A 112,179-nucleotide genomic window follows, 5' to 3' on the forward strand; every position below is an offset into this window, starting at 1 on the left:
AATTCCCAATTTCTGTATTTTTTATAAATTTAATTTTGGCTAAAAGAAAGCGGAGTAAAAACACGATGTGAATACTTCGAAGAGCTTTTAGAAAGTGAAGAATGTGTTCGAGCTCTCGTATGTGAGAATTTTAATGACAGCTAAGTCATAGATTTCTACGTTTTACAAATGACTAATTGCCAAGTCATCTCCTTTGACACACACTCGCACACACTCACACCAGAGACACACTCGATACTCGATACAGTGTTGATACTGCCACTTACCAACACTGGTAAGATTCACAATACTAGTTATCAGTAGACCGCGCAATCTGAATTATCCCATCTCCGACACACATATAAATTTAATACTCAGTTGGGATAATGGCAAAAAATATATATTTCTCCTTAATTAGACATTAGAAAAAATGGACTTAAGTTAAATACATAAGAATAAATAAAAAAAAAACAATGTATTTTTGTACAAAAAAACAGTAATTTGATGTCGAATTCTTAAATTTGTTAATTAGCTGTCCTTAAAATATATATTTAAATTTAATATTTAAATGTTATAATGTCAAACAAACATTTTTAAGCTTTTAAATATTCATTAATTCATTTTCTAATTCTTTGTTATTTTAAGCAAAGAAGCAAATCATAAAACTCAAATATTTTCAAATAAGTATGTGCTGCTAAAAATTGTTGTGCATGCAATTTGAATTCTCCACTACTTTATATACATATATTCAAATGTTAGCTCGACAAATGACTAAATCAAGCATGCACAATATTTCAACTCGTATAACTTGAACGCGAATAAACCTTCGAGTTTTTCCCCCATTTCATTTGCGCTTAGAAGAAGCAGAGAAAGAAGTAGGAGAAGCAGAAGGAGAAGGAGAAGTTTTCCCAAGTGGCACAAAATAAACAGCCACAACACGCATTCACTTATATTGCCATCAAAATGCGAGTACTTCAAATCAAATTTAAACATCTATTCTACGCATAGACGAGAGTGATTGTGAGTGTGAGTGTGAATACACTCATCCTGCTATCTGAGTACATTTTCTACTGTCTGTCTACCTTTCTCTCTCTCTCCCTCTCTGTCTCTATAGTTAGACACGTACTTGCGCTCATAAGCCAAAGGCAAGTTCGCAAAAAATATATATTTTTAACATTGTAACAAGATAATATTTTTGCAACATACTCACACGATACTCGCTGCGTTTTTTATTTTTCTTCATTTTTTTTGTATATTTTTTTCGCTGCCTGCTAAATGATATTACGTGTAGCAACATCAACCTGACAGGCAGCAGGAGTTCTAACTACACATGGAACACATATAGAACATATAATAGAACGACGTGCACAACTAACGGAAACAGGATGTGCTGGCTTGGCAGTTGTGAAGTGATGTTTTGGGCCAGGCCAAGCAGAATACAACAGCGCACAGTGGCTCATTTGGCTCAAAGCTGTGCCCAAAATTCGAGTGCTTGTGCGACTCGCGGGCGCCATTTACCAAAAAATAATGTGTAGTGCATTGAAAAATGCCAGTGATTAAAAGAGTTCAAATGCTGTTTATATTTTGTGGCATGTCTTTAAAAAATAGCTTATTAAAATACATATTTCAAAGAAAACTTTTATCTTTCGACTCAATGTTATATAATAATCAATATTTTTAAATTTTATTTCTTATTCTCTAATACTGAAATCTTGCTTTCCAATTTCTTAGTTATTTCAAATTTTATTTAGATATGATATGTATTTAAAATTTGGACGAAATTTGTTAAGTCCTGTTTTCAAATTTTTGTATTATATGATCAGAAATCGGTTTATAAATTGATAATAAAAATAATATTCCTTTTTAAATTAAAATTTGGACCTCATGTCTTAAATGTAAATTATTCTTTTCCTGTTCCTATTTAAATTCCGTTTTAAATCTTTGAAAGCATTAAGAACATTTTATTTTTTACTTATATATTTTTACTCCTACAACTAAATTACTATAATGGATGGTGAATCATGGAAAATGGAAGTTTTTTTTACTTTATTTATAATTTTTATAAAAACGGATAAGAAAATATTTTATAATAAATATTCCATTTTTCATTTCGTTTTTAATTTGGTTTTAAATACTTTAAAAGTCTCTTTTTATTTTTTTGTTGGGTGGGGAATTAAAGTCAAAATATATCCTTTTTTTTTACAACCATAGTTCTTAAAAAAAAAGATGCAACAAATTATATTGTTGTTGAACCCTATTAAGGTAATGTATATCTTCATTTTAAGCTGATATTAGATACTACAAAAATCTAAAAACAATTTTATTTGTTGGTATAAACAATTTTGTTAATTTTTTTCTAGCTTTTTTTGAAAAACGTTCCACTGTGCATTGAGTTCTGCTTGAAGTTGAATGTGCGAAACTTGCCCATAGGCATCATCGAGTGCCACGTTTTATGTTTTGCCAATGGCAGCCTGGTGCTGTCTCCTACAAGTCACTATCCTCACGAATATACCCGTAAGTATGTACATATATGTATGTGGTATGTGGTGTGTAGTATGTAGTTGTTATGAGCCCACGGGCGGCACTCACATGGAAGAGAAGACGTAACGTAACGTAACGTAACGAAACCACTCATTCTCAATCTACCCTCGGTTAGTGCACACTCGAGACCCTTGGGCAGCCACAAAAGCAACTCCTCCAACTTCTGACAGCATAAATCGTTGCGTTTTCTTCCTTATCTATACACCCAAAGAAAAACTGCATAGTAGTGAAAATAAATACACTCATAAAAGATACAAAATACACATTTTAGCACTTTAAATTTCTATAAAAATATAAATAATATTAAAATTAAATGTGAAACACATATATTAACTAAAAACATGTTAAAGTATTAAAATTAATTAGTAAACTCAAGATAAAAAAATAATTGAAATAAAACATTAAAATTAAATATATAACACTTTTATGTCACTTAAAACATATTGTATTATCAAAGATTAATTAAAAAGTGGTAAACATTATATTAATTATAAAATATGTTGACTTGAAAAAGTTCGTTATAAAATTTAAATTCCTTTTACAATTAATATAAAATCCATTTGAATTAATTATATTCAATATGCTTACATAATTAATAATCAAACAGTGTCATATTTTCCCTGATTTTTTTTTTCATATTTCACAATAAATCAAAGCGTTTTAAATAGTTTTTAAGTAATAATTTTTTCTCTGAGTGTATGTGCGTGTGTGTCTTTAGGTAGAACAATAAAGCCATATTGGCAGTTTAATGTGCAGCGAAAACAACAATTGAGCAGCATTTAAATGACAGCACGCATACGACACGTTGTCCAGTGCAGTGCATTCTAAGCAGCTTTACTCTTAAACATCTGCAGCTGAGCTATAATTTTCAAATCGATTGCCTGATAAGCACGTAAACAGCCTGAGCAGCAACAGCTTCTTCTCTCTCTCTCTCTCTCTCTCTCTTTCTCTCTCTTTGCTTACTCATCTTCTCATCTTCACACATTTACACTCACTCACATATAGACACACCCAGACACTCTATTTTACACCCACACATAAGCATATTGAGTCATAAGAACTTCATTTTTAGCAGCATTTTCAGCTTTCAAAAAATGAAAGTCACACTTGAACTACAAACAAGCCGAAATTTAAGCATTCCTTGCACATTCTTTTTATATCTAAAAATATTTTTAAATCTTCATCAATTCATTGATTAAATCAAAAGCAGATATACAATATTTGCACTACCAAGCTTAGATAGATTTTTCATTTATTAAACATAGACAAGTGTTGGTGATTCAGACAACTTTTAAAATTTGTTAAATATCTGAAACAAATTTTTATTATTTATAATAAAAATAAATAATAAAATATAAATTTAAATCATAAACGTATAGTTTTGATCAAATTTATTATTTTATTATATTTATAATTTTTGACAAATTTAGAATTCTTAGGAAAATACTTTAAAGTTTTCTTTAACTCCTAAAGAAGCGTAAAAATTTTGATTTTTTTTATTATTTATATCATAAAATTATAGTTTTAATCAAATTTATTATTTTATTATATTTATAATCTATTTAAAGTTAAGATTTCTTAGGAAAATTGTTTTTTATTTTAAATTCTAAAAGAATCGCAAAAATTTAAATCTATTTAATATCTTAAAAGAATGCGTAAAAACTTTCAACCAATTTTGATTAATTATAACATAAAATTAAAGTTTTGATCAAAATTTTTTTATTATAAATATAATTTATTTAAAATGTGGATTTTTTTAAGAAGTGAAAAAAAATATGTTGAAATTTTTTAAATTATTAATTTTCTTATAACTATTGTCATTTCTGAATAATAACAGAGCATTATAGTTTTATTATTTGATTTTTAATATCAATCAAGAACAACAATTAAAAAACAAAACTACATCATTTTCTGTAATAAAAAAAAAATTTTTAGTTTGCATTAATTTTATAATTTCAATAATACTATCATTTTTAAATGTGAACAGATGATAATAGTTTTAGTCAAGTTCATTATGCCATTATTACTATCAATTTTGAATGAGTCATTTTTCAAGTATTTTCAAGTCGCGTACTCCTTTTCGTTCTTCCCGTTTTCTCACTTTGTATAATATTTTTTTAGCCTTTTAAAAATTGTTTTTTCTTTTTTGTGCATTAAAGAGAAGGTCGCTTTCTGGTTTCACCTGCTGCTGCTGTTGTTGCAACTTGCAACCAATGGAATTGTTGGGGCAGCTGAGAATTGAGGCTGGGGCAACAGATTTGCATATTTGCGTTGCAATTTTCGTTTGAGCTTGTAAATTTGGCTTTATATGCAAGGTGCAAATCTGTTTAGCGTCCCCAGTGTAAAAATGCAGGCATTAAAATGCATTTATGCAGAGGCCAATGAAGAACTTGCACCGAATTAAGTCAACGGTCTGTGAAGTAGCTGCAAGTTGACATTGCAACAGATAAAAACTGGCTAAACAAAATGAACAAGACATTATTTAAAATATGACATTACAAATGCTATAATTTATATTTAAATATCACTAAACTGTATTAAAAATGAGGCAGTAAGATATAAAGTGAAACCGATGGTAAAAATATAAAATTGCTGAGATTTACATAAATCATTATCGTTAGTTTTTATTTGATGGATTATGAATGTGAGAAATATGCTCCTAAATGTCGAGCAGCTTTTTATGAAGACCCAATCACAGCCTGGCCAAATCAAAAAGTGTGTAAAAATGCAAATTGTCTTTTCGTTTTGAGCTACTTACAATTTTTATGGCCACATTACAAAATGAGAGACAAGACTCATCAAATAGACATCAACCAGTCTAAGTTTAAGACTGTAAAAACTTATCCAGAAAATGAGAAATTAAATGCAGAAATTTCAGATCATTATGCCAGTTTTATTTGTTATTATTTTGGCTTGCAAAATTGGCAAACAATAAACCATAAAGCTACTGCCGAAAAAGCAAATGAAATTTATTAATTTATGAGTGAAAACACGGCGTATACGCAATGATAATAAATAATGTAAGCAGTTGTGAAAGACGTGCTAATAACTGACTGAATGAGTGAGTGAGAGAGATAGAAATGCTGTTGGTAAAATGCCAATCGACTTTAAATGCGCTGGCTTCAAAAAGGAAAAAGAGAGAGAGAGAGAAGTTTCATTAGTTTTTGTTATGAAAGCCACTAAAAGTCTTTCACATTGCATTGAAATCTCTCAGCTTGTGAAATTTAATTTTCAGCATACTTGATTCCTAAATGACTTTTGAGAGCAGAGGGAAATGTGCTGTTAATTTGTACAAAACTGTCTCTATTAAATTGTAAAATACATTTCAGGGCATGACAACTCTTGAATGTTGCTATGAATGGCAACGAAATGTGTGTTAAATGCTTGTAACGGATGTTGTCCTTGCTGCAGTCAAAATACAGGATAAGCCTGAATGGCCACTGTGCACAGTGTACACTGTACACATAACAGCAGGACAACTTGTAAATGCAACTTTCAACTGAAACTGCAACTGCAACACTAAAGGACGCTGAATGCGTGTGCAATCTGGCAATAAATATTTTATATTTTCAATACTCTTTCACTACAACACAACAAGGGTACATCGATTATGTCAGGAAAAACAGAGAGAGATCAGATTTACGTTCAGTTTGCGAAGTTATTTACATTAACTAACCACTAAAATATTTTGTACTACAAAATATACTAATTTTCTCAGTATTTATTAATTTTTATACCCTGAGCCCATTGAAAATGGTCAAAAAATGGTATAATGTGTTTGACAGATTGTATGTAAGAGGCAGAGGGGGGCGTGGCAGACCCCCAAAAGTATATATATTCTTGATCAGGATCAACAGCCCAGTCGATTGAGCCATGTTCGTCTGTCTGTCCGACTGTCTGTCTGTCTGTCCGTCTGTCTGTCCGTCTGTCTGTCTGTCTGTCTGTCCGTCTGTTTTAACGCTTCGATCTCAGAAACCATAAGAGCTAGTGACTTCAAACTTGGTATGTAGGCTCCTGGATACCATAGGCAGATCAAGTTTGTTTTTATTTTTAGATGGGACCACTATATCATATAGCTGCCATAGGAACAATACATCGAAAATGAAGTTTTAGTATGTAAAAGTTTTTTGTTTGTTAAGATATCATAAAAATGTTATTTTTGCAAAAATTTTATTTTTTTATGCTACACCGTACACTATTAAAATATTATAATTTTTTTAAATAAAATATTTACCTGCACTGATTTATTTTTGCCAAAGCTATTGCAAATTCTTTGGAGAATTCTTTTAAGAGCATTGTGCATTCGTTGTCTTTGTGTTTGCTGTAGTTATTTTCTTAAATGTTTACTTAAGACCCACAGATGTTTACATAAGTCGCCCAATACATGAGCTCTCCCTCTCTCTCTCTCCTGCTCTCCTGCTCTTCTGTCGTCCATCGAAGTTTGTGTCTTTTTGGCTTTGGCTTTTTATGGCCGCTGCATTTTGTAATTAATGGGCGTGGTCCGCCCAGTATTCCTGTAGCGGCAATTATGCAAACAACTCAGTTTGTTGATATTTGGGGGCTATTCGGGGACCGTGTTGCTTCTGGCAGCATCATAGCTATAAATGACTGTAGATGGCTTTTATAAGGCATCCGTTAATCTCTTTCCCTCCCTCTCCCTCTCTCCCTCTCTTTCTCTATCTCTTTGGCCCATTTAAGTACTTATTTCTGCGCAATAAACATGAAATGAATTTAACCTTTTATGTTCATTTTTTTTCTTCTGCCAATTACAAAATTTTTTTCTTGTTTTATTCCAAACAACTCCTGGAATATATATATCAAGTGCAATTACGAGTAGTTCTAACCCAATTTCATTTAGTTAATTTACTCTTTTGTATTTCATCTTAGGTGTTTATTTTGTAAAGAAGCTCTTTTGTATCATATTTTATTCCTGTTGTGTTATTTTTAATTCTTATAATGAAAAAAAGCGATTTTTCCCTTACTGTCGAAATTTTCTGTACTTACCCCTTGATACTTTTTACAAGATTAATGTTAATCATTTCTAAAGTTTTCATAAATCATGAATTTAATATAAGATATGAATATAAAGTAATAATTAATTGAATAAAAAGAGTTTTAACAATGAGATTAATAATTTTCACAGAAAGAACAAAGAAGCTTCATTAGGCGCATTCAACATATTTTTTCAGGCCCAAAAAAATCTAAATTAGTTGAAAACGTCCATTATGTCTTCAGCTACGTTGTGTGAAAATTTCAGCCTCCTAGCTCTCACGGTTGGTGCTGTACAATGATCAGTCAGTCAGTGAGTGAACGAGTCAGGACAAAGAGTTGCATATATAAAAGCGTTTGTGCTGCCATCACAAATTTATTTAAATATCAAAATTTTCTTAATGCTTACTCCAAGATTGGACTGTTTTTGGGCTTACTTACAAGTTGATAATTCAATTTGTACATCAGACAAATTAGTGAGAGGACAACACGTATTTTGTTGTTTTTCCTTCCTATTTTCGTTTATTATTTTGGCAACTAATTAAGCAAACTTTTTGCATTTGGTATCTTTTGTTTGGTTTTGGTTTTGGTTTCTCATGTTCGTTTTTGTCTTGGCTTTGGCTTTGGTTTTGGCCAAGTTATCACGTTTGACGAGCCGTGTCAGTAAAAGTGGAGGCAAAAAAAGGAAAAGGAAATGCTGCCTCAATTTTCTACGTGCACACCATAAAAGTTTATATGTAATTTTGTGTGTGTTTTGCTCAGAACTTGGCCGAATGTCATTACAAGTTTACAATTGTATTAGGCCGACTTTTCGACAGAGTTTTGAAACAATTTAATAAACCATAACTAATGGTAAGACCAACACATAAACATATAAAGAATACATGTGTAGAAAATCAGCTTTAAACTTAAATTTCCTTTGAAATTTATTATACTTTAAATGTGTCAAAGTCGAAGGCCACAACAGCTAAGCTGTCAACTTGAATTTCACACAATAAACTGAAAACAAAACAAGAAAACTCGAATGAAGCGCATAAAAAGCAAACAAGTAAATGAAATTTCCGCTCGTGTGCCAAGCTAGGCCAAAACACATCAGGCCAAGACCGACAAGGCCAAGACAGACCGGGCCAGCCATTGTCTGTGGAGCCTTCAAAATAAACGGTAGAACCTGGCTAAGAACAGCCCCCACCCCGTTTAATGCACTGCAAAAAAACTATAACTAACTTAATATTTAAAGATTTTTGTTTGACAATATTAAATTTAAATATATATTTCAAAGACTGCTAATAAACATATTTTCGCCTCGAAATATTTAAGAATTCTACAACAATTTTCAGTTTTTTTTTACAAAAATACTAAAATATAACCTTTTGACAATGTTTTTTTAATGTCTAATATAGGAGAAATATATATTTTTTGTCATTATCCCAACTGAGTATTAAATTTATATATATGTGTCGGAGATGGGATAATTCAGATCGCGCGGTCTACGGATAACTAGTATTGTGAATCTTACCAGTGTTGGTAAGTGGCAGTATCAACACTGTATCGAGTATCGAGTGTGTCTCTGGTGTGAGTGTGTGCGAGTGTGTGTCAAAGGAGATGACTTGGCAATTAGTCATTTGTCACTAAAATTCTCACATACGAGAGCTCGAACACATATTCTTTTCACTTTCTAAAAGCTCTTCGAAGTATTCACATCGTGTTTTTACTCCGCTTTCTTTTGACAAAAATTAAAATTATTAAAAAATACAGAAATTTGGAATTAAATAAACTAAATTTACCAACATATTCCACAATAAGTAATAACCAGATGGCAACAAAAGTCAACAGAATTAAACATAACCTCATTCTATCTCGTGCAAATCGAGAGAGAGGAAAAAGCTGAAAACTGAAAATGGAACAGATATGTATTTGTCGGGTGATTTTGATCAGAATCTTGCAGCGAGTCGGACCGTTGCCGTGGTTATAGTCCAAAATAAATCAGTCCCAACAGATCAATATCACGAGAACGAACTAATTTTCAGCAAATTTGACAGAAGTTGACCAGGAAGCTATCGAAAATGAAATTCATTGAAAACTGGATGAAAACAATTCAATCTGTGCGGATGGCTTTAGAATCTTTTGGTAATCTCTTTTACACGGTGTCCTTAAGAAAGCGCCCAAATCTGGAAGATCCAGAAAGCAGAGAGACTATTGTCGCTGTTGTATTCAATTTTTCATTCTGTCGACGGATTTTTTCAATCTTAATGCACTTTGTTCAGGACGGCCAGATTCCGATCTTTCAGGAAAGCGGTCTTCCTGGGAGCGCAGCGCACGTCTCTTTTCTTTTGCTAAGATCCAATTTTTTGGCCTTTAAAGCATTTATTTTTTTTTTCTTAATATGCGATAGCCCGAAAAACAAATCAATAATCAATATTGATCAATTCCACTTGCATTAATTCGTTCATTGTCAACGAAATCTACAAAAATGGTCGCGGGTTATGTTTGCTTTGTGGTTGCACTCAGCCCTCGGGTTTCTCATTCTGCCGGCTGATTTTTTCAATCTTAATGCAAGTCCATTTTGGATTTCAGTCGATACCATGTCGACATCGTACATCGTACATATTGTTAAATACGTGATTAGGGTGACCATGCCTGCTTTGATCTCCAATGGTTTTTCTGCCGTCTGATTTTTTCAATCTTAATGCCCCAAATTTTTGGCTCAGCTTGCTCCTGACTTCCTGCTTCTGATGGTGCCTCGATGAAAGATCCCGGCCCGACCAGATTCACCGCTCCATAGACAAGGAGCGCAACGTCCTTGACTCCGTGGACAAGGAGAATGCTGCCAGGCCCGACCTTGCGGCGCTTTCCTTCTGCCGAACCGCTTTCACCGCGTAGCGGTTATCCTAATACACCTTCTTTTTATGCTGAAATGTGCCATGAGTACTGCCATGGTCCACTTTGGAGCCCAATTTACTGACTGCCGTCTTGGAAAAGTCTCGCAACGAAATCAAAACTCTAAATTTGATAAATTAGATATTTTCACTTGTCCAAGTGGAAATTGAAGATGCAGCAAGTCAATGAAACTCACACGATGTCGTTGAGAAAGCGCCCAAGTCTGGAAGAGAGCATGACAGGAGAGACCGAAGAAAGCAGAGCGAAGAGTCTGTTGCTGCTAATGTCGAAGAAGATGGCTTAAAATTTAATTTTCTTGTACCATTTTCTTATAATTTCAACTAAATAATTAACTTACTGAGGAATAAAATAATATTTATTATACAATATTTTTTATAACAATTTTAACGTTTAAAATTTTTTTAAATTCATAACTATTATTTGCAGTCCCGGAATATTTTTCCTTTTTAAGATTTAATAAAATTTCAAAGCAACACAATGAAGATTTAAATAGTTGTAATGCTCGTATTACCAATTAAATCGATATTAAACGTATAAGTACCTGTAGTTTTTCTCAGTGTAAGTACCGGCAAATATGTTGGCTGTTTAACAGTATCAATAGCTGAATGTTGCCTTCCTTTTGTATTGTTTGTGTACAATTTAAAAGTGCCGGAAATATGTTTAGCTTTATGAGCTGCTTTTTCAAATTGTATTTTGCTGGTGGTAACGCCCCTTCGCCACCTCCACTCTTCCGGCGCCCAAAGTGGTCAGTGTAGGAGCTTAGTGTAAATTACAGTTTTGCTAAAAAGTTATTTGCCAGCCAAAGTAGCTACAGCATACTATATAACATTTGAGATAATATCTTTTGATTAGTGGCAACCGCAAAAACTTTAATTAAATTCGCACACAATTCTCTGTGGAAACTTTATGCAGCATTTGTCCTGTCACCAGATAAGTTCAACGACGCGTAACTGGAGTCCTTTCTGAAACCTCCCCCCTCCTGAAAATGCCCCTCTGGATGCTCCTGGACACGCATGTGTTGCCCAACACTGAAGAGCTAAAGCTGCCATTGTTTGGCTACCAACTTTCAGTTTTGTCGAATAGAAAAACTTAATAGAAAACTTTGCAACCTGCAAAGTTATGTTAACTTGCAACTCTGCCGAGTCCTGCGACTCCAATCTGGACTCCTCTGCTCTTCAGTGTTGTCGATTTTATAGCAAGAAGGTCAAAATAAAAGCTTAATTGTCCATATAATATTATCCAATAATTAAGCAAGTCTGAAATGTTTTCATGGAAAATAGTTACACTAATAAATACTTAAGAGAAACTAATTTTTGTTTTCTAAATAAAAAATAAAATTTTTTGATTAATTTTGAAATTAATTAATTTTTAATATTTTTGTGGCTCTGAAAATTTGTAATTATTTTTTATTTACTTATTTAACGTCAACTAAAAGCGGTTGACAAATCAAACTAATCAAATATTCAAAATAATGTTACAAATTAAATTTGTTTAATTAAAAATTAAAATAATAAATAAAAGGAAATAAACAAACTTCAAAAAGTTATTTAATCACGCATTTGTTGCATGTCTTGGGAAAAACTCTATTTGTTTTAAATATATACAAATTTTATTTTTTTTATATGCATAGCAACATCAAAAAAAAACTGGATAAAATATTTTGTTTTTATCTATAGATATTTGTGAAATACACCTAAATAAAGAATGTTTTTATAAGTATTTAAAATACTCCTGTTTTTTTAATAATATTTACTTCATCTAAAAAAAAAAGTCATATTTGACGGGAAAAAAGCTGTGCTGGGCAACACTAAAGCTCTCCAGTGCTGTAACTTGTGCAGACTTCTTCTAATGAATTAATTAGTTGATTTTGCGTGCTCAGTTGTGTAAAAGTTGCGTAGAAACCACTTTAATTTATTCGTTAAAAAATGCATTAATTTTTATTATTATTATAAAGTTTATTCTTTATTCAGTTTGGTTTAGTTTAAAGACGTGTGTGGGTGTTGCACAATATACATATATTATATAATATAGTTATGTAACCCTCTCTATATATTTGCCACAAATGCAGCTCACTGAGGAGCACACGGCAAAGGCAAAAGCATTCAGTGTGACAACAGCAACACACACTTACACACACACACAACCAATACACACACAGTATGCACAACATAATCGTAACTCATATCAAATTGCACCATTTGTTGTTTTGTCTCCCTAGAGAATATTGAGTCCGCTCTGTTGTGTTGCTGTGTTCAAGTTGTTGTTGTTGTTGTTGCAAATTGTTGTTGTTGTTGCTGCTGTTGTCCACTGAATACCGTTGCCCGTTGCACATTGAGTCCTCGCACTGAATTCATGGCATTTTTGATTCGTTTGACGCTTTCGAATTTGATAAATTTATCACAGCTTACAAAAATAAAGCGAATTAAATCATAAGAATTTATGCAAATCAAAATTACTTTCAATTAGATTATGTAATGGACGTTACAGTAGATCAACCACGTTTACCTTTCCCCTCCAAAAAATCATCAAGTTTGTCTTCGCTCGCACTCTTTGAATTTGGTAGGGGAATATCATAAACATCGTTAACTCTGTACGCATTTTCAAACATTACATCATCTGTACAATTGGGGTTTACAATATAAGTAGTACAAAAAAGCTACAAAATCAAGAATTCATTAAATACAATTGAAATATGCTTAAATTAAACCTAAGTTTCATTCGTTTTTGGCACTTGCTAAGTTTATGTTTTAGTTGTAGTTTTTTTTAGTTATATTTGTCTGTCTGTCTATTTGGAGCTCTTCTTCTTTTTGGGAATTTGTGCCCAGAGGCGGAAGAAGTACTCATCGCGTTGAAGCAGTCTGCCTCGAGCGTACGAGTGAATATCTGCATCCATGTTGTGATCCCGCAGCCAGGAGGATGTGTTGCATGTGCTCATCTCTGTACGCGGCTCATCCGGCAGACTGGCGTGACCTAAACAACACAATAAGAAAACGAAAAGATTTTAGAATTGTGTCAAGCATATCAGAAATGAAACATTGATTTGGAAACTTTGTAATATAATACTAAAATTAAAGTTATTCCAAAAAGGCTATTTAAATTAGGAAATAAAAAAGAATGACAAAAATCAGGAATATATATCGCAGGGAATCAAGTCCAAACAAATATAGGTTACGGTTTCGGTTCCGGTAAATCCCGAAATAACTATTTCGGTAAAAGGTTCTATTTCAGTTTTTTTCTCCCGGTCAAATCAATTTTGAAAAATTTTAAAATGCTAAGATGTCGTTTTATAATAAATATGACATCGAAATATATAGCTAGACCTAGAACAAAAAAAATGTTTTAAACGTATGGAATATTGGATGATAGATGGCTTAGTATCGAAAAATATCAAATATTCTAGAATCTAGATGATAAAAATTAAAATGCAGAATCAATTAAAAGGACAGATCATGATCAAAATGACATTCCGATTGAAAATCGATTGAATTTTGACAAAGTTATGGAAGTTTGAAGTTGGTGAAACCTTTGACTTAGCAACTTTACAAATTTTTTGACAGATTTTGCATGATTTTTTACCGAAAAATGGAACTTCTCAGAATCAAATTTAAAATGTCGTTTTATACTAATTTGGGCACCAGGAGTTGCTTAAAAGTGAAAAATCGAGATTTAAAATTTTGAAAAAAATATTTTTTCAAAAAAGTCAAAGGGGGGAGTACATGATTTTGGCAGAAAAAATTGAAAATATATTTTTATTTAAAGTTAATAAAATTTATATGCAGAATCAATTTAGAGGCCAAATAACGACCAAAATGACATTCCGCTTAAAGATCGATTGAATTTTGACAAAGTTATGGACTTTTGAAGTTGGTGAAACCTTTGACTTAGCAACTTTACAAGTCAAACAAAAATAGGCAGCTCTTTTTCATACTTTACTTAATTATTTATTTATTGTTAAGACTCTGTGTTGACTTACCCGCTGTCATGACTTTGTAGGGTTCCTCTGATTCCAGAGGTTCACTCAAACCAATTTCATTCTTGGCAAATATGCGTATCATATACTCGTGATTTTCTTGCAGATCTCGTATCTGGAATTTCTGCACACCAGCTGGCACACGTCCAACCTCAATCCACATGGACTTCTTCATGTCACGTATGGCAATGTGATAACCGAGCAATGGTGCACCTCCATCCGACTCGGGAATACCCCATTCAAATACATGAGCATTGGCCGCGATAACTCGCGCCTCCAGTGGAGCAGTTGGTGGCGAAGGTACAGCTTTGATATACAGAACATATACAAATATAAGTACAGATTGACAATTGAATCTAAGGATTATTCCAACTTACTTGCATGTGTCTTTAGCGAGATGCTTTCGGTGACGGCTGCTGCACCTAAACCAGCCTCATTCTCAGCCGAGACACGGAACCAATATTCACACTTCTCCTTCAGATTGTCTATAGTATAGTGCAGCTGATGGGCATCCAGTGTAATTACCTTTGTCCAGCTCGTTGATGTCGAAGATTTCTTCTCCACGCAATAGCCTACAGGTATGAAATAATTACAAATTATTTAGATTTATTATGATTTCTGAATAAAAAAAAAAGTTTAATTATTATTTTATTAATTTTTTCTTTATATCTCTATTACGGATTTTAATTAAAATATAACAATTTTATTACAAATTATTGAAAAAATATCAGTAAACTTGTCGTATTTTATAATAACAAAATTTATGATATTATAAGATTAAAAACACTTTTTGAATTCCATATTTTTACAATAACTCATAATATAATAAATATAATTTTAAATATTTATCTAAAAAATTCAAAAATATCTTCTTTTTTAATCATTTAAATCAAATTACTTCAAAACTTTAATTCATTGACCAAAATTTAACTTAATTATTTCTGTTCTCCAGTATACCCTTTTTTATTCAGATATTCTTTTCGGGTTTAATTTTTTTTAGCTCCTAAATCTTATGGAGGAACCGTTTAATAGTTTACCTGTAATTTCTGAACCGCCATTTCTGGCTGGTACCTCCCAATCCAGGGTAACACTGCGTCCAGTCACATCCGGCGCTCTCAGATTCTGAGGTGGCGATGGAGGAGCTACAAAAAGATTTCAATATAAGTCGAATTGTAGGAAAATACTTGAGATTTTCAAACATACCGTTGTTTTCTAATTCATTTGCTGGCGTTGGAAAAAAGCGTTAGTGGCGTTAAGTGAAAAGCAATTGGCAAAGCAATAAAGCACTAAACATTTTATAGTATGTCCAATAATTGTTTTGACAAGCACAAAAATTCACATATTTGTAATATTATTATCACAAGAAAAATTCACATATTTGCATAATATTATAATTATCATATGATTTCATTCTTAACCTGGTCTTTTTTTGATAATATTTGTCGTATTTTTAAAATTTGTGATAAATTTACAAACGTTTAACTATAGTAAAATATTTAAAATATTTGTGATATTATTTAAAATTTATTATAATTTGATATTTTTATTAATAAATAAAATAATGCGAGAATCAACTATAATAAAATTTAGTGAATTTAGTAAGCTGTCAAAATAATTACTTGACATACTGTTTGGAATATGGTCACTCACTTATCTTGCGTCCGACGACAATCTTCTCCGTAGATTCGAATGCCTCGCTTGTGCCAACCTCGTTGCGGGCGTATATCCTGAATAGATACCCCTTGTTTCGCACAACCCTCTCGACGTGTATGTTCGTCACAGTGCCCGTCGTCGTGCCCACCGAGCGATAAACGGTCTCACTCTCTTCCCGCATTTCCACAATGTACTCGATTATTTTGGAACCGCCGTCGCTCTCCGATGGCTCCCAGGAGAGTGTGAATGATGTGTCATTCATGCCCGACACGGCGGTGGGACCACGCGGTGGTGTTGGTTTCTCTGCAAGCCACAGCAGAATTTATTAATCTCCATTTCAACTATTTTTATTTCTTGTTGTTTACAAATCAAATTTGACAAATGGCAATGGCAAGCAATTGGCAACGCCATTAATGCTGCAGTTGGCAGCTCCAATTATGTTAAAGTTGGTAACGCCAAATATGTTGTAGTTGGCAATGCCAATTATGTTGTAGTTGGCAACAGTGCTGTCAACTTTTTAGAGGCAAAAATGGCTGTTTCTGGCTGGAAAGCATTAGATTACTCATAGCAAAACACAGCTGAATATATATTTAAAATAGTCCGAGTTCCGGGTAATAGCAATTTTCAGATTTTTCTAGCAATCGAACTTTTAATAAGGCCATATGGCCTGGCAATATTTTCGTATTGACTATCCTAAATACTTATCGAAAATACCAATTGTGCGGTATTTTTTGCAATCAGTTGGCAACGCCATTGTCCCTAAGTCGAGCTTATTGTGAATTAGTGAATGCAAAATTTACATTGTTAAGTGTTGCCGATTTACTTTTTAGACCCCGTACTTATTGTTAATGTAAATGATTTAATGCATATTTTTAGTTTATGTGCCACGTTTTTAAGCTGCTTTTAACCGCGAGCTTAAATACTTTAAGCTAGTTTAAGCATTCATTAAAATAAGGGCGTTTTAGTTTAATTTTTATCTTCCCATTGAACGATATATTTATTAAAATTTTTTAATATTTATAAGTTGTGAGTCATATAATAATATAGCAGTTATACGTACCAAACTTCTTGGTTATTGTGACTGGCTCACTCTCCGTCGGTTCGGATTCGCCAATTGGATTAATGGCCACAACTCGGAACATATATTGGGCATTCATGGAAAGCTTTTGAATGGCATACGAGTTGATTTCCTTATCGAAATCAGAGACCTTCATCCACACATTGTTCTGAATATCGCACTTTTCCAAGGTATATTTGCTAATGTCCATGCCACCATCGTCAATTGGTGGCGTCCATTCCAAGATAATTGAGTCCTTCTTAATGTCCTTAACCTCCAAGGATTGCGGTCTGCTCGGTTTGTCGATCACCTGAACCGTGCACTCTACGTGCGTCGAACCCGATATATTCGAAGCAGTTACCTTTTAAAAGATTTGTTCGATTAATAATCAATCAATCGATAAAAAAATCGAATATAAAATTTTTTATATGACCAAATTGTCATTCCACTTAAAAATCGGACGAGTTTTGACAGAGTTATGGAAGTTTGAAGTTGGTGAAACCTATGACTTAGCAACTTTACAAGTCAAATTTTTTGTCAGATTTCCCTTGATTTTTTACAGAAAAATGAAACCTCTCAAAATCAAATTTAAACTATCGTTTTATACTTATTTGGGTCTCAGGAGTTGTTTAAAAGTGAAAACTAAGAATTTAAAATTTTGAAAAAAATATTTTTGCAAAAAAGTCAAAGGGGGGAGTACATGATTTTGTCAAAAAAATATCGAAAATAAATTTTTTTTAAAAGATAAATATTTTTGAACACAGAATAAATAAAGAGACCAAAATATGAACAAAATGACATTCCACTTGAAAATCGGACGAGTTTTGACAAAGTTATGGCAGTTTGAAGTTAGTGAAACCTATGACTTAGCAACTTTACAAGTCAAATTTTTTGTCAGATTTCCCTTGATTTTTTACAGAAAAATAAAACCTCTCAAAATCAAATTTAAACTGTCGTTTTATACTTATTTGGGTCTCAGGAGTTGTTTAAAAGTGAAAACTCAGGATTTAAAATTTTGAAAAAAATATTTTTGCAAAAAAGTCAAAGGGGGGAGTACATGATTATGTCGAAAAAAATCGAAAATAAAATTTTTTGTTAAGTTAAATATTTTTGAACACAGAATAAATTTAGAGACTAAAATATGAACAAAATGGCATTCCGCTTGAAAATCGGTTGAGTTTTGACAAAGTTATGGCAGCTTGAAGTAAGGTAAAATCAGTGCCAAACCATATTGAAATTTTAAAAAATGTAAACCCCTTACCTTGTAGCGTCCAGAGTGTTCGCGTGTTATCTTCTTAACAGTATATGTGGAGCTAGTCTCGGTGGTTTCGATGGTAATTTCCTTAGTGGACTTTTGCTCGACGGTTTCCTTGTGCCAGGTGACAGTTGGCTGTGGATAACCACGAACTGTTGTTGGAATGGTGAGTGTGCTGCCAGTTCGAAGTTTCTGGGATAGATATTTGTCCTCGATCTCAATGTGGGGCTTCTGCTGCAGCATGAGTCTACACGATGTCTCAACGGAGCCCTTCTCATTTGTCGCCACACATGTGTAGGTGGCTTCAGTCTCAATGGTTGTCTTTTCAATTATGTATTTGGCAACACGATTCTCATAGCGTATGCTACTCGATTCGAAGATTTTGCCATTCTTTTTCCATGTAACACTTGGCTCTGGAATGCCGCCAAAGACACAGGACAAGGTGACTTCCTTATTCAGTTCACTGACAATATCCTGCAGAGGTTCTCTAACACTGGGAGCTTCAGTTTCCACCTTGGGCACGAGTCTTATGGGCGGTGAAATAGGCGAGGGCGGTGAGGGACCGACTTCATTAACCGCTATCGAACGGAACACATATTCCGTATCAATCTTCAGCTTGCTAATCGTATAAGTTGTATCCTTAATCTTGCGTATTTCAGTCCATCTATTAAAGGAAGAGCTTTTAATAATTTAAAAATATATACATGCTTAGAGTTTGTACTTTTCTTCCTTAACATCATGATACTCCAGAATGTATTCGATAATTTCCGACTTGCCATCATCTTCGGGCGCCTTCCAATATAAGGTTATCGAATCGTGCATCACCTCCAGAGGTTGTGGAGTTCCAGGTGCCGTGGGTTTGCCTACAATTTTGACATAGGTTATTTTCTTGCACAGGGTATTTTAATTTAGTCAATTTATATGTAAAGTAGTGAATGACTTCATAAAGTGCAAATATATATTCTGTATCAAAGCGACGAGTCGTTGATTAGATATCATAGGAGTTGTCGAGCAAAAGTATAATTTCTTTACAAAAAAGTCATTCCAAATTTTTTAGATTTCTTTATAGAGAGAAATATTAAGTTTTTAAATATTAAAAAAATTTGCATGTGATAGAAAATTGAATTTTTGTATGAAAATCATTTGCAGATATTTTTCTGCAACACTATAGTCATAGGGATTTATGGTGAACAATTAAAATTTTTCTGAACTTCTTCTAAATTTGTCTTTTAAGATTTTTTATCTAAATATTTTAATATGTTAACATACTTTTCTGCAAGGGTATGAAGGCATTTGGGTTGCCGAATATTACTTTTTTTCTGGTTGTTAATTGATTATAAGTACTTACGCATAATGAGCAAGTGTAAGCTGGCCTCGGCCTCGCCCACGGGATTGACAAGTTTGACGGTGTACTCGCCCTCGTCATCGTCGACAACCTTTTTAATGGTCAGAGTTGCGGACTGTTCATCGATGGTGGGGATTGTGCGCTTCGTCTTGGGAATGACAACGTTGCGCGTTGTCCATTCGGCATCGGGATTTGGGACACCGGTGTACTTGACAGTGAAGGTGACATCCTCGTTCTCCTTAACCTTGATGGTTTGATCCTTGTCAGAGGTAATTACGGGTGGCAATTTCAGCTCCTCAACGCACAGTTTTGTGCTGCTTGTGACATTTTCGGCAATGCAGCTGATCTCACCCGCATCCTCGTCACTGGCATCATGGATGACCAGACGTCTTACAGTTCCCTCAACAAAGACCTCATGCTTCGGATTTGGCTTAATGGGTTTGCCCTTTTTGCACCAGGTGACCTCAACATCCGGTTGCGAGAGCTCAACGGTGAATTCCGCATCTGTAGACTTGGTGGCCAATGTGACATCCGGTAGACGCAGTATAAAGTCCACCAAAGGCTCCTCAACCGTCAGTTTGGCCTTGGAGGTTTGTTCTCCCACCTGTATGGAAAATTCGCCCACATCTTCAGGTTTGGCTTTGTTAATACGCAGCGATTGCTTCTTGCCATCAATTGTGAGTTGAACACGTTCATTGAACTTGATTTCCTTGCCGTTCTTGAACCATTTAACCAAGGCATCTCCCTTGCTCAACTCAATCTCGAATGTAGCATTTTCTCCCTTGGTTACAGAAACGTCTTCCAAGGGTTTCACAATCTCTGGTGGCAATTCAATGACTGTCAACTCGGCACTGCACTCTTGTCCCTCTATTTTACAGGTGTATTCTCCCTCATCGTGTATCGTTGTATCCCTTATAACAAGACGCCGTGATTTGCCATCCTTGATAAACTCACAGTTCTTGTTTTCGGGTGTAATCTTCTCACCATCCTTGAACCAAGTGACTTCAGTTGCTTCCGTTGTCAGCTCGACATCCAGAATGGCCGTGTCCTTTTCAGTAACCTCATAGTCTTCCAGCACCTTGATGAAGTCAGGCTTACGCTGAAGAACCTCTACAGTTGATTGGGTCTCCTGTTTCTTCACCTTGCACACATAGGTGCCAGAATCACGTAGATTTGTATTTCTTATCACCAACTTGTGTGTCTTGCCATCCTCGACCACCACACGATGATCCATGCCACTTAATTCCTTGCCATTGAAGAACCATTTGGTTGTCACCACATGCGAAGTTTCACATTCCAGTGTCAAGGATTGCACCTCTTCAATTGTGATTGTCTTCTTCAGCTTCTTGGTGAAGGTCACCTCATCAACCTCAACAATGACACGAGCACCGTGAGATGTTTTACCAATAGGATTACTGGCAATACATTTGTAGTCTCCCGAATCTGTTTCGGGATTCGCATTCTGTATGATGAGCTCAATATTTTCACCATCATAGACTTGCTGCACTCGTTCGCTGGGGAACAAGGGACTGTTGTTGAAGAGCCACTGAACCTCGGGAACTGGATTGCCCGAAACCTTGGCTGGCAATCGAATCTCGCCCTTTTGTGGCACCGATTGCTCCTCGAACCGTTCCACAAATAGTGGAGGCTCCGCATTGCCGCTGGTCGGTTCTAAATACAAGAAAATATGTTATTCATGGCAGAATTGATTCCCTATGTAATACTAAGAATACCAAACTTTGGAATCCAATATGAGAAAGCAAGAAATTTACAATAAAAATGGAAATAATAAATTACAAAATCAAAAGTTTATACTTATACTTTATACTTACTCCTACAACTTTTCCTAACTTTTTCAAATTTTTCTAAATCGGATTTTCTAATTTATTCTTCCCTTCTTGGGTGCTATTTTAATTTCTTGAGTTTTGTTTTGTTTTGCTTACAAAAATATTCGTAACTTGTATGAAATACTTTATGTATTTCCTGAAAAGTACACAGAACATGTAACCTACCTTCAATTGTGAGATTAGCAGAGGTTTCTACACTGCCCAATGGATTGACCGCCTTGACGGTGTACTCTCCCTTCTCCGATTTCTTGGGGGTGATCAGGGTTAGAGTGTGAGTGTCCTTATCAGACTTGGCATTCTTAATGGGCTTGCCATCCTTGTACCACGTTACCTTTGGCGGTGGATTGCCCACAATTTGTGTGGATAGCATAACACTTTCACCCTCACGTATTACCATATTTCGCAGTGGTTCCAGAATTTGAGGAGCTTCCTTTTCGGAGGTGCGCACCTTCAAGGTGATGGGCAAACGAGATTCACCCTCACGATTTGTGGCAATGACTTCGTAGGTGCCCTGCTGGGATTTCTTAACCTTGGTAATATGGACAACACTGCAATACATGTGCATATCCGATTCGGTGACAATACGTATATTTTTACTCTCCTCCTCATCGATGTCTTCGCCATTGAAGGTCCAGACAATCTCTGGCTCCGGTACCGCAACAAGACGGCATTCCAAAATCACATTACTGCCTTCATCGACATATTGAGCTTTGGGTTTACGTGAGAACGTTGGCGGTATTCCCTCAAGGATATCGGCCAGGGAGGATTCCCTCGACATGCTTCTGCGTGACAAGGCCGTGGCATCTGAGCCATGATCGGACAATGGACTCTCCACAATCAACTCGGTTGTGGTTGACGTAAAGCCAGCGGCATTCTTTGCCACACAGGTGAATTTGCCAGCATCTTCAGGGAAAACTTCACGAATGATTAATGTGGCCACGTTGTCATCATCGTAGAACATTTGGAAGTCCTGTGAGGGTTTTATGATGGCCGTTTCACGGAACCAGGCAATTTGCGGTCTTGGATTTCCCTCGACCTTGCATTCAAACTGTACGGTATAACCGTCGGGTGTATGAATCGGTTGCAGTTTCTCAATGAAACGCGGCGCAATCGGTTTATCTTCAGGGCCGGGTCCTTAATTTGCACATAATCACAAAATGACATTAAATAATCAAGGTTAATAACATGACGGGACAATTCGAGAACTTTGTTAGACATTGACTTAAAATATGAAGTGCTTAGACTTACGTTCAAAGACTGGCAGTTTATCGATCTTCTCATGCAACTTATTCTGCACATATTGTGCATATTCCTCGGATTCCATTAGATATTGTGCCGGCACCCAGCCCTCCTCTTCTGTGATGCTCTTCTTGACGTACCACCATTCGGAACTGTGACGTCCAATGACCAGAACCTTCTCACCCTCAACTAAATTGATGGCCTCATCGTTGTCAGCAATGTAATTGCAGATCGAATACATAACGTTCTCGGTGTTGGATTCTAAAATGAAATAAGATATTAGTATATCTGAAACATTTTACTTATTTATCTAGAAAATTCTTTACTTTTCTTTGATTTTGTAAAAATTATTTTATTCATAACCTATCAAAGTAAACAATTTTTGGCATGTTTTTTTCTCACCTTCCACATCCATTTCTCTGGTAATGTTAAGAGAAGCGCCATCTGTTACAGGGTGAAAAAAAAATACGTCATTTATGCAATTTATAAATTGATAAAGGAGTTGGTATTATGATAACATAAGGTTGTGGAAAAACAATGGATCGTTATGCGTTAGCGACTAACATTTATGTTTATTTTGGGTTGTTTTACCTCATCTTTCTAAGCTATTGCCATATAAGCAGATGTACAAATTAAACCGATTGAGAATTTATTGCAATTTGATAATTATATTTGATTATTGAATTGACTGATTTAATAACTGAGGATAACGTACCTTCATTAAAGAGTTGTTGAATGACTTTACGCTTCTTTTTGAATGTCAGAGAATCTTCGTCGTACGTCACTGAATCACGCTTGGGATGACGAATGCCAATCAGGAACTGTTCTTCCTCTTCGTCCTGAACAGAGTAACTTGGCTTGGGTTGTTTTTTCGGCTTCAGCTTGAAGTCAACCTCATCTGGAGGCAATTCTTCCACCATGTATTCTTCTGGTTCCTCGACTTCGTCTATGGTATCCTCGTCATCGCGTATCTCTTCAATAATTGGACCCTCACCATCATCATAGTCTTGTATAATTTTAATCTTCGCCTCCTCAGCGGCCTCAGAGTATGTCTTCTTAATTGGTTTCTTCAACTTGACCTTGCCAGACATTGATACCTCCTCTTCGGCGTAGTCATCTAAAGCAATATTGAACTCTTGATCCACATCCTCTTTGGTCTTTGTGGACTTTGCGCGGAAAGTAACGTTCTCAACATCAGAGAATTCTGGAATATCAACCTTCTTGCGACGCTTCAGTTTCTTGATCGTGTATTCTTGATCATCTTCGTCGGTAACTTGCAACGGTTTCGGTTTTGGCCGCTGACTAACCACGAATTCTTCAACATCATCGCCTTCTTCGTATTCTTCTTCCAGGCGCTTAATTGACAATTCTGCGGCAGCTTCGTCATGCGTTGTAGGCTTAACGGGACGCTTCTTAAGAACTGTAGCTGCTTCTTCGACTCCTTCGGTAATTGTATGTGGTTTCTTGAATGAAAGACTGAATTCCGTTTCTTCCAGATCCTCAACGGTTGGCTCGAAAGGTTTCTTTGGCTTCTTGCGCATTACAACAGCCTCTTCAATAATCTCTTCCTCTTCGATCTCAACGGGTCTTTCTTCAATCACAGTTTGTTGAAGTTGTAGTTCATCGGCAGCTTCTTCCACAGGCTTCTGTGGCTTTTTCTTCTTCTTCAGCTGTACAGTTTCATTAGACGTTTCTTCGGAAACCTTCTTATCCTTCGGCAGTTTGACATCAACAGAGAATTCTTCATCCTGCACCTTCTTGGGCACCTTTGGCTTCAGAGTAACCTCAGCAGCCACTTCCTCTTCCTTAGGTTCTTCTGGCTTCTTCAGCTTAAATACAGCAGCATCTACTACTTCTTCTTCAGGTGTTGGTTTTTCGGGTTTCTTAATTTCAACCTCTTCAACAACTTCTTCCTCAACAATTATGGGCTCTGAAATAGTTTCTTCTTCAACCTTGACGGTCAATTCTTCAGCTGCGTCTTCCACCACTTGCTTTTTGGGTTTCTTTTTCACTATTTTCGCTTCTTCCTTGACTTCTTCAACCTTTGGCTTGGGTTTCAGAGTGACTTCAGCTTCAGGCTCCTCAGTCACTGGAACGGGCTGTGGTGTTTTCCTCGGCAGAGTTACTTCCTGCTCTTCCGGTGCTTCTGGAACTTCCGGTTGAGTTTCAGTGACCTTGAACTTGTATTCAGCTGGCTTCTCTTCGGGTTTCTCTGCTGGTTTTTCTTCTGGTATCTCTTCGACTTCTTCCACAATTTCTATTACATCTGGTACAGGTGCTGCTTCTTCGGTGATGGTTACTTTGAGCTCTGCAGCAGCTTCATCTTCCTTTACAGGTTTCTTTGGCTTCTTTTTGATTTTGGCTTCTTCAGAAACTTCCTGGACTGGTTGTTTGGGTTTTATTTCGAAAACTGCCTCTGGTTCTTCCACAGTCTGTTGCTCCGGAGTCTTCTTCTTCTTCTTGATGGTAACTTGTTCTTCGGGCAATTCTTCGATTGTTTCCTTTGGTGCCTCAGTCTCTTTAATTCTAAACTTAAAGTCAGCGGGCTTCTCTTCCTCCTCCACAAAATCGATTTCTTCTATTTCCTGAACAAGTTCTTGAGGTTGCGAGACTTCATCAATTACTGTTATCTTGAGCTCGGCAGCTTCCTCTTCTTCAGGAATCTCTGGGACGATAGTAATGCTTTCTTCCGTCTCAACCTCATCAACAGGCTTTGGAGCGGTAAAGCTTACTTGAGCCTCGGGTTCTTCTGAAACTACTGGCTTGGGTTTCTTCTTACGAATAACCTTAACGTCTTCCTCCACAACTTCTTCGACTATTTCACGAGGAGTTTCTTCAATCACTCTCACTTTAAGTTCTTCATAGGTTTCAGGCTGTGGCTCTTCAATAATTGGTTCCTCCACCGTTGTCTCTTCTACGGGTGCAACAGGCTTTTCAGGAACCGTTTCTTTCACGCCAATCTCATATGATTTGTATTCAACAGGAGCTTCTTCCTTTATTTCTGTTACAACTTCTTCAATTTCCTGGACTAGTGGAACCTCTTCAGGAGTTTCTTCTGAGATCTTAATCTTCAATTCTTCTGCGTCGACTTCCTTAACCTTCTTTTTGGGTTTCTTTGTCTTGATTTCTGCTACTTCGGTAACTTCTTCAACGGGCTTGCTTTCTTTCAAAACAAACTCAGCCTCTGGCTCTTCAGTGGAAATCGGAGTTGGCTTCTCTTTCTTGACAGTAAATTGTCCGACACTGGGTTCATCTGGCTGTGCGGCTTCCGTTTCCGATACCCGAATGGTATATTCATCCGGAGTTTCTTCAATGGGGGCAGTTTTCTTCTGAACAATATCAGCTTGTGGAGTTTTAGCAATCACTTCTTCAGGTACAGAAGACTCTTCAACAACCTTGATATCGTGACTAACGGCCTCTTCAGTCTTCTTTGGCTTCTTAGTCTTCTTGGGCTTGATTTCAGCTTCGACCTCAGTGACTTCTTGAGGTTTAGGTTCCGTCATAACAAACTCTGCTTCAAAGGTTTCAGGTTCTTTTGGTCTCGGGGTAAATACTACATCCTCGGGAATTTCTTCGGGCTGTTCTACTTCTTCAATAACCTTTTCTGCCTGAGATTCACTAACAGTAATTTCGTAAGAATCAGGCTTTTCAATTGGTTTCGGTGCCGGTTTCTTCACCTTTTCTACTGGCTTTTCTTCAATCACCTCCTCTGGTTTCTTTTCAGGTGCCTCAGTTTCTTTAATTTGGAATTCGAATGATTTCGGTTTTTCCTCTTCTTTAACTTCTTCTTCTTCTTGCTGAACAATAACTTCTTCTTCCTTCACATCAGGTTGAACTTCCACTTCTTTAACCATATGCTGTTCCACTTCTTTAACCTCTTCCACAGGCTTCTTCTTAGACTTCTTCTTCACAACGACTTCTTGCTCTTGCGGTTGAGGCTCAGTTAACTTCAATTCAACCTCAAATTCTTGTGGTTGTTGTTCAGGTTGTTGAACTGGAATCGTAACTTCAGCACTTATTTCTTCCACTTCTTGTTGTGTTTCCTTTGGCTCCTGTAGGGTGACTTCGAATTCTTCAGGTTGCTCAGGCTTTGGCTTCTTCTTTCGAGTCACAACCTTTTCTTCCACAACTTCCTCAGTAGTTACTTCTCTTTCGTCAAAGTCAACAACCCTGACCTGGTGTTCTTTCGGAGCTTCCTCGGGCTCCAACACAGTTGTTGTAATTTTGTATTCTACGGGAATATCTTCAGGTACTTCAACAGGCTGTGGAGCTTCCTCAACTACTTCAATTTGAGCTGTTGGTACCTCCTTCGGTTTCTTTTGCTTAACCTTAACTTCCTTGGGCTTTGCCTCGTCGACAGGTTTTGTAACAGCAACTTCTTCTTCCTTAACTGAAATCTCAAATTCTGTTGGTTTTTCTTCAGTAGTTTCTTCCTCCTTTTGCTGAGGGAGCTTAGATTTTGTTTTCTTGGATTTCTTCACTTCCTCCTCAGGCTGAACTATCTCTTCTTCAGGCTGAGATTCCTCAACTGTTGGCTTGACAACAACATCTTCATCTAATTTTTCCTTAGCAGGTTTCTTCACAGGCTTCAATTTAATTTGAGAGTCTGTTTCTTCCGGAGCTTCACTTTCAGGTTTGCGGAACTTAACCTCTTGTTCAGGGATCTCCTCCGTTTCTTTTGGCTTTCCAGGCACTATTTCGGATATAATTGTTTCCGGTTCTGGTTTCGTTTTTTCCTTGGGCTTGTACTTTGTTTTGTCTTTCTTCTTTGGCTTCTCAGGCTTCTCCGGATGCTCGACTTGTTCAAGTTCCTCAGGAATATATTCGGGATGCTCGTAATCAGTTGGTTCAAATGGTTCAACTTGAATATCCTGCTCCTTGGGCTGCTTTAACTGTTCTTCAATGACAACAACATCTTTTTCTTTTGGTTTCATTTCAACCACCTCTTCACTTTCCAAAGGTTTCTGTGGTATCTTCTTGAGTGTCACATTTTCTGGAGCCTCTTCCTCCTTGGGTTTCTTTTTACCCTTGCCAATTTTGAGTTTGACATCTTCAGGACTTTCCTCCATCTTTGGTGCCTTTTCAGGTTTCTGGTATGGTTTCTTTTCTTCTGCTTCCTCTTCGCTGCTAACGTATTTTTCATACTTCTCAAGCTCCACTTTCTCCAAGTCGTCCTTAATCTTCTTGATTTTCTTTGTCTTTCGGGGCTTGAACTTAAGGAGCTCTTCGGCTTCCTCAATATTGCGAGAGAGTTCACCATTTTCCTTAACTGCACCCATTTCAGTCAATTTTGGCATTAGAGGTACAGGCGGATATTCGACCATAGTCATGCGTGTCTTCAGCCTAAATTTAGGAAGCTGTACAGACTGTTCTTCAGTTGGCTTCTCCTTACGTTTGCCGGGCTTCAACTTGACAGTCTTGGGAACTTCTGCAGCATCAACAATTGTCACCTTTGTAGGTTTATGTTCTGTCCTCTCGATTTTCTGTGGTTCAAGGTTTGCAAACTCTGGTTTCAGTTTCTTCGGTAGATCGAACTCCATTTTCTCGTATTTCTCCAATTCAGTTTTCTCAATCTCTTGTTCAAGCAACTTTTGAATAATGTCATCATGCTCATTGGTCTTCTTCTTGACAATCTTCTTCTTCTTTGGCTTTGTGACGTCCCCAACGGTTTCTGCAGTCGGTTGTTCTTCCTCCTCTTCGACTTCTTCAACGATAGGCTGAGATTCTTCGACTTCCACAACTTCATCGATAACTCTCACTTCCAATATCTTGTCGGGCTGCTCTTCTTTTTCAATGGGCTCTTCATCGATTACGCTTATGTGATAATCCTTATGAGCCTCTGGTGCTTCACCTGTTGTAAAAATGCATAGGTAGTTAGTAATTTTCCACTCTTTTAGCTAGAAGGTGAATCCGTGCATTGCTTTCGCAGAAGAATGCAAGCAAATCGTTGAGCTTGATGAAAATAAGAAAATATTTACAGCAGTTTTTTTTTTTTTTTTGTTTTCGAAAATACTAGACCACTTGTCCAATATAAAGGAAATTTCCTAAATATTTATAAGTTTATACATATATAAGTACATAGAAACGGTTAGTCATTTTACAGAATTCATTTATTATTTTAAATGTGGAATACAAATTTTAGGTGTGCAAACAAAAAATGTAGTATAAATTGGATTACGAGTAAAGACCAGGAATCGTAACATTTCTAATTTTAAGAATAAACAAATTATGAAAAAATATTTTAGTTTCCGAATTCCGAATTTTCAATTTTGCATTTTATAAAAATTTGTAGTGCTCAAAATTCGTACTAAGATTTGAAAATTAGAACAGAATATACATACAAAAAATATTGAAATGTATGCAAGTATATTTGCAATATTTTGGCATTTCCATTTTAAATTCTTATTTTTAAATAGTATTTATTTCATAATTTTTTATTTTGATCAAAAATGAGAGTTAAAATTATTCTTTTTTTTTTTATTTGCGATCCCTGGTAAAAACATGCATTTAGATTAGGAAGTTTGGTTGGTTATTGTGTTTATAAAGGTATAAAATGTAATTGGCCAAATGTTTCAACGGACATTATGCTCGAATTAGTGAGCATAAAGACATTTTATAAAAGGAGAGAGAGAAAGTGTAATAGAGAGCGAGAGAGAGAAAGAGAGAGGGGAAGGTATAGGCGCAATAAATGGAACTCAACGTAGTTTTCAAAAGGACATTAACAAAGGCAAAAGACACAGACAAAAGGTGCAGGTGCTGCGGTGAGCGGTGGGAGAATTGTAAGGCTTCCATAAACTCTCATCTAATAACTTACTTGTTTCAACGCTTTTAACTGTGTCTGGCTTTGCTTTCTTATGCTTAACTGTTTTCTGAATTGTATCTTTAGTGTCATCTTGAGTAGATATCTCATCTTGTGCGCTTGGTGTAATTTGTGCTGTGGCTGTGTCCTCGGGGTGTGCAATTTGTTTTGGTGTAACGTCTTCAGTAAAGTCTTCAGTTTTTTCTACTATTGTCTCTGTTGGTTCGTCTGGTCGTTGTTCGATTTTGTCAACTGGTTTTGGCTTAACTGTTTTGGTCTTTTTCGGTTTGGTTGACTCAAGATCTTGAAGCTCTTCCTCTACCTCTTCTGGAGCAGTTTCTGTTGGCACTTCTTTCTGTTGCTTTGGTTTTTCCGGCATTTCTACCTTTTCATACTTTTCCATTTCAGTCTTTGGTATTTCTTCTTCTATTAATTTTTTAACGTAATCATCCAAATCATCCTTTTTTATTTTCTTCACAGTTTTCTTTGGTTTCTGTTTGGACGTTTTAACCTCTGTCTCTTCTGGTTGGCTTTCAGTTAATTCGACTGGGGCTTCTTCTGGTTCCTCGTCGACGATGACAGTAACAGAATCATTATCTTCACTTTCAATTGTTGTAATTTTGTAAGTGGTGTCTTCTTGGGGTCCCTTCTTTTTCAAGACTCTCTTAGTTGTTTTCTCCTGTACTGGAAGTCCTTCTTCGGTAAGTTTTTCCTTGATTTCGACTTCTTCGGGTTGTACTTCAACCACTTCCACAACCGCAATCTGCTCAGGTGCTTCTTCCTCAATGATCTTTACTTCAGCGAGTGGCTCCGACAATGATTCTTCATCTTTAGGCCATTCTTTAGGCTTTAATTTTTTGTCCTTCTTTGGTTTTTCAGTGGGACTGTCTTCGGCTATACTAATTTCCATAGTTTTAGTCGGTTTATCCTTAGGTAACGACTCAAACTCAATTTTCTCATATTTCTCTAGCTCAGTTTTAGGAGTTTCCATGTCTATGAGCTTTTGAATATAGTCGTGAATATCATCTTTTTTAATTTTCTTTGTTTTCTTCTTAGGCTCTTTAGGTTTTCCATCCTTTTGTTCGGGCTGTTCTGGCTCGTATTCTGCAATTGTAACCACCGCATCTGGTTGGTCATCGGTAACGACTTCAATAATTTCAATAGCTTCATCAGTTTCACCCTTTGGACGCTTTATCTTTCGTTTTGTTGTAACCACCTTGTGAATTTCACCGGCATCGTCTGTAATTTCTTCTGTTTTCGTTTCACTTTCGATAACTTCCACATTTAATGGAAGAGTGTCTTCGGGTTCCTTGATGCTTTCTGTTATTGAGATTTCGTACTTTGATTGTTCTTGTTGAGTTGGTGTTTCCTTCACCTTCTTTGACAACTTTTTCGGTTTTTCCTCAGGCTTGATTTCTTCTTCAGTGAAAGTAGCACTATATTCTGTAGTATCAGGCTTTTCAACATCACTCTCTTTTTCTACAACATTCAAAGGCTTGTCAAGAGTATCTTCGTCTGGTTGTTCTTCAACAACTTTAACTTTTTCCTTCAAAGGCTTCTTTTTCTTCTGGGGAGTTTTTACTTCTTCAGGCTCTTTAGTTCCCTCTTCAGGGCTTTCTTCACTGGGAACTATGTCCTCTATTTGAACGACATCTTCTGTGATTGCTGCTTCTGCCGGTTCACTTTCAACGATCTTTTTGGTATCATCTACTGGCAACTCCTCTTCTTTTTTCGGTTCTGTTTCTTTCTTTTTGATTTTCTTTGGCTTTGTTATGGGTTGCTTGGGAGTTGTGTCTTCAGTTATATCAACAACATCTTCTGTCTCTTTCGGCGCATCTTCCTCAATAACTGTTTGAATAAATTCGTCGACATCGTCCTTTTTAATCTTTTTAACTCGCTTTTCTTTCTTAACTGGTTTTTCCTGATCTTCGGCTTCGTTTGGACTGGAAGAAACTATTGTAATCTCAGATTCGCCCGTATCTATATCTGTGACCTCAGTTATTTCATGAATTACTTCTGCAGGTCCCTTCTTCTGTTTTATTTTCTTTGTTTTCACTTCCTTAATTTTAATTTCACCATTCTCATCTGGCATAGGTTTACTTTCGACAAACTCCTCAAGAACTGTAATTTCAAACGCAGTTTCTTTTGGTTTTTCAGGTGCGAATTCTTTGACTGTGATCTTTAATTGGGATTCCTCTACAGGACTTTCTGATGGTTTTGTTTTGTCCTTGCGCATTTCAACAATTGGTTTTTCAGAGGTTTTTTCTGGTTGTTCTTCTGTGATCTTTACTTTTTTCACTGGCTTCTTCTTCATTTTTACAGGCTCATCAAAATCTATCTTTTCGTATTTTTCCAGCTCAGATTTTGGAATATCCTGCTCTATAAGCTTTTGTATATAATCATGCAAATCGTCCTTGGGAACCTTCTTAGTCTTTTTCACCTTCTTTGGCTTTTCTTCTTGGACAATTTCATCGACTTCATTCTTGGGTTCCTCAGTAATAATTGTTACTTCGAATTCTGGCAAGCCATCCTTTACAGTCTCGACAATCTCTATTATTTCTTCCTTTGGACCAATTTGCTTTTTGATTTTTCTCTTAGTAACCACCTTTTGCGTAGTTTCGCCCTTGTCATCTTTTTCCTCAGTCAAATCAGTTTTAGATTCAATTTCTTCTACATGGAAAATTGGTTCCTCAGTGGGCTGTAACTCTTCCGGTTGTGATACAACGGATTCGCGCTCTGGTGACTCGATTCTTTCAACTTCCTCTGTAGATGATACCTTTATCAGATAGTCTTCATATTCGGGTTGCTCAGATTCCTTGACTGCCTTTGCTTTTGGTTGATTCTTCGATTTCTTTGGTTTCTTTTCTTCGGTTGTGATGTCTTCTTTAATATTAATCGTGAAATCAGGATATTCGTCCAAACTTTCGCCAATTGATTCTTCCAGCACATCAGGAGCAACTTCTTCCGTTTCGGGTCTAGCTTGCTCTAGCTCTTCATGTTCACTGATTTTATATTGCTTGGGAGATTTTCTTGGTTTCTTTGGAACATCTTCCCTAGTATCCTTTATTTCATCCTCGATAGTTTCGACTGGTGATTCTTGAACAAATTCATCGATAACATTGATGATATATTGCTCAATGTCATCTTTTTTAAGCTTCTTTGGTTTCTTGATTGTTTTTTGCTCAACAATGGGCTGTTCTTCAGATATGAAAGGTTTGTGCTCTGTTAATTCTACGACTGTAATTTCTGCCAACGGCTGATCCTCGCTAGTAGTTTCAGTTATCTCAAAGACAAATTGTTGGGAGCCCTGCCTATGCTTAACCTTACGTTTCTTTACAGTAACGCCCTTCACAGTACCATCTTCTGTCGGTTGTTGCACAATTTCAGTCGTTTCATCGACTTCATCAAAAACAATGGGAGTTTTCTCTACCTTTTTCTTTTTGGGCGTCTTTTCTTTCGTAGTTGGTTTTGTCGGTGTCTCATCAATTTCTTCTGTATATTGTGTAGGCTCTACAATTTCGTCAAAAACGTTTACTAAGTACTTGCTAGGCTCTTCGGGAAGTGATGGGAAAGATTCAGTTTTTTCTAATATAGGCAGCGGTTCTTCCTCTACAATCTCAGGCTCCACTTCCGAAACATCAAACTCATGTACAGTTACAGAGAGTCCATCAATGATTTCCACACTCTTTTTGTGATGATGTTTGACCTTTTTCTTAGGCTGTTTGGGTTTCGATTCCATTTCCGTTGGCTCATATTGCTCAAGATCTGTTTTTGTGATTTCCTGTTCAATAAGCTCTTGTATGTATTTATCTAAATCGTCTTTAACCGCCTTCTTCTTCTTCACCTTTTGTATTACCTTAACGGGTTGTTCACCTTCTTCCGTTGGAATATCTTCTGAAGTTAATTCAATGGTTGTAAATTCTATATCAGCCTCTGGTTTATTTTCTTGATAGGTTTCGGTTACCTCAATCAAATACTCCTTTGGACCTTCCTTCTTCTTAAGCTTTTTAATTGTTTTAACCTGTTTAACATCTTCTCCATCTTCATTTACAATATCTTCGATTATGGTTTCTGGAGCAAGTTCTTCAATACGAATCGTGTGATCCATTGGTACCTTGCCAGGTTTCTTATGCTTAACAGTTTTTGTTTTAAGAACTTTAGGAGCTTCTTCATCTTCGATCACCTCTGCCAGTTTCTCTTCTTCCAAAGGTGCAGAAAACTCTTCTACAATGCTGATAACGTAGCTCTCAACTTCTTCGCGCTTAAGCTTCTTTTGTTTTTTGATTGGTGCTTTCGGTTTTTGAGTTACGTCAACTGTCTCCTCCGGTTCTTCCCTTTCTGTAACCTCAACGATTGTTACTTCAGCCAAGGGCTCGTCATTGCTAATAGTCTCTGTTATTTCAAAAACTTGCTCCTTTGGACCCTGCTTTCGCACGATCTTACGCTTTTTCACTTGAACCTCTTTGGTTGTGCCATCCTCTGCAATTTCCTCTGTGACCTTTACAGTCTCCTCAATATCTTGAATACTGACTGGTTCCTGTTCGATCACCTTCACCTTAGATTTCTTTTCTTTCTTCGGTTTTGGCTTAGGCTTTTCTTTTTCTTCTTCCACCTTTATTTTGAAATCTTCTAACGGTTCTTTGGTGTCCTCTTCCTCGACTTTCGTAACGAATTCTGGAAGTTGTTCTGTTTCTTCTGGCTCGAACTCTTGTATGGTGAATTCATGCACAATTTGTGGCACACCATCGACTATTTCAGTGGTTTTCTTGTGATGCTTCCTTATCTTCTTAGGTTTCTTCGTATCAGGGGTTGATTCCATTACAGTTGTTTCGTAAGTCTCAAGTTCTGCTTTCGGAATTTCTTCTTCTATTAACTTTTGAATATAACTATCCAAACCCTCATTTTTGGGCTTCTTCTGTTTGACAATTTTTATTTTGTGATCTTTAGGAGACTCGAACTCCGGCTCTGGAGTGATTTCTGTAGTCTGAATAACTAATTCTGCGTCGGGCTGGTTTTCTTCGTAAGTCTCAATGACTTCAATTAGATATTCTTTTGGTCCAACCTTCTTTTTAAGCTTTCGCTTTGATGTTACTCTTTCCACTTCCTCTCCATCCTCATTAATAAGTTGTTCAGTAATTGTTTCTGGTGCCATTTCCTCAACACGAATCACTTGTTCAGAAATCGGAACAGATTGTGGTTTCTTGGGCTGTTTCTTTGCTGGCGTTTTCTTAGTTTTGGGTACACTTTCAGTAACTTCAAATGAATACTCATCATGTGATAGAACAGCGGGTATTTCAACGTCCTCGTCAGTATATTCTACTTGTTGAGCGTCTTGTTTGCTTTCCAACGGCTGATCTTCAATTACATTTACTTTTTTCGGCTTAGGTAACTTCTTCTTCTTGTCCTTTGGCAAGCTTATCGAGCTCTCAATCTCTTCTTCTTCTGGTTTCACGTCGAAATCCGTTATATCATCAACAACTGTAGTTCTGAAACTTGTAATATCATCAACAACCGCAGATTCTACTTCTGTCACTTCAGATACTTCTTCGGAAAGTTTTGCGAGAAGTTCTGTTGGTGCTTCTTCAATCACACTAACAATGTATTCTTTAAGCTTATCCTTCTTCACTTTCCTAACAGTTTTCTTGGGAGCTTGTGGTTCTTCCCGATCCAGTATATTGGGACTATCCTCCACTATTTCAGTTGTTATAACTATAACCTTTGCTTCATCGTCCTCATCTTCTGGTCTTTCAGTTTCCACAATTTGGATTTCATACTGCTTCGATCCCTTTCTAGTTTTCACCTTACGCTTTTTGGTAATTTTCTTTTCAGTTTGATCAACTTCTATAAATTCTTCAGGAATTTCTTCGGTATATTCCTCTAATATAACTATTGGCAGAGTTTCATTCAAATCCATCACTATGTCATCTACATTTAGCGGTATTTCCTCATCTGTTATTTTTACAACTTCCTTCGGCTGAGTCTGTGAGTCAATAGTGCTTATTGTGAATTCATCATATTCTGGAACACTTTCTGGTTCGACTTTGAGTTCCTCTTTTACTTGGGGTTCAGGTTTAAGTTTCTTAGCCTTTGGTTTCTTAGTCGGCTCTTGCTGACTGATACCAACTTCAAAAGCTTCACCTTCAACGAAAGTTGGTTCCACTGGCTTAATCTTTTTCTTCTTGGGTTTCTTTGGCTTGGCATCTATATCAGTTTTTTCATATTTCTCAAGCTCAGTAATTGGAATTTCTGCATTTATCAGCTGTTGTATATAAGCATCCAGGTCGTCTTTCTTCATTTTCCTTGTTTTCGCTTTAGGCTTCTCTGTTGGCTTTTCAGTATCTATGGTATCCTCTTGCTCTATCGATCTTATAGTTACTTCACAAAGTGCCTCCTCTCCAGGTGCAACAACAGTCTCGGCAATTTCCAAAATTTCCTCATCATCTCCTCTCTTATGAAGAAGTCTTCGCTTTTTAGTTTTTTCAGAAGGCTTATCAGTGGGTGTCACTTCAGGTTGCAGTTCAGTCAACTTAACCTCGTAGAAATCGCTCATCGTCGTTTCATAGACGTTTTGTTCAGGTTCTTCTTTAAGTTCAGCTACAAATTCATCCAATTCTTCTTTATTCATACGTTTCACTTTCTTTTTAAGTATTTTCTTTTCTTTTGGTTGATTGTCGTCAGTTTCTGAACAAGTTACGGTCACTTCGTAAATCTTATCGTCTGTATCAGTTGGAGAAATTTCGACAATTTCGACGAGATTCTCTTCACGTTCCGTTTTAACCTTTAGCTTACGCTTCTTTTTAGGTTCTTTTGCAGTTACCACACTCCCATCTTCTTGCTCCTCTGGCTTTTCCTCTGACTCCAATTCAATCACTTCATATTTTAAGAATGGTTTTTCATCATCCTGTTCCTTGTCATCTTCAATCACAAATGGTTCGAAGCCAAGTATGTCGTCTGAATCTTTAGGTTTCTTTGGCTTCTTTTTCCTTTCCTTTTCTTCAGTGGTCTTCTTGGGTTTCTCACTTATTTCTTCGCCTTCGTTATCGAATTTGACCGGCTTAAGCTCAACGGTTTCCATATCCTCAACATTTTGTGGAATTTTGCCCTTTCCGATTTTCAGTTTTCTATGCTCATCTTCAGTTAATTCTTTGTTTTTCTTTGAACGTTTGTACTTAGGTTTCACCTCTTCCTCATCCTTCGGTTGGGTTTCATCATCGATAGTTTCTAGATTTGGCTCTTCCAATTCAGCCTTTACGGGCTTAGTATGCTTGAATTTCTTTGGTTTGAATTTTAAGACTTCTTCAGCCTCATCTATATTGCGGGAAAGTTCACCGTTATCGCGATTATTTTCTAGTTCAATAACTGTGTAAGGGAAGCAGTATGGTGAGTAAGGTATAAATCTTATCAAACTCTTAAGTTTCTTATTTTTGAATGAAGCTTCGCTTAATCTTCGTTTCTTCTCCTCCTGAGGTCGTTGTTTTGGAGTCTTGAGTTTCAGCATTTGGGGAAACTCGGCCACAGAGCTTATTTCAATCAATTTAGGTTTCTTAACTTCGATTTTCTCAATTTTCATTGCAGTTAGCTTCATTGGCTTAATAGAAGAATCGCGTCGCGCCCTCTGAGGAAGTTCCATTTCCGTACGTACATATGGGCTCAAAACTGTTTTGGGAATCTCCTGTTGTATAAGGAATTGAATATATTCATCCATTTCATCCTTCTTAGATTTAACCACCTTCTTCTTTTTAGGTTTATCTTTCTTAGCAACAGTTACCAATTCTTTCTCGTCAGCAGTAGTCTTCTCAATCACATCATCAACTAATTTGTCTTGATCAACCTTAACCTTAAGTTTCTTTTTGATACTGTCTTTTGGCTCCCCTATATCCCCTTCTACTACTTCTACAGTCTCGTCGATCTGTTCGAATTGATTTGGTTGTGTCTTTTTCTGTTTGGGCTTTTTATCTTTGGCCGGTGTATGTATGATGTTGTCTGCACTTACATCTTCGGGTTCTGTGATAGTGTACTCTTTGTTGTATTGGTCTGTTTGAGAGAAAATTATGTGTTTGTGTGTTAGCACTAAACTAGTTTGTTAAAATTATATTTGCATTTTTTATAATGCGTTACAACACATAAACTTTTGACATTGTATAAAGTTTTGTGTTTAATATACTTGCATATTTTGTTAACTAAAATGTTGATCTGTATTTTTAATGTACTATTTACGCTTGGTTTTTTTTTTGTACAAATACAACCTAAGTACATATAACGTACTCGTACTTAGGTATGAGTATTCCAAAGAACATTGTTAGTAATTATTGTGCCAAAGTTTTCAAACAGAATGACTTGTATTTGAGTATTTTTGTATTGGTCTTGTTTGTGTTTTGTTTTCGTGTTAATAAATTTGAAGCTACAAGTATTTGTGTTTCACTTTTTTTTTATAACACTTAAATCGCAATCTCAAATCAAGTATGTATTTCAGTTAATTTTTATTACCTATCACGCACGTATTTGAGAAGATGTGCTTTACTCTAGTTATATGTTTCTCTGATACGTGTTCTTGTATTGTAAATGTTTTAAAAATATTTTATAAAAATCACCTGTAGGCTCGCTGACTTCAGTAATTTCAATATTTGATTGTGTAGTGTCTTCCAAAATGGGTTCAGTGTCACTGAGTACTTCCTCAACAACGATGCCTTCCTCCTGAGAAATTCTTTTATTTTCTGTTTGAATAGTTGTTTCTCCATCTTCGTTTTGTACAGATTTAAATGTTGTTATGTATACTGGGTGTTCCGTTTCAGTGTGTTCTGGTTTCTCCGCTGTGTTCATGTTTGATGTGTATTTTCATTAATGATTAGAATGGTTGAAAAAATTTGTTATTAGCAGTCGACAAGAATAATGTTTACTAAAATAAGTTAATCAAAATAAAATAAAATAAAAAAATTAATTATAAAACTTAATATATTTCGCAATATTAAATGAAAAAATTGAAGGTGCAGTTTACCCTATAAATAATATAAAACTATATAAAATGAAAATAGCGTATACTTCGTATTTAGTTTTCGTGTAAAATGTGGTGTATGCCTAGTGTAGTGATTTGTGTTCTTACCCTTCTGTTTGTGTGGCTTTTGTTTTTTGTGTTTGGGAAGTTGTTCATCATCAAGTTTACTGATGTCAATAATGTCAGCAATGTTCTCATCACTTACAACTCGTACAAGTGAGTACGGCTCTTTGCCTTCTTCTTCGATAGTCTGAATTTGATAGTATTCATCTTCCTCGGGACCTTGTTTTTTAAATGTTCGTGTTTTGGTTTTCTTCTTCCTAGGTTTCTTATCTTCCGAAACTTCTTCAATAACAGTTTCTTCTGGTAGCTCTTCAATTGGAATTGGCAAAGTCGAAGTTTGGTCGATTGGAACAATTTCAACGTGCACCGTAGTCATTGGTTCCATGTTTTCCTCTTCAATAGTATTAACTGTAGTGACTTCATCAAGATTATCATCAATATTCTTTTTAAACGCGCGTGTCTTAACAGTTTTCTTCTTTTTCGTCCCATCGGGGGAGGTAACCTCTATTTCAGCTACTTGTTCTGGTAACTCTACCGACGTATTATCGGTGTGAGTGGGCTCGGTTATTGGAAGTTCATTGATAGTTATGGTATAGATGGGTTCCCCTGATTCTTGTTCCCTAATATCAATTTCCGTCACTTCTTCCTTAAACTCATCCTTTGGCTTCTTTATGATACGCTTTTTAGATTTAGTAACTCTTTGTTGACCATCTTCATCAATAGTTTCTGATTCAATAATTTCATCCGGAAGAACAACAATTTCTGTTATCTTTTCTTCGGGAAGCTCTGGGAATGGTGCTTCAAAGTTCTCAACTGTTACAGTTGTCTGTGATGGCTTTTCATATTCTTCAACAGTTTGAACTTTGGTGACCTCCATATTAGACCCTTGCACTTTTTTGATAATTTTGGTTTTAATAACCGTTTTGGTAGGAGTGCCATCAGGTTTTTTAGAAATAATTACGGATTTTCTTTCAGGTAATTCGAACACGGATACATCGTCCTCAGGCTTATGCACAACGATCCTTTTTTTAAGATTAAGACTTTTACCGAAGGGACTCTTGATGTCAGACTCTTCAACAGTAATGGTAGTCTCGGGCTTCTTATCCTCCACTTCAACAGTTTCGATCTTGGTGACTTCTTGCTTGTCACCCTTAACCTTCTTGATAACACGAGTGCGGATCTTCTTCTTTTGAGGCGTACCATATTCATCAACGGATTCAACCACACGAACTTCTTCTGGCAACTCCTCAACTTCTTCAGGCTGTTCTTCCACTGGAATCTCTTCGACTGTGACAGTAGTTTCGGGTGCTTTGTCATCCTCTTCGACGGTTTCGATCTTGGTGACTTCTTGCTTGTCGCCCTTAACCTTCTTGATGACACGTGTGCGGATCTTCTTCTTCGTCGGCTTGCCGTCTTCAGTAATGGTTTCAACAACACGGACCTCCTCAGGAAGCTCCTTGATTTCTTCTGGAGTTTCGTCTTCCACGGGAATCTCTTCCACTGTGACAGTGGTTTCGGGTGCTTTGTCATCCGTTTCGACGGTTTCGATCTTGGTGACTTCTTGCTTGTCGCCCTTAACCTTCTTAATGACACGTGTGCGGATCTTCTTCTTCGTCGGCTTGCCGTCTTCAGTAATGGTTTCAACAACACGAACCTCCTCAGGAAGCTCCTTGATTTCTTCAGGAGATAGTTCTTCCACAGGAATCTCTTCCACTGTGACAGTGGTTTCGGGTGCTTTGTCATCCGTTTCGACGGTTTCGATCTTGGTGACTTCTTGCTTGTCGCCCTTAACCTTCTTAATGACACGTGTGCGGATCTTCTTCTTCGTCGGCTTGCCGTCTTCAGTAATCGTTTCAACAATCCGAACCTCCTCAGGAAGCTCCTTCACTTCTTCAGGCTGTTCTTCCACTGGAATCTCTTCGACTGTGACAGTAGTTTCGGGTGCTTTGTCATCCTCTTCGACGGTTTCGATCTTGGTGACTTCTTGCTTGTCGCCCTTAACCTTCTTAATGACACGTGTGCGGATCTTCTTCTTCGTCGGCTTGCCGTCTTCAGTAATCGTTTCAACAATACGAACCTCCTCAGGAAGCTCCTTCACTTCTTCAGGCTGTTCTTCCACAGGAATCTCTTCCACTGTGACAGTGGTTTCGGGTGCTTTGTCATCCTCTTCGACGGTTTCGATCTTGGTGACTTCTTGCTTGTCGCCCTTAACCTTCTTGATGACACGTGTGCGGATCTTCTTCTTTGTCGGCTTACCGTCTTCAGTAATCGATTCAACAACACGAACCTCCTCAGGAAGCTCCTTCACTTCTTCCGGAGTTTCTTCTTCCACAGGAATCTCTTCCACTGTGACAGTGGTTTCGGGTGCTTTGTCATCCTCTTCGACGGTTTCGATCTTGGTGACTTCTTGCTTGTCGCCCTTAACCTGATGACACGGTGACTTTCTTGCTTGTCGCCCTTAACCTTTTGATGACACGTGTGCGGATCTTCTTCTTCGTCGGCTTGCCGTCCTCAGTAATCGTTTCAACAATCCGAACCTCCTCAGGAATCTCCTTCACTTCTTCAGGCTGTTCTTCCACTGGAATCTCTTCGACTGTGACAGTAGTTTCGGGTGCTTTGTCATCCTCTTCGACGGTTTCGATCTTGGTGACTTCTTGCTTGTCGCCCTTAACCTTCTTAATGACACGTGTGCGGATCTTCTTCTTCGTCGGCTTACCGTCTTCAGTAATCGTTTCAACAATACGAATCTCCTCAGGAAGCTCCTTCACTTCTTCAGGCTGTTCTTCCACAGGAATCTCTTCCACTGTGACAGTGGTTTCGGGTGCTTTGTCATCCTCTTCGACGGTTTCGATCTTGGTGACTTCTTGCTTGTCGCCCTTAACCTTCTTGATGACACGTGTGCGGATCTTCTTCTTCGTCGGCTTGCCGTCCTCAGTAATCGTTTCAACAATCCGAACCTCCTCAGGAATCTCCTTCACTTCTTCAGGCTGTTCTTCCACAGGAATCTCTTCCACTGTGACAGTGGTTTCGGGTGCTTTGTCATCCTCTTCGACGGTTTCGATCTTGGTGACTTCTTGCTTGTCGCCCTTAACCTTCTTAATGACACGTGTGCGGATCTTCTTCTTCGTCGGCTTACCGTCTTCAGTAATCGTTTCAACAATACGAACCTCCTCAGGAAGCTCCTTCACTTCTTCAGGCTGTTCTTCCACAGGAATCTCTTCCACTGTGACAGTGGTTTCGGGTGCTTTGTCATCCTCTTCGACGGTTTCGATCTTGGTGACTTCTTGCTTGTCGCCCTTAACCTTCTTGATGACACGTGTGCGGATCTTCTTCTTTGTCGGCTTACCGTCTTCAGTAATCGTTTCAACAACACGAACCTCCTCAGGAAGCTCCTTGATTTCTTCCGGAGTTTCTTCTTCCACAGGAATCTCTTCCACTGTGACAGTGGTTTCGGGTGCTTTGTCATCCTCTTCGACGGTTTCGATCTTGGTGACTTCTTGCTTGTCGCCCTTAACCTTCTTGATGACACGTGTGCGGATCTTCTTCTTCGTCGGCTTGCCGTCTTCAGTAATCGTTTCAACAACACGAACCTCCTCAGGAAGCTCCTTGATTTCTTCTGAGTTTCTTCTTCCACAGGAATCTCTTCCACTGTGACAGTGGTTTCGGGTGCTTTGTCATCCTCTTCGACGGTTTCGATCTTGGTGACTTCTTGCTTGTCGCCCTTAACCTTCTTGATGACACGTGTGCGGATCTTCTTCTTCGTCGGCTTGCCGTCTTCAGTAATCGTTTCAACAACACGAACCTCCTCAGGAAGCTCCTTGATTTCTTCCGGAGTTTCTTCTTCCACAGGAATCTCTTCCACTGTGACAGTGGTTTCGGGTGCTTTGTCATCCTCTTCGACGGTTTCGATCTTGGTGACTTCTTGCTTGTCGCCCTTAACCTTTTGATGACACGTGTGCGGATCTTCTTCTTTGTCGGCTTACCGTCTTCAGTAATCGTTTCACAACACGAACCTCCTCAGGAAGCTCCTTGATTTCTTCCGGAGTTTCTTCTTCCACAGGAATCTCTTCCACTGTGACAGTGGTTTCGGGTGCTTTGTCATCCTCTTCGACGGTTTCGATCTTGGTGATTTCTTGCTTGTCGCCCTTAACCTTCTTGATAACACGTGTGCGGATCTTCTTCTTCGTCGGCTTACCGTCTTCAGTAATCGTTTCAACAACACGAACCTCCTCAGGAAGCTCCTTGATTTCTTCCGGAGTTTCTTCTTCCACAGGAATCTCTTCCACTGTGACAGTGGTTTCGGGTGCTTTGTCATCCTCTTCGACGGTTTCGATCTTGGTGACTTCTTGCTTGTCGCCCTTAACCTTTTTGATGACACGTGTGCGGATCTTCTTCTTTGTCGGCTTACCGTCTTCAGTAATCGTTTCCACAACACGAACCTCCTCAGGAAGCTCCTTGATTTCTTCCGGAGTTTCTTCTTCCACAGGAATCTCTTCCACTGTGACAGTGGTTTCGGGTGCTTTGTCATCCTCTTCGACGGTTTCGATCTTGGTGACTTCTTGCTTGTCGCCCTTAACCTTTTGATGACACGTGTGCGGATCTTCTTCTTTGTCGGCTTACCGTCTTCAGTAATCGTTTCCACAACACGAACCTCCTCAGGAAGCTCCTTGATTTCTTCCGGAGTTTCTTCTTCCACAGGAATCTCTTCCACTGTGACAGTGGTTTCGGGTGCTTTGTCATCCTCTTCGACGGTTTCGATCTTGGTGACTTCTTGCTTGTCGCCCTTAACCTTCTTGATGACACGTGTGCGGATCTTCTTCTTCGTCGGCTTGCCGTCTTCAGTAATCGTTTCAACAACACGAACCTCCTCAGGAAGCTCCTTGATTTCTTCCGGGTTTCTTCTTCCACAGGAATCTCTTCCACTGTGACAGTGGTTTCGGGTGCTTTGTCATCCTCTTCGACGGTTTCGATCTTGGTGACTTCTTGCTTGTCGCCCTTAACCTTCTTGATGACACGTGTGCGGATCTTCTTCTTTGTCGGCTTACCGTCTTCAGTAATCGTTTCCACAACACGAACCTCCTCAGGAAGCTCCTTGATTTCTTCCGGAGTTTCTTCTTCCACAGGAATCTCTTCCACTGTGACAGTGGTTTCGGGTGCTTTGTCATCCTCTTCGACGGTTTCGATCTTGGTGACTTCTTGCTTGTCGCCCTTAACCTTCTTGATGACACGTGTGCGGATCTTCTTCTTTGTCGGCTTACCGTCTTCAGTAATCGTTTCAACAACACGAACCTCCTCAGGAAGCTCCTTGATTTCTTCCGGAGTTTCTTCTTCCACAGGAATCTCTTCCACTGTGACAGTGGTTTCGGGTGCTTTGTCATCCTCTTCGACGGTTTCGATCTTGGTGACTTCTTGCTTGTCGCCCTTAACCTTCTTGATGACACGTGTGCGGATCTTCTTCTTTGTCGGCTTACCGTCTTCAGTAATCGTTTCAACAACACGAACCTCCTCAGGAAGCTCCTTGATTTCTTCCGGAGTTTCTTCTTCCACAGGAATCTCTTCCACTGTGACAGTGGTTTCGGGTGCTTTGTCATCCTCTTCGACGGTTTCGATCTTGGTGACTTCTTGCTTGTCGCCCTTAACCTTCTTGATGACACGTGTGCGGATCTTCTTCTTTGTCGGCTTACCGTCTTCAGTAATCGTTTCAACAACACGAACCTCCTCAGGAAGCTCCTTGATTTCTTCCGGAGTTTCTTCTTCCACAGGAATCTCTTCCACTGTGACAGTGGTTTCGGGTGCTTTGTCATCCTCTTCGACGGTTTCGATCTTGGTGACTTCTTGCTTGTCGCCCTTAACCTTCTTGATGACACGTGTGCGGATCTTCTTCTTTGTCGGCTTACCGTCTTCAGTAATCGTTTCCACAACACGAACCTCCTCAGGAAGCTCCTTGATTTCTTCCGGAGTTTCTTCTTCCACAGGAATCTCTTCCACTGTGACAGTGGTTTCGGGTGCTTTGTCATCCTCTTCGACGGTTTCGATCTTGGTGACTTCTTGCTTGTCGCCCTTAACCTTCTTGATGACACGTGTGCGGATCTTCTTCTTTGTCGGCTTACCGTCTTCAGTAATCGTTTCAACAACACGAACCTCCTCAGGAAGCTCCTTGATTTCTTCCGGAGTTTCTTCTTCCACAGGAATCTCTTCCACTGTGACAGTGGTTTCGGGTGCTTTGTCATCCTCTTCGACGGTTTCGATCTTGGTGACTTCTTGCTTGTCGCCCTTAACCTTCTTGATGACACGTGTGCGGATCTTCTTCTTTGTCGGCTTACCGTCTTCAGTAATCGTTTCAACAACACGAACCTCCTCAGGAAGCTCCTTGATTTCTTCCGGAGTTTCTTCTTCCACAGGAATCTCTTCCACTGTGACAGTGGTTTCGGGTGCTTTGTCATCCTCTTCGACGGTTTCGATCTTGGTGACTTCTTGCTTGTCGCCCTTAACCTTCTTGATGACACGTGTGCGGATCTTCTTCTTTGTCGGCTTACCGTCTTCAGTAATCGTTTCAACAACACGAACCTCCTCAGGAAGCTCCTTGATTTCTTCCGGAGTTTCTTCTTCCACAGGAATCTCTTCCACTGTGACAGTGGTTTCGGGTGCTTTGTCATCCTCTTCGACGGTTTCGATCTTGGTGACTTCTTGCTTGTCGCCCTTAACCTTCTTGATGACACGTGTGCGGATCTTCTTCTTTGTCGGCTTACCGTCTTCAGTAATCGTTTCCACAACACGAACCTCCTCAGGAAGCTCCTTGATTTCTTCTGGAGTTTCTTCTTCCACAGGAATCTCTTCCACTGTGACAGTGGTTTCGGGTGCTTTGTCATCCTCTTCGACGGTTTCGATCTTGGTGACTTCTTGCTTGTCGCCCTTAACCTTCTTGATGACACGTGTGCGGATCTTCTTCTTTGTCGGCTTACCGTCTTCAGTAATCGATTCAACAACACGAACCTCCTCAGGAAGCTCCTTGATTTCTTCAGGAGATTCATCTTCCACAGGAATCTCTTCCACTGTGACAGTGGTTTCGGGTGCTTTGTCATCCTCTTCGACGGTTTCGATCTTGGTGACTTCTTGCTTGTCGCCCTTAACCTTCTTGATGACACGTGTGCGGATCTTCTTCTTTGTCGGCTTGCCGTCTTCAGTAATTGTTTCCACAACACGAACCTCCTCAGGAAGCACCTTAATTTCTTCAGGAGATAGTTTTTCCACAGGAATCTCTTCAACTGTGACAGTGGTTTCGGGTGCTTTGTCATCCTCTTCGACGGTTTCGATCTTGGTGACTTCTTGCTTGTCGCCCTTAACCCTCTTGATGACACGTGTGCGGATCTTCTTCTTTGTCGGCTTGCCGTCTTCAGTAATGGTTTCAACAACACGAACCTCCTCAGGAAGCTCCTTGATTTCTTCGGAGTTTCTTCTTCCACAGGAATCTCTTCCACTGTGACAGTGGTTTCGGGTGCTTTGTCATCCTCTTCGACGGTTTCGATCTTGGTGACTTCTTGCTTGTCGCCCTTAACCTTCTTGATGACACGTGTGCGGATCTTCTTCTTTGTCGGCTTACCGTCTTCAGTAATCGTTTCCACAACACGAACCTCCTCAGGAAGCTCCTTGATTTCTTCCGGAGTTTCTTCTTCCACAGGAATCTCTTCCACTGTGACAGTGGTTTCGGGTGCTTTGTCATCCTCTTCGACGGTTTCGATCTTGGTGACTTCTTGCTTGTCGCCCTTAACCTTCTTGATGACACGTGTGCGGATCTTCTTCTTTGTCGGCTTACCGTCTTCAGTAATCGTTTCAACAACACGAACCTCCTCAGGAAGCTCCTTGATTTCTTCCGGAGTTTCTTCTTCCACAGGAATCTCTTCCACTGTGACAGTGGTTTCGGGTGCTTTGTCATCCTCTTCGACGGTTTCGATCTTGGTGACTTCTTGCTTGTCGCCCTTAACCTTCTTGATGACACGTGTGCGGATCTTCTTCTTTGTCGGCTTGCCGTCTTCAGTAATGGTTTCAACAACACGAACCTCCTCTGGAAGCTCCTTGATTTCTTCCGGAGTTTCTTCTTCCACAGGAATCTCTTCCACTGTGACAGTGGTTTCGGGTGCTTTGTCATCCTCTTCGACGGTTTCGATCTTGGTGACTTCTTGCTTGTCGCCCTTAACCTTTTTGATGACACGTGTGCGGATCTTCTTCTTTGTCGGCTTGCCGTCTTCAGTAATCGTTTCAACAACACGAACCTCCTCAGGAAGCTCCTTGATTTCTTCGGAGTTTCTTCTTCCACAGGAATCTCTTCCACTGTGACAGTGGTTTCGGGTGCTTTGTCATCCTCTTCGACGGTTTCGATCTTGGTGACTTCTTGCTTGTCGCCCTTAACCTTCTTGATGACACGTGTGCGGATCTTCTTCTTTGTCGGCTTACCGTCTTCAGTAATCGATTCAACAACACGAACCTCCTCAGGAAGCTCCTTGATTTCTTCAGGAGATTCTTCTTCCACAGGAATCTCTTCCACTGTGACAGTGGTTTCGGGTGCTTTGTCATCCTCTTCGACGGTTTCGATCTTGGTGACTTCTTGCTTGTCGCCCTTAACCTTCTTGATGACACGTGTGCGGATCTTCTTCTTCGTCGGCTTGCCGTCTTCAGTAATCGTTTCAACAACACGAACCTCCTCAGGAAGCTCCTTGATTTCTTCCGGAGTTTCTTCTTCCACAGGAATCTCTTCCACTGTGACAGTGGTTTCGGGTGATTTGTCATCCTCTTCGACGGTTTCGATCTTGGTGACTTCTTGCTTGTCGCCCTTAACCTTCTTGATGACACGTGTGCGGATCTTCTTCTTCGTCGGCTTACCGTCTTCAGTAATGGTTTCAACAACACGAACCTCCTCAGGAAGCTCCTTGATTTCTTCAGGAGATTCTTCTTCCACAGGAATCTCTTCCACTGTGACAGTGGTTTCGGGTGCTTTGTCATCCTCTTCGACGGTTTCGATCTTGGTGACCTCTTGCTTGTCGCCCTTAACCTTCTTGATGACACGTGTGCGGATCTTCTTCTTTGTCGGCTTACCGTCTTCAGTAATCGTTTTAACAACACGAACCTCCTCAGGAAGCTCCTTGATTTCTTTAGGAGATTCTTCTTCCACAGGTATCTCTTCCACTGTGACAGTGGTTTCGGGTGCTTTGTCATCCTCTTCGACGGTTTCGATCTTGGTGACTTCTTGCTTGTCGCCCTTAACCTTCTTGATGACACGTGTGCGGATCTTCTTCTTTGTCGGCTTGCCGTCTTCAGTAATTGTTTCCACAACACGAACCTCCTCAGGAAGCTCCTTGATTTCTTCAGGAGTTTCTTCTTCCACAGGAATCTCTTCCACTGTGACAGTGGTTTCGGGTGCTTTGTCATCCTCTTCGACGGTTTCGATCTTGGTGACCTCTTGCTTGTCGCCCTTAACCTTCTTGATGACACGTGTGCGGATCTTCTTCTTCTTAGGTTTGCCGTCTTCAGTAATCGATTCAACAACACGAACCTCCTCAGGAAGCTCCTTGATTTCTTCAGGAGTTTCTTTTTCCACAGGAATCTCTTCCACTGTGACAGTGGTTTCGGGTGATTTGTCATCCTCTTCGACGGTTTCGATCTTGGTGACTTCTTGCTTGTCGCCCTTAACCTTCTTGATGACACGTGTGCGGATCTTCTTCTTTTCGGCTTGCCGTCTTCAGTAATCGTTTCAACAACACGAACCTCCTCAGGAAGCTCCTTGATTTCTTCAGGAGTTTCTTCTTCCACAGGAATCTCTTCCACTGTGACAGTGGTTTCGGGTGCTTTGTCATCCTCTTCGACGGTTTCGATCTTGGTGACTTCTTGCTTGTCGCCCTTAACCTTCTTGATGACACGTGTGCGGATCTTCTTCTTCGTAGGCTTGCCGTCTTCAGTAATCGATTCAACAACACGAACCTCCTCAGGAAGCTCCTTGATTTCTTCAGGAGATTCTTCTTCCACAGGAATCTCTTCCACTGTGACAGTGGTTTCGGGTGCTTTGTCATCCTCTTCGACGGTTTCGATCTTGGTGACTTCTTGCTTGTCGCCCTTAACCTTCTTGATGACACGTGTGCGGATCTTCTTCTTCTTAGGTTTGCCGTCTTCAGTAATCATTTCAACAACACGAACCTCCTCAGGAAGCTCCTTGATTTCTTCTGGAGTTTCTTCTTCCACAGGAATCTCTTCCACTGTGACAGTGGTTTCGGGTGCTTTGTCATCCTCTTCGACGGTTTCGATCTTGGTGACTTCTTGCTTGTCGCCCTTAACCTTCTTGATGACACGTGTGCGGATCTTCTTCTTTGTCGGCTTGCCGTCTTCAGTAATCATTTCAACAACACGAACCTTCTCAGGAAGCTCCTTGATTTCTTCAGGAGATTCTTCTTCCACAGGAATCTCTTCCACTGTGACAGTGGTTTCGGGTGCTTTGTCATCCTCTTCGACGGTTTCGATCTTGGTGACTTCTTGCTTGTCGCCCTTAACCTTCTTGATGACACGTGTGCGGATCTTCTTCTTCTTAGGTTTGCCGTCTTCAGTAATCATTTCAACAACACGAACCTCCTCAGGAAGCTCCTTGATTTCTTCAGGAGATTCTTCTTCCACAGGAATCTCTTCCACTGTGACAGTGGTTTCGGGTGCTTTGTCATCCTCTTCGACGGTTTCGATCTTGGTGACTTCTTGCTTGTCGCCCTTAACCTTCTTGATGACACGTGTGCGGATCTTCTTCTTTGTCGGCTTGCCGTCTTCAGTAATCATTTCAACAACACGAACCTCCTCAGGAAGCTCCTTGATTTCTTCAGGAGATTCATCTTCCACAGGAATCTCTTCCACTGTGACAGTGGTTTCGGGTGCTTTGTCATCCTCTTCGACGGTTTCGATCTTGGTGACTTCTTGCTTGTCGCCCTTAACCTTCTTGATGACACGTGTGCGGATCTTCTTCTTCTTAGGTTTGCCGTCTTCAGTAATCATTTCAACAACACGAACCTCCTCAGGAAGCTCCTTGATTTCTTCAGGATTTTCTTCTTCCACAGGAATCTCTTCCACTGTGACAGTGGTTTCGGGTGCTTTGTCACCCTCTTCGACGGTTTCGATCTTGGTGACTTCTTGCTTGTCGCCCTTAACCTTCTTAATGACACGTGTGCGGATCTTCTTCTTTGTCGGCTTACCGTCTTCAGTAATGGTTTCAACAACACGAACCTCCTCAGGAAGCTCCTTGATTTCTTCTGGAGTTTCTTCTTCCACAGGAATCTCTTCCACTGTGACAGTGGTTTCGGGTGCTTTGTCATCCTCTTCGACGGTTTCGATCTTGGTGACTTCTTGCTTGTCGCCCTTAACCTTCTTGATGACACGTGTGCGAATCTTCTTCTTCCTAGGCTTGCCGTCTTCAGTAATAGTTTCAACAACACGAACCTCCTCAGGAAGCTCCTTGATTTCTTCAGGAGATTCTTCTTCCACAGGAATCTCTTCCACTGTGACAGTGGTTTCGGGTGCTTTGTCATCCTCTTCGACGGTTTCGATCTTGGTGACTTCTTGCTTGTCGCCCTTAACCTTCTTGATGACACGTGTGCGAATCTTCTTCTTCCTAGGCTTGCCATCTTCGGAAATAGTTTCAACAACATGGACCTCCTCAGGAAGCTCCTTGATTTCTTCAGGAGATTCTTCTTCCACAGGTATCTCTTCCACTGTGACAGTGGTTTCGGGTGCCTTGTCATCCTCTTCGACGGTTTCGATCTTCGTGACTTCTTGCTTGTCGCCCTTAACCTTTTTGATGACACGTGTGCGGATCTTCTTCTTCGTCGGCTTGCCGTCTTCGGAAATAGTTTCAACAACACGGACCTCCTCAGGAAGCTCCTTGATTTCTTCAGGCTGTTTTTCCACAGGAATTTCTTCGACAGTTACAGTGGTTTTGGGTGCTTTGTCATCCTCTTCGACGGTTTCGATCTTGGTGACTTCTTGCTTGTCGCCCTTAACCTTCTTGATGACACGTGTGCGAATCTTCTTCTTCCTAGGCTTGCCATCTTCGGAAATAGATTCAACCACACGGACCTCCTCAGGAAGCTCCTTGATTTCCTCAGGAGATTCTTCTTCCACAGGAATCTCTTCCACTGTGACAGTGGTTTCGGGTGCTTTGTCATCCTCTTCGACGGTTTCGATCTTGGTGACTTCTTGCTTGTCGCCCTTAACCTTCTTGATAACACGTGTGCGAATCTTCTTCTTCGTCGGCTTGCCGTCTTCAGTAATGGTTTCAACAACACGAACCTCCTCTGGAAGCTCCTTGATTTCATCAGGCTGTTTCCCCACAGGAATTTCTTCGACAGTTACAGTGGTTTCGGGTTTTTTGTCATCCTCTTCGACGGTTTCGATCTTGGTGACTTCTTGCTTGTCACCCTTAACCTTCTTGATGACACGTGTGCGAATCTTCTTCTTCCTAGGCTTGCCATCTTCGGAAATAGTTTCAACAACACGGACCTCCTCAGGAAGCTCCTTGATTTCTTCAGGAGTTTCTACTTCCATAGGAATTTCTTCGACAGTTACAGTGGATTCCGGTGCTTTGTCATCCTCTTCGATGGTTTCGATCTTGGTGACTTCTTGCTTGTCCCCCTTAACCTTCTTGATGACACGTGTGCGAATCTTCTTCTTCCTAGGCTTGCCATCTTCGGAAATAGTTTCAACAACATGGACCTCCTCAGGAAGCTCCTTGATTTCTTCAGGAGATTCTTCTTCCACAGGAATCTCTTCCACTGTGACAGTGGTTTCGGGTGCTTTGTCATCCTCTTCGACGGTTTCGATCTTGGTGACTTCTTGCTTGTCACCCTTAACCTTCTTGATGACACGTGTGCGAATCTTCTTCTTCCTAGGCTTGCCATCTTCGGAAATAGTTTCAACAACACGGACCTCCTCAGGAAGCTCCTTGATTTCTTCAGGAGTTTCTACTTCCATAGGAATTTCTTCGACAGTTACAGTGGATTCCGGTGCTTTGTCATCCTCTTCGACGGTTTCGATCTTGGTGACTTCTTGCTTGTCGCCCTTAACTTTCTTGATGACACGTGTGCGAATCTTCTTCTTCCTAGGCATGCCATCTTCGGAAATAGTTTCAACAACACGAACCTCCTCAGGAAGCTCCTTAATTTCTTCAGGAGATTCTTCTTCCACAGGAATCTCTTCCACTGTGACAGTGGTTTCGGGTGCTTTGTCATCCTCTTCGACGGTTTCGATCTTGGTGACTTCTTGCTTGTCGCCCTTAACCTTCTTGATGACACGTGTGCGGATCTTCTTCTTCGTCGGCTTGCCGCCTTCAGTAATCTTTTCAACAACACGAACCTCCTCTGGAAGCTCCTTGATTTCTTCAGGAGTTTCTTCTTCCACCGGAATCTCTTCCACTGTGACAGTGGTTTCGGGTGCTTTGTCATCCTCTTCCACAGTTTCGATCTTGGTGACTTCTTGCTTGTCGCCCTTAACCTTCTTGATGACACGTGTGCGAATCTTCTTCTTCCTAGGCTTGCCATCTTCGGAAATAGTTTCAACAACACGAACCTCCTCAGGAAGCTCCTGGACTTCTGCAGGCTGTTCTTCCACAGGAATCTCTTCCACTGTGACAGTAGTTTCAGGTGCCTTGTCATCCTCTTCGACGGTTTCGATCTTGGTGACTTCTTGCTTCTCCCCCTTAACCTTCTTAATGACACGTGTGCGGATCTTCTTCTTCTTGGGCTTGCCATCTTCGGAAATAGTTTCAACAACACGAACCTCCTCAGGAAGCTCCTGGACTTCTGCAGGCTGTTCTTCCACAGGAATCTCTTCCACTGTGACAGTAGTTTCGGGTGCCTTGTCATCCTCTTCGACGGTTTCGATCTTGGTGACTTCTTGCTTCTCCCCCTTAACCTTCTTAATGACACGTGTGCGTATCTTCTTCTTCTTAGGCTTGCCATCTTCGGAAATAGTTTCAACAACACGAACCTCCTCAGGAAGCTCCTGGACTTCTGCAGACTGTTCTTCCACAGGAATCTCTTCCACTGTAACAGTAGTTTCGGGTGCCTTGTCATCCTCTTCGACGGTTTCGATCTTGGTGACTTCTTGCTTGTCCCCCTTAACCTTCTTAATGACACGTGTGCGTATCTTCTTCTTCTTAGGCTTGCCATCTTCGGATATAGTTTCAACAACACGAACCTTCTCAGGAAGCTCCTTGATTTCTTCAGGCTGTTTTTCCACAAGAATTTCTTCGACAGTTACAGTGGTTTCGGGTGCTTTGTCATCCTCTTCGACGGTTTCGATCTTGGTGACTTCTTGTTTGTCACCTTTTACCTTTTTAATTACACGTGTCCGTATCTTCTTCTTCTTAGGCTTACCATCTTCGGAAATAGTTTCAACAACACGAACCTCCTCAGGAAGCTCCTGGACTTCTGCAGGCTGTTCTTCCACAGGAATCTCTTCCACTGTGACAGTAGTTTCGGGTGCCTTGTCATCCTCTTCGACGGTTTCGATCTTGGTGACTTCTTGCTTCTCCCCCTTAACCTTCTTAATGACACGAGTGCGTATCTTCTTCTTCTTAGGCTTGCCATCTTCGGAAATAGTTTCAACTACACGAACCTCCTCAGGAAGCTCCTGGACTTCTGCAGGCTGCTCTTCCACAGGAATCTCTTCCACTGTAACAGTAGTTTCGGGTGCCTTGTCATCCTCTTCGACGGTTTCGATCTTGGTGACTTCTTGCTTGTCCCCCTTCACCTTCTTAATGACACGTGTGCGTATCTTCTTCTTCTTAGGCTTGCCATCTTCGGAACTAGTTTCAACAACACGAACCTCCTCTGGAAGCTCCTGGACTTCTGCAGGCTGTTCTTCCACAGGAATCTCTTCCACTGTAACAGTAGTTTCGGGTGCCTTGTCATCCTCTTCGACGGTTTCGATCTTGGTGACTTCTTGCTTCTCCCCCTTAACCTTCTTAATGACACGTGTGCGTATCTTCTTCTTCTTAGGCTTGCCATCTTCGGAAATAGTTTCAACAACACGAACCTCCTCAGGAAGCTCCTGGACTTCTGCGGGCTGTTCTTCCACAGGAATATCTTCCACTGTGACAGTAGTTTCGGGTGCCTTGTCATCCTCTTCGACGGTTTCGATCTTGGTGACTTCTTGCTTGTCCCCCTTAACCTTCTTAATGACACGTGTGCGTATCTTCTTCTTCTTAGGCTTGCCATCTTCGGAAATAGTTTCAACAACACGAACCTCCTCAGGAAGCTCCTGGACTTCTGCAGGCTGTTCTTCCACAGGAATCTCTTCCACTGTAACAGTAGTTTCGGGTGCCTTATCATCCTCTTCGACGGTTTCGATCTTGGTGACTTCTTGCTTGTCCCCCTTAACCTTCTTAATGACACGTGTGCGTATCTTCTTCTTCTTAGGCTTGCCATCTTCGGAAATAGTTTCAACAACACGAACCTCCTCAGGAAGCTCCTTCACTTCTTCAGGCTGTTCTTCCACAGGAATCTCTTCTACTGTGACAGTGGTTTCGGGTGTTTTGTCATCCTCCTCGATGGTTTCAATCTTGGTGACTTCTTGCTTGTCACCCTTAACCTTCTTGATGACTCGTGTGCGGATCTTTTTCTTCTTAAGCTTGCCATCTTCGGAAATAGTTTCAACAACACGAACCTCCTCAGGAAGCTCCTGGACTTCTGCAGGCTGTTCTTCCACAGGAATCTCTTCCACTGTGACAGTAGTTTCGGGTGCCTTGTCATCCTCTTCGACGGTTTCGATCTTGGTGACTTCTTGCTTGTCCCCCTTAACCTTCTTAATGACACGTGTGCGTATCTTCTTCTTCTTAGGCTTGCCATCTTCGGAAATAGTTTCAACAACACGAACCTCCTCAGGAAGCTCCTGGACTTCTGCAGGCTGTTCTTCCACAGGAATCTCTTCCACTGTAACAGTAGTTTCGGGTGCCTTATCATCCTCTTCGACGGTTTCGATCTTGGTGACTTCTTGCTTGTCCCCCTTAACCTTCTTAATGACACGTGTGCGTATCTTCTTCTTCTTAGGCTTGCCATCTTCGGAAATAGTTTCAACAACACGAACCTCCTCAGGAAGCTCCTTCACTTCTTCAGGCTGTTCTTCCACAGGAATCTCTTCTACTGTGACAGTGGTTTCGGGTGTTTTGTCATCCTCCTCGATGGTTTCAATCTTGGTGACTTCTTGCTTGTCACCCTTAACCTTCTTGATGACTCGTGTGCGGATCTTTTTCTTCTTAAGCTTGCCATCTTTTGAGATTTCTTCGAAAACTTGAATGGTTTCAGGAATTTCCGATATTTCAACTTCGTGTGTTTCTTTTATTTGTGTTGGTGTTGTTTGTTGTGTGTGTTTTGTGTCTGTGGCTTGTTTTGTATCTGTGTAAAAAATATGATTTTAGTACTTAATTTTGTTTGTAACTTGGTTTTTGTTTTGTGTAATATGTGTTTTGTAGTTTGGGGGTCAAGTGATAATGGAAGTAATACGCCTTTTTTGTTGTACTGCTTAATGCTAATCTTAATAAATACTTACCCAGCGTTGATTTTACCGTATCAAATAAACTTAAACTTTCATACTCAGTTAATGGTGTAGATTGCAATGGTGACTCAGAATGTATATCCAAGTCAGTGGTACTGTCTTCTTTAGGATGTTTTGTTTTCTTTCGTGGCTTTTCATGTTTTTGTGTGTTGATATATTGTTCACTTTCTTCAAGATTAACCTCTAGAGGCTGTATATTATCCAGATCAGCATAAGACGCACTTTCTGTAGCTGTTATATCCGTTGGTAAATTTGTTACACTTTCACAAATTTGATGATCAGTTACAAGTATATTTTTGTGTGTAATGTTTTCTGCATTTGCTTTAGCTTCCTTAGGCTTTGTTTTTGAAATACTACCTAGAGATGGTACAACAGAAACCTCTTCCACAACCGAAACTTTTAAATTTGAGAGCACATCAGCTGTTGGCTTTGCAGTTTGAGGCTTAAAATCACCGTGTCCCTCAACATTTTCGTAGATGCTTACTGTTGTTGTTTGAACTGGTTTTGTAGAACTTTCTACGAAATTAACATTTGGCGTGGATAAATTTATCTCTGCGGGTTTCATAATTGGAGATTGTTCATAAGCTAGTTGATCAATAATGGTTACTGCCTCATTTGGAGACTCACTTATTATTTTTGCATTCACTTCCTTTGGTACTTGAAGGTCGTAGGACTCGTGTATGGAGCTCAAGCTAATAACTTGCTCTGTTACTAGCGATTCTTTCTCCGCTTTAGAAATTTCAGCGTTTTCTTCGATAAACGATAGCGGAGCGAACTCATCTTCCTTTATATAGAATGTTTGTGTAGTTGTTAGCTTAGCCTGTTTAGTTTCAGCATTACCTCTAATTTTAGCGAAATGTTCCTCACTTGGCAGTTCAGATTTAAAATCATCCGTTTTCTCAAAGGTTTCAACTTCTGATATCATTTTATGTATTTGAGATTGTGCAGTTGTCACTCGAGCCTCAATTGGTAATGCTTGATTCTCCTCTCCTAAATTGTCCACATTTTCGATTGGCAAGATTTCGGAAATTAATGTTTCACGTTGCGTTCCTTCAATAAAAGGTTTGCCGTATCCTATCGGATGTGTATCCTCAAATGGCTTTTCTTTTTGCAGAATGAGTTCATCCAGTTGAACAAGTAGCTTATTAGCCTCGGAAGCAGGGAATGAATGTACAAGAGCCTCCTGTGTAGTGCTTTTAATATGTTTTATTTGTTCTGATAATTCAAAAGGCATCACATCTGTTGTTGTTGTGTGTTGGAGGATATCACTTAATATCGGCTTAGCAACAACTTCCTGAGATGTTGTGGGTTGTATTTCAGATTCCTTTTGATAAGTGTCCTCTTGTAATAATTCAGGAGTACTTTGGAACATTATATTTAACGATTCGGTTGCTCGTGCAGAAAAATGTTCAAGCTTTGAAATAAGTTCTGTACTCTCGACACATTGACTATCGGTTACTGTTACTTCATAATTTCGTCCTTCCAAACTCTCCTGAGCAACTATTTCATTTGTTGTTGGAGCAATAATTTCCTTGACATCCTCCACAAGTTGAACTGCAGTATTCACTGGCAACTTTAAGGTTGATTCATTCTCTGTCGAGCTAGCAGCTGCCAGGCTTGGAACTTGAGAAATTAAATCATCTGCATCTTCTACGGTTTGTTGCAGATCTGTTGTCTGTGCATGAGTCATTGCATAAGAAAAACCAGCTTGCACAGTGCCAACATTCTCACTTGGTTGTGTTTCATGAACTGATTCGTAGACGTCAACCTTCTTGATATCCTTGCTGAATAAAGTTGGAATAACTTCGTTAATCTTTGCACTAAATTCTTGAGAACGTTCGGCATCAAAGATAAATTCGGCCTCTAGAATATTTTGATCCTCCGCAATAGCTAACTGGCTAAATGTATCCTGAGTGGGATGGGCAGTTCTTTGCTTCTCTAATGTCTCAGTAAATGGTTCTACCTTACTTATGGTTATACACTCGGTGACCATTGTATGCTCGTGTGGAATCATGGTTTGTGAGCCTAAACACTCCGGTTCCTCAATGACTTTAGCTGTTGTGATGTTATCATAAACTATGGCTTCTATTGTTCTTGTTTCATTAAGAACATCAATGCTTGAAGTTGCCTGTTTTGAGGATACATTGAACTCTGCAAGCTCTCCGGTAGACTGAGACTCTTGCACTCCTTCTGTTAATGGTATTCTTAAATGCTCCGATGTAATAGACTTTGCCTGCTCTAAGAGAACGTTTGGCATTTGAAGATCAAATTCCGATTCAAAAGTTGACTCCTTACGACTCGTTACAACACCAGTTGATGATTCTAAAGATACTTTAACCACTTGTGCTGTGGGTTGTATTAAATTTTCCATTGGTTCCTCCTTTTCGCAAATTCTTGTTTCCTGCACATTTATTTCCTCGAATTTACTAATTGAAGGTTGGCTAGTTTCTAGTGTGGGACTTATTGTTGTCAATTCTGCAGCATAATCCAGAACATATGGTTCTACTGACAGTGGAGATCTTTTAGTAGCATCGCTTAATTTTGGTGTAATCGCTGTTGATTGAAGCAAAGTTGACTCCTGAATCTCATCTGTTTTCTCACTAGTTATTGCTGTTGTGGTATCTAAAGCAGTTGTGTTTTCTACCAGTTCTATATTGGTTAGGGTAGATTTATTAACAGCTGGTGTTACATAATCAGTAAGGGTATCTAGAGATGTTACTTCTTCACTTTCAGGCAGAGAAATTCCACTTACATTGAACTGAGCTTGCTGTTGAGGTTGTGTTCTGTCTTCAAGCTCTTGTAATGATTCCATGTGCTGAGCATCTAATTTATTTGCCACTTGCAAAGCTCCCGATGTAGTTATGGCAGCATTTTGTATTGTTTTTGTTTCTTCCGGTTGCAATATCGTTTCCTGTTCCAAAGTTACCGAAGAACTTGTTTCCAATGATTGCAGAAGATTAAAAGTTGCTCCTGTTGTCTGTTCTTGGGGTTGTGCTTTCTCCTCATGAGGTTGTAGGGTGTCCAAAGTAGATTGCTCCATTATATCTGTACCATACTGAGCTGGCATTGAAATATCTGCTAAGGCAGCTGTTGGCTTACTTTCAGTAGCATGTTCCTTTGTGGATTCCATTAACACTACCTCCATTTGCTCGGAATGCGTAAGAGTATCTGAAGTTTCATGGGCTGACGTCAAAGATTGTTTTGGAGTTGTATCGATCAGTTCTGAACTTGTCTCAGTTATTTGCACACTGATTACTTCCAACGGCTGTTGATTCTCATAGATCACTAAATTTCCAGACTTTTGATCAGGTTGCTTTAGCTCATCCAGATATTCGGTACCCAGTAGAGAGTCCTGTTGACTTGTCACTCCGATTGGCTTGGTTTCAAATGCTTGGGCAGCTGCTGCTGACTTAATATCTTCACTTTCAATATTAACAGTGGATATTTGAGATTCCACTTCCCACACACTGCTGGCCTTAAGCTCTGCAGAAATGATTTCTTCCGAAGCAGCTTGCTCAGTTGCTTCTTTTTGTGTAGACAATTTAGTTTCTTTTTCAATTCCCGTATCTTCTTTAACATCCAAAGCCTTATGCTCAACGTAATCCAGCTTTGCCTTAAAAATTTCGGGTAACTTTGTAATGAGCTCCTGTTCCGAGTCGATTATAATATGTGTTTGTACTTCGGCAACTAGTTCACCCTCCGTTATATTTACTTTTCCTTCACTGAGATCAGTTTTTACATTATCCATTACATCAATAGTGTCGTATATTGCTTCCTGATTTCCTAGGGCAGTTCCAAAAGCCATACTCATCGTTTCCTTCGCAGGTTTGGCAGCCTCGACTGTTGGCTCAACAAGTTGTTCTGTCATTTCGACTAAATGTGTCTCAAGAGTTTCACCAACTGGCAGGGAACTTGTTTGACTCACTGTAGCATCTACATTTTTAGGTACTTCCGAGTCTAAGTCACGGGGATGCTCCTCTTCAAAAGCAGTCTCCTGAGTTATTATGTGCCTTTGTGTTTCTAAGCTAAATTGAACTTTCTGGGAATCAGTCTTGAATTTTGGCAGACTCTCTTCTGTTGGACTTCTCGTATCTGCAGTTGTGTTTATTAAACTTTCTGAGAAGACCAACTGCTTAACCGCCTGGAATTCAGCTACTTTTTGCGTTAAGGGCTTTTCAGCTACAAGAGACTCCATTTTCTCAGTTTTCTCTATTAGAATTGGCACTTCCTCTGGCTTAATGGAGATTTCAGCCAAAGTTTTTACAGGTTGATGGTCTGGAATCATTTCTTCAACGCTTTCTAATGCCTTAGATTCACTAGTGCTAAATACCTTAAATTCTTGCACTGTTGTAGACAAGTTCTCAGTGCGAACTTCTGCTTGGGGCCTAAGTTCCTTTACAGAATCTTCGGGTTGGCACTCGGAAATGTCCAGACTTACACTTGAAGTAAGTTGTGGTGAAATTTGTTCACTGCTGGGCTTTACTTGGGGAAACTCCTTGGATACAGTTTCTCCTCTGAAGGTTTCCGTGATTAAAAGTCCTTCATTCTCTAGAATTTGAGACTGTGCTTTTTCCGTGCTCATTGTGGGAGTCTTAAAGCTGTCAAGACCTTCCACAGTTGAGGGCTCCTCCGAGGTAAGTTCGTGAGATAAAAGAATCTCACCATGAGCCTGTTGAGTGGGAGCCTTGAGAGATTCCACTTCTCCAAGAGAATCTTCAACGCTTTGTGCCTCGATTAAGAGTGGACGTGATTCCTTTACTTTTCGTTCGGCTTTGACAAGTTTGGGAATTTTCGAAGATTTCAGCTCTTTGGGAGTTTCCTTTGTTTGCGTCTCAGTAACTGAAATCGCATGTCTTTCATGAACCTCAACCTGTTCGCTAAGTTTACTAACTTGTGGTTTGGATTGATCCAAACCAGAACTAACCTCATCAAATGCCAAATATTCCTCATTAACTGCTAAAGTCTTTTCTGGTAATATATCATTTTGTGTTTGGGCTTCAATCGGTTTCGGTGTGGAGAGTTCTGTTGTTTCAGCAACTGCAACAATTTCGTGTATGCTTTTGGACACATTTTGGGTGGAAAGTGTTGTGGCATGTGGCAAAAGGTCTTCAAGTTGCTCAAGTGTTTCTTGTTTCGGGGTTTCAGTGTTGTATTCTTTGGCAAATGTTTCTCTCTGCTCATAATCGACCAATTCCTCAATACTTTCTCTCTCATATTCTTGTTCTTGTTCTGGTTGTTGTTGTTGTTGTTGTTGTATTATTTCTGTATGTTTTTTATGCTTTTTAGTTTTCGTTTTCCTATGCACAGTTTGTTCAGCCTGTATTTGTACTTGTTGTTCTTGTTCTTGTTGTTCTTGTTGTTGTTGCTGTATGAATTGTTTTTCCACTTTAGTGGTTGTGGTTTCTGCGAATGTAATGTAATTAAACAATGACAATGTTGGCATTTCTTTCTTTCAGATGCTTTTAAAAACAATTGTTGAAATCGCGCTTGAAGCCAGGCAAATGCAATTATATTAAGTTAATTTCAAGTAGTTGAGCTCTTGAGCGTTAAAGCTTATGATATAATGTATTCTTTATTTTTATTTGTATATATTTACAGATTGTTCGTGTTGGTGACATAAAACAAAAGCCAAACAGACAAACAAAATATACATATTACGTATACGTAAGAATAACTTACCTCAAGTTGGTTCAACTTTCGAGATTGCGTGCAGAAATAATCAAGAATGCAAAGCATTTCTACTCTGGTCCTATACAGGTAAGTAGAAGCATTTGAATTTGCAACAAATTATAATATAAATAAGCTTATATGACAACAGGCTGAAAAATCGATAATAATCGAAATTCAAAGTAGTAGGCAGTTAAATAAAGGTTAATAGGATATCATTTTATGTACTCGGTAGGCGTCTTTTTAGAATATACACATGATTTGGTTGTTTTTTGGTTTAACATAATTTAATTGTTATATTTTTGAAAGTCAATATCGATTATTGTTTGTTATAACTAGTATATTATGCAATTGTTGTTGAGTAGTTCATTTTTGGGGTACAGTTTTACAGTTGATCAGTGTTTATGTTCAAACCTTCATCGACAACTATCGTGCGTTCCTCGACAAATGTTTCCTCTACGTTTGTGTTAGATTTAGATTTGTTTTTTTTATTGTTGTTGTTGGGATTGGCACGTAAAGCGCAGGTTTTTTTTACAAAGCAGTTTTTACATATTGAAAATAAAAAGAAATAAATATACATTTTCAGTATTCAAAATTAAAAATTTGTGTGCGCATAAAAAGCGTATTATTCTAAGACATTCATAGAAAACTGATGTCTGTCTACAATATACTCACCGATTTTCACATGCGTGATAGCCTCGTGACTTTCGATTATCTGGGATGTCTCTATTATTCTCTAGATTTCATCGAAAATTTATAAAAATAATACATCATTACGCTTATTGGCAACTCTGTGTCGAACTATATAATTGAATACAACTTCAGAACATTAGCTGAAATGCCAGTTATGTAATTATCTACCAATTAAAGTATAAATAAATTTTATTTGCTGGCAGTTCAACTGTCTACTCAACCGCAAGAACAAACAAGTCAGAACTCTACAGTCAAGCTGCTCGACTGTTTAAGGCCCAGTACCCGTATCCTCCCAAAAAAAAAAAAAAATAGTTCAATAGAAAAATAAACAACAAATGATGATTTAGCTTAAAAAAATTATGATATAATATAAAAAGTTAAAAATTTTATGTTCGACCTACATTTAAATTTTAATAGCTATATCTTAATTATTTTACTCTAACTCATCTAGACTCTGAGTTGCAGGTATTCACACGGACAGACACAAACCCAGAAGCCTGTATACCCTTTGGGTACTGGGCTAACAAAACACAAACACAAAGAAGAAAACAGAATTGCAAACCTCCTTTCCGCATATCTTCCAATCGTGCGAGATGAAGTCCTCCCTATGAAACTTTCGTATGACCGTCTCAATTGTTATCTCATAAGTCTGTATCATGCGAATGAAGGCCTTGAAACCGACAGTTGCGGCTAAGATGGTTTCATCCTCGTTGGAAGATTCACTCAGAATATGTGTAATCAGCTCCTCGTGTCCCTCACGTTCCACGAGCTGAACTAGAGCCGATTGCGACTCGGGTTTTTGCAGAGATATAAATATATTCTGTTCGTACATGTAGGTGATCTCATAATGAGTGCAGCCATAGCGCAGCAGTACTCCAATTGTGGCCAGATCTCTGAGAGCTGCTTCGCCGATTTTGCCAAAGGATTCGGCCTCAACAGACTCCAAAAGCCATTGAACTTCTTCATGTTGACTAATTTCATAGATATCTTCAATCTTAATGGTCTTCTGTGTGATTTTTGTGCGTATTAGTTGAACTGTTTCGGTTAGTTCAATTGATTTTTTGGATGTATATTCTTTCTTTTCTATATGCACTTCTTCTTCTTCTTGTATTTCTACTTCTTCTTCGTCAACCTCTTCGATTTCTTCGATAATTCTACTGCTGCGCTGTTCGGCATCGGCAATCCTGCGATCTTTTACTTGAATTACTTCGGAAACTCCACTGCGCTCCACTACAATGGGAACAGCCTGTTTCACTTTGATAATGTTTACTGTAGTTTCGATATTAGTTGCTGGCACTACTTTGATCTCTGTCTTATGTAACATCTGGGATTCAGATGCGCTAGATCTTTTGGCCATTGTGGTCGATGTCTTTTTACCCGCCTTCTTCTTCACAGTGGTCTTTGTCTTGACCTCCTCTATATTAGAAGTTGAGGATATATCGAATTTGGCGCGCGTCATGGTCATGCCAATTTCATTGATCAGCTTGCAAATGTAGACACCACAATCATTATTTGTTATCTTTAAAATCTCTAAAGTTGCTTCGGATTCCTCAACTACCATGAGATACTTTTCAGACGCCCTAAGTTGCACATTGTTGAAATACCACTGTATATCTACAAAAACAACCAGTAAAATCAATCTCCATCAATCAAACCCCTGATCATTCCTGTTGTTTCTCTACAGTTCATACAGTACCTGGTCTGGGGTTGCCTGCAAATTGTATTGAGAATTTCGCTGTTTCGCCTAAGGCAGCACGACAGTCACGCATTTCATTTAGTAGCGATGGCGAGCATTTAGCAGCTATAAGCATACAAAATTTCACAATAAATCTAGATGTTAGAAACTACTCTTAAATATATAAATACTACAAGCAGAGGTTGCAAATAGGCGTCAAAACATAGTTCATAAAACACATAACTGTCTGAGCAGAAACAACTTAGAAAACCACTTTTGATAAAGGGCTAGATAATAAAGTTTTTGTAAAGATTTTACTAAGAAAAGTATAATGCTTAAGCAATGACAGCAAAAGACAGAAATAATATTGAATGTGAAGAAAAAGTTATTAAAATCAAGGCTGCAAACCTTAAAATTGTTGTTAAAGGTTCGGTTCGGTGACTGAAAACGTAGACCACGACATCGGTTCGGTTCGCGAATTGATTTATATACCCCTTGAACCCAAGGTTTGGGTTCGAACCTTGGTTCAATTTCAAAAAAAAAAAAATGTATATATTGTTATCCATTTTTCTTTATATTTTAAAGGGGTTAAATTTTTTTTAAAAAGAAATCAATTTAAATCAAATAATTTAAATTTATTTGAAGATTGAAATATGACATATTTTAATTCGAAGTCTCAAAAATTTGCGTAATATTAGAAAACCATAAAATTTATGTAATTTTTTTTTTTTTTTGAGTTGAACCTTTTTTTTTAGAAAGCGGTTCGGTTAAGGTGCGGTTTCGCGAAGTAAATAATTTCAAAGGTTCGGTTCATGATCCGGATCAGACTGCTTAAAAACCCGAACCAAACCGGTTCGACGAGGCTCGGTTCTGAACCGGTTTGCAGTCTTGATTAAAATTATTCCATGTGTCGGAAATTAGTGTTGAGTAACATTTGCGACCTCTGACTACAAGCAACAGTTGTTAGTTAAAGTTTCTAGTGATCTCTGTGTTGTACTTACAATCAGTTTATCTTTGACATAGTTTGCTTGAGTAATTTGTAAATTGTAATTGTAAATTGTTTGTCTGTTTTTTGTAATGAAATAGTAAGGCGCAAAAATCAACAAGTAAAAAATTAGTTTACATAGAAATAGATAGATTTACAGATATAGATACTTATGTACAGCAGTGTTTTGGGCAAGCAGCATTTTGGGGAATGTCATACGATTTCTTTTGAATAATTTCAATTGAATTGAAATAAATGTTAGTGTAAATTTGGAAAACAAAAAAAAAATTAAATAAAGTTATTTAAGTTAAAAAAAAAAAACACAACCAATTACTTGCAGATGAGATATTGATACTGTAAGAAAATATAGATATATATACGATAACAAAATTTAATACTAATAGTTCTAATGGCGTATACTTTTAGAATAATATCAGGTATTATGTTTTGAGTTTGGATTGGGGGCGTTTAATGGGGGGTAGGGTAGGGTATAAGCCTTATTGCTGTGAGGGCTGAGACAATAACAAGATACACAATTGTTTGGACGACTTCGAGACATGTTCACATAGTAGTTTAATTGTTTTTATTGTTTGTTTTGTTGTACGAAACATTGTATAATACAAGGACAAATACAATAGAGACAGACAGTAGAAGTGACAGACGTTTTGTGAAATGTTGTTTGTGATTTAGGACAATAGTACGGAATACAGTTGTGTGTTGAAAACACGAAAATTAAAACACATATACACATAACAGTGGTAGAGTTCGGTTATTATTGTCAGATTTTGGATACATACCTTTGAGAGCGACTTGCATCTCTTCCATGTGAGTCACCCATTCTGGTTTGCGATAATCCTTGGATCCAACGATGCCTATTTATAGTAGAAATTGATAAAATTTGTATATTATTATATTATCTCTAATAACGATGAAGATCCTAAAAAATATGGTCATCTTTTAAATATATAACTCATATGTGCCCTTTAGTGTATCAAAATGTGTTGTATAATATATTTTTAATTTCTGTGTGCAGGGAATTCGAGTTGGAAATGTTTTCAAGGGAGTTATAAAGGGATAAGGATAAAAAGGGAGTTTTTTGGGTAATGCTGCTGCAGATCTGAAAAAGAATTTTACTGACAATTCCAAGACGTTTCCATGAGATTATAAAGCATATATTCCATATTAAAACAGATATATAAAACAGTACCTTCAACTGCAAATAGAGCTGTGGTTACTGCCACTCCCAATGGATTGTATGCCTCAAAACTAATTGTGCCCAAATCATCGGGATATACATGATTGATGACCAATACTGAGGTCCCATCGTCGAAATTTTCGATTTGATATTCCTCGGATGCGAATATCTGTTCGTCGTCACGTAGCCATTTGACTTTTGGTTTTGGCTTACCAATAACCTTAACTTCCAATTTGGCTTGCTCACCCTCTTTGGGTTCGATTTTTTCTGGTAGCTTTTTAATGATTTTCGGTGCTTGTTCGTCGATTGAGATGGTCTAAAACGGTTGCATTATATATAGGAATAGGGAATACGAAATGTTAGCTTCAAAACCTATGCAAAACTCGAATTGCTATAAACACGCTTACTCTATCAAGTAGATCCTCCTCAGAGCCTGTGAGTCCAGTGATTTCAGAATCGGGGATATATTCAAATGCTAAAAGAATATTTGAAAGTTGATCAATACAAGCAAAACCTCATAAAAACGATTGTATGTGAACGCAAAACGAAAGGAATTATTTACAAAAGGAATTTGGCAAACAGTTGCGGATTTTTGAACTCAATTGATGGATAGATAGGATCACATGCAAGTTGTCTAACACATCAGTTAATATCAGAGGTCGGAAATAACAATCAACACATATTTAAGAAAAAAGAAACCTTTTTTCGGCACGTTTGTTATTCATCTACTATTTTTTCTGTGCTGAGCAAAAAAAAGTAGCATAGGCATAAGTTAGAATATACTTTTAGAAAAGTAATCATTGAAAAACAAGAAAACATTTTTAAAAAAATGTCTTGCTTGAGCAATGACAGCTGAGAACAGAACACTAAATTTTTAGTGTGAAATTTTTCTTTAGTTTCTTTTAAGTAGGATTAATTTGATAAACAATCTTAGAGTGTTGAGCTATATTTGCGACCTCTGCTTAGTATAAAGTATTCACAGCAATTAAACAGGAGCATAGAGAGAGTAAAAGAGAGAGAGAGAGAGGACAGGAGAGTGTAGTTATTGGAAAACCTATTTTAAATTGTAAATTGTAATGCATATGGTACGACTATATGCTAAATTTCCTGGTTATCTATGTCTATTGTTAACAATCAACTGTGATATGGATGCCATGGATACCATCAAAGTACCTTGAATATTGACTGTTGTGGCGGTGACGCTCTTGCCAATTTTATTGGTGGCAACGCATTTATATTGACCCTGATTTTCAGGGAACACTTCCGTAATTTGCAGCTGACAAATTCCCTGCATATCCTGGGAAATTGTTGTCTCTTTTGTTTCGGCAATCTTCTCCTCATTGTGATACCATTCCACCTTGGGCGTGGGCTTGCCTGTCACTTGGCAAGTCAACAACAGAGCCTCACCATCCATAACCTCCACGGGCTGAATCAATTCCTCAACGAAACGTGGCGATTCAAATTCAACAGCCTCTTCCTGCGGCAATGCCTCCAACATATTGACTGTTGCCGTTGAGGTAACAGAGCCGCCAACATTCTCGGCCCGACAAGTGAATGGTCCTGTGAACTTCTTTTGGAAGTCCTCAATCAAAAGTGTCGACTTGTTGGCCTGGCTAACAATGCGGCATTCATTGGAGCTCTTAATGGGCTCATTATGCACAAACCATTGGAACGATGAAAGCGGTTCTGACTCAACAACTGCCTCAAGTATTGCGACTTCATGCTCTCCAAAGTACTTGGGCTCCAGGGGTTGAATAAAGCGAGGTGGTTTTATCTGCTTATCGGGTGCTTGATCGGATACAACCACCGAACCCGAAGATTTCGCCTCACCCACCTTATTCTTGGCCCAAATCTCATATTTGCCAGTACGCTTACGCGTCATATTGATAACTCTTATGGTAGTTGTGCTTTCAGTCGTTTCTATTATGGTTTCTTCATTCTCAATGATCTCACGACCATTGCGCAACCATTTAATCTCCGGCTTGGGCTGTCCATCATACTTGGCCTCAAAGAGCAAGGTACCACCATTGGGTATAACTACCGCACTCAATGGAGTTACTGTCGGTGCTTTCAAAATCTCCCTGGGCACTTCATCCAGGCGACTAATAATGTTGGCATTACCTATAGCTCTTCCAAATTGATTTTGTGCTTGAATCGAATATGTAATGGCTTCATTGGGCGTTGGATTCATCACCTCCAAGACAACATCGCCCGTCTGTTCATCGTGGAACATTTGCAAGGCCTCATTGGGTATAACCTCCTCGATTCCACGATACCATTTAACTTGAGGATGTGGTTTACCTGCAACTTGACACGTAACTGTTACTTTAAGCCGCTCGGGCTCCTTTTCCTCTGTAAAGACTATCTTAAGTGGCTTCGTGAACTGTGGCGCGACTCCTTGTTCTTTTTCTGTATTCGTTGTGAATGAAAAGTATATAAAAGTGTTGTTTTTTCGTGTTTTTCGGGGCATAAGAAGAGAAGGTACAAAGTCATGAAAGTTACTTGTTAAATGGGTACTTTCAAAAGGTTAAATTGTTATTACACCAAAAAACTTTCTTCGCTTACAGTGGTTGGAAAGGGAAAGATTTTGAGACATGTTCCACAGATCTCCAAAACTTTTGTCGGTGTCCCTAAAGCCAACTTTTTTGCTTTCAAATATTTTTTTGGAAAAGAAGTCAAACAACTTTTTTTTTAAAAATAATTATTTTTTTGTGCAGAACCAATTAAGAGGCCAAATAATGATCAAAATGGCATTTCGAAAGAAAATCGGTTGAGTTTTGACAAAGTTATGAAAGTTAGAAGTTGGTAAAAACTTTGACTTAGCAACTTTACAAGTCAAAACTTTTGTCACTTTCAGCTTGATTTTTTACAGAAAAATAAAACCCCTCAGAATAAATTTTAAACTGTCGTTTTATACTTATTTGGGTCTCAGGAGTTGTTTAAAAGTGAAAACTGAAGATTTAAAATTTTGAAAAAAATATTTTTCCAAAAAAGTCAAAGGGGGGAGTACATGGTTTTGTCGAAAAAATATCGAAAGTAAATTTTTTTTAAAAGCTTATAAAATTTATATGCAGAATCAATTTGGAGACCAAATTATGACCAAAATGACATTCCGCTTGAAAATCGGTTGAGTTTTAACAAAGTTATGGAAGTTAGAAGTTGGTGAAACCTTTGACTTAGCAACTTTACAAGTCAAATTTTTTGTCAGATTTTGCATGATTTTTTACAGAAAAATGAAACCTCTCAAAATCAAATTTAAAGTGTCGTTTTATACTAATTTGGGTCTCAGGAGTTGTTTAAAAGTGAAAACTCAGGTTTTAAATTTTGAAAAATATTTTTCAAAGGGGAGTACAAAAAAGTCAAAGGGGAGTACATGATTTTGTCGGAAAAATTTCGAAAATCAATTTTTTTTAAAGTTAATAATATTTATATGCTGAATCAATAAAGAGACCAAATGATGAACAAAATGACATTCCGCTTCAAAATCGATTGAGTTTTGACAAAGTTATGAAAGTTTGAAGTTGGCGAAACCTTTGACATAGCAACTTTACAAGTCAAATTTTTTGTTAGATTTAGCTTGATTTTTTACAGAAAAATGAAGCCTCTCAAAATCAAATTTAAAGTGTCGTTTTATACTAATTTGGGTCTCAGGAGTTGTTTAAAAGTGAAAACTCAGGTTTTTAAATTTTGAAAAAATTATTTTTCCAAAAAAGTCAAAGGGGGGAGTACATGATTTTGTCGGAAAAATTTCGAAAATCAATTTTTTTTAAAGTTAATAATATTTATATGCTGAATCAATAAAGAGACCAAATGATGAACAAAATGACATTCCGCTTCAAAATCGATTGAGTTTTGACAAAGTTATGAAAATTTGAAGTTGGCGAAACCTTTGACATAGCAACTTTACAAGTCAAATTTTTTGTCAGATTTCCCTTGATTTTCTACAGAAAAATGAAACCCCTCAAAATTAAATTTAAAGTGTCGTTTTATACTAATTTGGGTCTCAGGAGTTCTTTAAAAGTGAAAACTCAGGTTTTTAAATTTTGAAAAAATTATTTTTCCAAAAAAGTCAAAGGGGGGAGTACATGGTTTTGTCGAAAAAAAATTTAAAATAATATTTCTTTTAAAGTTTTTTATTTTTGAATTTTGAATCAAATTAGAGAACAAATAATGTCCAAAATGAAATGCCGCTTGAAAATCGGTTAAGATTTGATAAAGTTATGCAAGTTTGAAGCTTGGCTTGGATTCAGAGACAGCGACATTTTGATTGGTTGTTTTCAAAAGCTGTTGTCATCAGCATCTCTAGAGATTTGTAGTACACATCTGATTCTTTGATATTGATAGAGTGAAACTTACCTAAGATTATGTTGGTACGACTTGTCGCTACTCCAGCCTCGTTCTTTGCCTCACAGGTGTAGACACCCACATCGCTGGGTGTGACCTTTGCAATCTTCAGTTGTGCCACCTGCTCCACGACTGTGATTTCATACTTTTCGGAGGCAAAAAGCAGCATATCGTTAAAGTACCAATTAATCTCTGGGAATGGTACACCTTCAACCTTGCACTCGAGAACGGTGGGTTCTTCAGGAACGCATTGACGTGGACGTAACTTTTCTGTGATGCGTGGTGGTTTAATCTCCTTCTTCTTCTTCTTGACCAGTTTACGCTCCTGGCCGATCACCTCAGAGGTTGTAGTTTCCTGCAGGTTCTGTGTTAACTGTTGATCCTCGATAAGCTCCTCATCGGCCACCTTATCAATGCCCTCTTGAATGCGCTTCTGTGTAATCAATTCCAATTCGGGAAGTGGCTGACTGTCATCGAGCACAACACGACGCTTCTCCTTCTTGATAATGTTTGAAGTGATTTTCATTTCAAGATCACGTCTCACGTCCTCAACGTCCAGTTCGATCAGCTGTTCCGTTGTAATGAATTGAGGTCTTGTGTCTTCAGTCTTCTTCAATAAAGTAATAGTCTTTTGTGAGATCTCTTGGGAAATTTCATCAGCCTTTTCAATTTCGGCAACTGCTGATTCTAAAAGTTGTGGCTGTCCCTCAACCGATGCTTGTTTCAGGGGCTTTGTACGTTTTTTGTGCGCCTTTTGCTTAGTTTCGGGTGCACTGTCGGTTATCGCAACCTCTTCCTTGGGCTGCACATCTTCGGATACCGCAACCACTTTAACATCTTCAACTGGGAGTTCTTCAACTTGATCCTCTTCAGCAATTGGCTCAGCAAATGGCTCGGCAACTTCTGCGGACACTTCATCCACGGATGGAGTTGCCTTCTTAAGTTTTGGCTTCTTTTTCTTCTCCTTCTTTACCTTCTCTTTGGGTTCCTTGTCGTCGGGAATCTTTAGAGGTTCCAAGTCAGATATCTCATCCTCACTTTCCACCTTTTCTTCTGGCAACAGCTCTGGTCCGGGAATGGCTTTCTCTGGCTGAGCAGGCACTTCCACGGGCTTGCTCGGAATGGGCTTCAGTTGCACCTCTTCCGGCTGTTCTTCGGGAAGTGGCCGGCGTTTGCCAGTTGGCCACTTCTTTTCTTCTAAAGGCTCTGCTACAGGTTTCTTCTTCTCACCACGCTTCCAGGGTACTTGTGGTTGCTCTTCCTCTGGCTTAGGCTCCTTCTCGATGTCAATGTGTTCAGCTTCCTCCAGCACCGTAGGCTCGGCGTCTGGTATTTCTGGCAGGTCTTCTGGTTTGGGTTTCTTTACCTTCTTAACCTTGCGTTTTTCCTCTTGAACAATTTCCTCTTCGGGCTTTTCTACATGCTGCAATGCAACCTCTTCTAGTGTGACCTCCTCAGGCTTTGAAGTTATACGTTTCGTTGGCTTGAGTCGCACTTCTTCTATGGTTGCTTCTTGGGGTAATTGTTTCTTCGGCCGTGTCACTGGTTTCAAAGACACTTCTTCGACCACCTCCACAACCTGCTCCTTCTTGGGTCTCAATTTGGTAACGACCTCCTTGGGAGTTTCTTCCTCAAGAACTTGCTCTTCGCCAATACTTTCAACAAGTTCGATTTCTTCCGGTTGAGTTTCTTCTTCTTGCTCTTCAGCATCTTCGGTTGGTTCTTCGACAGATTCTTGGCTTTCAGGTTTTGTTTTGGGCTTCTTCTTCTTTACGCGCTTCTTCGTAACATCCACCACTTGATCTTCAAAGGTAACAACTTTCTCTTTCTCAATAAATTCAGTTTCAGTTGTCTCAGGCTCTTGCGTCTCCGATACAATTGAGGCTCTTGGACGTGGCTTCAGCGTCACCTCTTCAACTTGTTCCTTTTCAGGCAGTTGTTGTGGCTTTCTTGGCACAGGCTTCAATGAAACCTTCTCCACCTGTTCTACTTCTGGTTTCTTGACAACGGGCTTCTTTTTCTTAGGCTCTTCAACTGTGGGCTCCTCAATTTCTTCAACCTCTTCAGGCTGGTCTTCTGGTTGTTCAACGACTTCTTGCTCAGTTTCTATAGCTTTAGGCTTCTTTGTCTTCTTAACTTTGCGCTTTTCTTCTACCATTTCTACATGCTCTTCTACGATCTCCCTTTGGGGAGTGTCTTCAACAGGCTGTTCTTCTTCTTCAGTCACCTCAATAGGCTTCTTAGGTTTCTTTGTCTTCTTGACCTTACGCTTTTCTTCAACAATCTCTTCCTGTTCTTCAATGATTTCTTCTTCTTCAATTTCTTCCTCTTGTGGAATTTCTTCCGTAGGTTGCTCTTCGTTCAGCTCTACAGTTTTCTTGGGTTTCCTTGTCTTCTTTACTTTACGCTTTTCTTCAACCATATCTTCTTGTTCTTCAACAATCTCTTCCTGTTCCTCAATTTCTTCTTCTTGTAGAATTTCTTCCGTAGGCTGTTCTTCAGTCTCCTCTACAATTTTCTTGGGTTTCTTTGTCTTTTTCACCTTGCGCTTTTCTTCAACAGTCTCTTCTTGTTCTTCAACAATCTCTTCCTGTTCCTCAATTTCTTCTTGTTGTGGAACTTCTTCCATGGGATGTTCTTCAGTCACCTCTACAGTTTTATTTGGTTTCTTCGTCTTTTTTACCTTTCGCTTTTCTTCAACAATCTCATCCTGTTCTACAATGATCTCCTCTTCTTCTTCTATGACTTCCTCTTGAGGAGCTTCATCAACAGGCTGCTCTAATTCTTCAGTCCCCTCTACAGTTTTCTTTGGTTTCTTCGTCTTCTTTACCTTTCGCTTCTCCTCAACAATTTCTTCCTCTTCTTCAATCACTTCTTCCTCAGGAGCTTCTTCTTCAGGTTCTTCAACTTGCTCGACTATTTCGACAGCTGGCTTTGGCTTCTTTACCTTCTTAACCTTACGCTTTTCTTCGACAATCTCTTCTTCTTTTTCAACTTCTACAACTGAGGCGTCTACTTCATCTGGCTGCTGTTCTTCAGTCGGCTTAGAGTGTTGAACCTTCTTCTTGCCACGTTGCCATAGAACAGGTTCGGGTTTTTCTTCAACCTTTACTTCTTCCGGAAGAACGTCTACTGCTTCTTCATAAGTCTTTGTTGGAACATCCTCAACCTTTTGTTCAACAACTTGCTGTGGCTGTGGCTTCTTTTTCTTTCCACGCTCCCACATAACGGGCTGTGGTTCAGGTTGAGTAGTTGGTAGAGTTACTTCCTCAATTGTATCAATGGCGACTTCAAGTGACTTGGGAATCTCCTGAGGAGCTGCCTGTTGAGGTTTCTTCTTGCCACGCTCCCACAACACGGGCTGTGGTTGGGGTTCTTCCGTCTTTATAGTTTCTTCTTCTAAAGTATCAACTGCAACTTCAAGTGTTTTCGGAATCTCCGACACTTGTTCTTCTGGCTGCTGTGGCTTCTTCTTTCCACGTTCCCACATCACAGGCTGCGGCTGCTCTTCTTCCTGAGTTGGAGCATCTTCAACCAGCTCGTCTGTAGCTTCTTCGAATGCCTTTAGAGCTGTCTCTTCCACAGATTGTTGTACTGTTCTCGTCGTCTTCAGAGGCTTCAATTGGAACTCCTCAGCTTTTTGTGCCTCCTTGGGACGCTGTCGTGGCGTTGGCTTCAATGTGACTTGCTCAACCTTTTGTTCAGGTTCACGTGGTGGAATTACTCGACGTACTGCTGTCTTCTTGGTTTCTTCAACTACTTGTGATGCCTGCTGAACAGTTTCTTGAACAGTTATTACTTCCTGAGTAATCGGCTTCTTCTTGCCTCGCTCCCACAGAACTGGAACTTGTTCTGGTTGCTGTGGAATCACTGGTTCATCCAACACATCGTGCAGTTCCTCAAAGGTTTTTGGTTGTGGTTTAGTTGTCTTCTTCTTGCCACGCTCCCAGAGTACAGGTACCGGTTCGGGCTGCTGAACTGGAACAGGTTCAATTAGCTCATCATGCATTTCCTCAAATGTCTTTGGTTTTTCCTCGACAGGAACTGTTGGAGCATAGGGATGGGATTGGGGTTGTACTTGTTCGGGTTTCTTCTTGCCACGATCCCACATTACAGGCTGTTGTTGCAACAACTGTTGTTCCTGGGTGTCCTGACGCTCCTGAAGATGCAGTAGGGATGAATCTTCAATCTGCACAAACTTCTGCGGCTGCTGAGGTTGACGCCAGTTGTAGGCTTCCTGTTGAGTGCGTTGATTGATCAACTTTTGATGTTCGTACTGCTCCAGACTCATCATTTGAGAGTCTTCGACCTGCACAAACTGCTGACGTTGGGACTCTTCCAAAAGACTCTGTTGCTGGACAAGTCGCTGTCTCTCACTCGTCTGAGATATTGTATCTTCCACTGAAGTCAAGGGTTGTAGCTGTGGACGTTGTTGTTGCCGTCTCCAATTCACAGCTTGTTGTTCCCTAATCAATCTTTGAGCCTCTAGTTTCTCACGCTCTGAAACGTGCATAATATTCGACTCTTCTGTGCTAATAAACTGCTGCTTATACAGATTCGACTGATCTTCATAATGCTGCACTTCATCGCGACGCATTACTTTCGAAATTGAGCTCTTGGAACTATCATCGATGGTCATTAGAACTGATTCTTCTGTTTGGAACTCTTCGCTGATCGCCTGCTGAGCCTGAAGATGACGTAGCTCGACTTCCTCAATCTTAAACTTATCGATTTGTTTTGTCACACGCTGCACACTCTTCAATTGCTGTCGCATTTCCTTCCATGGAATCAGATCCTTATTGTTCTGTTGCTGAGTAATAAGTTTATCGATCTGATCAGTCATTTCCATGATTTCAACACTCTCCATACTCTTGAGACGTTGGATCTCCTGGTTGCGTTGAACCTGCTCCACTTGCGCCTGTTGTGGCAGCTGCTCGTCCGTCTCAATTTGACCCTCGAGTGGTCGCAAATAAACCTCATCGAGATCAAATTTACTCAACTGTTGCTGGACACTCTCCACCTGCTTGAGCTTTTCCCTCATGGTTATCCAGGGCACGGCTTCCTTTTCAGTCTTGCCGGCAATAATCTGTTCCAAAGTTGCACCCAAACTCATGATACCCTGATCTCTTTCAGTTTTAATCGACTTGAGCACAACCTGAGCTGCCTCCAATTTGGGAGTAGGCTTCTTTTTCTCAATGGGCGTTGCCTTCAAACTGATTGTCTCTTCCGTCCAGGACTTGACGGGTTCGGGCTTAAAGCCCGGCAGGAATGGCTGCTTGTCTAGGGATCGTCCACGATGAGGACGCGAAGACTTTCTCCAAGGAACCACATTTGTGGGAGGCTGCAGAGATTTGCTCCGTACCTTGGGTTTTTTGGTGCGAGAACGACCCTGATGCTGAACCTGGCCATTAACACCCAGATATTGGCCATATTCCCCAGGTTGTTGCTGTGGGAATTGATGGGGCGAATCGGGTGCACTGTCTTCCCTTCCTGAGGATGAAGACTCATCTTCGACAGAATCAATCGTACGTAATTGATAAGCCGAGATACGTCGTTCTAAAAGTTCAAAGGGAAGTTACCCTATTAATAAACGCAAATTGGGGAGGAAAGGAGAAGCAGCACATCTTCCAGAGTTCACAACAACAGAGAGAGAGAGGCAGGGAGGGAGAGACCTGTCAAAGCATTTGCCTACCTTATTTTGCCCATAATATTAATAAACACTTTCAGCCTTGGCAACTTGATACATACCTCACAATCATTTCTTGACATGGAGCAATGCATATTAAAAATAAATAAAAATTCTTGGCAAACAATGAACTTGAGTATATAAATTTAGTGCAGAAAATATTGAAATAAATAATTCTGCTTTGATTTAATAAGCATGTAGACAACATGAGAAACATGGTTTCAAAATTTAATAGTTACAGTTTGATTGATTCAACTATTTTATCCTATGATTTAGTGTTCATTCTAAAATATATGCTTTTTATTTTTAGATTTATTAATAAAATAGTTATTTTTATTGGATTTCAGATTAAATATTCCTATGTATTTAAATTAGGCAATAAACTGTTTCATTTTAAAATGTTTCATAGTTAGTATAAAATATTTTAATATTCAATTAAATGAAAAAATTTTAGTATTAAAATTTAGTTCCCATCAGAGAATTTTTCGATTCCAAATAAAATATATAAATTAACAAATTAATTTTTATAATATTGTGGAATATTTAAATAAACTATGCAAATATTGGGCTTCAGGTTAAATAACAAAAAGAAAAATTTTAATTTAATTTAAAAACACTTTAAATAATTATTTATAATATTGAATTTAAAGTGTTTTTTGCACTTTGGCTTTATTATACTCATGCTCATATTAGGTTTGACATATAAGCATATTTTAGTTAAATAAAATTCAAAATAATTTAAATTTGAATATGTACAGTATCATAAGATCTAGCATGACTGTAGGAGTATTTATATATGCATATTTTTTTTTTTGAGTGAACTTGAATATATAAATTTGGTGCAGAAAATATTCAAATAAATAATTCTGCTTGAATTTACGAGCATATACATAGAATCAGGCATATAATCCAGAGGAACACGACCCTCACAAATCATTCTGCTCTAAAAAACTCTTCAGATGACCGATCATTTTTAATTTGACCGTGAATCAATAATTGGATGATTCAAGTGACATTGATAAAAATGAATACAAATGAGTATTATTCATGAATCATTAATGGGCTGTGACAAATCGCTAGCCACAGGTTAATACCTGTTGGTATCTATTTTTTTTTTTTTTGTTGTATTTTTGGCAACTTATCAATGCGACAGTCATTGTTCATCATCGTCTAAGTACAGCAGCTTCATCATCATTATTCGAATCATCATCATTATACCTTTCATTAGAAACGAGTGCCAAGTTAAGTTGAAAACAAATACAATTGAAAGCGAACATAAAATTTGAAATGTTGTGTTTACAATACGCCCAAAAATAGATTAATGATTAGTGGCGACTACGTCACCAGGTGGGGTAATGCTGAGAGGAGCAGTAGCAATGACGAGGAGGGGGGATACGAAGAGGGGTGTCTGTGTTTATATTGGGTATATATTTTTCTTGGGGGTAAGCATCGCATCGGAGCGCATTCGACCGACATCTCATTCTCATGTAGACAACAATCGAGCACAGAAGGTAGACAGTTGCCAAATGGGGCCAAATTTCATGTGGATCGTGTGTGGATCGTAACAATAATTTTTTAAAGAAAGTGCAATAAACATAAAATACCATACAATTTACCTGTGATTGTTTTGTGATTGCATTAAAGCAGCAGCAGCAAAGGATGCAAAAAGCATGGAGCCAAAAAATGAATAAAAATTATATTTATAATGCAATTGCTTTGATTTATTTAAAAAAAGACGCGATATTATTTTTTTTTTTTAAGTATTAAATACATGAGAAATAGTTTTTTTGTTTTTTATATAGAAATACAATTAAACAACAACAAAATGTGTAATGTGAATTGAATCAATCGTGGAAAGGATCGAAACACTTATAGAGACACATATGGAAAAGTAAACATAAACATAAACATTAATTAACTGGCAGATTACAAGTATCTCCAAGTATTTTGTAGATAAAACTTAAAACAAAAGTCGCATGAGTTTTTATGATTAATTTTTTAGTAAAGCATTTTTACCACAAGATACATAAAAATATATATATATATACTGGCAGCAGAAGCGGCAAATACTTTTTGGATCGTATCGATTGAGAGTTTGAGATTATATTCGTCTTATTCGTTTTGTGTTTTTGTGTAAGAATGATAACGAAAATATGGAAACGAAACGAAACGAATTAGTAGTAAAAAGCAGCAATAAAAAATGAATAATAAAATCTCATGCAACATCACTACAAAATAAATAAATGTATGTAAATTAAATTAAATAAACAATACAAATTTTCAACTGTCTCGAGGGTTGTCCGAACAATTATTCAATGCTGCAACGGGACGTCAACGTCGAGTTCGAGTACGAGTACGAGTTCAAGTTCGAGTCTGAGTTTGAGTAGTTGGTAAAAGTTTGAATCGTTCCAATTGAATATTTAATGTATCTATACTAATATGCATTTTTCTTCGAAAGGTACTGCTGCTATTTGTCGGTTGGAAACACAATTCAAAAATCGGCTACTACCTAAAAATAAATAAATCAAATCAACAAACATGAATCAGAGACAGATTCAGAGGCAAAGATGATGATGACTGAGCCGTAACTGATTGAATTAATTAAAATCATTTCTGCACCATAAACAGAGTCATTTATTCATGTTCTTGTCTAATGACACCCATAAAACTACAGGTATATCTGTATCTATATCTATATAGATTTAGTGCCCTGGCAAATTGTGGTCTGCATTGAAACAAACAAACTTGTAGGTAATTAATTATTTTATTTTTGCCTGAACTAAATGTCAGTTTATTTTCAACAGCGCTTGTACATTGAAAGCCAATATATATGCTTCAAAAATTATAAAGAAAAAATTAAATAAATTTCACGATTTACTTGAAAAAAAATACATAAAATGCCGTCTTTCATTGTAGCTACAAAGGAAAAGGAAAAAAGTACAATATCCAGACATATCTATAAATAAAAACGTTTTTTAGCTAATCTATTGGAAATTAGTTTTCAAAGCGAACATTTTCCAAAAACAAATTGAAAATAGAACGGTTCATATATACGTATTTCTATACTGTGCATAGATTATCTGGTCTTTGCTGGCAGCTGAAATGTCTTGCATTATTTTTTCTATTTTTTTTTTCTTATTGTGCTAGTTTTGCGCACGTTCATATGCTGAGTGTTCAGATATTTCTGGTATCTATATGGGCGATATCTATGGGACCAGCAGCAGTAGCAGCTACAAAGATCTGTCTGCGCTAGATGTGTCATCCACAATATTTTATGCTAATATTCAAATTCGAAATTCAAAATGAAAAACACAATTTTCATGCTCGAGCGGAGGCGGGATAAATGTGCGTTTTGCACACGGCCCCAAAACTATTTCGACAAAATGTTTTCGATCCCAGAGGGGCGGTAGATACACAGAAAAATCTTCAAATTATGTATATTGTATTTATAAAGTGCCTGTGTGCCGTCTATATACACTCAAGTATGAAAGTACATAAGCAGCCTTATTTATTTATAATTCAACTCAATTCGAAGGGGCAAGAGTTTTTCTTTTTTTCTTTTTGTTGAGTGCTTTTTTCATTCTAGCACATTTCACTCAAATTTGAAACATTTTCGAATTTCGAATTTCGTTTTCAACCGACAAGCAATTCCCTTCTGATTGGCTCTGCCACAAAAGAAAATGATCTATAAATATTTATATTGCGAAATACTTGTAATTATTTTTATTATTTGTTTTCATTTAAATTTTCATTAAACTTGCTTTTAGTTTGGTTTTTTTTTTCTTCTTTTCTTGGTTATTGTTTATCGTGTTAGACATATTTTTTTTTTTTTTAATTTGTTGCTTGAGTTCACATTTTAAAATTGTTAGTAATAAAAACTCGTTCGTTGCATTTTTAATAGAAATAAAAAATCATAGTTGAAGTAGAACTGAAACTAAAAGAAACTTTCGTTTTTGAAATAATCTTCTCTCTCAAACTTTTACGACTAGTTATTGACAGTAGTTGGACTTGTTGTAATACGTCAGAGTATGGTAAGGATCCGTAACGTAAAAAAAAATTAAAAATATATTTCTATATATATTTTAATAGTTTTTTTTTTGGTCGTTGTTGTGTGTTTTGAGCATTCTTTGGAGTTTTCGAACACTGTTCGCTTACGGTTTCTTGTTGTTCTTGCTGTTGTCGAACTCTGGTTTGTTTTCTTTTTTTGGTTTGCTTAGTTTTTAGTTTAATCCTTACTTTTAACAGTCAGTTTGGCTGATGACTCGACTTGGCCCGTAGACGAAGTCACACGCACTGTAAAGATGCCCGAATCCTCCTCGTAGGTGGTGCCAATCAATAGCACGGCACTGTTGCCATCAAAGATCATCTGAAAGAATTTTCAAATTATGTTTTAAAGTCTATTATTTTTTAAAAGTTCATCCAGAGTAAAATCCTTTGAAATAATATTATTAAATTTAAAAAAATGCTCCACACGAGGTAAAGTCTATTGACGAAAACATGTTCAAACCCAAAAATATTGGATATACAATTTAGTGAACTATTGTTTAAAAAATACAAATAGTTATTTATGAATAAAAAATCCTATCAGATATCTTTGGACTTGAATGTGCTTTTGTAAGTAGACTTTAACCTCGCGAAGTGATTTTTTTTCATTCAACATTTTATTATATTTTCTATGTAAATTTGTTGTTTTTTTTTCTCTGGGTGTACATTTTGTTGGAGGTATATTTACCTGAAAATCGGGTGTTTCCGGTATCAGCTGACCCTCGCGGAACCACTGTACGGCTGTGGCCTTCACCTTGCCAGTGACCGTAGTCTTAAACTGAGCGGGCATGCCCTCGGTGACAGACACATCCTTAAGGGCTGTGATGGTTGGTGGAGCATCAAGATTTTCGATGGGACGCACCTTCAGCTGGGCGCTGGTCTGAATGCTGCCCAGTTTGTTCTCGGCAACGCACTTGTAGGTGCCCTCATCCTCGGGGAATGCCTCCGATATGATCAGCTGATAGTATTCTCCCTGGCGTGTCATTTGGAAGTAACGCGATGGCTTCACAAAATTCTCGCCACGCATCCAACGAGCTGTGGGCGTTGGTTTACCATCCACACGGCAACGGAAGATCACCTTGCTGCCCTCCTCCACAGACTGACTCTTCAGTTGTTCCACAATATGTGGTGCCTTCTCACTGCCTGGAGTGGTGGGTTTCTCCGGCTTATTGGGGGACTGCACAATGCAATCACCATCGCAACGTGCCTCGCCAGCGGCATTCACAGCCACACACTCATAACGACCCGAATCCTCGGCAAACGGTTCAATAATGAGCAAAGTATGCACACTATCCTCTTCGAGCATCTTGAATTTGATGCTGGGCTGAATCTTCATGCCGTTCTTCAGCCAGTAGACATCCATGGGTCGAGTGCCGGTTACCTTGGCATCGAAGCGAGCTAATTGTCCGGTGGCTACGGTGGTGCTCTGAATGGTGTTGACAAAGCTGGGCGGCTGAATGCCTCCCTTGCCCGCGCGTCTGCGCTCCTCGACAACGAGATTGGCACTACACTTGGCGGTACCTCCGCGATTCTCAGCCACACACGAGAATACAGCCGAATCTTCAATGAAGACTTGACGTATAATCAGAATCGACTTTCCGCTGAACGTATGGATCTGCAGATCCGGCGAGTTTTGAATGGGGAAACTCTCGCGATACCATTTAACATTTGGCATTGGCTCGCCCTCAAATTCTACCTCGAATTTGGCCTGCTCGTTCTCAAAGACGCGACATGGCTGAATCTTCTTGGTGAAGACCGGCGCCTTGGCGGGTTTCACGGGTCCCTTGACAACGCGCTCCTGAATGGTCCCCTTGTGCTCCACTTCGGTCGTCTCGGTGGCCGTGATCTTGCGTGTAATCTCCAAGTCACCTTGAATCTCCTTCTGCACTTGCTGCTGCTTATTCATGTGCACTTCACGTCCATGCACTGAGGACTCGGATGGCTCAGCGGTGCCCTTTGGTGGTGCGGCCTTGATCTGAGTGGTGCTGGTCTTCTCCTGACTGTTGTCGGGACAAAAATTAACAGTTTTGTAAATTTCATTATTTTTGAAAATTATATTCAAAATCGTTTAAAAATTGTCAAAGTTTTGCCAGTTTGTGGTCTGGTAAATCTATGGACTAACAACTTTACAAGTCAAATTTTTTGTTAGTTTTGGCATGATTTTTTACACAATAATGAAACCTCTTTTCATCAATTTTTTTTTTTGACAGGAAAAAATCAAAAAATAAATTTTTTTTTTATGTTTACAATATTTATATGCAGAATCAATTTAGAGACCAAATAAAGACCAATATGACATTCCGCTTGAAAATCGATTGAAATTTGACAAAGTTATGGAAGTGTGAAGTTGGTGAAATCTATGACTTAGCAACTTTACAAGTCAAAATTTTTGTCACTTTTAGCTTGATTTTTTACAGAAAAATGAAACACCTCAGAATAAAATTTAAAGTGTCGTTTTATACTAATTTGGGTCTCAGGAGTTGTTTAAAAGTGAAAACTCAGGTTTTTAAATTTTGAAAAAAATATTTTTCCAAAAAAGTCAAAGGGGGGAGTACATGATTTTTTCGGAAAAAAATCGAAACTAAAAAATTTTTTAAAGTTAATTATTTTTGAATGTAGAATGAATTTAGAGACCAAGTAATGAACAAAATGACATTCCGCTTCAAAATCGGATGAGTTTTAACAAAGTTATGCGAGTTTGAAGTTGGTGAAACCTATGACTTAGCAACTTTACAAGTCAAAATTTTTGTCACTTTCAGCTTGATTTTTTACAGAAAAATGAAACACCTCAGAATAAAATTTAAAGTGTCGATTTATACTAATTTGGGTCTCAGGAGTTGTTTAAAAGTGAAAACTCAGGTTTTTAAATTTTGAAAAAAATATTTTTCCAAAAAAGTCAAAGGGGGGAGTACATGATTTTTTCGGTAAAAAATCGAAACTAAACAATTTTTTAAAGTTAATTATTTTTGAATGCAGAATCAATTTAGAGACCAAAATATGAACAAAATGACATTCCACTTGAAAATCGATTAAAATTTGACAAAGTTATGCAAGTTTAAATCCTGTCGTATATATACTTGATATGGGGAATATATGTGTGTACTTACAGATTCTCCTCGTAGGAGTGGGCCATTCCCTTGGCAGCTGAGCTACTGACAACCTTCTCTCCGGGTATGGCATACTGATGATGATCCTTGCGCAGTTTGGTTTCCTTGAGCAACTGCTCGGTTTCCAGCTCTTGCAACTTGCTGTAGTACTCCTCGCTCTTCTTGGCCTTAACACTCTGCTGCCATTCGGGAGTCTGGGGCTTGTATTGCTTGGGCTTCAGGTGCTCAACACCCTTCAGGGTATGTGCACTCTGCTCGGACAAATATTGCTTACGCTCATCAAATGCCTTTTCCAATTCGTTATCCTGACGCTCCTTCTGATAGGCAGTTAGCTCATAATCGTACCAGGCTATATTCAAAAGCAATTTCACATGGTTAGTCACTCTTTAGGGTTGACAAACGGAGGATTACGATGAAAATTAAACTAAGTGCATGCATTTTTGGGTTAACAAAATCAACAGCATTCCTATATAAGCATTAGTTTTAGTACATGAATTTAAATAAGTAGAAAATGTGACATATTGATGAGAATAGATTATGATGAGATGATTAATTCTCACAGAGGCTTGATAACTCCTTTAGGGAAGACATATGAAGACAGACAGAAATTGAATGATCAGCCAGAGTTAAGAATATAGACAGATAGAGAGAGAGAGAGAGAGAGAGATTCTTTAAAACACACACACTAAAAACTTGCACAACCATTTTACCCATGGTCCATGATGATACTTATTTAGATGGGGTCCTTAGTTCTTCAGGTTCAAATTTGTTGAAACGCTCCTCGATTTGATGACTCGTTGAAGAGACAACAATGGGCTCTTGGAGGGATTATTAGAGGGTATCTTATTTTTTCTTTGGGATCTTTGGGTATTGTATTGTTTGAGGGCAGTTTGTGGTTCTTTTTTGTCTGGTCTGTTCTATATATTTTAAGTGGATTTTGTGGCATGTGATCGTAAACGCAATAAACTTGGGTTCTAGTGCTACTCGAATTGTACTATATAATAGTATGTATAGATATTTGATGTATATATTTACAATGCGTATTTATTGTGATTTTTTGTGTGAGTGTTTCGCTAACTAAAAGCAGAGAGGGCTGTCCCAAAAGTACCAGAAATAAAAACAAATTATTTTAGTTAAAAGAAAGGATATTTGCATAGTTAGAGTATTTTTAATCTACTATTTGGAATTTTTCAGTAGGCATTGAAGATATATAGATTATATATATAGAAGTCTCCCATTTAAATATTTGATCAGATACTTTTGTGGCAGCTCTCTCTTCTGTGTTAATTTCTAATAGCTGTTAATATAATTCATATCTATATATTTATCTGATGGAATACCAAAGTGTTTTTGTGTATAAAGTGAGTGAATGTTCAACTTACGACGTGGTGAATTCTTCAATACATTGCGATAGTCATCGGAACGAGCCACAACATTCAATTCAGTTGACGCAATCGATTCTCCCACAGAGTTACGGGCAATTACCTCAACCTTGCCAGTATCATACTGACGCGTCTTGGGAACATCCAGATGGAACATGCCATCATTTGTCAGCTTGTAACGAGAGCCCTGTGAGAATGAAAATAACTTATGTCAGTCTTAGTTTAGCTTCATTAATATCAAAGATAACGTACATGAACAACAGTGTGTCCGTTGATCAGCCACATGACACGAGGACGTGGATGTCCGGTGACACGCACACAGAATCTGGCAGGATCTCCTTCCTCCACAGTCTGTGGCTCCAGTTTGCTGACAAAGGTGGGCTTAGTTCTTGGCTTTGCATCGGGATCAGCCTCCTCGGGCACACTGCAGGGATTAGCAATAAATCTATTAAAGGGTTACTCCTATCAAAGAACCCATTGATACTTACACTTGCCAAGAGGCTTCCATTTCGCGAATGCGATCAATGCTCTGCATATGAGCTGGCAGTTGAGAGTCATAGACAATTCCTGGCTTGCCGGACACCTTGATAATGGCGCGAGTTTCGTCCTTGCCATACAAATTGGTGGCACGGCAAACGTATTCACCGCTGTCCTCGGGATAAACCCAGCCAAAGTTCATGGCAACATAGCCGAAATCATAGATGGGCAGGAAGCGATTCTCTGTAGGGTTAATAAAAGATTAAGATCATGCATATTGTTAATATTTGAGAGCACTTACTGAAGAGCAAAGGTTTGCCATTGAAGAACCATTCAACCTTCATGTTCGGATCACCAACAGGTGCCAATTGACACTCGAATTTGGTCTTGGCCATTTCCGTGAGAGAGGTTTGTTCCTTGATCTGTGTGACAAAGCGAGGCGGCTGCTTGCGATCGGGATCGAAGAGATCATCCTCAGTCAAATGGACTTCAGAAGTATACTTCTTAATTGTTGCCTCCATCTGAGTGAGCGCATCCGAACGCTTCATGCCACGTGGCACTTGATTCTGCAGCAGAATTGTGGGCAGTTCTAAAGAGAAAGGAAAATAAGATTTAAAAAAAAAAAAAAAAAAAAAAAAAAAATGATAGGGAATCTTACTCTTGCAGGAGACAGTAGCCTTGGTGCGATCCTCGCCATGATTGTTGACAGCACGGCAGACATATTCGCCAGAATCGTCGCTGTACACATACAAAATGTCCAGGGAAACGAAGCCCATGTCAAAGACGTTCCTATAGCGATGACCCAAGGGTAAGGGTTTGCCATTGCGATACCATTCGACACGCAGACTGGGATCTGTCTTGGGTTCCACTTGGCATTCGAATCTCACGGCCTCCGATTCCTCGGCAGTCACCGAAGCGATCTGTGTAATGAACTTTGGTGGTCCAAATGTTTCTTCCACAATCTTTGGAGCATCTGGTATGCGTCCACGTTCCAATTCCTTGAGTTTATCAGCGGTCATGCCTTCAGGCAGCTGGGATTCATAGACAATGTTGTGCTTGCCCTTGCAGGTGACCTTGGCGGTGGTGGTTGCTGTGCCCCACTTGTTGGTGGCACGGCAAGTGTACTCTCCAGAGTCCCTGGCATAAATGTAGTCAATGTCCAGAGCAATAAAGCCAAAGTCGTTCAGTTGATGAACTCGGGAGCCGGTTGCCATGACACGTCCATTGTAGAACCATTCGATGCGCATTGACGGATCTCCGACGGGTTCAACGCGGCAATCAAAGTGTATGGGACCACCCTCGGGCACGTCCAAGTTATCCTTGATATCCTCAATGAACTTGGGCGGATTGGGTTGCTCCTCATCCACGACAATCTCCTCGCGCTTGTACATGCTCTCCTCCAGCTTCTGCAGACTCTCGGTACCAGTGCGGAAGTTGGAGGGCAACTGAGGTTCCATCACAATGCCTTGGCGACCCTTGACCTGCAGTTTGCAGGACACTGTGGCTTCGCCATGCTTGTTGGTTGCCTTGCAGGTGTAAAGACCCGTGTCGCGTTGATAACAGCCGGCAATTTCGAGGATTACAAAGCCAAAGTCATTGATGGTCTTGATGCGAGAGCCAGCCCACAAGGCCTTGCCATTGTGGAACCAATCCACACGCATAGAAGGATCATTGATGGGCTGCAGACGGCACTCGAAGTGAGCCAGTGCGTTCTCCGAAATCACCATGTCGAAGGGAGTTGTAATAAACTCGGGAGGCTTGCCAGTATCGTCCTCGGGCACAAACTCTGTGCTACGGGAGCCGAGACCCTCGAGTTCAGCAATGCGATCAATGGTTCCCTCCATGCCCTTAGGCAGCTGAGACTCCATGATGATGCTACGCTTGCCCTGGATCTTCATGGTGGCTGTGGTCACGGCCTCGCCGTATTCATTGATGGCACGGCAAGAGTACTCGCCAGAGTCCTCGGGATAAACAGGGGAAATCTCGAGGATGACAAAGCCAAAGTCGCAGAAGGTGCGGAAGCGGGATCCCGCCTTTAATGGGCGTCCATTCCAATACCATTCGACCTTCAGCTTGGGATCATCAGCAGGCGTAATGCGAGCCTCAAAGTGAGCGTTCTCTCCCTCACGCAGGTTCTCAATGTTCTCCAGTGGTACGGTAAAGACTGGGGCCTTGCCCTTGGTCTCCTCGGTGGTCTCATCGCGAGTACGCACCATGCTGTACTCCAGATTGGCAATCTTCTCCAGACCTCCCTCCATGCCACGTGGCAATTGGGAGTCCAGAATGAGGCTGGCCTTCGAGGCGCACTTCAGAGTAGCCTTGGTGACATCCTCGCCGTACTTGTTGTGAGCACGGCACTCGTACACACCGGAATTCTCCTCATAACAGTAGAGAATGTCCAGGATAACAATGCCAAAGTCGTGGAAGGTGCGGAAACGATGTCCATGTGGCAGTTTCTTGCCATTGAAGTACCACTCCACGACCAAATCGGGATCTGTAACGGGAGTAAGGCGAGCCTCGAAGTGAGCGCTTTGTCCCTCGACCAGTTTGGTCACATCACTGATCTGTGTGATGAACTTGGGTGGCTCAGCGACCAGCGGAGCTCCCGTGTCCGTCTGCTGTCCTTGCGGGCACTCGAGCTCACGGATTCTCTGCAGAGAATCAGGCTGCAAGCTGTCATAGAAGACACCACCGCGACCACCGCAATTGAGGGTGGTGCGGGTAAAGTCCTCGCCGTACTTGTTCCAAGCCCTACAAACATATTCGCCACTGTCGTGATCCTGCAGATAAGCAATATCCAAGACGACATAACCAAAGTCGGACACGGTCTTGATGCGATTCGAGTGACGTAGCAGCTTGCCATTGTGGTACCACTCCACTTTAAGTTCGGGATCGTTGACGGGAATCAAGGTGCATTCGAAGTGAGCGGATTGTCCGTCCTTCAGTCCCTGCAGCGGTTGAATGTGCGAGGTGAAGTGTGGCTTTTGACCACGTGGCTTGTCCACACACTCCAAGGTGCAGCTGATCTCGGCTGAGCCATATTTGTTGGTGGCCCGGCAAGTGTAGGTGCCAGTGTCTTCAATCTTGGTTCCAAGCACCTCCAGGGCAACGGTGCCAAAGGCGTAGATGGTACGCACACGATGGCTGGCCTCAAGGATCTTGCCATTGAAGAACCACTCAATGACCATGCTCTGGTCACCCAAAGGAATAAGATTGGCCTCGTAATGGGCCAACTCACCCTCGCCGATGTCCACAATGTTGACAAACTCTGTGGTGAAACGTGGTGCAATGCCTTGTTCAGGCTGCTCCGGTTTGCTGCCGTCCTTGCGTAGGGAATCTTCCAGATCCTGGATCTGTCCCAAGCCCTCGGCGCCCTTTGGATGCTGCGTGGAGTCAATGATGCTGTCCTTGCTCGAGCAGAAGATGGTGGTGGAGGTAAAGGCCTCGCCAGCCTTGTTCCAGGCCTTGCAGGTGTAGATACCTTGATCTCTGGAGTACACCTCAATCATGTCCATGGTCACGAAACCAAATTCGGTTGTCATCTTGAAGCGAGAGCCGTGTTGCAACAGCTTGCCATTAAAGTACCACTCAATATAGAGATTAGGATCCTCCTTGGGTTTCACATTGGCTTCCAAATGAATGGGCTGCGCCTCGGATAGATGGAACTCCGGCTGCAATGGCTTAGTCCACACTGGCGGTGGATACTGAGTCTCTGGCTTGGCAGATTTCTGAGCATAACGATTTGCCAGCTCAGCTTCAGTTTCCTGAACAGCTTCCAGACCACTTTCGCCTTGAGGATGTTGGGTATCCAGGAACATGGTCTTACCACCGGTGCACTTCAAGGTGCCCGAAGTGGTGGCTGATCCCTTGCTGTTGGTGGCCTTGCAGGTATAAATGCCGCTGTTCTCGGCATAGCTGTTGCTCAAATCCAGAGCACAGTAGCCAAAGTCGTAGATGGACTTGAACTTGGCAGCTGCCTGGAGGGGTTGTCCATTATAGAACCACTCGATGCCCATCGTAGGATCACGAGCCGGCTCCACGTTGCATTCAAAGCGCACGCTGTCGTTCTCCTTGCACTCAAGGTTGTTAAGGTGAGTGATAAAGACTGGGGTCTCATAGGTAGGCTCTGGAGCCTCGGGACGTCCCTCCTTGGGTGCCTCCAGCTGTCCAATGCGCGGCAACGAATCGGGATGCAATGATTCAGCCTGCAGCCAGTGACGATCTTCGATCTTGAGCGAGGAGGTGGATACAGCTTCGCCCACTTGATTGGTTGCCTTGCAGGTGTAAATCGCCGAGTCATCCTCGCGAAGTCCATTGATCGATAGGGTGACCAGACCAAAGTCGAAAGTGCTGCGAATGCGAGAGCCTGTGGTCAAGGAGATGCCATTCTTGAACCATTCGATGCGCAGATTGGGATCTGCGCGTGGTTCCACCTGCGCCTCCAGATGCACATGCTGACCCTCGTGCAGCTTGTCGTAGCTCTGCAAGTGTGTGGTGAACACGGGTGCTTGTTGTGGTGTTGAATCAACAAACATTTCGGGCACACGGTTCATGGCCGCCTCCTTGAGACGAATGGCCTCCCAGGACTCGGGAATCAGCGGTTGTCCATCGATATTCGCTCTGGTCTTCACCTTCATGGCAGTGGAGGATACAGCCTCGCCAGCTGCATTGTAGGCACGGCACATGTAGACACCGGCGTCCTCGGGCACCACAGCCGTAATGTCCAGGGTGACGAAGCCAAAGTCGTGGGTAGTGCGCAGTCGTGAGCCCATTTGCAGCTCCACGCCATTGACGAACCACTCGAATTTCAGTGAGGGATCACCCACCGGCACCACACGTGCCTCAAAGTGCGCGTGAGCACCCTCCCACAACTCCGAGGGACCCGTCAACAGCTGAGTAAAGATTGGTTTCTCAAAGAGACGCTCTGGTTCGGTGGGACGTGGCGCCAGTGGTTTCTCCAGCTGATGAATGCGACTGATGCTGTCGGGATGCTGGGTGTCCATTAAGATGGTTGCCTCGGAGACTACACGCATGGAGGCGGTAGTTACAGCCTCGCCCAGTGGGTTGACAGCCCGACACATGTAGACGCCCTCATCCTCCTTGCGAATGTGGGAAATGTCCAGGGAAACAAAGCCAAAGTCGTGTTGTTTCGTTATTCTCGAACTATCCTCAATTATTTTCTCATTGCGATACCATTCAACCTTCAGATTGGGATCTCCCACCGGGATTAGACGGGCCTCAAAGTGCGCCGTTTGATGCTCATTGATGCGATCGATGTTCTGCAGCGGCTGCGTGAACATTGGACGTTGGCGTGTGCCAGGAGTTTCAATCTCCTGGCGCTGATGTGGCGCCGCAGACTCCAGCTTGCGAATCTTCTCCAGACCCTCGGGATGTTGCGTGTCCGAGATGATCGTGCCACGGGCAATTACACGCAGATTGGTTGACGAGACGGCCTGTCCCAAGGCGTTGACAGCACGCACGGAATACTCGCCGGCATCTTCAGCCACGGCGTGAGTAATGTCCAGGGAGACGTAGCCAAAGTCGAAGGTGATGTGGAAGCGAGCTGCCGAAGGCAGAGGCTTGCCATTATGATAGAACTCAATGCGCAAGTTGGGATCGTGCACGGGTGCAACCTGGGCCTCAAAGTGAGCCGTCTGTCCCTCGTAGATCTCCGTGGAGCCACGTAGCTCGGCCGTAAAGTGGGGTGGACCAATCGGATGATCCCCGACCTCTGTGCGTGTGGTAACCACCTTCGATTCGAGCTTCTGAATCTTCTCCAAGGCATCGGGATGCTGGGTATCCAGGATCATGCTGCGACGGTTCAACACACGCACATTGCAGGTGTTGACTGCCTCGCCCAGGAGATTGGTAGCCTTGCACATGTAGGTGCCAGTATCCTCGCCATAGACATAAAGAATATCCAGGGCAACGTAGCCAAAATCGTGGGTGGTGCGATAGCGATGTCCAGTGGGCAATTGCTTGCCATTGCAGAACCATTCGACCTTCAGGTTGGGATCGTTGATGGGCTCAACGCGACACTCCAAGTGGCCGTGTTCGCCCTCCTTCAGATGCTCCAGATTGCTGAGCGGCGTGAGGAAGATGGGCTTCTGTCCCTTCTCCTCCACTTCGACCTTGCTGGGTGCGACATAGCTCTCCAGCTGGCGAATCTTCTCCAGACGCTGAGCATCGAGTGTATCCATATCCAGTGTCTTGTTTGCTGTAAAGGAAAGGTGGATAGTATGATAATATTGAAAAGACGCTCGACCCTTCTCCTAGTATCAGGTTCTAAAAGACTCTGGACCCACCTGTGACGTTTACAGCACAAGTCGTGACAGCTTCTCCCACAGCATTCTTGGCCTTGCACATGTAGGTGCCAGTGTCCTCGGCATGGGCATACAGAATGTCCAGGGCAACAAAGCCAAAATCGTAGGTGGTCTTGAAGCGATGACCTGTCTGGATGGGTCTGCCATTGCAGTACCACTCGACCTTCATGGTGGGATCATTGACTGGAATGAGGGTAGCCTCCAGATGCACAGGAGTGCCCTCATTCACCTTGGCATTACGCAACGGACGTCCGAACTGCGGACGTTCGGCATGGAACTGATCCTCGTCGGGTTTGCGCTGGAAGCGTGACGTATCCTCCAAATGTTGTATCTTGTGCAGAGCCTCCTCGTGCTGGGTCTCGTGAATGATGGACGAACGGGAAGTCACATTGAGGGCAATCGAGTTGACAGCCTCGCCGAGCTTGTTGGTCACACGGCAAGTGTACTCGCCGCTGTCCTCCGCGTAGACGGTGAGGATGTCCAAGGCGGCAAAGCCAAAGTCGTAGGTGGTGCGGAAGCGATGACCGGTGCTTAGGGGTTTACCGTTGTGGAACCACTCAACTTTAAGGTTGGGATCCGGATAGGGTTCAATGCGGCACTCGTAATGGGCGCTCTGACCCTCATGCAGATTGCTGGGTCCAATCAGCTTGGTGACAAACACCGGGGCCGTGGTAACGGAGTATTCTTCCTCCTCACGTCGCTGGTACTTGCTGTGATCCTCCAGCTGATGGATCTTATGCATGGCAGCCTCATGTTGCGTCTCCAGCTGAATTGCAGTCTTGGACTGCACAATCAGGGAGGCAGAGGTCACCGCCTGACCCAGTTCGTTGACAGCACGGCAGGTGTAGGTGCCAGAATCCTCAGGGTTCACGTACTTCATATTAAGAGCGACATAGCCAAAGTCGTGCATGGTTGTGGTGCGATTAGAGGCTTCAATGGGTTGTCCATTGCGCAGCCATTCCACCTTAAGTTTCGGATCTCCAACGGGAATCAGACGGGCTTCAAAGTGTACCGCCTGGTTCTCGGCAACGCGTACATCCCTCACAGGCATGGTAAAAACTGGAGCCTGCGAGACAAACTCTTCCTGAACACTGATGCGCTGTCGCTTCGATCCATCCTCCAAGTGCTGCAGACGTGGCAGTGCAGTCTCGTGCTGGGACTCTAGGTAAATGGACTTCTTCGTGTGCACCACGGCCACAGCTGAGGTGATGGCCTCACCCACAGCGTTGTAGGCACGGCAGGTGTAGGTGCCAGCATCCTCGGGCAGTGTGGACATAATGTCCAAGGCAACAAAGCCAAAGTTGTTGGTCTCCGTGAAGCGAGAGCCGGACTTGAGGGGAAGATTGTTGTGATACCATTCCACTCTCATCGAGGGATCCGAAACGGGTATCAAGCGGCATTCAAAGTGAGCACGCTGATTCTCCTTGATCTCGACATTCTTCAGAGAAGTGGTGAAGACTGGAGCTTGCTTGGTGCTCTCGTCGATCTCTTCGCGACGGCTGTAACGGCTGCGATCCTCCAGATAATGGATCTGCTCGAGACCCGCCTCGTTCTGGGTAACAGTGACAATTTGCTCGCTGCTACGGCACTGCAGCTCCACCTGCGTCTCATCGGAGCCAATCAAGTTGACAGCACGACAGGTGTAAACACCAGAATCCTCAGCAATCAGACCCACAATGTCCAAGGCGACATAACCAAAGTCATGAATGGGACGGAAACGATGTCCCACGGTAATAGGACGTCCATTCTTAAACCACTCCACCTTTAAATTGGGATCGGTGACAGGTTCGATCTTGCACTCAAAGTGAGCATGGGCGCCCTCTCGGGTGTTTGGCAGACTCTTGGGATGGGTGAGGAAACGTGGACGAATATTGACCACCTCATCGACGAACTCATTGCGACGATAGCGGGAAGAGTCCTCCAGATATTGAATCTTCTGCAATCCCGACTTGTTCTGCGTCTGCGAATCAATGAAATCGTTCTTGGCAATGATGCGCACAGAGCAGGAGGTGACAGCTTCTCCCAGTTGATTGCGAGCCTGGCAAGTGTAGACACCCGAGTCGATGGCATAGCAACCCAGCAGATCCAGGGCTACATAATCAAACTCATAGGCGGGACGGAAACGATGACCAGTCTTAACTGGTACACCATTGACGAGCCACTCAATTCTCATGCTGGGATCTCCCACGGGCTGAAGACGACATTCCAGATGGACATTAGTGCCCTCCACGGTTTCAATGTTGTGCAAGGCACGTGTAAATTGCGGTGCCTGCATTACGGTGATGTCCTCCTCCTGATGATGACGACGACGGGAATCCTCCAGCAATTGAATTTGCTCCAAGGATTGCTCATTCTGAGTCTCAGTCACCACGTCGGTGCGATCAATGACACGCACACAGGCCGAGGTATGAGCAGAGCCCAAATGATTCGTGGCCCTCACAGTGTACTCTCCGGAGTCGGCAGCCGAGGCCTGAATGATGTCCAAAGCGACAAAGCCAAAGTCGTAGTAGGTGCGGAAACGAGAACCTACAGTAACTGGACGTCCATTGTGGAACCACTCGACGCGCATGGTGGGATCTCCCATGGGTTCGAGACGGCACTCCAAATGAATATTCTTGCCATCGTGAATGGGCTTGGGATCGGTTAGAGGCTGCACAAAGACCGGCTTCGACTTGGAGATCTCCTCGATGTCGTATTGGGGCTCCACAAAGGGTTTATTCTCCAAATTCTGCGTCTTCTCGTAGAGGCCGCGATGCATGCTAGATGTGTCGATGCTGGAACGAGCTGTTGAGAAAGTAGGAATTGGTTAAGATGAGTTGGTAAGGTACGAAGTAAGCATAACAAACAAAAAAGATATGAGGAGTCACTAGGGAATCACTAAGGAATTGCTAAGGAATCACTGGGGAATCCCTAGAGATTTTATATGATAGATTCTACTTACTTTCCACTACCATCGTTGCTTGCAATTGAGCTTCACCTAGCTTGTTTCTGGCCACCACAGTGTAGATGCCCGCATCCTCGGCACGCACCTGAGAAATGTCCAGGGCTACATAGCCAAAGTCGTAGTAGGTCTGGATGCGATTGGCGGCGGTTATGGCGCGTCCATTGTGATACCATTCAATGTGCATGCCCAGATCGCTCTGCGGCTCAACGCGCGCCTCAAAGTGGGCGCGTTGTCCCTCCAGAATTTTGGTGGTACCCTTGAGGGGACCCAGGAAACGTGGTGCCTGCGTTATGTAAGTTTCCTCCTCCTCACGGCGACCGTAGCGCGATGCATCCTCCAGATGTTGGATCTTCTGCAGCCCACCTGGATGCTGAGTGTCCGAGACGATTTCCTTCTTCGAAATGACCGTCAATTGGGCGGTGGTTGTATCCTGACCCATGGCATTGTAGGCACGGCAGGTGTAGGTGCCAGCATCGTAGACCGTCAACTGCTTGATGGTCAAGGCGACGTAGCCAAAGTTGTGATAGGTTGTGATTCTCGAGCTGGCTTCCAAGGGTTGTCCGTCCTTCAGCCACTCGACGCGCATTGTGGAATCTCCGACGGGTTCGAGACGTGCCTCGAAATGCGCATGCGCGTGTTCGCGTAGATCGAATTGATTCTGAATCGGAGTCTTGAATTGGGGCGGGGCAATCGCCTCGGGCGCCTCCTGGACATGACGACGCTGCTGGGATTTGCGATAATCCTCCAATTCCTCGACCTTCTCGATATAACGCTGCTGCTCGGGAATGCCCAAGTCAGCGGTGACCTGGGAACGCGAAATGACCCTTATGGTGGATTGACTGATGGCCTCGCCAATGCGATTCACAGCACGCACTGTATAACTTCCGGCATCTTCGGCACGTAGGTGCAATATGTTTAGGGAGACATAGCCAAAGTTGAAGATGGCCGTAATGCGGGAGCTGGCCGTGATTGGGAGTCCATCCTTGTACCATTCCACACGCATGCTGGGATCATTAACGGGCGTCACCTGTGCCTCAAAGTGCACATTCTTGCCCTCCTCGAATTCACCCAGATCGCGCAATGGACGTATGAATTGTGGAGCTTGATTCATCAACTCCTCTGAGCTCTCCTGGCGCTGATAGCGCGAATAATCCTCCAGCTGATTGATGTACTGCAAGCTGTTGGGATTCTGCGACGACTGCTCAATCGATGGACGCTGCACCACCGACAAAATGGCACGGGATTCGGCCACACCACTGGCATTGCTCACACGGCACATGTATTCTCCAGAGTCATGGCCCATAATGCTCAACAGATCGAGAGCAATGAAGCCAAACTTGAAGACAAATGTGGCCCGGGCACCTGCGAAAGGCGAGAGACAAATCAATTATTAATTTCAATTTATTAAATATAAATTATACACTTATATTTATGGCTATCTCTGGCTGTATAGGGTAACTTACTGGCTGCCAGTGGACGTCCGTTGAGGAACCATTCGACAACCATGCTAGGATCGCCGACAGGCTCAATACGCGCCTCCATGTGCACTCGACCGCCTTCGGTTTGCTGCACATTCTGCAACGGGATGATGAACTGTGGTGGCGGATAAACGCGATCCTCCTCGCCAGGTCGCAGATGGGGCTTGGCGCGTTCCACGTGACGCAAATAGATGATTTCAGGACCAGGAATTGGCCTGCAAGCAAATTTATTTGAATTAAAAACAAGTGGGACAGGCTATAGTCGAGATACAAAAGAATTATAAAGAAATAACAGCCTAATAAAAAGTACTGCATACTTTTAGGTGATTGTATTAAAATAATATCTTAATTAATAACTTTGGTTAGCTATTACTCCCGTTCTACTTGTCTGATCTTGCAGCGGCTAAGTAATATTATAAATAACATTAATATATAACGTTAATTACCATTTAAACTGCATTATCTTAAAAACTGTGGGAGTGGTGGCTTTTCGCGATTTGCGGGGGCAAAAGGGGGCGTGTCAAAAATTTAAAACAAACTTTACCTGCGTGGGATCTAAAGAAATCTGTGTGCCAAATTTGGTATCTCTATCTCTTATAGTCTCTGAGATCTAGGCGCTCACACGGACAGACAGACAGACAGACGGACAGACAGACAGACAGACGGACGGACGGACAGACACTAATGGCTATATCGACTCGGCTGTTGATGCTGATCAAGAATATATATACTTTATGAGGTCAGAGATGCCTCCTTCTATTCCTTAAGACACTAGAACTTTTCTATTTCTTGCACTTTATGGAGTCTGTTCCGTCTCCAAAAGTGGAAATATTCTTAATTTATTATGAATATGATTTATACTCACTCAGGCTCGATAACTTTCGTTGGTCTTGGGAGATTAAGACGCCTTTGTTCGTGACTTGGTTGCTCTCTGGGAACTTCGACATAGAGTCTTGCCCGGTTCGCCGTGGAACCGGCAATATTTTGTGCTGTACACTGATACCAGCCAGCATCGGTAGCTCTAACATGGGGAATCTCCAGGCAGGTGGCACCGCCATCGATACCCACAAAGCGTTCAGCAGTTGATGAGATTTGGACACCGTCTTTTTGCCAGGTGATGCGTGGAACAGGTGTTCCAATGGCATTGGCACTCATACTGATGGGTTCACCCTCGCGGACAGTCATTGTGCTGAAACGTTGGACAAATTGTGGTGCAACAACTTGTTCCTTCTCCAGCACATTCAGCTGCGCCTCGATGGCAACCTCACCGGCCTTATTCCTTGCCAGACATTGCACAGCTCCGGCATCCATGCGACTCACATTGGTGATCATTAGAGAATGGCTGCCAGATTCATTGACCAGAATCTTGTGGGAGGCATCGTCGTGCAATTGGCGACCATTGATGAACCAGAAGACCTCGGGATACGGATTTCCGGTGACACGGCAATCGAAACGGGACATGCGTCCCTCGGTCACCTCGCGATCACTGAACGCCTTGACAAAACTAGGTGGCAACGCTTTGCCAGCTTCCAGTTGCTCGGCCATTTGATCCACAGGCTTCGGTTCATAGGCAGTCTCTGCAGCGGGCTCTACAGCCAAGACGGCTGAAGAAACCACACAACCCTGAAGATTCTCCGCGAGCAGAGTGTAATGTCCGCCATCCTTGATATTTGCGTTCTTCACACGCAAGGTGGCAACGCCACTCGAATAGGAGATCTCATACTTTTGCGAGGCGACCAATCGCTGTCCATTGTGGAACCAGGTGAGACGCGGCTTCGGATTCGAACCGACGCGAGCGGTGAAAACCGCATCGGAGCCCTCGATCAGCTTGGAGCTTCTCGGTTTCTGCGCTAATTGTGGTGCATGCGCAGGACCCAGGGAGCGATCCAATTCTTGAGAGAGCTGAGAGTCCAGCTCGTAGCCAGAACGACGTGTAATGGCCTCACGGAATGAGACCTCACGCAACAGTCTATACTCAAAGGTATCCACACGGAACTCCTCCTCAATGGACGTATACGAATAACCGTTGGAGTAGATGTTCTTCTCCAGATTCTGAATGGGTTGCGGTTGCATTGCGGGCATTGGAGCGCCCTCCGGTTGAATGTAGACACTGCAGATGGCTTCGCCGTATTGATTGCGTGCCGTACACGTGTATTCACCCTCATCTCCCGGTCCGATCTGATTGATCAGCAGGGACACATCGCCGGTGGCCTCGTTGTAGCTCATTCGGAACTTTTGCGACTCGAGAAGTGGTGCACCTTTTCGGGTCCATGTCACGAATGGCTTGGGGTTGCCACGCAGGCGACCTTCGAACAGAGCGTTGCCACCCTGTGCGAAGCGTGCGTTCTTAAAGATCTGCTCAAACACCGGCGGTGAAATGTCGCCCTGGGCATAGACGTGTGTCAACGACGGCGGTACATAGGTGCCTCCGATACCGCCTTGATGTTGCACTGCAAGAAAAAATTATAGTACATCAAATTATCGTCACCAAATTGATATGTGAAATTTCGGAAGTTAAATATGCGCTTTCTTTACTATATAAATATACCTTGCTATGGGTTTTTTATGTTAAAATAAATACAGACTTCAAAATGATTAGTTTAAAAATCAAAAGCAATTGCAAATGATTTTAGAATGAGCACAAGCATTTAATTGTTTTTTAAACTTGTCAAAATAACTACTTGTATACTGGGTAAATTGATTTATACATTTTTTGTTAGTATAATAAAGCTACGATATGAGAAAGTTTTTGGCAGTTAATACCCGGTTAAGAGGTTTAAATAATTACAGTCCTAAGAGAGTAAAACCTTAATATTTTTCAATACATTTAATTCAATTAAAGCTCGAGATTTCTTAATTTCTGGTGAAGTGATCGTTATAATTTTCTGTTCATATTTATTTATCTCTTCTGTGGTCTCACTTTCTCAACTCAATTTAAAATATATTCTTGTTTATTTTTTATACCTCTTCAGATTTTATTTTTCAAACTAAATTAATTAATTGTTAAAGCTAACTAATTTATTTAAGGATCCATGCTTCTGCTTAAGAAATTAATTTGTTAAGGTCAAAGTTTCATATCTGCTTTTTCTAAAAAATGTATATTTATAAATGTAAACAAGAACTTGAAGACTGACAGCCAATATAGATAAATTGTCAGTTTAAATTACTTATATTTAGAATTTGGCACACGCGTCAAAAATCTATATTTATCTATATATTTCTATATATATCTCATACATATTTAGTTATAATTATATATGCACTATAAATAGATAGTTTGAAAAGTTTGTTATTTGTTTTGATTTTTCAAACTGAAACAGGTGAACATAAACAAAGATCAGCTGTTCCAACGCTCTCATTTAATAACCTTTCTCTCTCTCTTTTTCTCTCTCTCTCTTTTCTTATTATTTGTGCGCAGACTCAAAGACTTCGTCAAATGATCTTCGGCTGTCAGTATAAGAGAATGCCGATCTGTTATTTATATGACTCGGTCTCTCTCCAAAATCCTCGAAATGTAAACAAAGTATGTGTGGTATAAGAGAACTCTTATACTCTGCTCTTCACATACATATGTACTATATGGGTTTGTGGCTTTGTATGTCAGTGCAGTGTACGACTTGAAATTTTGGCAGTTGAATGAATAGATTTATAAATAGATCTCAAATTTTTCTTTTGCTGTGATTATCAATAAATGTTTAAGTGGTGAAATATAAGATGAGATATGGAATATAAGTAATATGTGTCCGTATATATATTCACATACTTGTATGATGAATCATACTTTTCTGTATTGTTTCAAGCGATTTACATATTCAATTTGGAATTACTTTATTAAGTAATTGTTTGGTCTTTTTTTCTTAAGTATTATATTTTCAAGAGATCACTAATTGATGATGAAATGAAATTCTATATATTTGAATATGAGTCATTATTTTAAGACATATATCTTCTAAAGAATGAATCATAAATTTGACACATATTTTTGAATATTTTATTTTCTTTGCAGACCAATATTTTTTTAAGACGAAATGGGACATTTTTAAAGATTTTTCTTAATATCACTAAGGTAAGTCAACTTCTTTTTTCAGATATATGTATATTATGCGGCCTAAAACCTGTCTATTGTTTATTACAAAATATACATTTTCTACCACATATTATCCATATAAAATAATTTTTTAATAATAATATAAAGCAAATTTTAATAGTAATTGGAAATGTAATCTATACACTGATATGTTATACTTAAAAAATGCAGACAAATTAGTCGTTTTATTTTCTGTATGTTTATAAGTATTTATTACTTTAATTTGACGAATAAATAAACAGAACCTATGGGAATATCGCAAATGGGAATAGTTTGTGCTTAATAAAGTATACCAAATATAAAATGTACTTTCTAGGAATTTGTTATGAAGTTTGGCACTCGAATTAAATGTTATGCATTTTATATTTATATACAAAAATTTTATATCTTTTTGTAGCACTCTAATGCCGAATCAATTCTAAAATTTAAATCTAATATATATTTTTTTTTTTTTTTAATTAGCCGAAATTTTGCACTCTAACAAAAATTTTTGTAGTTTATTGTTATAGAAATAATTGAAGATAATTTCCAATTCAACCCGCAAATCCCAGTTGCTATGGCTATATTCCTGTAGCTTTACTTTAAAATATAAGCATACAGTTAAATAAATAAATAATACATTCTTTTTGATACAAGTTATATTATGAAAAAGTACTACTTTCTTCATTCTAATATAAAATTATATTTATTTTTATATTTTCTGCGATACTCAACACTTTCTGATGATAACATTTGTTATCTACAAGTATAATGATCCTATTATGAATTATCAATATCATGATCAATATAGATTTCTATCTGCTTCTAATTTTGGTTGATGTATTCGAATTTTTAAAAGAATAAGAATATCTTCAAAAATTTAGGAGTATGTTTTCTTATATTAATAATAAAAATTATTAATAAATACATCTTTAATGTATAGTATGATTTTATGATTGAAGCAATTGATTGAGCAAGCAAATATTGAATACAACAATGAAATTGAAATGAGAAAAGCACTGGGTTTTTTAAGGAAAACTCGCATGCATAATAATGGAAATTCAATTGCAAGTGCTTGAAACAGTGGGAATTCTAAATCCACGGTGTGAATCCCACTGTTTATGGGCAGCCTGCTGAATTGATTGATTGATCGATTGACTGTTTGTCAGATTGTCAGACTGACTGACTGACTGACTGACCTCGTTGCTGAGTGGTGATTTGACTCCGTTGAACATGTTGTTCAGTGCGGCTAATTCTCTGCTGCTGATGCTGCTCCTGACTGGAGTGAGAATACTCCTGAGTGGAGTATTGCTCCTGATGTTGTTGTTGTTGCTGCTGTTGCTGCTGGTACGGGTTCGGATTTTGTCGTTGCATTTTAATATCGTTATATATCACTATATATCATTGAAAAAATGACAACCAAATCGTATGCAGTGAAAACTGCACTCAAATGGAAAAAAAACACCTCTCGATCACTTTTTCTCTTTTTTGATTTGCTTCTTCACTTTTTTTATTGACTTTATATATAAATATATATATTTCGCTTCTTATTGCTGAAATTGAATACAAAATAGAAATGCTCATTAAATTTAATGCATTTTCACAACAACATTTAGCACTTGGCAAACGTTGAGATTTTTCGACATTTCTTTATTTCTTTATTTGTTTTTCTTATTTTATTTCTGTCACACACTTGAACTATGCGTTTCTTTCTTTTCATCTAGATATATATATTTATTTAAAAAGATCTCTTCATCTTCACTATCACCATCACCATCCATCCTTCTTCATATTCATATTCTTTGCCTGTGAGGCATTTTCTTAGCTATTTTTAGCTGTTCGAATACTCGAATTTTTCACAACGACACACAAACACACATGCAGCGATTACGGATGCCAAGATCTTCTTATTTTTCACGGTTCTATTTATAAATATATATGGATTTTCTTTTAAATATTTCCAATATCAATTTATTTTATTTAAATATATATTTCCATTGAATTTTTCACAATTCTGTGCATTATCGCAGCTATTCCAGCCTGTAATCCTGTGACAGAATAAGCCAGGATAATGCACTTAGTACACATCTGCTCGAGTAATAGATATATCTAGATGTATCTACAAGATATATATATGTAAAATATCTTTTTCTTTTTTTTTTTTTGAATAGATCGCATATTCATATATGCTATCTATATGCACATCTAACACGAAATTCACAGTCCATTCGTTGAATTGGGTGCGGATCCCACGATCTAAGTTATAGAAGGGGAGGCTGAGAGGAAATACCCGAACTAGCCGAACCACCCGTCAATTCACGACACGAAGCGACGGCAGCGACGATCGTGGATCGTCGTATCGGTATTTTTAGATATTTAGCGCACTGAAAAATTCTTTCGGAATTTTCAAAGTGGTTACGAAACCAAATTCGAAAATTTTCATCAATATTTTCACTGATTTTGTACACTTTTTACACACAAAATCCGTTGATCCTTACTTTATTGCGTTATCCTTTCGACGTTCTATATGTATGCTGCGACTATTATTCGTAAAAAACTCTATGCGAACTATACGACGATATATACATATATATATTTAAATGAATATATATATATATTTACCGATTATATATGTACTTCTTTTAAAATAGATCTATTTTCAAACTGTTTCAAGTCATAATCCCCGAGACTGAAACCAAGACGTCGATCGTTTGTGAGGTGCGAGCGAAGAATGACAAAATATCTTTGAGAATGCTATCAAATAGCTGCAACAAGGCACACGAATTAACCGAGAGATACAACGATCTCTACTTCGGGTGTTTAGCTCTCGCTCCACATGAGATATTTTTGCACTTTTCACGCTGTTTGTTGTTGTCGGAAAAACTGTGAGAGAGAGACCGTCGAGCTGATACGCTACACTCACTGTGGGGGGCATTTGAGTTGTACTCAATGTTGTTGAATATCTGAAACTGGCTCTACTGGTTGCTTCTATTTTTAAAAATAGACAACTCTATGACACTTTAAAGTAGCTGAAAGATTAATATTACAACTGCACTGAGTATGTTGCACTGATAAAAATTAAACAGGGTTTGAGAAGACAAGAATGCTCTGTTTTAATATAATATGAATAAAAATTAGTTTTCTTTTTATTTGAGAATTGGATTAATTTGGATAAATCTTAGGTATATTATTTTTTAGTAACGTAATTTATCAAAAAATATTAAACTCTTGTATTATATGCATATCATTTTTTAAGCGCTCATTTAAACTGCTATATATTCCAAAAGAATTCTAAAAATTCCAAAAATAGCAAAATAATAAGATTAATTCTAATGTACCTTTTGGTATTTCTAGTTTGCGCATTAATTTAATATTTTAATTCATACCAAAACAGTATTAAAAAGTAATTTTAAATTTTGTAGTAACAATGAAACTGAAGTTACAATATAACTTCACAGTCTTTGTTTTCTACACAAGAAAAAGGTTTTAATTTAATTTGTTTGATAAAATTCAACAAAAAGTTTATCCCTAAAAATTATTTTCATTTTGATCCCTTGAATTTTTGGTTCTCGACGTACTTTTTGTACAAAAACTCCTAGTTCTGAGATAAATATATTAACTTAGAGGCTATTATTTTATCAGTGTAGACCCTTTGTGGAGTTTGTCAAAAGACAATGAATATTACAGCTACCTCTCAAGTTTTTTCTTTAAGTGGGTATGCTCTTTTCTGTAGCTGATCGAGCTCACTTTTTCGTCTGCTTTTCCCGAAGTCAAATTGCTGTGTCTTTTAAGCATTTCTTATATCTTATCTTATGCTCTATCATTATATAGTTTGCCCAGCAATTTGACTTGTGAAAAGTTTCAATCTCTCACTTTTTTTTGGCTCTCATTCCGCTCATTGTGTGTGTTTCGGCAAGTGTTCGGGTTTTGAGTAAGTTGGCTAAAAATATATTTGGATTTATTTTTGACACGTATTTTTCAACATTTTTTTGTATGCAGAAGAAGAAAATGGAAAAAAAATAAGAAAACTCTAACGGAAATTCTAGATACTGTCGAAAGTGAAGAGTGAAAAGTGCAGTTAAAAAAAGTATTGATACCAGTAGATTACTATTTAATGAATAATATTATAGTTATATTTGGAATATTTAATATATTTAAAAATGTTTGTCCACAATTAAAAATATTTCTTTGCTTTTAAAATCTTTCAAATTTTCCACACAATTTATTTGATTTGTCTAAAATTAAAAACCACATACATAAAATGTTGGCTCGCTGACCATTTCAATAGATATAAACTGATTATTCATTTCGTGTCTTAATCATAGACCCAAAGATATTCGAGGCAGTAGAAGAAAAAGAAGAAGAAGAAGAGGCATTTGGCTTTAAACTTTCTATTTCTTTAGGCGTTCAACGTCTGTAACAAATTGCAATTGGCCGAGTTGCATTTTGTTTTAGGCCTTATTAGGTAGCTCAGAGACTGGCTTAGCCTTAAGGGGACTCTATAAGGCTAAATAAAACGACCCGGTTGGCAATGGTTGTTGTTATTGTAATTGTTATTGCAAACTATTTTTTTCAATAATATTTTTTTTATTTATTTTTATGTTTTCTTGATTTATTTTGCACAAATTAATTGTCAACATGCTTGACAATTTTCGTGTTACAGTTACGAAATCACACTGCGACTCAAAGAACAGTTTTAAGAGGCAAACACTCGCGAGATACAAATGTATCTACAAGCAGTCATAGAGATAAGCTGAGCACGCAGCATAGCCAATCTTCTAAAGTGGCAAAACAACAACATTAGCAACAGTTAGCCGGTTCTGCAAGACAACTGAAAAAAATAATAAAGATTGCAGCGATGCGCTACAAAATGTATCTTGTATCTTGCCGCTGTCAGCTGTGTGTGCGATTAGCGTACGCGTATCTTATCTTAGCCTCAGATTAAGATTTGCAAAAAATTTTTGCCCAATTATGTCATAGATTTCCAAAGAATAGAAGAAATAGCAGTTAATTCTCATTGTACTTTTAATTAGTGTTATTAATAAATCTTTTAAGTGAATCGGTCATAAGTAGTAAGTAATATAATAGCAAAAAAGTAACTTAGGTTTAGTTGTCTGCCAGTGTTGCCAGTTAAGCCTATTTAATGCTAGATGTAACTACAAAATATAAAATTCTATTTAATTGATTCAACATATTTTCAATTAAGAACTTAATAAAAATTTAGCTGCTTCATACTTTTTATTATTCATATATTAATTTCAAATGTTTCAATATTTTTTTTAATTTAAAAAAATCAAACAAATTAAGCTATTTTATATTATTTTTGAATTTAAGAATAAGGCTGTGTTCTATTTTTTGTTGTTCTTTTAATAACTTCAAATATTTCAACATTTTTTAATAAAAAAAATTGAAAAATTAGCTTATTTATATTTTTTTAATTCTTTTTAATTTTTTTACTTTTATTTTAGTTTATTTTTATTTTTCTTTCCATGTTTAGCTTATTTATTTATTTATTTTAAATGTCAAATTGCTGGCAACACTGTTGTATTTGTTGTGTGTTTAGTTGCTCGTTAGTTAGTTGCATTTTGTGGGCTCCGAGGAGTAGAAGGCAACTCAATAATTGTGGGAGTGGCACTTGGCATTCAATTTACTGCAAACAAGAAGAAGAATATTCGCATTTATCAATTAAAGGAGAACACATTTAACACTACAAATTCACACAAGCTGAATGATGAGGATGCAGTCAAAATGTATGAAATGAATGCCCCTTTCCCCTCCGTTCCACATGCACACCCGCACCAAAGACCCCAAGCAAAGTTGCCCCCAGTTTCAGATACATTTGTATCTTATTGCCACACACACACACACACACAGATGTTGCTGCTGCTATTTCTCTTGCTTGCCTCAAAGAGTTGTATTTTAATTCGGTTTGCCGCTTGGCATCAAATTTCGCGACCGCTGCAACCATTCAGTAAACCCAGAAAACCGAAACGAAAACTCGGCAAATTGTTGTTGTTGTTGTTGTTGCTTCGAGCTGCGCCTCCAGCTGCATGCCAAGCGGCAATTTAAGTATAAAATGTCCAAATGTGCTCGTTTTTCATATCAATTGTTTATGAGAGTACAAAAAATAAAAATAAAAACAGCTAGCTGTGGAATTATTAAATACCCTATAACATAAAGATATTAAGATGGTATCTTTTTTTCATATATCTAAGAAAAGTAACTATACAAAATAATTATGGAGTCTAAAGTTGTTATGCTCTATATCATAAAAATATAATCTTACATTTTCCCAATCTTTATTTTTAATGAAAAACTAGTTTTCTATCAAAAGTATCTATGCTACATATCTTGTTATAACATTTATAATATTGTATTGTATTGATTCAAAAAATATCTTATATTGATTTTGCCTAATTTGTATAGAAAAAAAAATTTATCTATTAAGGTAAATTTAAAAAAAATTAACTTGCAATTCAGATTTCGTTCATCGCACAGAAATGTAACTAAACTATTTATTATGGAATACAATAAATACATTCTTGTAAAAAAAATTATTACTTTTTTTTGTTATTTTTTTTCAGTTTCTAAATTTTTTATTTTCAAAAATATATTTTATATATATATTTTTTTTTTAGAGTTAAATAATAAAATTATGAATAACATTAATATGGTAATTAAGTAAATACAAAAATTCTTTCCATAGTTTGGACTAAGCTATGGAGCCAACAAAATGTATCTTTACAAAGATTTTGCCTTTAAAGTTTACTTATTTCATGAAGAATTCGCAATGCCCATTGCAAGAGTATAACAATTAGACACAAGATTCACTGGAGATGCCAAGATAGGAGTCTCTTTTGCTCCCTTTGTTCCACTCTCTCTTTATCGCTCACTCTGCCTCTCTCACTCATACGCTCTCCCTCTCTCTCTCTCTCTCTCTCTCTCTCTCTCTCTCTCTCAGTAAATGAAAGTTGCAATGTGCTGCGATGCGGTGCGTGTGGTTGTAATCTATATTTAGTGATTTTACATGCGGTGCCTCAAAAGATATTCGAAATATGCTCGACACACTCACACACACACACACACACACACACACACACACTCAGCCATTCGTATCTACATATAGATATCTCAATTTGTAACCAGCAATTTTCCAGATCGCTGATGGAAATTGTTTAAATGAAAATGTTGTTGATGCATTAGTTTATGAATTACGACTAATTATGTATGTATGTGCACGCCTTTGTTTAGTAAACAAAAATTAAAAACAACAACAAAAATCAAAAGCAACTAAAAGCCATTAAAACTAGCCCATATTTAAGCCAATTTTTTTGATTTTAAAAATGAATTATGCAGTTTTGAAAGTTAATTGAACAACACATGAATTTTGAACAGTGTAATTTACCTGCTTGTGGCGTCTGCTGTTGGCCATTCTGCAGCTGTGGCTCTTGGCCAAAGTCCGAGATGGAAACGGTCTTTGTACTGACATAGCTGATTGACTCGATGGTCGTCTCCCATTTCTGGAATGTGTTGATTGTATCGCTATGCAAAGCACGGGGTAATGTCGAAGTCCCGTTTGTTCTTAACGGTGTCGAGGAGCGCAGTGACATTGTCGATGTGGCCGAACCTAAGGAAGAGCTGCCCGGCGATTGGGAGGCTGTTGTCGAGGATGAAAAGGATGCCGATTTGCGTAGAGGACTCTTATTATTCATCCCATCTTCTGCCGACTGTTGTTTCCCCTCCTCATCCTCGGTTATAAGCAGACTCTCCGTTTGAGTTCCCTGATCTGCAGTCACACATAAGAAAGAGAGAGAAAGAGACAAATATATTTCTGTATTATAAACTCATAGGATTGAATCTTAGCATCGAAATCAATATTTAGATTCAGAGGAAGAAAAATGTAATAAAACTTGAATTCAGAATGAACTAAGAGTCCAATTAAAGATTAATATGATATTCCATTTAAAAATCGGTATAGTTTATACCAATTCGGGTCTCAGGAGATGTTTTGAAATGAAAACTCAGGAATAAAATTTTGAAAAAAATTTTTTTTCCAAAAAGTCAAAGGGGGGAGTACATGATTTTGACGGAAAATATCGAAAATAAATTTTTTTTTAAAGTTAATAATATTTAAATGCAGAATCAATTAAGAGACCAAATAATGACCAAAATGACATTCCGCTTGAAAATTAATTGAATTTTGACAAAGTTATGGAAGTTTAAAGTTGGTGAAACCTTTGACATAACAACTTTACAAGTCAAATTTTTTGTCACTTTCAGCTTGATTTTTTACAGAAAAATGAAACCTCTCAAAATCAAATTTTAAGTGTCGTTATATACTAATTAGGGCCCCAGGAGTTGTTTAAAAGTGAAAACTCAAGATATAAAATTTTGAAAAAAATATTTTTTCCAAAAAGTCAAAGGGGGGAGTACATGATTTTTCCGGAAAAATCATGAAAAATAAATTTTTTTTAATAGTTAATAATATTTAAATGCAGAATCAATTAAGAGACCAAATAATGACCAAAATGACATTCCGCTTGAAAATTGATTGAATTTTGGCAGTTTGAAGTTGGAGAAACCTTTGACTTAGCAACTTTACAAGTCCAAATTTTTATCACTTTCAGCTTGATTTTTTACAGAAAAATGAAACCTCTCAAAATCAAATTTAAAGTGTCGTTTTTTACTAATTTGGGCACCAGAAGTTGTTTAAAAGTAAAAATTCAATATTTAAAATTTTGAAAAAAATATTTTTTCCAAAAAGTCAAAGGGGGGAGTACACGATTTTTTCGAAAAAAAACGAAGTTAATAAATTTTTTAAAGTTAAATATTTTTGAATGCAGAATAAATTTAGAGACCATATAATGACTAAAATGACATTCCGCTTAAAAATCAGTTGAGTTTTGCCAAAGTAATGCAAGTTTGAAGCTGGTTCAACTTTGATTCTAGCAACATTGCATATGAAAATATTTTGTTTATTTTAAATATAGAGAATTTTTTAGTAACGTATTTATCCCATATGAATATTCTAAAAGGGTATTTTAAGTTCGACAACCCTAATACTTATAACTACATTAGTGTCTTCTTAGTTTTAAAAGCTGCCTGCAAAAGCAGAAGGTTTTCAGTTTAATTTCCAACTGCAGACAATGTATACAATATTTGCTATTGTTGTTGCTATTCTTAATGTTGTAGTTGTTATTTAAAGTGTTGTTGCTATACAAATTTTGGCAATTAGTTGGTTATTTACGAGCGCAGTGCTCGCACTTGAATGTTTTTTGAAATGCGTGCGCGAATTGAGTTAATTTTCTAGATTTTAATGCTGAAAACTTGGCCCAATTTTCATAGCAATTGAATTGAAAACAAATGCTCAACTGTGGCGTTAGACATTTCGCATTTTCGCATTATCTTCGTTTGGCATTTTCGCAGTTTTCCCTTGTTAAAGTGCATTTTCGCCATTGTTCCTAGCGATGTTTTTGCTAATTTACAGCGTGCGTATAAATAAATGTATTGCCAAGATTTTGCTTTGTTTTTCTTCTTTTTTTTGTTAGCTGACAGGGTCAACGCGTGCCAGCTATAGATCGAGTATATATATATAAATATATTATATATAAATTTCTAGCTGTATTATATCAAAGACAGTCTGTCAACGAGGATTATGTAATTGAATTGAATGTGCGCCTGGGATTCGCATTTAATTTTTTGATATTCATGTTGATGTTGACTTTGATTTAATTTAATTTGATATTGTGGCGTCTCTGTTTCGGGTTCTGGCTAATTAAAATATATAGGAAGACATTAAAATTAGCATTAAAATTAGCTGATTAAATTGAACTACAAATTTTGCGATTTTGCGTAGTTATATCGCTCGTAATTATTTATGTATATTTTAGTTGAGACACACACTCATGCGGAAATATCTTATTATTTATATGGCACAAGTGGCAGTCTCTGTTCTTGGTTAGCTTCTTGGCCAAATATTCAAATAATTCACATTGAGTACTCATTATGCCAGACATGAAATGAAATACTCACAACGACGCAGTTATTAGATTGACATAATACTCAGGAAGTGCCTTATACAAAGAATGCATTTCAAAATTCAAAAGTTGGCTGAGAAGACTAAAAATTATAATTTAGAGACTTTTAGCTCGATGATACTTATAAGTTTAAATAAAAATTTGAATATTATACTAGATTTTTCCATTTATTTTAAGGAATACTTAGAAAATAAAGTTTATTTTTATAAAAAAAAATTAGGAATAATAATTATTCTGTAATTTGTATTTAAAAGTCATAATATGAAAATTTTTTATGAAATTTATTTAAAAAAAAAAAGGATAGACAAATATTAATTCTTAAGCAATAGCATTTATTATAAATAAGAAAATATATATAAATACTCCATAACTAAAAATAATGTAACTTTGTAGCCTCCCATAAAGGAATAATTTTCACCTTACAAATTTATAAAGTCGCAAAATTACTTCAACAAATTAGATATTTAAAAAACCCAAAATATTTTATAGTTTAAAAAAATTACAAAATTATTTTTTTATCATAAATTTTCAATTTTTTTCAATATTACAAATATTTTTTTTTTCAAATATAAAACAATTTCAGGACAAGTTTAAACAGCATCGATTCTAAATATTTTATATCAGCAAAAATGTACAGACCTGTCTTTATAAATGCATTTACATTAGCCATGCTAATTTTAAATCCAAAAATGTTTTCTCTTTAAGTGTAACATATTTTTCCACATCATTTAAACTCTCAGCTGGCTTACAAGTTGGGAGTATTGGGAAAAAATAGGGGTCAAACTGATGAAAAATGTTAAGTAGCAGAACAAAAAATAAATAAAAAGAACATTTGTGTGACTCGCGTTGAGTTCATTTGTGTATTTTTAGAAATTGCCTAATTAATTTAGGAAAACACACAGCGAAAGAGAAAACAGCATCAAAATGAATGCGGCATATTCATCACACAAAAATTCTATAAGTATTTTCGAAAGTTCTTACTGAAAGCTTCAGAGATTGTCAAATTGTTCGACTTGTCGAATTTTTAGTGAACAATATTGAATTTTATTTGTGTTGTTTTTTAAACGCGTGGCAATAAAACTAAGGCAAAATTTTTCATTTCTGCAGAGTGTAAATCATTTTTGTTGGAAAATTGAAAAATGTTTGAGTTTAAAAAGTGTTGGTGAAAGAAAAAGCTTGAGAAAACATAATTGAAACAGTTTGTGATGTTTATATAAAATTGGCCAATGTGCCAAAAAAAAGTGCTACACAAGGCCAACAGAAAGTAAAATAAAAGTAGAGAAAATATAGAGAAAAAGTAGAGAAAAATTCGAGAAAAACTTAAAGCAAAGTTGTGAAATTCTTTCTTTTCAAAGTTGATAATTTATGCTGCGATTATAAATATATCGTTTGTGGAAACGAGCATTTTAATGACTCATTTAAACAGGAAAATGTAGCCATATGTTTGCAACAGGCCAAAACGAATTGAAATGCGATTTTTCGTGTATCTTTTAGAAAATTATCGCGCAATTATAAATGTTTTAGACCAAGTAATAGATAATTTGTAGAACAAATGATTCAGAGTGGTTTTTTTTTTTTTTTGACTCGCATCCAAATTGTTTTAGTTGCTACTCAGGTGGCCTAATGACTCGGACAATTTGGCCAACAACGAGTGCAGATTGGCAGGCACTTTGGGCCCACGCCTTGGCCAAAAAATATATATATATACATACATAATATAAAAATGTGTCATCCTCAACAAATGTTGATACGAATCAGCAGGCTATAAATAATAAATCAGGTAAGAGTTTTTGGTCAGTGTCAAGGACTTTGGGCCAACAATTTTGGACTAGTTTCTATTGACAGGCCTGAGAATCGAGTCGAGACGAGTCGTAATGTGTCTAAACAGTCTGTTTATGTCTGTCTGTCTGTCTGTCTGTCCGTCTGTCTTTATTGTATTCGAATTGTTTGCATATTGCGCGATTTTTTCTATCTTCTATATTTTTCTTGGCAAGCGCTCGCATTGCTTTGAAAATTTGAAGAAAAATAGATAAGTAAACATTGCTAAAATTTAAATAAATCATTTATGAGTAGCACAACGAAACAACAACACACTCATACCTTTACTTATAGCCATGTCCACGTCGGTCAGTCGGACAGTCGGACACCCACACATATGGCCTCATATTCTATCATTCTCTTACTCAAACAAACATTTCTTTTAGCTTTTCTTGCACATGAAATATTACTCTACATATTTTTCACGACAAGATGTTGTTTTAAAAAACACTTGGATGCTCTCAAAAAAACCATCTGGCAGCTGTTAATTGGCTGACCTAATTCGAAGGTTGACCTCAATCCACAGGATATACCAGAAATCGTAACAAATATTATATAATTTATAAAAAATAAAAATATTATTCACATTAATAACAAAAATTACAAAAATTAATTTAAATTTGTTGTTATGAAATAGAATTTTGATATCAGTTTATCATTACAAAATCGTAGTCGTATAAATGAAATCTATAATAAAAATTATATGCATATAAGACAAATATTCAAAAGAAATAATCTTATTTATATATTATTCTTTTTTGGTATTATTTTTTAATTAAATAATATTGTTTTTAAAATCAAAATAAAATTTGATCTCTCTATTTTTAATACTAAGAATAGTTTTAGTTTTTATTATAAAAAATAAAAAAATATAGCGAATTCAAAAATATTTCATCTGATATTTCTTCATACATCAAGATAATTATATTCATGTTTAATTCATAACTCTTATTTGCGGTTTTTTGGATATACAATCTATCTATCAAGAGTCTACAATTATTCACAAGCATACAAGGCACTTTGTTGTGAGAACCTTGTAGTTTATAATATTTATAA

At 39.0% G+C, this 112,179-nt stretch overlaps 1 protein-coding gene across 1 annotated transcript; it reads right to left on the reverse strand.

The window, feature by feature from the left end:
* Positions 1–12,348: 12,348 nt before the first annotated feature.
* LOC117788821 (titin) lies at positions 12,349–101,996 on the reverse strand. Its single transcript, XM_034627695.1, is given in 45 exon segments — positions 12,349–13,377; positions 14,381–14,744; positions 14,747–14,949; positions 15,415–15,519; positions 16,028–16,333; positions 17,091–17,448; positions 18,349–19,006; positions 19,064–19,205; positions 19,691–21,358; positions 21,700–22,668; positions 22,783–23,034; positions 23,176–23,217; positions 23,489–28,624; positions 29,588–37,338; positions 37,369–37,606; positions 38,164–38,382; positions 38,673–39,726; positions 42,722–43,204; positions 43,629–45,545; positions 46,184–46,897; positions 47,110–48,174; positions 48,387–50,480; positions 55,519–60,605; positions 61,545–61,605; positions 62,125–63,176; positions 63,259–63,363; positions 65,020–65,094; positions 65,430–65,733; positions 65,825–65,892; positions 66,591–67,826; positions 69,774–75,317; positions 79,684–79,813; positions 80,180–81,491; positions 82,599–82,947; positions 83,981–84,167; positions 84,233–84,404; positions 84,469–84,700; positions 84,759–85,046; positions 85,116–90,674; positions 90,763–93,564; positions 93,722–95,086; positions 95,188–95,417; positions 96,068–97,652; positions 100,468–100,821; positions 101,767–101,996. Coding segments are annotated over 44 exon segments (53,841 nt in total). The 5' UTR covers positions 100,643–100,821; positions 101,767–101,996; the 3' UTR covers positions 12,349–13,192.
* Between the last annotated feature and the right edge of the window lie 10,183 nt (positions 101,997–112,179).

Source organism: Drosophila innubila, assembly GCF_004354385.1.
Source record: "Drosophila innubila isolate TH190305 chromosome 3L unlocalized genomic scaffold, UK_Dinn_1.0 0_D_3L, whole genome shotgun sequence".
Lineage (NCBI taxonomy): Eukaryota > Metazoa > Arthropoda > Insecta > Diptera > Drosophilidae > Drosophila > Drosophila innubila.